The 144,179-nt window shown below is 47.4% G+C and overlaps 1 protein-coding gene and 1 pseudogene across 1 annotated transcript; both read left to right on the top strand.

The window, feature by feature from the left end:
- Positions 1–54,356: 54,356 nt before the first annotated feature.
- Positions 54,357–56,197, top strand: LOC146189049 (uncharacterized; annotated as a pseudogene).
- A 41,230-nt stretch (positions 56,198–97,427) lies between these two features.
- On the top strand, positions 97,428–139,237 carry LOC146189048 (2-Hydroxyacid oxidase 1-like). The gene is made up of 8 exons (XM_084605168.1): positions 97,428–97,434; positions 99,907–100,057; positions 110,495–110,646; positions 120,964–121,219; positions 123,432–123,601; positions 131,642–131,733; positions 136,696–136,854; positions 139,160–139,237. The coding sequence occupies exons 1-8, from the start codon at positions 97,428–97,430 to the stop codon at positions 139,235–139,237; spliced, it is 1,065 nt and encodes a 354-aa protein (XP_084461294.1).
- Positions 139,238–144,179: the final 4,942 nt, after the last annotated feature.

The raw sequence follows: 144,179 nt of genomic DNA, 5'->3' as shown, positions 1-144,179 counted from the left end.
TTAAGTACTTCGAAAACATTTGTGTGCAGTAGGTGCACGGCATAAACAGTTAGGCAGAATCGAAAAGAGCGGCAAACAATGAAAACATTATCCTTCAAAGTTACACATTGCACTACACATTCATTAATTCATCAAAATGCGACCTGCGTCTAGAAAATTCAGTCTCAAAATTTTCCTGCACGGCTTGTGCACATAAGGAGTTCGCCGCTCGGTCTTCTCTGTCACTTTCCTGGTACAATTAATTGAGAAGAAGAATTCCGACAAATGTTTCAAGTTGCCCGAAAGGAATTGATAACAGCTGTGTTATTAGGTCCGCTTCTTTGATATTTGAAACATTTGTCGGAATTCTTCTCAATTAATTGTACCAGGAAAGTGACAGAGAAGACCGAGCGGCGAACTTCTTTATGTGCACAAGCCGTGCAGGAAAATTTTGAGACTGAATTTTCTAGACGCAGGTCGCATTTTGATGAATTAATGAATGTGTAGTGCAATGTGTAACTTTGAAGGATAATGTTTTCATTGTTTGCCGCTCTTTTCGATTCTGCTTAACTGTTTATGCCCGTTTCCTTGATTACAAGTAGTCGCGAGACTACATATACATTTTCGGTCTTTCAACCGACTGATATGTTTTGAACGGAGCTAGGACAGCCCACTCCACTAGACAAGTGAAATTTTTACTATATGAGTAAATTTTTGTTCTTTACTCTGAATCTGAGACGCGCCATGAATTTATGCCGGTGCCTCATCTGATCTAAACGAAAACGGTAGCGGTTGACAGAATTTCCACCCAACAGCTCACCATGCACTCACGTAAGGTCGCGCTACACCTGCTTAAAACATTCAAAGGCACATTGCATAGCCTGGTAAATTTATTTTTCTACAAAACTTAGGGGTAAAAAATGTTGAAGTGTACCCGAAGCTTCATTCGGCCGTGCACGGCCGCACTTACGAAGGCGCGCGCTCGCGTGAGCGGATTGTTGACTGCATTTGATTCCTCGTACACGATAAATGTTCGATGCTGATTACGGCCATTGTATAAACTATAAGGGGCGAAATGTCACGACCCGCCAGTTGCAACTGACGCGGGCGAAGCTAAATGCGAGCGCGCGTTTCCCTTGCGCGTCAACGGCTGTAGCGAAGGAGCAGCAGTGGGGCGGTGGCGACCCCACCGAGGCGCGGCGGGCGGTGGAAACAGACCCCATTGGAGAGGCTGTAAGACAAGAAAAGCGCGCTCTCCCTCGAGACTGGCCGTGGCGGCAGTCGACTCTTGTTCCATGGCGGGCGCGTCGTCTGCTGCACGCGGCGCGCAAACGTGGAACGGACCGCACACACTTCGTTTTGCATGCTGCCGTTTAACTGTACGTTGCTGCAATATAAATATAACTACATTACGACAGCTTTGGCTTCGAAGCGACGCATTATCTTGGAGAATGCGTTTCTGTTATGCGAAATTCACTTCTTAATGCAGTGAAACAAGTTTGAGCGCCGTCGACTTGCTCGCTAGAACCAACGTTCTAGTAACGTTGTCTGCTCTTCGGTTTCATGTCTTTATTACGCGATGTCGTGACGCGCAAGTCATTTGGCAATAAATTATGACGTAGCCATTCATTTCGCACCGTTCACCGTGGTGCCGTTCAAATTTTAGCTTCTTACTTTAGCTTCTTACCCGCAACATGTCCAAAGAAGACCATAACGGTCGTTGCCAGGCGCGCGCGGAAGCGTTGGAACGATACTATGGTCACCAGCAACACGTGTATTATGTGGATGTTGCCGGCTGTTACGTTTCTCCGCCGACAAGTGGGACAGCTGACGCGGCCACCGCATAGCAACAGGCAGAAGCGCGAGCGGATCGGCCATTTCGACGCCGTTCATCGGCCGCGCAACGCTTCCTCCCGCCGACAAGTCTCAGCGTGTTCCTGCCACGCGCCAAATGTGTGTGCGTGCGTGTGTGTGCAAACGCCGGCCAAGCCTGGAGCTCGTGAGAGAGTGCGCCGCCCTCGCCCGCCTGCAGAAGGTGGAGGAGATGAGGACGGACCAACTGCGATTGAGTCATCTCGTCGTGAACCAACATGTTTGGCTCTCCCTTTCCAGTGAGGGTTTATCCTTTCCCTGTGAACTGGAAAACTGTTAAAAACAGCGGCCGACTCCGCTGAGATAGATCTTGATGGGGTTGGTACAGGTGGGTCACCGCCGCTTGCGGCGGGGGCTAGCCTGGCTCCGAATTTTTATCTGTTCTAGGACGTCATTGCACACGCCACCGCTGGTGGTGGACGATGGCTGTCGTGGCGGCGCGCGTCTTTCTTTCCCTCTTCCTTTTCTTTCTTCTCTATATTCTCTTCTATCTTCACGAGGCAGCGGAGGTGGCTCAGCTACAGAGCCAGTAGCAGGCCCGTGCATTTTCTTTTCCTTCTTCTTACAGCCACCACAACAACTGAGACAGAGACTACTTTGACGCGCCGTTGAGACGACGCTAGACACCAGCTGTGTGAGAGTGTCTGTATTCTCTCCAGGTCAGCTTCTCTGCCCGCTACTTCATGATGTTTTAGTAAAGGTTGTTTCGTTAGAAGACGCCTCGTCTTTGCTGGGATCGCTCATGCCGTCCGCCGTCCACGGAGCCGCCAGGCCAACGCTGCCGAGGGGCCGCGCTCCGCACGTAATAACTGCTGGCAGCGGTACGCTACCCAGGCGCACGCGAGACCCAAACCTAACACGGCCCTTACCAAGGGGGGTGGTATACGGCTGCAGTCGTACACAATACAAACACGGTTGGTTGGTTGGTTGGTTCATAGGAAGGGAAAGGCGCAGTATCTGTCACACTTGCTCTGTGGACACCTGAACCGCGCCGTAAGGGAAGGGATGAGGGTGGGACTGAAAGTGGATAGAGAGAAAGGGGGGCCGTAGTGGAGGGCTACGGAGTAATTTCGACCACCTGGGGATCTTTAACGTGCGCTGACATCGCACAGCACACGGACGCCACTTCGTTTCGCCTCCATCGAAACGCAGCCGCCGAGGCCGGGATTCGATCCCGGACAAACACGGTTAACGGGCTAACTTTGCTACTTTCAAAGCCTACAGCACAACTCACGCGGAGGAGATTGCTATTGCTCTGGCTCTCAGTATTCCCTATTCAAACCCATCATCACCGACTCGCCAGGGGCCTGTCGGAATTATAGGCTGGGATGGGCTCCCCCGCTTGTCCGGCGTATACTGCAATCTAGCTGCCGATACATAGACCCAACTCCGCATAATCTCATTTGGGCACCCGGTCACCAGGGACTCAGGGGAAACGAACAGGCCGATCAGGCCGCCCGCGCACTCTCTCCCCGGGCTATCTCCCTGTCCTTGGAAGCCTACTCCCAATCAGAAAATCTGGCCCTTATATTCAAAGACATCACCGATTACTACAAGGAGGAGCACAGGCGCTACCCGGCCCCTTGTAAGGGACTGGATCGCGTTGACGAGCGCCTCCTCATCAAAATTTTTACCAATACAGTACTGTGACCGGCGATGCTCAAACATTTCAACCCGTCCTTTGATGGTGCGTGTCAGTACTGTGGGAAGGTGGCTGACACCTTCCACATGATCTGGGTGTGCCAGTCAAACCCATCCATTCCCCTCAACCCCAATCCAACTAGAGAGGACTGAGAGATGGCCCTGCTCGCCTTTCAAGACCTCAAGGCTCAAAAGGCCTTGGTTCAACGGACGCGGGCGGCGTTGCTTGCCAATAGGGCCCAGGAATAGGGGCTCCACCTAGTATTGTGAGGGGAGGAGACCGATACGTCTCTAAACCAAACACCTCAGTAACAATTTAATTGTTATTTATAAATGTTTTAATCACCACCACAATCGGAGTTGTTCGTGTGTAACCCAAAATACCTCCGCTGTAAGAAAAGCCGGGAGTTTCATATTCAGGTAGAGGACGAACCGGTGCCAAAAGTAGATCAGTTCAGGATTGTGGGGATAGTCATACAATCTCACGGGCATAACGGAAAAGTAATGAAGAAATTAGAAAGCTACACGTTTCAAACCCTCAGACTCTTGCGCAGGGGCGCCACTAAAGGAAGAGGCCTCAAGGAGAGAAACTACAACTAATCCAGGCATACGTAATAAACAGAACCAGTTACGCGACGTCCTACGTCGACATCAAGGCCGGGGAAAAGGAGAAAATAAACTGCCTGATCTGAAGACGCATTAAGGCGCTTGGTCTGCCCATGGGCACCTCACTTGAATCGTCTATGGGTGAATCGCCTGGTGACGTCATGGCCAGGCGCGATGTCGTCATGACGTCTGTTCCGATTAGTTGACATGGCCAGATGTCAAGTCATAGTCATATCTGTCATTATCATTATCACTGTAACACCCACGAACTACCACTACCATTACCTTTCATTATATACAAATAGCGGCGGCGGTCTCCGTGGACCAAACTGGTACTACGTTAGATAAGGAAAATTAAGATACATTTCTCCCCTGCCCGGCGTGGCTGTCATAATTATTGACAGCTGTAGTGGCCGAACGGAGGACAGTTTCAGCGAAAAAAAAAGACTTTCTCCTTAAAAACGAGTAAAGACATTTAACACTGTGTCAAACAGCGTGGGATAAGAGGAATGGAAAGGCACACTATGGTGTCTCTGGCAGTATCTGTCACACTTTTTCTGTGCTAACCAGAGCTGAGCATAATGGGAAATCGGGAAGGTGGAAGTCAAAGTAGAAAGACAGAAAGAGGTGCCTTAATGGAGGGCTAAGGAATACTTTCGACGAAGTTTCAAGTAATGGGAACGCAATATTGAAGCTCTTGAACGTCTGCTCAAAGGCAGAAGATTTTGCTTCTCCGAATTGTTGTTCGTTATTCAAGTGCAATTAACAGATCGATTGACTTACAAAACCTAAGTATAGCAAATATGGCTCAGCGAGTGGGAATCATTTTAAGTGGGCTATGGAACCCCTAATATCATGCAAACCTGGAGCATTTCTAAGGTCTTGTCGGCATGACTTCTAGCCTCCAGTGCAAAAGACGTTCGGATACAGTTACAATGCTTTTGGCAGCGCTTAACCGTTCCGTGCATCCCGACAGTGGCTCGCGCTAAGTGTGGTAGAAAGGCTATTACCCTGGTCGCTCGCCCATCTTGTGCTGGGGTTGCCCAGATAAAGTCGACTCTAGATGCAGACCTGTCAGATGTTAATGTAGGCGACCTACCAGCCATACGCATCAGCGAATTAGTAGCCGTTCGCAGGCTTTCAGCTGATGAGCAACAAAAGATCGATGTGCGAGATTTTGACTGGCTTAGGCGCTGGGGCGCCTCGCCAGATGGGGTGTTGTACCCCCAATGATCAGTGTGCCAACTGCGATGCTCCCGAGAGCCTCCCTCATGTTTTTTTTTTCGAATGTGTAGTTGCGAGAACAATGTGGCGGCTCGCATAAAGGATGTTAAGCGTCCTCATGAACCCCGGCGTCAGGCGCCGGCGCAACCCTTTTGAACATTTTGAACACCTTGTGTTCACTGTGGTTCTGTTTGTGTTGTGGCGTCGCAGGTGCCTCGCTGAGGCGCGCCGAACTCCCGCCCGAGCAATGTACCCAGCCTTGCAGGCTGCGCCTCGTCGTCTGGAAGTATCTGTCTGGACAGTTAGAAACGGACGGTGAGACACGGTTTCTGCGGCACTGGCACACGCGCTTCTATGTTGTATGAGGCAGCAGACTTGAGATGCCTGTCGTCCTTTATTAGAACCCTCCTCGTTTATACTGTTTTCCCCTCTCTGGGGAATCATGTTATATTTAGTTTATTATGCATATGTAACCTATAATGTTTTGTATAGTACTTTGTTTTGTGAGTATAATGTGTGTTTTTGTATGTATGTATGTAAGTATCCAATAAATTCTCTTTATGCATGAGTACTGATTATGAGGCACGTGGGATAGCAGCTTCGTTGTGGACGTCCGTCTTAAACGAGGTGCGCAGCAAGGTGACTAAAGCCAGTTCCTTTGAACTACCCATGTTGGAGAAACGCCCCCTTGTACACACTTTTCTGCGGGCGAATATGGTACCTCGCACATGTAACGCATCCACCTCTCATTATTTTGCGTTCCTTTCAGTCTCTTTTAAGTTATTTTTTTTGCCAGGTAACACGGAACTAGTATGCCGTGCGGCACTCGGCCAGCCACGTTCGAAGGATGGGTTTTTGCCTTCCCTTCTTTGACAGTCTGCTGTCGGCTGCAGGCCCTACGCTTCCTTCTTCGTTTGCTGCAAGGTGGTGAGTGCCAAGCACGGGTGCTTGCCTTCTATTAACGCGGTAGCGTTAAGGAGCTCGTGTCGCAGAAAAGCCGGTGTCGTCGGCGGCGTTGGCCGTGAGCGATAAATCCCGGCATGCGCTTCATAAATAAAAAGCAACTTCCAAGATGGGCTGGATGGGAATCGAACCAGGTTCTCGGTGTGTGAGACGGAGACGCTATTACTCAGCCACGAGTTCGACGCTTGAAAGCGGTACAAAAGCGCTTCTAGTGAATGCGGTGTTGCCTTAGAAACGTGCCGTAGGACGTTATACTGCGGTGTATATCGGTAATTATGAGCATGTTACTTACAGAAGTCGCAGTTACACGAATAGCGAAGTACGTTTCCGCTACATTTCTTCTGCGCTCTGCGCACATGCAGAGCCATCTTGCGGCAAACACAGAAGAACCCCTCCTCGCAATGTGCGGCGCTGCCCCGACACGTGGCTCGCCACTCGCCCCTGACATTTCGCCGTGCACCCTCACGGGTTGTAAAATCGAGCGTCTTTCCTTTCTTTAGATCACTATCTTCGCTCACCCGCTTCTCCACTTCGGGCCGCGCGGGTACCGGTGGGAGGATGCCCCAATACCCTTGCGTTTAATAAGTTTTCTCGCTCTCTCCCCTTCCAACATCTAGCATGCGTCACTCGAACGGTGGTGTTTAGGCGACGCGGCTCCTCTTTTGCGCTCACAGCGCGATGGCTAGGTGCAGCGTCTGATGCCGGACGCCTCTGACGTGATAATTAGAAAAACGTTGTACAGTGCAGTTAGAAGCGTTGAGTATGAGCTATCGCGTTCCACTCTTGAAGGCGAAGCTTAAGCGTCCTCCAAATTTTTCTTTCCCTCTTCCTACAGTCGCAATAATCGGCGCCGCCCGTGTATGGAGCCATGGAAATGTGGTCGGAAAAGTTTAAACAAGCCAGGCATATGTGTTGGAATGAAAACAGGCAAAGGCGACGATTCAAAGAGTCCTAGCCAGACAACCACACTAACCTGGCCATGCAATCAAGGTTAACAAAGATATGCTTTAGCTTTCGATACGCTAAGCCACAGCCAACTTTCCACTCTCACCCTCCTCCTTTACCTTGCAGGGCGCTCGGACAATTCCGACAGATCCTGCGCCATTTTTTGCTCTAAACCAATTTGAAACACCGCTGATGCCTGCTGTGCCGTCTGCTTCTGCGTTCTGTGTTGTGCGGCGTTCGAGGAAGCGCCAAACAAATGGTGGCCCTTTCTGTGGAGAGGTGGCTGACACCTTTCACATGGTCGGGGCTTGCCAGTTAAATGCTTCTTTTTTACCCATAACCCCTTCCCCTACCCGAGAGACTGGGAGGCGGCCCTGCTCGGCTGCCTGGATCTAGCGGCACAACAAGCACTGGTCCAGCGAGCTCGTGTGGCGGCCCAGACCAATGGAGTCCCGGAATAAACGACTCCACCCACTATGGTACGGGGAGCGGCCCAGTAAGGGTGCCTCTATAAGGAACCTCTGATTTTGTGATAAATGCTTCCCACCACCACTACGGACGTCTGTAGCTTACGTCCAGCGGGGTTCAATAATTGGTTCACAGGAAGGGAAAGACAATGTATCAGTCACAGCTCTTTTTATGGACACATGAATCGCGCTTTGAGGGAAGGGCGGAAGATGGGAGTGAAAGTGGAAGTAAAGAAAGAGGAGACGTAGTGGAGGGCTACGTAGTAATTTCGATCACTTTAGATCTTAAACTTGCGCTGACATCGTACAGCTCAGCACACGGACGCCTCTTCATATCGCCTCCATCGAGACGCAGCCGCCGTGGTCGGGATCGAACCCGGGTACGTACTCCGGCACAGTAGTCGGGAATCATGACTTAACATGACGTCACGAGTTGATGACATCATAGTCAGTCATCTGTTTGTTAGAACAAGCACTACCATTATCGATCACTGTGTAGTACCACTAACTAGAGTTGGTGGCCCTTTGGCAACCACTCTGGCATGACGCTAGACGAGAAATAAGACACGTTTAATTTGTGCTCGCTGTCAGGATGATTAGCAGCTTTGGTGAGACAGGACACCGAACACTGTATGAGCCATTAAAGGCTTTCGCCTTAAAACAGTTCTTGTCTTTGTTAGTAAGGTGGACATCAACCGTCTGGCTACCATACAAGACGGATACGGGCTGCCCAAATCCTCTAGGTAAACCCGAAGCCTTCGCACAGGTAAACTGTCTAGCAGTTTGCGGTCTGTGTTGTGGAAGGTGGTCTGTCGCCAGGGCGCAAGGATTGACGGATATCTACCCTCCGTCAACGGCAAAGCAATATCGCCGGCCGCAAAGGACCGTGGTAGAATAGAGTCCTGATACAGGGGGTTAGGGGTGGTGGATGTGCCTCTAAATGTGTGAACCCTCAATGTGTTTTATTTCGCCGTGATAATGATTGCTGAGAAGATATCAATTTTTGCCCACGCATTTCGTGCTACAGTGTGTAACTTCAAGGAGTATGCTTCCCTCGCAGATACTTCCTCATAAATCATGAAATGTTTATCTGTTAGCCTCACTCAAAGGCATTAAAGGTAGATGAAAAAGTCCCAGAACTCACGAAAAGTTCAAATCTGCCACAGACTTCGAAGGAGAAGTTGGCTTGTTTTTTTTGTTTTTGAGGTTTGATGTCCCAGAACAACTAATGGTATGGCTTAGTGGAGGGCTCCGGAAATTTTAACCACCTGGGGTTCAATGCCCAATGAGACCACTTTGGCCATAAAGCAGAGGCCTGCACGAACTGTTGGCCGCAGAGCAGACGTCCACGTCTCCACGAAGCCTAAATATGGCCTCTGCCAGCGCTGCAGCCAGGCCTACAAAGAAGTCGAGCCACCAGCCGGCGTCCACTGCTGCATCCTGTGCAAGGAGGCCGACATTGTGCAGGCTGCTGTTCTACCTGAACGGCCGTCGTCAGCCTTGGCCAGCTCTCAGCAGGGGCCTTCCCCAACAGCAGTTCCCACTGAGTCCATCCTCAAGACCGATCGATTTTCCCGCCTCCAGGCCATTCTGCTTCCCGCAGTGCATGATCTGCCAGCCGCGATCGCTATATCTACTTCCCTCCAGTAACACGCCGGTAATCTGGAAATCGCAGCCTCACAGCCCAGAAACCAACATCACGGCACTCAAGGCCCCGATCCCTGCCCAGCAGCTCCAAATTCAGGAGCTGCCGCATCAACTGAAGGCCGCGCTAGCGCGTCGGTCTTCTTCAGTTCCTTCTCCTCGTTCCACAGCTCCAGTGTCTCTACAGCCACCGTCGGCGCCAGCTGAGGAGCGGACAAGAATTTAACCCTCGGCTGCGTGATAGCGCGCCTCCTCTCCCACCCGCTGCCTCCGCACAAATATGATCTCTTTCGATCGATGCTGCCGGTGTTGTTCGTCAAACAGCCTCTTTCTTAGATGCGTTTGAGCAACGGATAATTACTCGCTTCGCGCAAATTGGGGAGCATGTCACACATATCAACACCCGCGTAGTTGCATCGAATCCCACCTCACTGCTCAGATACCAGAGTCTTGGCAGGACTCCGCCGGGAGAGGTGGCTTGTACTGGAGCTCCGCCACGAAAGGCGCCTCGATGCGTGACGATTCTCTAGCCACCTCTTCGAAGTCCTTGAACTAGTGGCGCTGGAGGTATGGCTGGTACCTTGGATGGCATCGATGTATGCCATAAGCCGCCTTTTCTGACTCCGGAGCTCCATGATCTGCCCGCTCATACAGACCTTAAACTCTGCGCAAAGACTCAAGCAAGCCCTCGTTTTCGCCTTGTCATCATCATCATCAGCCGGACTATACCCACTGCAGGGCGAAGGCCTCTCCCATATTTCTCCACTTAACCCGGTTCTGTGCTAGCTGCATCCACTTGACCCCTGCGAACTTCCTCATCTCATCCGCCCACCTAACTTTCTGCCGCCCCCTGCTACGCTTTCCTTCCCCTGGAATCCAGTCTGTTACCCTAAGCGACCGCCAGTTGTCCTCTCTTCGCACTACATGTCCTGCCCATCTCCATTTCTTCTTCTTAATTTCCACTAGAATGTCGGTAACCTGAGTTATTTCTCTGACCCACTCTGCACGCTTCCTATCTCTTAATGTTACCCCTACCATTTTTCGTTCCACAGCCCTCTGGGTTGTCCTCAACCTAAGTAGAACTCTCTTGATTAACCTCCACGTTTCAGCGCCATAGGTGAGTACGGGTAAGATGCAACTGTTATATACTTTTCTCTTTAGCGATACCGGTAAGCTGCTAGACATAATCTGCGAGTGCTTGCCAAATGCGCTCCATCCCAATCTTATTCTTCTTGTTATTTCCTTTTCATGGTCCGGATCTGCGGTTACTACCTGTCCTAAGTAGACATATTCACCTACTACTTCCAGTACTTCGCTACCTAATGTAAACTGCTGTTCCTTCCCGAGGCTGTTGAACATTACCTTAGTCTTCTGCATATTGATTTTCAAGCCTACCTTTCTACTTTTTCTGTCTAGGTCATCAATCATTATTTGTAGTTCATCTCCCGAGTTGCTTACCAAGGCAATGTCATCAGCAAATCGCAGATTACTGAGGTATTCTCCATCTACCCTTATCCCTAACTGCTCCCATTCCAAGTCTCTGAATACTTCCTCTAAGCAAGCTATGAATAGTACTGGGGAGATTGTGTCTCCTTGCCTAACACCTTTTTTTATGGGAATTTTGTTACTTTCTTTATGCAGAACTATGGTTGCTGTGCAGCCACTGTATATATCTTCCAGCACTTTCACGTACGGCTCGTCTACCCCCTTATTTCGCAATGCCTGCATCACCGCCGAGGTTTCAACTGAGTCAAATGCTTTTTCGTAATCAATGAATGCTATGTATAAAGGCTGGTTATATTCCGAGCATTTTTCTATCACCTGATTGATGGTATGGATATGATCGATAGTAGAGTACCGTTTCCGAAACCCCTGCCTGATCCTTTGCTTGATTGAAGTCTAAGGTTGTCCTGACTCTATTAGCGATTACCTTATTAAATGCCTTAAACGTAAGAGAAAGTAAGCTGATTGGTCTGTAATTTTTATTGTCCTTAGAGTCCCCTTTTTTATGGATGAGGATAATGTTTGCATTCTTCCATGGTTCCGGTACCGTCGATGACACCAGGCTCTGCGTATACAAGGTGGCCAGTTTTTCTAACACTATATCCCCCCCGTCCTTCAGCAAATCCGTAGTTATCTTATCCTCTCCAGCTGATTTCCCCCTTTTCATAGTTTCTAATGCATTCTTGACCTCGTCCTTCGTCACTGGTGGAACGTCTGGATGTTTTTCCCTACCGCCAATCTCATTACGGTCCTGACTACTTTGGCTACTGTAGAGATTTGTATAGAACTCCTCGGCTACTTTATTATATTCGTGATGACGTTGCCCGCCTTGTCCCTTATCGCATACATCTGGTTTTTGCCTATGCCCAATTTCTCCTTTACCGCTTTAAGGCTTCCTCCGTTCTTTACAGCATGCTTAATTTTCTCCATGTTATACTTCCTTATATCGGCCACCGTGCGCTTATTGATAAGCTTTGATATCTCGGCCAATTCGATCCGGTCTGTTGGATCGGAAGCTTTCATTTTCTGCCGTTTCTCAATCAAATCTTTCGTCTCCTTAGACAGCTTACCGGTATCCTCTCTAACTGTCCTACGGCCTACGTCTACCGCGCACTCAGTAATGATATCTCTGAAATTATTGTTCCTTGCTTCTAGGGTAATGTCGCCATCCTCGGTTAGAGCTGAAAATCTATTCTGTAGCGAGATCCTGAACTCTTCTGCCCTCCCCCTCACTGCTAATTCGTTGATGGGTTTCTTTCTTACTAATCTGTTGCGTTCCTTCTTCAGATTTAGGCTAATTCGGGACCTCACCATCCTGTGGTCACTGCATCGCACTTTCCCGATTACCTCTACATCTTGCATAATGGTGGGGGTTGAACATATTATGAAGTCGATTTCATTTTTAGTCTCCCCGTTCGGACTTTTCCATGTCGATTTCCGGTTCTTCCGTTTGCTGAGGAGGTATTCATGATTCGTAAGTTATTGCACTCTGCAAACTCAACTAGTAACTCCCCCCTGCTATTCCTAGAACCAATGCCATAGTCACCTACTGCCTTGTCTCCTGCCTGCTTTTTTCCTACCTTGGCATTGAAGTCGCCCATTAGTACAGTATGCTGCGTCTTTACTTTTCGCATTGCCGATTCTACATCTTCGTAGAAGCTTTCAACTGTCTGGTCATCATAACTACATGTAGGTGTATAGGCCTGTACAACCTTCACTTTATACCGCTTATTAGGCCTAATTACGATGCCTGCCACCCTCTCATTAATACTATAGAATTCATCGATATTACCCGCTATATACTTATTGACAAGGAAATCTACCCGTAGTTCTCGCCTCTCCGGTAAACCTCGATAACACAGTACATGCCCATCCTTCAGTACAGTATATGCCTCATTCGCCTCCTAAACTCACTAAGCCCTATGACATCCCATTTCATACCTTCTAGTTCCTGTAAGAGCACTTCTAGACTAGCTTCACTAGCTAGGGTTCTAGCATTAAACGTTACCAGGGTCAGTTTCCAATGGCGGCCTGTCCACCGGAGTTAGGCTTTCTTAGCACCCCCTGCTGCGTCACAGGTCTGACCGCCGCCGTGGTCAGTTGTTCCGCAGCCGCTGGTGACTGAGGGCCGGGGTTTTGTGGAGCTTATCATGAGAGGTTGCGGCCAGTTACGGCACCAGGGTGGCCAACTCCTGTTCTGGTGAGGAAGTGTGTTGCCGGAGGTGTTCACCGGCATCAGGTCGCACCCCAAACCTGTTTATGCAATTCCATCGACACGCGGATTTTTTTTTAATCCGGTGGAGAACTGCTCGGCACCGGGATTTGAACCCCGGTCCTCTTGCATGCGAGGCGGATGTTCTACCGCTACGCCACCGCTGCAGCTTTCGCCTTGTGCCCTGGTGCAAAGCTCGTCTTTGATATGGATGACATAGTCTGGCGGCAAAAGCTCCTCGCGAAAACACTGTATAAAATCCACCTGTGTTGTGAATGGCCGCTGACTATGCCTACAGGTTGTTGCGGAACCTAGTAAGGCTACAGCAAACACGCGAGTGATAAACGTGCTGTCCAAAATTGCCATTGCCATCTGATATCATCCATTGCATGAATGAAATCGAAAACAGATTTCTTGCTGGCGTATCCTTCAAAACTCAGCACTGGCAAATTCAGCTGCAGCTGGTTATCGCGATACAAGTGAGTGAGTGCTATCGAACCACGCTCGCTTCCCAACATTTCTCGAGGATTTGACGGCCTAGCGGTGAGACCTAATGCCAAGGAACTTGAAATAGAAGGATTGCTCACATACAGTGACCTTACAGAACACTTCAAACTATCTAGGAGAGTATACCCATGACCACACAAATCACTAACAATACAACAAGAAATTGTTTGGAGGAAACTACAAACGAACTCCTTCCCCAACCCTGCGGTTTACTCACACATATTTCCGGAAAGCATAAGCTCATCAAGCACTAAATGCGGAGGGAAAGCCGACCCTAATCATATCCTGTGAGATTGCTCAGAGGACCCGGCTCCCAAGGCTCTCATAGAAGCTTCCTCACTGGAATCCTGGGAGGAAGTGCTGCGTAACAAAAGCCTTGATATACAATTGGGCGCCCTAAACCGCGCTGAAGAAGTCGCCGCAAGCCACCAACTAACGGCCACTTGGCTATTCCACAAAGACTCCTCCCGACAATAAAGTTTTCTCTCTCTCTCTCTCTCTTGAATGTGCCTTCTATTCAAGTAACTGGGCCAGTAGGCCAAACATTCCGCTATAGAAGTCCGACGGTTCGATTTTTGGGTCTACTAACTGCTCTTGTATGGAATCCGCATGGGCGGGAGGCTGAACTGCATCTGTCAATTGGGCGCCAAACTTGTAGTCTTTAATTCTGCTCTTGATTATGCACTTAACCCCCTTCCCATTACACCTATTCATTTCTATACAGATTCTCTGTCTCTGCTTTCTGCAATCTCCAGTAAATTCGTTTAAACCCACAATTATTATCATTAAAAAGAACCTTTCGCGCTTATCGTCTCTCGCTCCATTTATGTTGTTCCATATCCGGGGCCACCCTGGCATTTATCGCAATGAGTTTGCCGACCCAGCAGCTGGTAGCGCAGGCCAGTACGGCCGTTTACACCCTTCTAACGTATAAAGACGTTATGTCCGCTCACGCCTACATTGTTCTTCTCTTATTTTGTGGAGCACATATTGGCGCAAAAATATAGGCGGCACAGAATTATTTAATTCGATACCTGATACCCTCAATATACCACGAATTCCGCCCCATAATGTAATCATAACTCTAATTACAAGGCATGGCATATTTCCTTTTGATTTTTAAAAAAAGTATGTCTTTCCTCCTCTTCACTTTCTTCCAGTGGCAATAGGTAGATATATGGATTGATTGAAAGGAAAAGGCAGAGAAGCTGGCCGGAATAATTCAAATCTGGCCTGCTACTCTGCACTGGGGAAGGGGAAGGTGAGAAGAAAGAAAATCATAATGGGTGACGATGTGGGAGAAGGCATATGAAATATATATCTACAGGCACAGTGGCTTGCTTTACAAGCGCGAATCAAGTCCGCTCGCGCACAAAAAACAGCAAAAAGCACGCACTGCCTAGACAAACTTCCTCTTGTCTGCCAAGCGCCCAGCAGCAGGTTCTCCGACAGAGGCATCTGCTCCAAACGCCTCAAGGAAGCGGCTAGCACACTTCTTTCGCACGCATATGCTGGGCACACCAATAATTTATGGTCTGCCACAAGTTGAACATTCCGGCGAGTCCACCTGTCCAATTAAATGTACGTACTTGCGCGTGAAAGCCACGTTTAAACGGTCTTTGTAGCAAGCATGCCTGATGACGCGCAATATCACGCGGAACACAAAATTTCAATGTTCCATCGAGCCTTCTTAGACGAATGTGTCGGGCTTCTGACTGGGCCCAGTAAGCCGCTGTAGCATTCTTCATACAACTCGTAAAAAGGCACGTCGTATCAGCTCTTGAAAAAGGCGCATCTGTTTGGAGGCCAGGATGAGTGTGCTTTTCGCTTCATCATCGGCCTCTTCAATCCCATGGAGCCCGCAGTGGGCAGGTATCCATTGAAACATTATCCTGTGGCCTTGCAGCTGGGCAGGTGTAAGGAGCTCCATAATGTTTAGTGCCAGCCCAGTCGAAAAAAACTACAGAACTGTGTCGAAAATACGACAAAATATCCTTTAGTTCTGTCGTAACCATCAGATTTTTCTGTAGTTCTGTAGTACTTTTCTATAGCTGCGTAGTTTTACTGTAGTATATTTCTGTTGTCTGTGGTTCTGTAGCACTTTTCTGTTGTAACTACAGAAATTTCTGATGTTACGACAGAATGTTCTGTTGTCACAACAGGTTTCCCGTCGAAAACCGCGCAGAAATTCTGTCGTACCATCAGAAAATTTTCTGTTGTATTTTCTGACTGGGAGGGACTGCTAGGCAGTGTGGCGTAAGAAGTTTTCCAAACTTTGCAATGCTGTCTTTGAGTCTGTAAATATACACCATTTGTGGGGTGGTTCCCCACATATGTAGCGAATAGATTCCCGAATGGCTACAATTTCAGCAGCGGTTGACGTAGAAGTATGACCCAAAAGGAAATGTAGAATCGTTTGCTGAGTTGGTAAGGCCACAGCTGCAGCGGATGTCTGTGCTGACACAGATCCATCGGTGTATACGTGAATATAATTAGAATATTCTGACCAGGTGTGCGCCAGAGTTAGTTGTTTGAGTCCACTAATTGGTACCGTTGATCTCTTTAGTATTCCGGGAACACGAAGGTGCACCAAAGGTTTATCCATCGTCCATGGTGGTTGGGCGGGCCGATATGGGAGGGCATATTCTGTTGGTACTTACGACTGATGGCAGCGGAGTGCACTTATAAAACTGCAGTCCGGCCGCTCATTCACAATCTTGCTGAGGTTGTGAAAACGGTGTCTTGTAAGTGCTCGTAAATATACACGAAGTGGTTCGTGCGACAAGTATATGGATATTGGGCGAGCATGTGCCTCTTCAATTGCACCTTTGTTAGAGGTGCATCTGGGCAGTCCAAGGCATATTTTCAGTGCCTGCGCTTGCACTCTCTCTAAAGTCCACAAGCAGGAAATGCTCATACTGGGAGACTGTACCGAATGTAGCCAACAAACCGTCTCGTAAAATCTTATTAAGGAGCGCTCACTTGGACCCATTTGATTCCAGCTATGAAACGTATATGGAAAAAATAATTAGCCTTTTCTTCACTATAGTAGTAAGTTTCGACCGAGATAGTCGGTGGTCAATACTTACTCCCAAGAATCTGTGCCTGGAGACATATGGTATTACGACACCATGAAGAGTATTCGGGTAGCAGCTGACACATTTTCCAGATGTGCAGTGACGTCCGTCCCTACTTCAAACACTGTTCCCTCACTGCTCCTTTTGTTTCTCGCCTAAAGTATTTTTCATCATCTGATATTGCAACGTCTTAATACCCGACGCTGCTTCGGAATCCTGTCGCTTGTGCAATTTTAATAGATATGGTTCAACTCTGCGTGTGATCTTGCGAACACCGGTGAATGATGACGATGCTGCGTATGTACAGGTGAAAGAGGTAAAAGTTCTGGCACCGCGCTCACACAAATCCCCCGGCAAGGAAGCGGCCACCCTGGTCGCAGTTTAGGTGGAAGCGGGTCGGTGGGTGTTCGGCTTCATGCGCCAAACATGAACAGCTTCTTTGACGCTATGCGATGGGACAACACGGTATTTCACGGGAGATGTTTGCTATAGCACGGTGTGCGGACCGGTATAACGATGGAGGAACTTCTCGCGCATTCCAGGCGTGCAGATCGGCGTCCAGAGTAGCCCGTCATCATCGGTTGAGAAGGAGGCAGTGCGGTGGTGCTGGTCGTAGCGGTGCGTCCGTTGTTGCTGCGCGGCTTCGGTGTTGCGACGAGACATTTGCCGGTATGGGGCCATATGTGTTGAAAACTGGTCGCCCAACGATGCAGATGGGGAGGCCGGTGCAGAGAAGAAGGTAGTGTCAAATAGAGTTGTTGGCTGACGGCCATAAACTAAGAAGAATGGGCAGTAGCCAGTTTAATGGCGGAATCATAGGCATAGGTAACGAAAGGCCGAATCGTGTCCCAGTTCTTATGGTCAGACTAACTTACATGGATATTGTGTCGGACAAGGTGCGGTGAAAGCGTCCGATGAAGCCATTGCTCTGAGAATGGTAACTAGAAGATGTCTCGTGAACGGTGTTGGCAGCGCGGAGTACTTGCGCGAGGACTTGGGAAAGAAATGTCTTCTCACGGTTGCTTATCAAGATACGGGGAACACCATGACGCAAGACGATCGCTCTCAGGAAAAACTCGGCAACTTCAGAAGCGGCACTGGAGCAAAGAGGGGCTGTTTCAGCACAGCATGTCAAATGGTCAGTAGCGGTTACAAGCCATCGATGGCCATGAGAAGTAGGGGGCGCGATAAGACAATGGCGACAAAATTGAAAGGCACGAATGGGAAAGGAAGAGGTTGCAGGGGGCCGGCAGTAAGAGATGTTGACCGCTTACGATGTTGGCAAGGCGCACATGATGATATGTATTTGGTGATGCTGGTAGAAAGCCCGGGCAAAACGTAGCGGATTTTTATAAGGTCTTACGCCTTGTGGTGTCCTAAATGACCGGCTGTGGCATCGTCATGGTAAGCCTCCAACACTCGATGATGGACAGAGTGAGGAACAACGGCAACCCACCGGTGACCAGTCGTGTGGTACACAGAGCGGTAAAGCGTTCCAAGTTGTATCCGGAAAAGACGGAGCTGACGACGCAGGCCACTGTTGGGTGCCGGTGATGGACCGCGGAGGCAACGTTGCGCGGAGGCGAGTGATAATTGAGCTGCTGAAATGAGATAGTTACTGCTAAGGTTCAGCGGAGACCGCCTCGATGGGTAACATCTAGACGACCCTATTGCAAAAACCAGCGTCTCCAGTGCGAAACCAGTACGATTTTCGCGCTGGTTTTGCACTGGATCTGCTAGGCACGCTAGAGGTCTGCGATATTCACTGGAGTAGTAACGGGAAGACACTGGCTGCACTGGCGCGATGGAAGAAAAACGCTGGGATTAGCATTTTGACGCTGGGTGTGTCGCTGGCATCCGTGATGCACTGGGAGAAGCGCTGTATGTGCGCTGGGGCCGCACCAGTACCAGTGCCCCAGTATAGCCGGTGTGGCTTGCGGCGTCAGCCGGAGTAGCATTCCTCAGGGGCCAACAGGGCAACAGCGTACTCGCAATGGACCATCGGGGCGCATATGAAAAATATGGTTCAAGCAAGCGCTTTTTGCTGCGAAGTCGTTGCGAATTTGTAAGAAAACAAAGGCTGTACCTTTTTTCTAGAGTTTCCATGTTTCCATAGGTCGTTTCGAGCGTTTCGAGAGAGACAACAAGCGCCGCGCCTCGATCTCATGACACACTGGCGATTAACGCACAACTAAAGCTGGAATTGAATAATGTGGGCTACCATGCATAATCAACTTCACAGCTGATCTTAAGGGCACTCTAAAACAATGATTACTGCCAAAATGTTCAATGCGGGCTCAATCGTAGGCGAGCGTAGCCTGAACCACGGCCCCGTATAAACAGCAGAAAGAAAAACTAAAACCAGGAAGAGAGTAGTTTACCGAGCGATGGGCCCATGAGAGAAAAAACAACAACATACAGCGCTTGTAATACATAACATTTGGCGTGTTTCTCGGGCTTTTGCGCTCCTTCTTACTCTGCGTATCAAGCAGCCGAGCCCTCGGTCGTCGCAACGCTTCCCGCAATATGTTTACATACAAATAAGGTTTAGTTACACGCAATTAGGGTCATCGCTGCGGCGCTTGCCGGTATTGAAGCTCGGTCGCACTTTTTTCCTTGAACGCTTCTACTAAAGCTCCGTCTTCAGCGAAAATTACCCCCACGGTACCAGAGCACCACCCAAGAGCCGGCGTCGGTAAATTTGCCAGCGATGTCAAACTCCACATGTTAAAATGATTCCAGTGCACAAAATAGCGCGCATAGGCACCCAGAACATTAGTTGCAAGTCGTGAGAGCAGACAGCAAACTAAGATGATCAAGAAGTTGCAATTGTTAGAGCGGCAGCAATGGCCTTTAGACTGCGAAACATGAAGTCCCAACCTTATAAATGCGGGTCATGACATAAAATGCAGAAATGTGGCCGAGTGGTCAGCGTGCTGAGCTGGTGATTGATAAGTAGCTAGGGACATAGTTGGAGGCACGCTTGGTGCGGTAATTTTTTTGTTCATTTTTTAGGTTTTTTTATGTACCTAACTTGTTTCATTACTTTTTACTTTTTAATTTTTATCCCACGCCTTTTTTTCTCCGGGCGAACAGTGCCGCCAGTGTGGAGCGTCCCAGTATGCCGCGTCCCAGTGCGCCCAGTTTCCAGCGTCATACTGGGGCCATAATCAGGTATGGCGCTGGAGCGCTGGCACCCAGTGGCACTGGTTTTTGCAATAGGGGATCACCAGAAGGCTGACGTGAGGGGCAGTTGGTTGGAGTTGGTTGGGAGTTGCCGCATGGGAGTTGGTTGGAGTAGAAGACAGCGGGAAACGAGAGAGGGTGCCAGCATCGAGGTGTTTGCTGCCAGATTTGTACGTGATGGTGAAGGTATACTCTTGTAAACGTAGCACCCAGCGGCCGTGCCGATCTGATAAGTTCTTTAACGACGACAGCTAACAGAGCACATGATGGTCGGTGACGATTGTGAAGTGGTGACCATACAAGTAGGGTCGACCTTTTTGGATATCCCAAACAACGGCAAGGCATTCTTGTTCCGTAATGCTGTAGTTACGCTCAGCTGCTGTGATAGAACGGCTAGCGTATTCAACAATCTGCTCTTCGGACGAAGTATTGCGTTGCAAAAGAACGGCACTGATGCCTTGTCCACTGGCGTCAGTACGAAGAATGGTGGGAGCTGTCACATCAAAATGTCGAAGCACAGAAGTTGAAGTACGTGCTTGCTTGAGGAATTGGAAGGCCTGCTCACATTTATTGGACCATAAGAAAAGCGCGTCAGACTTCAGGAGGTTGTGTAAATGGGCCGAAATACAAGCAAAGTTTCGTATAGAACGTCGGAAGTACGACGCCAGCCTGAGGTGTCTTCACAGTTCTTTCTGGCGTTTGGGCTGAGGAAACTTATTTACAGCTGCAATTTTGTCGGGATCGGCTGTATGCCCGCCTTGCTATCCGCATGGCCGAGGATTTCGGTGGTTTTGCTGGCGAAGTGGCATTTCTTAGTGTTGAGCTGGAAAGCGGCTCATGCCAGACATGCGAGACCTTTTGTAAGACGGTGCAAGTGTTAGGCGGAGTCGGACGAAAAGATAATAATATCATCTAGATAACACAAGCCTGTCTTCCATTTCATTCCTCGAAGCACTGAGTCGAGCATGTGCTCGAAGGTAGCTGGAGCATTACATAAACCGAAAGGCATCGCATTAAATTCTTAACGACCAACGGGAGTATCAAATGCAGTCTTGACCTTCTCGGAGTATCAAATGCAGTCTTGACCATGCATGGGAGTTTGTCAATATCCTGAGCACAAGTCAATACTTGAGAAATACTCGTCTCTCTGAAGGCAGTCCAGTGCGTCATCGATGCATGGTACCAGGTAACTCGTCTCTCTGAAGGCAGTCCAGTGCGTCATCGATGCATGGTACCAGGTAAACATCTTTGCGGGTTATCTTATTAAGGGCCTGGTAATCCACGCAGAACCGCACAGAACCATCTTTTTTCCTGACGAGAACAGAAGAGGACCAGGGGCTGGTTGATGGCAGGACGATGTTTTGTGTAAGCATGTCGGCAACTTGGTCCTCAATGATTTTGCGTTCTGATGAGGAAACATGATATAGGCGGCGACGAACAATGGTTGATCCCTCAGTCTCTATGCGGTGGGAGGTGACACATGTTTTGCCTAAATTCGACGTACACACATCAAAATGTTCATGTGTGTACGTCGAATGTGTGTACGTGTGTACGTCGAAGAGTGTGTTTCAAAAGGACTGCGAACAATGCCGCGGACTCTTCAGAAGTTAGGTCAGTGCTGATGCTTGCCGCGAGCGCCGAGGAAGGTTGCTGAGGTAGAGCACCAGATAGTGAAAAGGCAAAGAAAAGCGTGGCGAAGGGAATAGGATCTTCTTCAAAAAGAAAGCCAATAGTTCCTCCTTTCGGTAAAAACAAAGGCTGGGTACGACAGTTCACCGCCGCGCCAACCGCTCAACCGCGGTTGAAACAGGTGAGGCAGAAGGCAAGCGCTATGCCGTCGGAGGTCCACCATGGGGCTGGCATCACTAAAGCATCGCTGTCAAATGCATAATCCAGGTTAACAATAATGAGGTGCTCACGGGCAGGGCTCAAAACGTAGTCAAGAGCAGTGAGCGCACGTAGTGGAGAGGAGGCATATTCTGGTTTGAACCCAGTGTCCGCAATGTGAATGAGGCGGTCACGGAAGGAGATAAGGGCAGACGCCGACGATAAGAAATCCCAGCCTAAAATTGGTTCATAACCGCATGACGGAATCATCACTAATTCAATATGATGCCGCTGGGCATCGATGAGAACGCGCGCTGTGCATTGCCCTATGGATGTGATGGTGGTACCATTGCCTCCTCGGAGAGGGGGACTGAAGTATGGAGTTATTACTTTGTGGAGACGATAACTTAAGTTTCTATTAATGACGGAGTAAGCGGCACCCGTATCGATGAGGGTTTCAGCGTATACTCTTTTGATCAGTACTTTCAACATGTTAGACGGGTGTCCGGGAGGAATCCCAGAGTTCGTTTTTGAAGCAGCTTTTTCTCCTAAAACTGCTTCTGTTAGTTTTCCGCGCTAGGAAGAAACGATTGGGAGAGCGGTCGAAGTGGGGACGGGCTGCGTAAAGGCGATGGGGAGCGGCGTCGGGTAGAACGAGAGGGTCGGTAATTATTCTGGGAATCCTGCAGCGAAAGAGAACGATGGAAGGAATCGGAGTATGGGATAGTAGAAGCTTCAGGCTGGCGCAGGCGGGCATTCTCGAATGGAGCATATCCGCACTGTTCGTCTTGCTGGCGCCGGCGACAGATGCGGGAGATGGGACCGCGGATTCCGCAGTAATAGCACACTGGATGGGAAGGACACCACGATTGTCGATAATGGGACGTTTGAGAGCATGGGGCTACTGGAGCCACATGACCACACAAGGGAGCCGGGCAAGGAGAATGGTCTGGGGCAGGTGGCTTCGAAGCCATTTCAGTATACGTGGGTAAGCGGCAGGTGGTGTTTGACCTGGCTGGTGCCATGGCGCAGATGAAGGCAGCCAGTTCGTCCTTGACGACGCTGCGCAAATCTTACAAACACCAGCGGAGCTCCGTTTGAGCCTGTACTTGAGTCTGTGGATGAGGGACTCCACGGAGTATCCTGCCGACCCCAACCACGTTCTGTATAGAAGAGGAAGAATGCTCTTCCTTTCAACCTATCTGGTTCGGACACGTCCACTCGCTTGCATGGAGGCGCCTGTGGGTGTAGTGCGCAGGTCACTTGTGCCTACTGGACCACGTTTCTACGTGTTCATTGGTATTTCCTCGTTACGTGCCTTTCGATACCGCCAACTCTCCATCTTTGTTTTTACAAGCACCAGTGGATGACCTGCTAATCCGGTGCTTGAGCCTGACAGTGGTGGGGGCGAGGGTCTCGTTGGAGGGTCTTGCAGACCCCCTGCCATGGTCTGCACAGGAGAGGGCTTTAGGCAAGCCTTTCAGTTTTTTCTGGATCTGCCCATGACTGAAGTCAGTCTTGCCTACAGAGCCAGGTCCACATGGGCAGCATGCATCATCATCATCATCATCATCATCATAAGCCTGACTATACCCACTTCAGGGCGAAGGCCTCTCCCATATTTCTCCACTTAACCCGGTTCTGTGCGAGCTGCATCCACTTGACCCCTGCGAACTTCTTAACCTCATCCGCCCACCTAACTTGCTGCCGCCCCCTGCTACGCTTTCCTTCCCTTGCAATCCAGTTTGTTACCCTAAGCGACCATCGGTTATCCTCTCTTCGCACTACATGTCCTGCCCATGCCCATTTCTTCTTCTTAATTTCCGCTAGAATGTCGCATGCATACTGCTATGCATATGCTATGCTATGGATACTGCATGCATAGCAGCATGCATACTGCTATGAAATGAGCGGAGTTATTTTTTTATTCCTCTGCGATATGATAAATTTTGCCTTTTCTGCTGCGGTTGTCATACGAGTCTGGTATAGTGGTGCAGCAGTCTTTTTTATTTAAGCAATTTCCTCCACCGTTTCTCTTACCGAGCGTTTTGCGGTTAATGTAATCTGGTTTAGTGACGGACATGTCTGGTTTAGTGACATTCCCAAATTGTTCTCAACACTATGCAAACTTAGAAAGCTGCATGTCTTCCGCCCTATTGCAATACAGACACTTCACTTTCCACACCGCCCTCCCAAAATGTGGCGGGCTTGGTTATTCTCTAACCAGCTGAAAGACTCTCCTTAGTGATTCCTGCCCAGATAATTTCAGCGCTTCTTAGTCTGTTGAATAATGTTGTTTCCCCCTCCTTTCGGGATGCACTATGCCGCTTGCTGCATAATGCATCGTAAGAGCTGTCCGCTGCCCTTAGTAAGGCTCGCTCTCGAGCCGAGCACATTTCATGCCCCGAAATGAAATTCGCACATGCGCAGTTGCGCTAGCTATGCGAGCGTCATGACGAAGTAGAAGGAGTGCGCGTAGTTCAAAAGTTCATGAGGCTCACTTTCAAGCCGAGTACATGTCACGCCCTACGATGAAGTCTGCACATTCTTAGTTGCGCTACCCCCGCGCGCACCAAGACGGAATAGGAGGAGCGCGCATAGTTCAAAAGACCATGAAGGGCGCGTGAGCCCCACACTCTCCTCTCAAAAGATGGGATACATCCAGAAGCGCAAAAAAGAACGCGGGAAAAGGCCGGAAGCGGCACTGCGGCTGGTGTGGTGCATGCTTGGAGGCATGCCGAGCGCGGGTAGCCGTAGTGCCGGGTCGGTCCAGTGGTTCTACATGCTTGATGGACACCCATGGTAAGCCCGGAGATCGGCCACGTTGTCTGGCTTCGAGGCATCAGCCGAACTAGCTTAGCCGTAGTGCCTGATCGGGCCAGTGGTTCTACCTGGTTGATGGACGCCTGTGGTAAGCCCTGAGATCGGCCATGTTGACCGGCCCGGTTTCTCGACCGCCCTGCACATGACGCATTAATTATGAAAGCCGAGACACGTGCCATCTTGTTATGTAAGGGCCAGTCCATCGCGGAGCGAGAGAAGCAGGAAACCCTTTCGCTGCGTCACTAGTGAGCATGCGCGACGAAGGACTTTGCCGCGGTCTGTGAACTCTAAAGGTCGCCGTCCCTTGCTGTACTGGTGTAAATGCTCTAGGCGGGCGAGCTCCAAGTTTTTCCTAGCCACCCTCAGGGTTTCGGCCAAGCAACGTGAAAGGTCCTGGGTGAACCTGGAATAATTGGCAGCCTAATTCAGAGGCATACTCAATAAAAAATAGGAGCTCACGTCCGAGGAGAATAGCCGCCAGCGTAAAGCCCGTTGCAGGTTTACCATCGTTTTTGTGGCAAAGGCCATCTCCTGTACATAGGAATCCCAGCCTTGGTGACGCTTCATGAAAGCCACGAGCATGTTTTTCAGAGCCTTGCAGGTTTCGGTAAACATCCTGCCCGTAAAATACGTCGTATTGTCAGTGATGTGCGGCCCCGGGAAGCCAAACCTGGTGAACGCGTCTAGGAGCTTGTGCCAGATTACATTAGAGTCCAGCTTACGCAGCGGGTGTAACTCTACCCATTTAGAGAAACGGTCAGTGATTATTAACTAGCCATTTCCTTTCCTTACCTGGGATAAGGACCCAATACGTTGCAGGCAACAATTTTCCATGGGCTCTCGACAGATGGCATGAGGCCCTGTGGTTTCCCTCGCCTCGGTTTCGCGGTCTGGCAAGTATGACAAGAACGGACGTGTGTCAGGACATCCTTTCTCATGCGTGCCGTGTCACAACGCGACAATATTTTTTGTATGTTTTCCTGAAATCGCTGTGGCTTGCGAAGCATGTGTAGTGAAAGTACATAATGAAGGCCTTGTGAAGGCTCTTAGGGACAAGGACCAGAAAGGGGGACTCACCATCGTCCACGTCGGCAGCAAGTATATACTACAAGAGTAGGCCATCAGCTGCTTCTAGATAGCTGTCATAGTTGACCGTCGGTACTGTACTGGGCCTGTTCAGTCACTGACGTTTCTGGGTGCACTGTTCATACGTGTGCTGGGTGCTGGGCATCCAGGAGCTGCTGCCGAGAGACTGATGCGCCAGAGGCATCCGCTAGCACTGCTACTGGCATTACTGCGGGTGTTGGCTCACGTTCTCCAGGAAGTGGAGCTCTGGCAGGCCGTCTGCTACTTTGCTGAAGGTTCCCTTCCTGCATTAACGCTGTTAGAGTATTTTTGGATAGCGAGAGCCCAGCGGGCCAAACGGCCGGCTAGGGGTTTGCCACAATGACAGCCAGCACAGCGCTTGGTGGTCTGTCTGAATATTAAATTCGGTCCCATCCAAGCACATGTCAAATTTTTTTAGTGCAAACACTATTGCTAGGCACTCCTCTGCAACGCTATATTTGAGCTCCGGTTCCGCGAAGGTATGACTCGCCAAATCCAGATGGCAAAGCTTCCTTCGATGCTTTGGAAGCAATACTGCACTTATGCCATACTCGCTTGCGTCTGTTTGTCCAGTGAATGGCAGGTTGATGTCGGGAAGCCGTAGGCGTGCTGTATCCGCGATGGCTGCGGACAATGCTCGAAATGGTCCCTCCTCACTGTCCCTCCAGGACCAACGGCCACCTTTCCGAAAAAGCTGATGGAGGGTGCGCGTTAGGCGCAGTTCGGAATGAAGTGTCAGTAGAACTCCTCATAAATGCTGTGCTGCTTAGTTGTACATGAACAAAGGAACTGGACAAATGCTTAACCTCAGCGTTTGTCCAGTTCCTTTTCTAAGCAACTTTGCTTTACAACTAAGCAGCGCAGCATTTATGAGAAGATATTCCAACTAGCCTACTCCCAAGCACTTCTGATGGTAGAATCCCACCATGCCCCAAAAGCACAGGTGTCTCTTGAAGTCTGTTGTTGGTGGGAAATTCGGTATGGCCTGAGGTTTTTCTTTATCTGGGCGGACTGCGCCATGCTCCACCACAACAAAACCAAGGTGGTTGATCCTGCTGAGCACAAGCAGCACCTTGTTAGGGTTAACGGTGACGCCTGCGTTCTGCATTCGCTGAAGGACATTGGCTAGGTGCGCGAGATGTTCTTCTAGATTCTCGGAGAATACTACCGCATCAACCACGTAGGCCATTGCGTAGTTAAACTAGGAATCGCCGAGTAGAATATCTATTACTCGCTGAAAAGTCGCAGATCAGTTACACAAACCGAAGGACAGCCATACAAACACGAACAATCCTCGATGGTAAGTAAATGCAGTTTTATCAATATCACGACGGGCAATCGGGATTTGTAAAAACATCTGCTACAGTCGAGACTAGGGAAAACCGTCAGTGCCCCAAGCGAATCCACGACCCAGTCGACCGATGGGAAACGGTACGAGTCTCCGTTATATAATTCAGCCGCAGATAACCGGCGCACAATCGTGCTGTGCTATTTTTCTTAGGCGTGAAAATAATCGGGAACGCCCACCCAGGGCTTTTTGAGGGTCTCACCACATGGTGGCCACTATTTCGTCAAGGACTTCATCAAGCCGTGCTCGCTTGCGGAAAATCAAGGACCTTGAGTTGAAAAGGAGAGGAGCACACCGCCGGTGTCGGTCCTGTGGGTCACAACATTGGCCATACCAGGAGCCTCCGAGAACGTTGTAAGAAGGGCATCAGTTTGGTTGGTTTGGTTTATGGGGTTTAACATCCCAATGCGAATCAGGCTATGGGAGACGCCGTAATGGAGGACTCCGGAAATTTCAACCACTTGGGGCTCTTTAACGTGCACTGACATCGCACAGCAAACGGGCGCCTTACTTATCGCCTGCATCGTAAAGCTGCCGCCGAGGCCGGGATTCAATCCCGCATCCTTGGGAACAGTAGTTGAGCGCCGTAACCACTGTGCCACCCCAGCGGGGTAGCCCTTGTTCTCTCGATTATGCATGTTTCGGTTGGCGGCCCCCCGAAATAGATTACGACAGTGAGAATACCACTTTCAGTGGTGATGATCGAATGGCTGTTTGTGGGGGAGGTGGCTTGTACTGCAGCGCTGCCAGGAAAGAGGACTCGATGCGGGACGCTCCTCCAGCCTGCTTCCTCGAAGTTCGTGAATTGGCGGCGTCGGAGATAAGGCTGGTACATTGCATGGCACCGATTTATGGCGCGGACTACTATTCTTGTTCTGGAGCTCAAGTTCTGCCTGCTCATGCAGCTTTTGAATACTGTGCTAAAACTCAAGGAAACTCTCCACTACGGATATATCCTTCACTATGGCATAATAATAATAATTGGTTCCCTTACAGGAAGGGAAAGACGCAGTATCTGTTACACTTGCTCTGTGGACACCTGAACCGCTCCGTAAGGGAAGAGATGAAGGTGGGAGTGAAAGTAGAAAGAGAGAAAGGGGAGCCGAGTGGAGGACTACGGAGTAATTTCGACCACCTGATTGATTTATAGAAGGAACAGGCGCGGTAACTGTCTCACTTGTTTTCTGTGGACACCTCAACCGCGCCATAACGGAACGGAGGCAGGTGGGAGTGAAAGTGGAAAGAGAGAAAGAAGAGCCGTAGTGGAGGGCTGCGGAGTAATTTCGATCACCTGGGGATCTTTAGCGAGCGCTGACATCGCACAGCACACAGACACCTCTTCATTTCGCCTGCATCGAAACGCAGCCGCCGAGGTCGGGTATTTTTCGACTACCTGGGGATCTATAACGTGCGCTGACATCGCACAGCATACTTCTTTCTTCACACAGCACTTTTTTTTTTGTAGTGAAAGTTACATGGGCCGCGAAGCCCCGTGACACCAAGTGCCACAGTGGTTGCACCGCTCACACCACTGCTGCCTAGCAAACACCTCCTCACCATCCAGCGTGTAACGACCAGTTATCGCTGGGGTGGCACAGTGGCAAGACGCCAGACTACTGTGCCGGAGTACCCGGGTTCGAACCCGACCTCGGCGGCTGCGTTTCGGTGGAGGCGAAACGAAGAGGCGTCCGAGTGCTATGCGATGTCAGCGCAAGTTAAAGATACCCCGGTGGTCAAAAGTACTCCGTAGCCCTCCACTACGGCTCCTCTTTCTCTCATTCTGCTTACACCCCCACCGTCCTTCCCTAGGGTGGTGCATTGGTAAGACGCCCGACTACTGTGCCGGAATACCCCCGTTCGAACCCGACCTCGGCGGCTGCATTACGATGGAGGCGAAACGAAGAGGCGTCCGTGTGTTGTGCGATGTCAGCGCACGTTAAAGATCCCCAGGTGGTCGAAATTACTCTGCAGATCTCCACTACGGCTCCTCTTTCTCTCCACTTTCACTTCCAGCTTCCTCCCTTCTCTTAAGATGTGGTCGAGCTGTCCACAGAAAACAGGTGAGGTAGTTAAATCTTTCCCTTCCTCTAAATCAATCAGTTCCTTACGACGCGGTTAATGTGTCCACAGAAAACAAGTGAGACAGTTACCGCTCCTTTTCCTTCGTGTAAACCAATCAAATCCCAACCTAGTACGGAAGTTGGGATGGGTGGCTGATCCTGGCCCTACGGGGCTGGGAGGGCAAGTCAACGGCGCTTGCGGCGCGGGCTAGCCAGCCACTGCATGTTTATCTGTTGTAGGCCTTCATTGCACCCGCTACCGCTTAGGTGGTGGACGACAGCTGTTGTGGCGCACATTTTTCTCTCCCTCTTCTTTTTATTCTCTACTTTCTCTCTTCTGTCCGCACGAGGCAGCGGGGGGTCTTGCACCACCCCGACGGAGGAGGTCGCCCCGCCGGGGTGGTGCAGTGGTAAGACGCCCGACTACTGTGCCGGAGTACCCGGGTTCGAACCCGACCTCGGCGGCTGCGTTTCGATGGAGGCGAAACGAAGAGGCGTCGTGTGCTGTGCGATGTCAGCGCAGGTTAACGATCCCCAGGTGGTCGAAATTACTCCATAGCCCTCCACTACGGCTCCTCTTTCTCTTTCCACTTTCAATCCCATTTTCTTCTTTCTTCCCTTCCCTGACGGCGCGGTTGAGGTATCCACAGAGAACAATTGAGACAGTTAGCGCGCCTTTCCCTTCTTATAAATCAATCAATTCTTTCCACAGAAAACAAGTGAGACAGTTATTGTGCCTTTCCTTTCCTATAAATAAATCAGTTTCTTTTCTCTATTTTCTCTTCTGTCCGCTCATCTAAAAAGCCAGTGCCCCGCTTGTGTGGTGCAGTGGCAAGACGCCTGACTACTGTGCCGGAGTACCCGGGTTCAAATCCGACCTCGGCGGCTGTGCTTCGATGGAGGCGAAATGAAGAGGCGTCCGTGTGCTGTGCGATGTCAGCGCTGGTTAAAGATCCCCAGATGGCCTAAATTACTCCGTAGCGCTCCCTACGGCTGCTCTTTCTCTCTTTCCATTTTCAATCTCACCTTTCTCCCTTCCCTTACGGTGTGGTCGAGGTGTCCACAGAAAACAATTGAGACAGTTACCGCGCTTTCCCTTCCTATAAATCAATCAATCTACAAAGCCAGTAGCAGGCTCGTGCATTTCCTTTTCCTTCTTCCTACAGCCACAACAGCCGCCGCTTGGGGCGCGAGCTATCCTGCCACCATATTTTATCTTTTTTAGGTCGTCATTGCACCCAGAAGGAAGGAGGAGTTGGTGAAGAGTGGCTGTTCGCGACACTACGGGGCTGGAACGGTAGGTCAACGCCGCTTGTGGCGGGTGCTAGCCAGCCACCGATTTGTATCTGTTGTAGGACGTCATTGCACACTCCGTTGCTTCGGCGGAGGACGACGGCTGTTGTGGCGCGCGTCTTTCTCTCCCTCTTCTCTTTCTTTGTTCTCCATTTTCTCTTCTGTCCCTACTGTGCCGGAGTACCCGGGTTCGAACTCGACCTCGGCGGCTGCGTTTCGATGAAGGCGAAACGAAGAGGCGTCCGTGTGCTGTGCGATGTCAGCGCACGTTAAAGATCCCCAGGTTGTCGGAATTACTCCGTAGCCCTCCACTACGGCTCCTATTTCTCTCTTTCCACTTTCACTCCCACCTTCCTTCCTTTCCTTACGGCGCGGTTGAGGTGTCCACAGAAAACAAGTGAGACAGTTACCGCGCCTTTCCCTTCCTATAAATCAATCAGTTTTTTTTTCTTCATTTGCTCTTCTGTCCGCATGAGGCAGCGGAGGTGGCTCAGCTGCAGAGCCAGTAGCAGGCATGTGCATTTTCTTTTGCTTCTTCCTACAGCCACAACAACAACATTGCACAGCATACGAACGCATATTCGTTTCACCTCCATTGAAACGGAGCCGCCGCGTTTGGTATCGAACCCGGGTACTCGTGCACAGTATAGGGCATGACGTGACATGACGCCACGAGTTGATGACGTCGTAGTTAGTCATCTGTTTATTATAACTACCACTAACTATGATTATCGATCACTATGTACCACTAACTAGGGTTGGCGGCCCTTTGGCAACCGCTTAGGCATGACTAGAATTTTTGCTCGCTGTAGGATGATTGGTAGCTACCGTGGGACGGGACACCGGACACCGCATGAGGGATTAAAGGTTTTCGCCTTAAAATATATCTCGTCTGTGTTAGCAAGGCGAACACCAACCGTCTGGTTACCACTCAAGACGGACACGGGCTGACCAAATCCTCTTGGTAAACCAGAAGCCATCGAACGGGTAAACTGTCTACGAGTTTGCAGTCTGTGTTGAGGAGGGTGGTCTGACGACAGGGTGCGAGGTTTGACGGTTTCATACCCTCCGTCAACAGCAAAGCAATATCGCCGGCCGCAAAGGGCCGTGTTCTAAAGGTCATCCAGTAGAGTGATGTAGGGATGGTGGATCTGCCGCTAAGTGTATTTTCTCTCAACGTGTTTCAATTTACCGTGATAATGATTGCTGAGAAGATATCCATTTTCGCGCACGCATTTCATGCTGCAGTGTCAAGGAGCGCAGTTCCTTCGCAGATGCTTTCTTATAAATTATAAATTATTCATCTTTTAGCCTGGCACAAATGTGTTAAACGTAGGTGAAAACAAATTCCAGATCCTACGAAAACGTGCAAATCTGCCACAGACTTGAAGGGGGAGTTGGTTTTTTTTTTGTCGTTGTTGTGGCTGTAGGAAGAAGGAAAAGAAAATACACGGGCTGCTGCTGGCTCTGTGACTGAGCCACCCCCGCTGCCTTGTGCGGACAGAAGAGAGAAATTAGAGAAGAAAAAAAAAGAGAGAGATGGAGAGAAAGACACGCGCCGCAAAAGCCGTCGTCCACCACATAACCGGTGGCGGGTGCAATGACGGCCTACAACAGATAAAATTTGGTGGCTGGGTAGCCTCCGCCACAAGCGGCGTTGACCTACCAGTCCCAGCCCCGTAGGGCCAGGAACAGCCACCGTTCACCACTCCTTTTTGTTTGTTTGTGAGGTTTGGTGTCCCAGAACAACTAATGTTATGACGCTGTAGCGGAGGAATCCGGATATTTCAACCACCTGGGGTTTAACGCCCAATGAGACCCCTTTGGCCACAAAGCAGAGGCCTGCACGAACTGGTTGTCTCCTGGCCACGTGCGGACGTCTTCACGAAGCCTAAGTATGGCCTCTGCCGCCGCTGCAGCCAGGCCCACAAAGCAGTCGAGCCACCAGCCGGTGTCCACTGCTGCATGCTGTGCAGGAAGGCCGACATCCGTGCAGGCTACTGTTCTACCTCAACGGCCATCGTCACCCATGGCTAGCTTCCAGCAGGGGCCGTCCCTAACATCAGTTCCCACTGAGCCCATCCTCAAGGCCTATCGGCTTTCCCGCATCCAGGCCATTCTGCTTCCTGCAGTGCCTGATCTGCCAGCCGCAATCGCTGTATCTACTTCCCTCCTGTGCCCTAGTCAGAGTTCCGCCGCCACCGCGGCCATCGCCAGCTGCACCATAAACACACCAGTAATCTCGAAACCGCAGCCTCACAGGCCAGAAACCAATATCATGGCCCTCAAGGCCACAATCCCTGCCCAGCAGCTCCAAATTCAGGAGCTGCTGCATTGATTGAAGGCCGCGCTAGCGCGTCTGTCTTCTCCCGTTCCTCCTCCTCGTTTCACAGCTCCCGTGTCTATACAGCCACCGTCGGCGCCGCGTATTTCCGTCTCCTCAAGGGTAGGGTCTCGCAATTTCTATCTACTCACTGGTTACCTCTCAGCGGGTTAAATGGCGATTGTTACCGAGAGATCTATCTGAACGCAACCTAAAGGTTACATACACTCACTGAAGGCAGGTAATGGTTACGGCGAAAGTAATTGAATGGTTTTTCCGTTGTCCTGTCGTCACTTCGTGGCTCTGTTTACGGCTGATTTTGCGGTTATTAAGAAATAAAAAAATGTCACAATATGCGACCTAAAGGGGAGCACACCCCATAAGAGATCTTAGCACAGCTTGATTAAAAAAAATAAAAAGTTGCATCATTTAAAAAACGTTTCACTACAGAGTTCCAACAGACGGCTTATTTGCTCAGTGGTCAGGTCATCATCATCATCATCATCATCAGCCTGACTATACCCACTGCAGGGTGAAGGCCTCTCCCATATTTCAACACTTAACCCGGTCAGGTAAGTAGTGTCAATCCATTGTACCCCTGAAGTAACGAGTGTGGCAGGCTTTAAATGCGTTCTCATAAATTTTTACAATATTTCCGTTATCTGTTATGCTGATTATCAGGTTAAATTATTTATGGTCATCGAAGTACACTATATGCATCAGAGGTTATCCCGCTGCCGCTCGTCCAAAGTATGTGACAGGGTCACTGGGTACTAATAATTTATCATAGCATCCTCGTTCTTTTACAAGAGCTTGAAGAAGTGCTGGCTGTGAAGCAGACCCAGACTGCTCAAATTGATCTTCACCTGAAAGAGAACGCGCTCAATTTGAGTAGGATACTGCGGAGCTTCGCGAGGAGTACGGCACGAAGACAGCAGCTCATCCGGGAGGAACAGCGCAGAAGAGCAGAAGAAATGAGACCCAGATGCAGGACCTGCTAGATCGCCGCTCCTCACAATCCTCATTAGCTCTTGACGAAATGCCGGCTACGAGGCAGATGTGCAAGGTGCAAACTCCCGCGTTGCAGAGTTCGAGTCGTTGGTAAGTATAATATAATAATATTAATAATAATTTGTTCACAGGAAGGGAAAGGCGCAGTATCTGTCGCTCTTGTTTCTGTGGACACCTGAACCGCGCCGTCAGGGAAGGGAGGAAGGTGAGAGTGAAAGTTTAAAGAGAGAAAGGGATGCCGTAATGGAGGGTTGTGGAGTAATTTCGACCACCTGGGGATCTTTAACGTACGCTGACATTGCACAGCACACGGACGCCCCTTCGTTTCGCCTCGCACCCGAGCCAAATTGAAAGGATGTAATCCAATAAGGACTGGTCGGCCGGGTTGGGTAAGTTAGTAATTTGACTAATTTTGTGCCGACCCGGGACAGTGGCCCATTTCATTTTCGTCAATGCCGCCCGCAGATCGTGGAGCTAGAACAACTGGTCCAACTCAGCGTTCTCCGAACCTGCATAAGAGTGCACCGGTCTCTGGGGGTCCTGGGTAGTGCACAAGTATTGGTCCCGCAACGTGTGTGCTAACTGAGTTGTGTTGCCCTGAAAGCTGTGTATGACACGTTGTAGATGTCTCTGAGTTTCTGTGTGTGTCTGCTTTGGGTCGATAAGAGCTCGGAAGAGCCGCCAGGTGGTCCTGCTGGACATCTCTCATGCCGCCGTGTTGCAACGATCCACCCAATTGGCGTCTGCGAGCTGGGCAGCATAGTCGGCCGCCTGCTGGGGGAGCTCGGAAATCTGAGCCTTAAGTTTAAAGCTTTTGTCGGCGCCACCGGCGGACAAGGCAATGCTACGCTTCTCAGAGGTGAAGGGGGTGGTTATCCACGTCTGATACCGCCTCGGAAAGCTGAATTTTGGTTTCGGTGGAGTGAAGGCTAGACACGCATTGTTCCGACCATGACTGGTAGCCATGCTCGAGTATAGATGGCGCTGTGTTGTAATTTTTCCTAAATTTGGATCAGTCTGGGAGTCGAGCCTTGTTGTGGGTTTTGCTAATGGTCTGATCCAAATTGTAGTGTTTAGTATGCAGTGGTCGCTACTGAGGTTTCCGCGCAACATTCAGCATACTGAATGTTGCGTAAAAGTTAAATCCGGAAATGTATCCCGAGTCACGGAGTTACCTATACGTGTTGGGTGGACGGGGTCTGTGTGAAGAGTGAGGCCCAACGTAGACGGAAGCTCCGCTAACTTGCGTGCCCGTTTCTCTCCAAGGAGGTACCCCCCGACTCGACTGGGGACATTGAAATCCCCCACAACGAAGGGATGGTCTCGACCCGCAGCTTTCAGCGCATGGCTGAAAATGTCCAAGAATGATAATAATAATATTATTCAATAAAGGACATTCAATCAATCAATTGCTTCACAGGAAGGGAAAGGCGCAGTATCTGTCACATTTGCTTCTGTGCATACCTGAACCGCGCCGTAAGGGAACACCGGAAGGTGGGAGTGAAAGTTGAAAGAGAGAAAGAGGAGCCTTAGTGGAGGGCTACGGAGTAATTTCGACCGCCTGGGGATCTTGAACGTGCGCTAACATCGCACAGCACACGGACGCCTCTTCGTTTCTCCTCCATCGAAACGCAGCCGCCGCGGCCGGGTTCGAACCCTAGCTGAGCCACCTCAGCTGCCTCATGCGGACATATTGATTGATTTATTTGCAGGAAGGGAAAGGCGAGGTAACTGTCTCACTTCTTTTATGTGGACACCACTACCGCGCCGTAAGGGAAGGGAGGAAGGTGGGAGTGAAAGTGGAAAGAGAGAAAGTGGGGCCATAGTGGAGGGCTACGGGGTAATTTCGACCACCTGGGGATCTTTAACGTGCGCTGACATCGCACAGAGGAGAAGAAGAAGCAGGTAGCCCGCTGTCTGTTCCTGCAGTGACTGGATTTATTCGCGTGTTTAACTTCTTATTCGCCTTGAGCGGCTTTTGTCGCTGAACAAGGACCTTTTGTAGGGCTCACCCTGGCTCAGCCCAAGCTTCGTTGAAGGGCAGCTCGTCCCCGGTGGCCGCAGGCCACAGGGCCTCTTACTAGCGAGGCCTAGCATGGCCGCCTCGAACAAAATCCACGGCCGGTCACCAAGCCCTGCAGACGCCTCTGATGACCTAGCCCTGGCGGGGAGCTCTGGCTCTCGGGACGGACCTCTACCACCTGTACAACTGCAGGCGCATCATCACGACGCTCATTCTTCCCTGAACTCTGAGCTGCGGGCTCTATCGGATGATGCAGTTGCCGGTAACACACATCAGTCTTCTCCGGACTCTGCATCTGTTCTCCCGGACGGTATTCAACTCGGCAGTTCTGCGAAGGCCATGGCCCTCCACGAGGGTATAATAGCAACGATCTTGAACCCACTGCACAAAGTACAGGCCACTGTTCGTGCAGAGCTTATCACGGCCGTCAGCGAGCTATACCGAGAATCATCAAGGTTCTGCGCTGTTGCAGTTGGCGAGCGTGGACGTTCAGATGTCCTTTTCGCCACTTTACGCGAAAGAGACCGCGAAGTTGAGGCCCTCAAATCATTGGTTGCGGAGCAACGAGTGCGGCTCACGGAGGCTGTGGAAGATTTGCGGGCTCTCGGAAGTAGAACAGCGACTCCTCGATCCTTTGCGTCCGTGGTGCGCGAGCAGCCTACTCAGGATACTTCGGATGCCGCCAGCTGCGTCCCTGTAACTCCGTCTGCTGGTCCTACTGACTGCTTTGGCAACTTGTCCTCTGTGATCCCCAGTCCTGATCACGTCATGTTTTTGTCACCCATCCAGCCCTCCGACTCTGCAGGCCGTGATGTGGACACCGTGCTCAAAGCTAACATCGATCCTGAGGCTGAAGGCATCGGAGCCGTCACTTTGCGACGCACTCGGCGCGGGGTCACAGTCGTTTCCAAAGATCGCTCAGACCTCGAACGCATAAAGGAGGCGATCAACCGTACTGAGGTGACCCGCACTTCGATAGCTGTTCGAGTGCCGCAGCAGAGAAATCCTCATGTGAAACTTGCCGGAGTGGACGCGGGTGTTAGCACGGACGACCTGATTGCTGCCCTAAACCGCCGGAACCAATCGCTGCAGCTGGACCCTGCCACTTGTAAGGTGCGTGTTTCGTGTAAAGAAAGAGGCGGAACTTATGCACATATAATTGAAGTGGACCCGGCTGCGTTTCGCCGCCTGATGGCAGCCAGAAGTGTCATTGTAGGCTGGACGTCAATCGCAGTCTTTGAGGATTTGCACGTGCCCCTTTGCACGCACTGCTCAGAGTATGGTCATGGGCTGAGCCGCTGCCCGCATGCAGACGACCTCTCAAAAGCTGTCTGCACACACTGTGCTGGACCTCACCGCGTCACATCTTGCAGTTTACGTGTGCGGGACTCCGCTGTTTGTTGCGCCGCATGCCGTGAAGCCGGGCAAATTTCGAACCATCCTGCTGGCCACGGAACGTGCTCAGTTTTAAGGGATAAGGTAGCCCGTGTTCGCGCCCGAACTAATTATGGCGGGACACCTTAAGCACAAACGACAGTCAAAAAGTGCACCGCCGGATTCTACCATGGTTGCATGGCAGTGGAATTCCAGAGGCTTTCGTCAGAAAAAGGCAGGTCTGCAGCAACTCGTAGAGTCTCGCGGACGCAAACCGGATGTTATCGCACTCCAAGAAACGAACGGCACGCCAACACTCACAGGATATTCAACATTCACGCAACAAATATTGGATCCCTACGAAACACCACGCGTAGCCATTTTGGTTAACAATGATATGGCCGCGATTGATTGCTCAATGACACAACACTCACACATTTCACACGTTTTGCTCGAGCTCCTGCCTAGAGAAAGAGGCCATGGCAGTTTATTTGTGTTGAATGTGTACAGTCCTCCCGAAAAGGGCAAGAGGGACGTATTTGAAGAGCTCTTTCATGACGCCCTCAAGATTGTGAAGCCACGTGAGAATTCTTTACTAATTATGGGTGATTTCAACGCGTCCCATCCTTCGTGGGGCTACAAAACCGAAACTCCCAAGGGCCGTAAGTTGGCCCTAGCTATTGCCCGCACCCAACTGACTCTTTTGACTGAAACCGACCATCCCACCCGTATGGGCAACAGCGTGAACCGGGACACTAGCCCGGACCTGACACTAGTTCGCACGCAACATCCGTGCACGTGGACCAACCTAGAAGAGTCTCTGGGCAGTGACCATTTTATCCTTGAGACGGCGATGCAAGTGCGAGTGGGCCGCGTGTCTGGTCGTCAGCTGCGCCTCACGGACTGGGACGCCTTCCGAAAACAAAGAATTGCTTTGAAAGAAGGCGAGCGACTCCCTTTGGCTGAATGGGTGAGACAGCTTCAGATGGATTTAAAGAACGCCACCTCCGTAGTGAAGGCCACAGAAAAGGCACCTGAGATCGACCCGCACCTCCTCCATCTGTGGGAAGCTCGAAGAGGACTTGTCCGAAGATGGCGGAAGCAGCGACACAATCGCAAGCTACGGAAACGTATAGCGGAAATTACAATTGCGGCAGAGCGCTATGCAGAAGAGCTCACGAGTTCCAACTGGCACAGGCTCTGCACAAGGCTGCAGGGAACACTCGGAACGGCCAAAACGTGGTCACTCCTCCGAGGTCTTCTCGACCCATCCAAAACCAGAGAGGAAACCTCTAAAGCGGTTGCCAAACTTCTCCATAAGGAAGCGAAAGATAGCACTGCCCTGCTGCATGCCCTGGAGGCGCGCTATATACTGACGGGTCCCAGACCGCAATATAGAGACTACCCTCATCAAAATGAGTATTCACCCCTGGACGAGGACATCACGGAATCAGAGGTTCGAGCAGTACTCGCGAGCCTGAGAAGGAGCACTGCCCCTGGGGCGGACGGTATTACATATAAGATGCTCCAGAACCTTGACGACGAATCAATAACTGTCTTGACCAGTTATTATAATGACGTCTGGAAGACAGGTACACTCCCGCAAGAATGGCGTCATGCTGACATAAATTTAATTCCGAAACCAGGCAAGCAGCTCGCCCTTCAGAATCTTCGACCCATATCCTTGACGTCGTGTGTTGGGAAACTGATGGAGCATGTAGTGCTCCGGCGGCTGCACCCACACTTGGAAACCAACATCTTCTTCCCTGACACCATGTTCGGGTTCCGGCCGCATCTCTCTACTCAGGATGTTCATCTTCAGCTTAAAGAGGAAGTGATCGATCATCCCGGCAGGACCCAGGCCCGTGCTGTCCTGGCCTTAGACCTAAAGGGGGCCTTTGACAACGTGTCGCACGATGCCATCTTGGAGGGACTAGCGAGTTCACATTGTGGTCAACGAACTTATGATTACGTTAGGGCTTTCCTCATGGATCGAACTGCTACCCTGGGTATCGGAGACGTACGCTCTGAACCGATACGTCTCACTGGTCGAGGCACCCCATAGGGTTCGGTGTTGTCGCCCACATTGTTCAACGTGGCGATGGCAGGACTTCCTCCGCTGCTGTCAAGAATTCCTGATCTGCATCATTCGCTCTATGCTGACGACATCACGTTGTGGATCACCAAAGGCTCTGACGGCCACATCCAAGACAGCCCTCAAGAAGCAATTGAGATGACACAGCAGTACGCATCTGAGCACGGGCTTACATGCGCGGCTGAGAAATCAGAACTGCTTGTGATTTGTGCACGAGCGAGGACCCAAGTAGTCAACCGGGAAATCGGCTTGCATCTCGAAGGAATTCCCATCCCTAGAGTGGATCGACTAAGGGTACTGGGCCTGTATCTGCAGAGCAACGGCAGAGCGACCTACACTATACAGCTGCTGAAGAAGCAATTCGCGCAGGTGGCGCACTTGATCCGCCGTATTTCCAATAAACGTGGGGGGCTCAAGGAAAGAGATACCATGCGAATCGTGCAGGCGCTATTAATCAGCCGTATGACGTTTCACGCCCCTTATCACAAGTTCAGTCGAACTGAACTAAATCATCTGAACATCTTTCTACGATCGGCAGTAAAGACAGCCCTCGGACTTCCCCCGTACACCTCGACGGATCGCCTGCTTCAGCTTGGCCTCCACAATACCGCAGAAGAGCTGATAGAAGCCCAAAGGAATGGCCAACTCACGCGCCTTCGAGACACTAGAGTGGGCCGGACTGTTCTCCGTAGACTAGGCTACCCGGAGCCGACAACACCGCTGCAACAGAGGTACCATGCCATCTCGCCCAAACTGGCAGCTAAGATCAGGGTCACGCCAGTTCCGAAGAATATGGACCCCGCACTCCACACTGGTCGTAGGACCGCTAGAGTCAAGGCACTCCTGCGCCAGTACAGAGGTGTCCAAACTGTTTTATATGTCGACGCGGCGAGATATCCATCGGGCACTGACGCTATGGCGCTAGCTGTTACGGACGCCAACGGCTCAATTAAGATTACGGGCTCCGTTCGTGGCAGGAACTCGAGCACGACGGCTGAGGAGACTGCCATAGCGGTAGCACTCACCTTCATACACCACATGGGCACAGGTTACAAACATCCCACCAGTCCGACATACACAATAATCACAGATTCACAAGCTGCGTGTCGCGCCTTCGCGAAGAATACATTATCTTTCGAGGCTTCACGCGTGCTCTCAACAATAAACTATCATACCTTTCCCATTGTTAAAATTGTTTGGACTCCTGGTCACTCCTCCCTTCCTGGCAACGAGAGTGCGCACGCGCTCGCCCGAGCAGCAACCTTCCGGGCGCTGTCGACGGAAGCGGAGGAGGAAGAAGACACAGAGGACGCCAGCACAGTTCCACAGTCTTACACCCACATTACACTATATTACCGCACACAAAGAAGAACTCTGCCACCGCCGCACCCAACACTCACCAAGGCCGAAGCTGTGGCATGGCGACAATTGCAGACTCACACGTATACAAATTTCTACCACAAACATTTGTTCTTCCCCACCCTCTACCCAGATAAATGCCCCACCTGCTTGTGGCGGGGGCTAGCCTGCCACTGCATTTTTATCTGTTGTAGGCCGTCATTGCACCCGCCACCGCTTCGGTGGTGGTGGACGACGGCTGTTGTTGCGGCGCGCGTCTTTCTCTTCCTCTTCCTTTTCTTTCTTTTCTATTTTGTCTTCTGTCCGCACGAGGCAGCGGAGGTGGCTCAGGAACAGAGCGACTAGCAGGCCCGTGCATTTTTGTTTCCTTCTTCCTACAGCCACAACAACTTACGTGTGGCGGGCTTTTTCCTTAGTTGCACGCTGCTCAGTGAAAAAGTGAGATGCGCAGGAGATTCAGCGCCAATTCTGTGCGTTCGCAATTTTTTGCTTTGATTCTTTTCCTTCCGGTGGTTTGTTGGGGTGGCTTGTATGCTAAGCGACGAAGGAACTCGGAGTCTACTTTTTCCCATTTGTTGCAGGTATTGTGCGCTTGCTTTCCTCATTGTGTGCAAGAATACTAGAATACTTAGAATACACTGAAAAGTTTATTGCAACTCCAAAAACTGATGATACATGCTCTGTACATAACATATACTATACACTCTGTCCAACACTGTATCAAACAATGATATACAAGCTGCAGGTCCGTCCTGCTGGAGGGGAGGGATGCAAAAAAAAACACCACACAACATATTATAATACTCAATACACCAGCGCGGGCATGACGAGACCCTCCGGACGTACAACAAAGAAACGTGTATGCCAGCGCTGCAGGAACCGCGCCTCCCAATCTTTCCAGACGCTCGGACAGGTGCTTCCAGACGAGGAGACAGAAGCGCTGGAGCAAGTGCGTGAATATTGACAGTATGTTAGGCTGCAAATATATCGAGAACCTGGCATGCGCTGTTGGCGGAAACGCACCCATACGCATGCAGTTTTGTAGTGGTGGAAAAGAAATAACTGTAAAAAATGAAAGCTCTTCTGAAGCGCGCGTAAATGTTGACGTTTTAAAGTAAGCTGTGCATATAAAAATATTTGCTCAGTTTATGGAAAGGCAATTTTCCTTTAGTATAGTTGTTTCCAAAACGGGCGAAACGTTTGGTTCAAACACGGCCGGCTGAGTACGCTTCTCTAACAGGAACGTGGATCCCAACCTACCCAAAGCACGCAGAGAGGCAAGGGCTGAATACCTACAAAAGACATTAGCACCCCGAGAAACGACGGTATACGTGGACGCAGCCACATACACCAGAACAGCGGGCCAGCACAACAGCAATGTGGTAAAAATGGTGATTGACTCGACTCTACGCGAGATCACCAGCGCATCACTACAAGACTGTGCGATAGTCGAGGCTGAGGAAGCGGCCGTCGCTATAGCGGCAGCGCAGGGCTATCGATCTAAACGGTCTCTAACAATCTTTACAGACTCACAAGCAGCATGCCGCAACTATCTTCGCGGCAGATTTGGGCACAGAGCGCTCCGCATTCTCCGCTCTGGGGACCACATAACACAACGACAACCAAACGAAGAACCAATCAAGCATGCGATAGTATGGACGCCAGCACACGCGGGACTAACAGGAAACCAAGAGGCGGACAGGATAGCTCGAGGGTACACTTATTACCAAGCATCCAACGTAGGCGACCCCGAGGGGAACGAACCTGTGCCCCAAGATTATTCGGCGATACTAAACCATTACAAGTGCTGCAGAAAGCGGTACCCACTACCACAATACTCCCTTAGCAGAGAGGACTCGGTCGCGTGGCGGCAGCTGCAAACGAGCTCGTACCCGAACCTACACGTACTCAACAAAATGTATCCCACACAGTACACTGACAAATGTCCTTGGTGCGAAGAACCCTCACGCTGTACCACATAACGTAGGCATGCCAGAGGATAAGCGTGGTACCCGATATAACAAACCCGAGTGCGGAGCAATGGGAGGGAGTGCTCTCCAGCGATCGCCGAGTCGACCAAGAAGGTCCGATTCGGCGAGCACAACTGGCAGCAGCATCCAGCGGAGCCCTGCACTAAGGGCAACCGACCTTTGCCTTAGAAGATGGACGAAGCCATCTGAAAACCACAGAAGACAAGCCAATCTAGAGCTTAATCAAGTTTTTCACTCACTCACTCAGTGACTCACTCATTGACGCGCTCAATCACTCACTCGCTCACTCACTCACTCACTCACTCAAAGTCAAATCTGCATCTCTCCCTCCCCTGCCGTGGACTGCTTTGAAAAACTATATTGGAGAGCTTTGCCGATGAGTGTTCTATGCCATAGCGTTATTAGGCCGCGTTCGCTGCTGTTAAACCACAATGGTTTAGAGACGATGGATAGATGCGTAAGGGGTTTAATCGGCCAGCGGCTCGCGCCATCATTTGCTTCAGCGCCGTACGATGCAGTGAGTGAGTGAGTGAGTGAGTGAAAACTTTATTGGATATGTCAAGGGTTTCGCGGTTGTGAAGTCTCCGTCGTCTTCTCTGGCGCTGGCGATTTGAGACTTCTCGTAAGCAAGGGTGGGCCCCTATTCCAAGGCTCCACTGAGTCGTGCTTCGCTGGAAAGCAGATCTGAATGTTCTTTACTGTTCGCTTATCTCTCACGTCCGTAATTATTTTCTTTCTGATGATGCACCTGCGCATTAGTTGATAGAAATAAGGCAATACATATATTGTTCACCTCAATTCGGAGAAAAACAGTGTGGTTCTTTGGTGGAGTGGCTGCATGCTCGCCTCCCACTGAGAAAGAACCATGTCCCAGTCCACTAATCTGCACAAATTGTTATTGTTTATGCGAGTACCGACGACAGCTCGTAGCCGTCGCTGATTCTTGGCTTGGAGCTTGACACGGACGCTTGGTGTTCGCATCAGCTCCTCCAATTTTCGACCGTGAGTGCGGAATTCTTGACTGTTCATGTTTCGAATAGCCGCAATCGATGCATGAAGGTGTTAAGCACCTGTCCACCCTCTCTTCGGGTCCGTCTTCCCGAATTTGCTGATAAACTTTGAGATTGCTCTGGGAGCCGGCCATCGCCACATTAGGCCTAGGCCTAACCCTTCACTCCCCCGACTTCACGGCCCACCAACAGCGGCATGGTGCGCACTGAAGATGGGGCTACTGATACTGCATCAAGATGGGACCGGGCCATGGAGGCTCGACGTATGGCTCACCCCGATGTCCTCTCTGCCCAGCAAGCCCCCACGAGCTCGACTCATCAGCCCCCGGCCGGCACAGCCACACCAACGCAGCCTACGCAAGGCAAGTCTTCCACCGTTCTAAAGCGTCCGCCACCGTTGCCCAAGCTCCCGACACGAGACCTTAAAATCGTGTTCCGCCCCGGTGGAGGCCTCGACCTAAGTAAACACAACGGGGGCTATATACTGTCTCTAGTCACCAGCGCTCTGCAGCTACCGATAGACGCAGTGCGAACACAAGACGCCATCCGAATCAACCCCAGGCACAATTCATTCACTATCAGCACGCCAGCCGAAGACCGTGCCCGCAGATATGTACAACTAGAATCTATAAAGATAATCGACCAAGTCTACCCAATGAAAACGTATATCGCTCCTCCGGACAACGCCATTCGAGGCATCCTTTATAATGCTATCTACGACCAGACCTCTGAAGAAATTTTTACAGAGCTAAAAACGTTCAACCAAAGCCCCTCCTATCTCATCACCGATGCACGCCGACTCGGCCACACCAAATCAATTCTGGTCACCTTCATAAATACCAAATCAGTACCTAAACAACTGCGCTTCTATGGAGCGGTCTACCACTGCCATCCATTCATCGCCAAAGCAGAAGCCTGCTTCAACTGCCGTCGTCCGGGACATCGCAGCGACGTGTGCACGGCACCCAAAAAGGACTTATGCCAACGATGTGGGGAGACCCATGTACCGACCGACCCTCCAACGTGTCCACCCCAGTGCATTCTATGCGGCGGCCCCCATTTTACGGGCTCCCGCGATTGCTCGGAACGATTCAACAGACCGGGCAACAAGAGACTGACACGCTCGACAGCTGGTGCAGACGCCGAGCAAACAACCCGGCAATCCCGAAGCAAGCACCGGACGAGTTCCACTAACCGCGTCCGCTCCAGGTCCGCCGCGTCCGCCGCTTCGACCAACGCCAGGAACCGCTCGCCATCTTTCCCGCCCCTGACCGACCAGCCTCCGCCGGAAAATAAGGTGAGCTGGGGCCCACGATCTTCCTCCCTTGTCCGAGAAAATACGCAACTTAAAGAAAAGCTAGAAACTCAGGGCAAGCAAATTCAACAACAGAATGATCAAATAAAAAAACTCAATGACCATATTGGAAAGCTCGCTCAGCAAATGCAAACGCTAATTCACAGGCTCTCCCCCGCAGAGGGAATGGAAAGTTCTTGCACTCCCCTCCCAGGTCATTTCACCCCACTTCCGCCTCCTCCTCCCACATGCAACAACACAGCATCTACTACTAAAACTCATACACCCGCCAAACGGAAGGCACCTCACCAAGACATTCCTACAGTGGTCGACTCCCAAAAGCCTGATCTGGTCGCCTCCATAGCTTTTACTCGAAGAGAAGCTTGCGGAAAAATTTGAATCTATGACCACCAGCACGAACGCATGGGCAGCTGGAGTAGACGCGCGGATAGCGATGCTCGAGCAGCAGATGCAGCAGCAACAGATCCAGATTCAAACTGCTCTAGAAAAGCTACTCTCTACCACAGTATCTCAAATGATCCCACCCGAATCTCAGCCCCAAGATGGCAGGACGTCGACAGGGCATTAAGGTGTGGCAGTGGAACTGCAGAGGCTTTCGTTCCAAGCGTAGTAATCTGCAGCTCTACATTCAATCCCTTCCGGCCGATGAAACACCAGCGGTAATCGCACTGCAGGAAACAAACTCCCCTGTAAAACTGCTCAATTACACTCCTCATACACCAACAAACTGTCCTCAGTACAGAGTGGCGACGCTGGTTCACCGCAACTACACAGCAACTGATCACAACATGGACGTTGCAGATATCGACTTCCATTTGATAGAGCTGCTTCCCAAAGAGCGGAAAGGAACGAGTCTATTCATTCTGAATATCTACAGCTCCCCGATAGGGAAAACTGCTCCTCTAATGGCGGCCATGAAAAAAGCCCTTCAAATCAGCGCTAACCAACCATTGATAGTTGCAGGAGACTTTAATGCCCGCCATATCACATGGGGATACAAAACGACTTGCAGTAAAGGCGCCCGACTCTGGACACTTCTCCAAAATGAGGGCATAACCCTTGTCAATGATACACAACAGTACACGCGCATCGGCAACAGTGTACAGAACAACACCGCCCCCGATCTTACACTCACGAAAAACATAACACAATGCTATTGGACAAACACGCAAACCTCTCTTGGTAGCGATCACTTTATAATTGAGACCTCTTTCTCACTATCCTCCATAACCCCCCGTGTAAAGAGGAAACTCAAAATCACCAACTGGGATCGCTTTCGCGATCTTCGTACCGCGGCTCCGAAGCAGATAGACCACCTTACAAATTGGCTCGCTAACCTCAACAAGGACGTGAACATGGCCACATCGTAAATGCCGTGCACACAAACCTCGGAGGTGATTGACAGCCGATTACTCCGCATGTGGGAAGCTTACTCGAGCTTACAGAAGCGATGGCTTAAAAACAAACACAATCGCGCCCTGAAGCTACGCATCTCCGCTCTCATAAGGGAAATGGAGACGCACGCGGCACAGCTCAGTCACCAGCAATGGGGTCAAGTATGCGACCGCCTTGCTGGAAACCTAGGACTTAAGGACACGTGGCGGTTGCTACGATGCCTTCTTGAACCCGATCACGCCAAGAATGTACAGCAGAAAAATGTGACGCGTCTTATTCATGGCATAGACATGGACAACGACAACATTATTCAATCCTTAAAAGATACATACCTCACAACCACACCGAAGACACCCTTACCACAGTACCTTGGAACCCAAAACCATGAGCTAGACGAAGACATCACAAAGTATGAAGTCAGAGCAGCCATGCTCCAACTCCGCACTACGTCTGCTCCAGGAGCCGATCAGGTCACGAACAAAACACTTAGAAACTTCGATGAAAACTCCATCCAAGCAATAACAGAACTCTTTAACAAACACTGGCAAGAGGGAACACTTCCCTCAGAGTGGACGCACGCTCAGGTTACCTTTATACCTAAACCCGGCAAACCGCTCACTCTTTCAAACCTTAGGCCCATTTCGCTAACTTCATGTCTTGGTAAACTTTTTGAACACGTTGTCTTGAATCGGCTACATACACACATGCAAACCCGCGACCTTTTTCCTCACACAATGCTGGGTTTCCGCAGCCACCTATGCACCCAAGATGTCATGCTACAGATATCAGAAGAAATTCTCCATCCCCGACACTGCAAACACACAAGAGCATTGCTGGCTCTAGACTTGCAAAAGGCATTTGACAATGTCTATCACTCCTCTATATTGGATGCACTATCCTCCGGGATCGCACAGCAGAAATTCGGTTCGGTCCCCTAAAATCCCCCACTTTTACCCTCGGTAATAGAGGCACCCCGCAGGGATCAGTCCTTTCCCCTTTTTTATTTAACATCACACTCATCCCCATGGCTAAAAAGCTGTCACAGATTCCAAACCTCTCCCATTCTCTATATGCAGATGATATCACCCTGTGGACCACCACTGGGAATGTAGGTAGCATGGAAGAAACTCTTCAGGAGGGGGCAGACATGGTGTCAAGATGCGCAGCTTCAATAGGCCTCGCATGTTCCTCCACCAAATCCGAGCTCCTGATACTCCACCTAAGCCCGCGGAAACACCACCAACCCCCTATGCTCATCACCGTAGATGGTCAGCCAGTACCACAAGTTCACAAACTTCGAATACTAGGTATGTTCATACAAGACAACGGCCTTAACATGGATACACTCTCCAGACTGACTAACACAACACATCAGATCACCCGCCTAATCAAACGTATAGCCAACAAGCACTGTGGAATGCGCGAGCATGACCTCAGACGCTTAGTACAGGCATTTATTATAAGCCGCATTCTCTACTCGATTCCGTATTTATATCTAACAAAAACAGAGACAGATAAGGTGGATGCTCTCATCAGACACGCTTATAAGGCAGCTCTCGGCTTACCTAAGCGCACCCCAACCTATCGACTGTTAGGCATGGGAGTTCATAACACCCTCAGCGAACTGGTGGAAGCCCACCGCATCGCCCAACTAGGACGGCTCTCCACTACCCCAACTGGTCGCCACATTCTTTCCTTTCTCCAACTTAGACCGTTAGATCCCCCTTCAGTAGAAACTTATGCAGTTCCAAAGACAGTCCGCGATCACCTCACTGTCCACCCACTTCCGAAAAACATGCATCCCCTTCATAACCAGGCCAGACGAAAAGCGAGAGCACGTGCCCTACACAGAGCACATGCGAACGAACCCGACACGGTCTACGTGGACGCCGCAGAATATCCACACCGCTCAGCTTATGCGATATGCGCGGTATCCAGCCGCTTCGAACACATCACATCAGCCTCTATCATTAACCGAACGTCCGTAGAAGCGGAAGAATCCGCTATAGCCATCGCGATAGTCTCTTCCACTGCCACCCTTATCCTCAGCGATTCTAAAACTGCCATACAAAATTTCGCCCGAGGCCAGCTACATGCTGCCTCTCACAAAATCTTAACTACCAACGTTCAAACACCCCGACCAATAGACCTTGTCTGGGTACCAGCCCAATCGGGCAACCCCGGTAACGAAGCGGCCAATTCTGCTGCTCGAGCATACGTCGACCGAGCAACAGATACCGAGGACCTAGGCAGTGCCAGAGATCGGCTGATCACCTACAACGACATTACACTACACTACCGGTCTGAAAGACTTCACTACCCTCCCCCACACCCCTCCTTAACTAAACCACAACAAATAACATGGAGACACCTTCAAGCCCGCACCTTTCCCTCCCCAGCACTGCTGGCACTCTTCTCCCCCTCTACTCATCAGTCCGAATGTTCCCTCTGCGAGGCCCCGAGAGCTACATTCGAAAATATTATGTTCAGATGCCCGGAGTTTCAACCACCGGCCGAATGGCGCCTTACGGACAACGAGGCTTGGGAGATCGCGGTCTCCAGCTCAGAACCGGCTCCACAAAGGAGACTGGTCGACTGGGCTGAAGCGGTCGCCGTCAGGCACTGCCTGCTGGCCACCATCCGTGATCAGGAGCCGGCCCAGCCCTTGTAACGAGTATTTCGCGGCTCCACTAAATAAAGTTTTTCACCACCACCACCGTAGCCGTCGCTTATTTTAACGTGTTCCGGCAGCCAGCCTGCCAGCCCCTCCTTTTATCCTTCCCGAGCATTGGACTCCATAGAGGTGTTTTAGCGCCCGTGGTTACTCTCTCTCGGTAAGATGAAAAAAAAAGCACTGGCAGGATGTTTAAACGTGACGTAGAATATACGTTACTTGTTTCGTCATGTCATAGCGTAACCAGGACCAGCAAAAATTTCTAGGGCACTTTGTACCACCAAATTGTGATAAGGTGTTGTTTTAAAGAACTTTATTTTTTCACCGATGTAGGAGGCCCCCTACTCCCCGTCCCTGGAACGCTGGCCTATGGACCCGAAGCCGGCGTCTCCGCGAATAAAGACAGACGAAGAGACAGTGTTTCCTCGCTGCTTCAGCCGCTAGGCGGATAGCTTGCTACTGGTTGCCGGGGGACTCGCTCCGCAGTAGAAGTTCACAGGATTCTCTACTATTTATGCTTTCCTAGGTGCCAGGAGAATTCAGAGATTGCCCGATTATATGATCCAGAGTAACCCTTTCTCCGCAACATTCGCACTTATCGTCCGCCTTTTCCTCCCCTTGCATGTGGAAAAGCCAGACGGGACTTACAAAATTCCCAGCTGGCAGGCGCCGTCAAGCGATGGCCTGCTTGTTACTTAACGTTCGGTCTAGTGGTGGCAGGGACCTTCTGCTCAGTCTGTAGTGTTCTAAGATTTCTGTATACGTTTGCTGCCTCTCGTCCATTCCAATGGAATCAGGCGGCTCTACGGCTGCCCGGAAGTAGGGAGCTCGGTCTAGCTCGTGCGCCGCCTCGTTGCCAAGGACGGATTCGGGCGCGGGGATCCGAATAATTAGAATCCTTCTTTTTTTTCATTGGTTCACAGGAAGGGAAAGGCGCAGTATCTGTCACACTTGCGATATGGACACCTGAACCGCACCGTAAGGGAAGGGAGGAAGGTGGGAGTGAAAGTGGGAAGAGAGAAAGAGGAGCCGTAGTGGAGGGCTACGGAGTAATTTCGACCACCTGGGGATCTTTAACGTCCGCTGACATCGGACAGCACACGGACGCCACTTCGTTTCGCCTCCATCGAAACGCAGCCGCCGTGGTCGGGTTCGAATCCGGAACTCCGGACAGTAGTCGGGCGTCTTACCACTGCACCACCCCGGCGGGGCAAATCCTTCTTTCAAGTTTTGCTTTCTCTAAAATTGTGGCTCCCTCCTTCGACACCCTGCCATTCCCAAACAGCCGTTTTGCTGTCACTATTAACTATGCTGGCTTTCGTTCCAACTCAGGCGAGTGCTATCGCAACTTCAGCCATGTCTACATTTCCGCTTCTATCAGACGCGGCGGCGACGGGTACACCGCGGCCGTTGAAGACCGCAGCCACCGGCGCACCCGACGTCCCGCTAGCCGCGTCCACATAGCCCACCTCCTTTTGCTTCATTTTCCCCGCTCTCTTTGAGAGCGTCTGGGCTCTCTTTTGTCTCCTCTCCTTTTTGTATGTAGGGTGCATATTTTTAGGCGGGGGACGTGGGGGGGGGGGGAGGAGCACTATTATATATTCTCGACACTTTCCTGGGATTTCCACTTTGTCGATTTTTCCTCTGACTGCAGTCCTACCCAGCTGAGAATGGCTCTGCCCGTGGTGCTTCTGCTGAATCTAGTTGCGCCCTTGATCTCTTTGCGAGCATCTCGCACTCTTTACTCATTTCTCTCTTTCCACTTTCACTCCCCACAATTCCTCCCTTCCCTTACGGCGCGGTTGAGGTGTCCACAGAGAACAAGTGAGACAGTTACCTCGCCTTTTCCTTCCTATAAATCAATCAGGCAGCTTGTCTCCTCTCCTTGTTGTACGTAGGGTGCATATTTTTAGGTAGGGGGGGGGGGGGGCACTATTATGTACTCGCGACACTTTCGTGGGATGTGCACTGCCGATGTTTCCTCTATCTGACTGCAATCCTACCCAGCTGAGGATGGCTCTGCCCGTGGTGGTTCTGCTCAATCTAGTTCCGCCATGCACACAGCTCCGCTAGTTCCGTCCAATTGTTGTACAACCCCATTTCGAGGAGGAGTTCAGTCGAAGTCGAGATGGGTAGTCCCAGAGCCCTCTTCGCGCATCATCTGATAAATGTGTCTATTCTCTGCTTTTCTTCGGATCTGATGTTTAGGAATGGTGTGGTGTAACATATGCGGCTAGTGATGTAAGTCTGCATTAGCGTCAGGCTTCGTTCCATAAGGCCCCAACCATTGAGTGCGATTCTCCTGAACAGACTCGTGACTTGCCTGGCGTACGCGTTCATCTTGTTTACCGCTGTATCGTTGTACCCATCTGCTTGTAGACAAAAACCCCAGGATCCTAATTTGTTCGACGTTCAGCACTGTTTCGCTATGCGCGGTTATGTTTATGCTGATCTGGTGTTTGTACATGAGCGCCTTCGGGTTGTAGATAAACAGTTCCGATTTTTGCGGAGAGTGGCGTCCGTGTGCTGTGCGATGTCAGCGCACGTTAAAGATCCCCAGGTGGTCGAAATTACTCCGTAGCCCTCCACTACGGCTCCCCTTTCTCTCTTTCCACTTTCACTCCCACCTTCATCCCTTCCCTAACGGCGCGGTTCAGGTGTCCACATAGCAAGTGTGACAGATACTGCGCCTTTCCCTTCCTGTGAACCAATTATATATAACGAGAGGCCCCTTTCGGCCGCTTATGACACCAAGGTGTCCGCCGCCTCTTGCAGGCACTTCTCTATGCTCGCGTCACTCCCCTGGGTTGCCGACAGGTTAACGTCGTCCACAGTACATGCTGAATTTTAGATTTTCCCCCTTCCTTCGGTTCTGCCGGGAGGTTTCGCATAGCCATATTAAAGAGCAACGGGGACAGCCCCGAACCCTGCGGCTTACCGCTGCTTCCTGGTTGACGGTGGAGGATTCAATGTTCTGAAACTTTATCTTTATCGTTCTACCCGAGAGGAAGTCTTTTACGCCGTCGTACGTATTCTTTCCGACCCCCAATTCTTGGAACCCAAAAAAGAATCACCGCGTGTTTTACGTTATGGGAGGCCTTCTTCAGGTCTAGACCTAGTAGTACCGTTGCGTGCCTAGTTTCGTTTCCTATGATGTCGTGTCTCAAGCGGGGCATTGCGTGCTGTGTGCACAGGCCGGGCCGAAACCCAACATTTCGCGCTGCCACAGGTCGTTAAGCTCCATGAAACGAGTAAGTCGCGTTTGGACTACACACTCCATAAATTTCCCTATGCATGATGTTATAAATATTGGTCGTAAGTTCTCTGGTTTCGGGGGTTTTCCTGGCTTCGGTATCAAAATGACGTTTCCATCTTCCACTAAGATGAAAGCCGCTATTAAGTGGTCGTCCGCAGCCCTCCACTGCGGCACCTCTTATTTTTTTTACCCCCAGCTACCTTCTTATTGCAAAAGCATTATACTCTAGGATTCGAGCCTTTACCTTAGCGCGACGGTAGCCACGTCTTACCCACGTGACGCTGTGACGTCACACCCCACGTGAGAGCTGGGCTACCAGCTAAAGCGGTTGGCGTAGTGAGACGGTAGTCACGCCTTACCCACGTGACGGTGTGACGTCACACCCCACGTGACACAAAAGCGAGTGATATGCTTTCAACTCAAGCGTTCGGCGTGGCGCGGTCGGAGCCCTGATTCAGTTGGCAGGATCTGCGAACTTGGTCTCTCGTTTCACATGGGATAATCAGCCTGCTAGGACCCTGGCATTCACGTTACCCCTATAGGCCACTAAGGCACGTTCATACGGCTTGGTTAAAGCGGGGACCTATGTGTGGGTTGGAAGGAGCTGCCAACTTGGGTCTCTCGTTTCACATGGGGCAGTTATGTCAGAATCAGCCTGCTAGGACTCTGGCATTCACGTTACCCCTATAGGCCACTAGGGCACGTTCATACGGCTTGGTTAAAGCGGGGCCTCATGTGTGGGCTGGAAGGAGCTGCTAACTTGGGTCTCTCGTTTCACGTGGGACGGTTATGTCAGAATCAGCCTGCTAGGACTCTGGCATTCACGTTACCGCTATAGGCCACTAAGACATACCTATACGGCTTGGTTCAATCAGGGCGTTATATGTAGGCAGAGAAAGAATAAAAAGAGAATAAAAACGCTCTTTCACCCGCAGCTAATGCTTTCGCTCAATATTTGGTTCAGCAGTGTTGAATCCTTGTAATTGTTTTTTCCTAACTGCTCGGTTAAGGTGTCAGCGGAGAATTGTGACAGGTACTGCGGCTTTTTCATCCCGTAAAATAATTGAAAACGCCGTTAATTTTATTTTTTATTGGGAACGCAATACTATGCAAGCCAAAGCGCGACCTCGGGTGTATGCAACTATGCTGTGAAGGGGAGCTACGCCGTGAAGAGGCCTGGCTACGGTTTCCTCATAAAACATCATCCATGAGATTTGAATTCGCATTACCCCTATGCCACGGGCAGGATCTGCCAACTCGGGTCGCTTATTTTATATGGGAGGGTGATATCAGAATCAGCCGGCCAGAACCGTTTGCATTCTCGTTACCCCTACGACACGCAGGCACGTCCATACGGCTTGGTTGAAGCATGAATTTATATGTGAGCGGGTAGCTTATGCTCTCGCGTCATAGCCTTAAAGAATGAGCCCAAGTGTCCCCAATAATGTAGCACCTTACACTGATAATGCGTGATAGAGGAATAATGTAGCAGGCAAAAGAAACTTCCGCTTTTGCTTTCGAAATTCAAGTATCGTTACCCAGAGCTAAACCACAACTAAGTTTTTATGTTAGTACTAAATGCAAAAACCTGGACGTTGCTTTAGTTAACGGTATATCGCGCTTCCCTTTCAGTTTTTGCTAACCAGGTCGGGGCTCGTGCCGCAGAGTGCAAATTTGCTTTCCCTCGTTCACGTTCGGAGCAGTGCTATATATAATTATAGCTGATTTAAAGTAACGAAATGCGTAGTATCTGTCATAATTTATCCTGCAAGTGTGAGATTGGACGGTACACCGTCGCTCCTTTCGCGTGGCGTTCCTTCGCGAGCATTCTTGGCGGTTCTTATTCAAGTGTGGGATTGATGGTATGCCATCGCTCCTATCAAGCGCCATTCTCATACAACGTTATACATCGTGTTTGTCCTATACTCCGCGTCAACTTTTCTTGGCACCGCTGGGAAGGCTGCGGGGCCAAAACGCATTGTCTCCCTGCGCGGGTGAATATAGTTCGCAAGTTAAAATTAGTGTTTAGCCTTCAAGAAAATAGAAATCATAAAACTTGTGATTTTAAGCACATTTCTAACATAACTACGATTTGCTAGCGTTGGAGGGTGACTGCGAAGCGTTTTGTTTTCTTTTCCGGGTTTTCTGGGTTCGCTTGAGTTCCGTTGCGGGTCTTCTAAACACCGAGCGCGCTGAAAGAGGACGGCGTCTGCTCTTTGCGCCGCGTCGAGTTCTGGCCAAAGAAGATGCAAGTGAGACTTACAAACTGATGGTTGTCCAAGCAGGCAAAAGAGATGGTGTGCAACCTGTACGCTGGCGTAAGGAGCAGTCAGCCTCAGCTTTCAATATCATTCGTGCGCTGCAAAGTCAGCGAGCTCACCGGCGTGAGTGAGCGTGCCGTCTCCCGTATTAAAGCGGGGGCCCTCTCTGGCACTCTTAAATCTCCAAAGCGAAGAAGGCTGAAGTCGTCACCTGTGCTTGTTTTCAAAAAAACCGAGAAGACGCGGCTTGAAAGGTACGACACTTTCACTCTCGTTGCTCCGAGGCGCAAAGTGCAAAGTGTATTATATGCGCAACGAAGTGCCGACTGCCGCAAAGCTACGGGAGGATGTAGTAAATAATCACGATATGGATATGCCTAATATAAGTGTCCGTACGTTGCAGAAGGTGCTAAACGATATCGGGTTTGCGTTCTGGAAGCGCAAGCGGAACTCTTCCCTTCTGGAAAGAGACGACATCGTCGTGTGACGACGAAAGTACCTCCGGACGATCTGGGAAATGAGAAAGAGGCAGAGGCAAGTACGCTTTTTGTTAGGTATTTTTGGACATGTAACTGCATGCATTATGTGATAAGGCAAGGATGAAACATGTTTTGTAATTGCAGAGCTGTAAGACAATTACAATGGAAAAGCGCAGTGCAGTGTCCGAAGCGGTTCGGATGAACCTGGAGAGGCAGGCGCGTAATAGACGAAGTGATACGGTTATACGTAAGTTGAGTGCCTTGCGCTGCCGGCTTCGTCGTGTCATCTGATCGCGATGAAAACCGTCCAGGTGCATCGTCTCACGTACCCTGCGATCACTTATAGCGACGGGGCCGCTTCGGTGCTGCATGTATGAGTCTATATGCTTTTTTTTTTAAACCATCTGTCCGTCCTAAATCGAAGATCGCGTCAAAATCACTTTGGGCTCGTTGTTTATTACTATTATTATTATTATTAGTAGTAGTAGTAGTAGTAGTAGTAGCAGTAGTAGTAGCAGTAGTAGTAGTAGTAGTATAGTAGTAGTAGTAGTAGCAGTAGTAGTAGTAGAAGTAGTAGTAGTAGTAGCAGTAGTAGTAGTAGTAGTAGTAGTAGTAGTAGTAGTAGTAGTAGTAGTAGTAGTAGTAGTATTTAGCTTTCAACTAGCAATGGATGCAGAAAACCGCGTGCCACATAAATTCACTTCCTTTTGCAGGACCGTTTACTACATTGATGATACCTGGGTTAATGCAGGCCAAGTTAAAGATAAAGATAAAGATAAAGTGGCGTCAAGGGAAGATGCCTTTCGCCAAGGCCTAACAACTGGACTTCGTGTACCAAGCGGCAAAGGCGGCAGATTGATCGTAGTTCACGCCGGCAGTGAGAATGGATTCGTCGAAAACGCGTGCCTGATCTTTCGCGCTACAAAAGGAACTGCCGATTACCACAACGAAATGGACTGTGCTCGATTCATAAAGTGGTTCATGGATCAATTAGTGCCGAACATTGATCAAAATAGTGTAATAGGGATGGATAACGCTCCGTACCATAGTGTGCAACTGGAAAAAGTACCAACTTCGCGTACTCGAAAAAGCGACATTGAATCATGGTTGACAGAAAAAAATATTCCGTTTTCGGGCGACCAGCTAAAGGCGGAACTGTTGCAGGTGCTACACCAACACAGACATCGATATTATGGGTACCGCATTGATGCTCTGGCAAAGAGTGCTGGCCATTACGTAGTCCGGCTGCCTCCTTATCATTGTGAATTTAATCCAATTGAACTGGTGTGGAGTCAAGTGAAAGGCACGTCGCTGCCAACAACACTAAGTTCACTCTGTCCGCAGTAGAAAAACTCGTGAACGAAAGGGTCTCCCGCGTTACAAGAGAGAATTGGTCACGGGACTGTGCCCATGTTGTACGCCTTGAAGAAGAAGCATGAAAACGTATGGAGTAATTGACACGCAGCTGGATGCCATTATAATTTCTCTGAACTCGGAATCTAGCTCATCCAGCGAAAGCGGCGAAATGAGTGGCGTGGAAGAATTGGAAGGGGGACATCAAGATTGCTGATTCAGAGGAATTTTTTATTATTTCCGCTGAAAACTATTGTCACGTTGTGTGATGACAGTGTTGTGGAGCATCCATAAATTTTTATTCGACTACAGTGCTCTGTTTACGCAGAAAAACTACCTGCTGTAGCTTTCTGTGCTATATGAAAATACGTGGTGTGATCTACTGGTGCAAGCATTTATTGAATGCTTACTTAGACAAACATACAACAGATATTTAGTTTCTACGAGCATTAGCAAAGATCATTTTAGATGCTATCTCTTCTTCGCAATTTACTTTTTATTTCTCACGGAAACGTAACAATAGAGAGATTTAGCTTACCGTGATCCGCGATCCGCTACTGGGATCCGCCACCGCGCGTTCCACTGCGCATGCCCAGACCCCCCTTGCTGCCGACAGATGGCGCCACATACTGGATGTTGGTAAAGTCCCTCGATAATTTGAAAGTAGCGACACTCTCCTCCACTCCGGCACTTTCCTCCTCGAATATCCTCGCCCGCCGCCTGCGCGCTCTGCACACGGCACGCTTTTTTGGGCAGCGCTCCTTCGCCGTCCGGGAAATTGGCTGGCACGCGCGCGCGCTCTTAAGTTTGCAAGTTTTCCACGCTCTGTTATCGAACAAAGACACGAATAAGCCATGCGACTTGCTTGACTGTACCGCGAGCCACATAAATTAGCGTCTCGTAAGCGCAATGAAAGTGCAAATTACGAGCGCTTGCCGCATGAACAAAAACCGCTTGCTGCATACACCTCACATTCCTTTTGACTTTTCATTACCGTGTGTCTCAACCCGTCATAATATATTAAGCATAATATTTACTATATATTTGAACATTCCTGAATATTCTCAGCATACCAATGCTGAGTTAAATGTATTTTCACCTCAAACTAATTTTAGCGGAAGTAAAGTTTATGCAGTTGTTAACGAGCGGAGTTTCATTAATACGATAGTTGCTAGCAAGAGGCTGAAACAAATGCTTTGATGGTCATCGTAAAATTTTTCAATAAGGTTTAGACTGAGGTTGGTACCGCGCAGTGCACATGCAGCTGCTGAGTTGTTTTCGTAGTTAAAAATTTTCGCGGCTGCTTGAAAACGATCGAATATCAACTTTTTTCTGTTAAGAATGAAACGGATCTAGCTCCTGCTGTCGGCAGCCTTGAAGTGACGTCGAGCCGAAACCGAGAGCCAAGGCCAGGGCACCGATTTCCCGTCATCCGTACCCCAAAATGTGGCCTGTCGACCACCGATACTTCACCTTGTCGGAAGTTCATCCACATATTTTCTTTTTCTTTTGATTTGACTAGACTAAAGAAACGTGACCTACAACGCTTTCAACTCTTTAGTGGCAAAATGTGGAAGAAGTACGGGCCTTATGTCGATAACTGTGACAGGGTGCGCACGTACAAAATACTGCTATGTCAACTCAAGACCAAACAGCATTGTTTTCTTTGTACACACTATACCTCTCGGGTCCAAGGCCGACGGCTACTCTACGCTACGAAAATGGACATGACGCCCGTCAACTAGGCAAATAATTAGGGAGGCCTACCTAAATTTGGAAGTCAAGACTGAGTTGGCCATACGCAAATTAGGTTAGACACCAATTTCCGGTCAGACTCGGACCAGGTCAAATTTTGGGGATTCAGAGGGCCACATTTCGGGGGTGGCCCTCCTAGATTGGTAGATTACCACTGAATTTCCCATACTCAAATAGGTCGGACACCAATTTTGGTCCAATTCAGGCGAGGACAAATTTCGGGGGTCCAGAGAGCTAACTTTTGGGAATAGGCCCCCTAGGTTTGGAGGCCACCACTCAATTCGTCATACGCAAATTAGGTTGGGCACCAATTATGGTCAAATCGGACGAGGTCAAACTTCGGGGGTCCAGAGAGCTAAATTTTGGCAATGGTCCACCTAAGTTTGGAGGTAATCCCTGAATTCGCACTACGCAAATGAGGTTGGTCTTTAATTTTGCCACCTTTAGATGTGGTCAAGTTTAAGGGGTTTCTGGGGCTACATTCTGAGGGAGGCCCACCGAAATTTGGACGTAACCAGTAAATATTCAAATTAGGTAGGACATCAGTTTTCGCCAGATTAGGACGAGGTCTAATTTCGAGGGTCTAAAGAGACAAAATTTTGATGTGCGGATATATATACACTATGTGGACAAGTTCTGCGAAAGAGTCCTCTACACTCTCCTGCGACATAAACCTATTAATGAATTAACAATCTCCTTCATTGCACGCGTTAGCGCTGAAAAGCGAGACCTTTAGTTCAGACATTAAAGCGGCTATTGTATGCGCATTGTATGCATCAGCTTTCGCTATTATATAGCACGTTGAGCGGAACCATGAAGTCAAAACAATAACGCGCATAACGGCGCAAAATGATCAGTGAATTAAGTGAGATTATCAGCTTTGTGATGCGCTTGCAAGCAGTTTCATGTCGCTTGGAACAAATGCACAGTACGTCGCAGAAGCAGCAGAGGTGACTAGCCTTCGTCGGGGTGAAGTGCTTGCGGCCGATGTTGTTGAACCACTTTTTTATTCGAATGGTGGCCTTCTTTCCGCTCGGAATTGCGAAAAAAATGAAGCCTTTTTCACGACAGCTTGTGCAAATAAATATGCCGCAGCTCGGTATAGCGCTGCATTAAAACAGCGCGAAGTGCAAGCACGGAATGCTAGGGAGCTCGCTCCTACAAACAGCGGCTGCCTAAAAAATGGCGCCGGCTAAAAATGAAAACACAAAAAGAGCGAACTTTTCGCGCGCTTTTCCCGGCGACGGCCCGCGGAGCCAATCACAGTTGAGAAGAGCGCCGATGGGAGAGTTGAGAGAGGAGGATCTGCGAGGGTGCGCGGAGCGGCGGCAAAGTTCACAGAAAGTCGCTACTTTCGTTTTATCAAGGGATTTTAGATGTTGGCACACAGACCTGTCGCTTCGGGACCAATCCGCTTGACCGCCCCGCCCACGCGCGGTAGAGAGCCACGGTGGCGGATCGCGGATCACGGTAAGCTAAATCTCTCTAATATATCGCATATCGCGCATTACCGCACGTTAGTGTTGGCTTCTAGTGCTAAAAAATAGGTAAGCTATCTATTTTACTTCGTTAGTGAAAAATGTGCTAGCCAAGAGTTATAAAGCCTTACTGAAAGTTGCTGCGCACGGTTGATTGCACGTATAAAAGAAAACAGCAATGTCTGTACGTTCTCGTCTGGCTCCTCGTCATTAATGGTGGCTATAAAGCGCGCGTGAACCTATTAAAAAAGATATCGGACTCCAACAAGTAAGCTACGGAAAGCGCTTCTCTCTGGCCGCGGAAAAAAAACTGAAACTGCAGTGAGAGGCTCCGTGAAGGCCGACCCTCCGAACTACATGGCGGAGGGACACATTTACAGATGCTCCTCCCCCGTAGCTTCGCTAGCGGTGCCGAAAAACGTTTTCGCGGAGTATAGGTTACGCCATGACGTAGCTGTGGCGGTCCTGATGGCCATTGAGTTTCTAAATACTACCTAGAGAGAAACCTAGCGATACTGCTCTTCACACATCACAGACGCCCAAGGCATGCCGCGAAGGCAAGGCTTCTGTAGCGGCTTGTTCACTGTTCTATACAAACATTTTGGTTCTTTGGTGTTACTTTCATTGGTGGTTTCCGCGCTTTCAGGTCGTGTCATTATCCAGCAGCACAAGCAGTTCTTGTGAGATCCGAAGCATCGAGACGCAGCGGTTTGAGGAGTATGATCATCGTATATATGTACAGTAAATGTACTTCTATGTTGTGATACAGATTTTATCTGCTTTCTCTTTGAGAGCCCCAATTATTTCGAGTGAAGTGGCGTATGAGCTCACCCGCCTTGTACCTCGGGCTGTAGCACATTCGAAAAGCGAAAGCGGCACATCTTTTGTTTACTGTAGTAAATAAAATGACTGCTGGGTAAACTTCAATTTGTTTCATTCGCAAAAATGTGCACATGTAGTACTGCAAATCGATCGAGGCAACAAACGAAAATCAATGACGGCATTCACCTGTTCGCTTTTTCTTAGTGAGTACATGCACCGACGTGCCGGTTTGAGTGAAGAACTGGATATTTATCAGCAGCTATGATTGGGAAACTGGTAGTCCCCGCTTTTGTGAAATACGTCTCCGTGGCTCATTTCAGCCTAACCGAAAAGCTGGATCAATAATCGTAAGCACGGAAACGCAGACGACGCAAATGAAATGTTTATATTTCTTTAAAATGCAGAAAAGCAAACTCCGCCGGGGTGGCGCAGTGGTTACGGCGCTCGACGACTGTTCCCACGGATGCGGGATCGAATCCCGGCCTCGGCGGCTGCTTTTCGGTTGAGTCGAAAAGGAAGGTGCCCGTATGCTGTGCGATGTCAGTGCACGTTAAAGAACCCCATGTGGTCGAAATTTCTGGAGTGTTCCACTACGACGTCTCTCATAGCCTGAGTCGCTTTGGGATGTTAAACTCCACAAACCAACCAAAAAAGCAAGCTCCTAAAGTTTACTCTTCTATGCGCTAACAATGTTTTGAAGGAATATTCGCTATAAAGGTGTGCCTGAAAAAATAATAATAGTAACATTTGGTTCACAGGAAAGGAAAGCGCAAATGTTCTGCGGCCTCCTGAAACACGCTGTGGGTAAGAGAAGAAGATGGGAGGGAAAGCGGAAGGAGAAAGCTGTGCCGTAGTGGAGGGCTTCGCAGTAATTAAGACCACCTGGGGACCTTTATTGTGAACTGACATCGTACGGCACACTCTTCGTTTCGCCCCCATCGAAACGCAGCGGCTTGCGGTCGGGATCGAACCCAAAACTTCTAAAACCAAAATCAGAAAATGATACAGGCGTAAACAAGCAATTAATTTTAGAAAATGCTTCCTCCTCGTGTTGCCAAAGAAGCCAAAAGCAGAAAACACTTTTTGCGTTAACAGGAAAAAGGTTTCTGATTTTGGCTTCTTCGGCATCACGAGGAGGAAGCCTTTTCTCAAATCCCTTCCTTGTTCGCGCCTGTCTGCTTTTCTGTTGTTCTGATGGAATGTGCAGCAAGCATGTAGCACTCAAGCAGATTTTGTTAGGGAAACTTTTTGTTGCAAAGCTTTTGCTGGAATTATTTATATTTCTAATGCCACAATTACCCAGCCAAGTAATTACCCTCCTCGGAACGGCATTTCCACGATGGATGAATATTCGTTTAGAAAAATTCCACACACTTTGGTGCCACCTTTCCCTCGATAATACTTAGAAGCTATATTGCCGTGCCAACTAAGCTGGCTTGGCGTCACCACGATTGCAGCTCTTTTGATTGTTTGTTCACGTTATCTAGATGATTGTTTACCTGCTTATTTTCTGTTAATTGGTGACATTCTAACCTATTCCAGTGCTTTATGCAACTTCTTTGTTCGAGTTCGCCCCAATTTCGATGGCTTCCCCATACAAAAATTTCCTATGGTCAGCTAAAGAAAATCCTTTGTATGGTCGGCTATAGAAATTTGGCCCAAATATCTATAGCCGCTTCTATGGTTGTCTTTAGGTTTTTCTATAGTCTGTTCTATAGAAGTCTTTAACCTGTTCTATGGACTTATCGCTGCCTATTTACTGCAGTCTTTAGCATTTTTTATGGCCAGGTATAAACTTTTATGGTCAGCTATAGAAAATCCTTTGTATGGTCGGCTACAGATATTTTTGCCCAAAAATCTATAGCCGTTCCTATAGTAGTCTTTAGGTTTTTCTATAGTCTATTCTATAGAAGTCTTTAACCTATTCTATAGACTTATGGCTCCTTATGTATTGCAGTCTTTAGCATTTTCTATGGTCGCATACAAACGTTTATGGCCAGCTATAGAAAATCCCGTGTATCGTCGGCTATAGATAATTGGCCCAAAAATCTATAGGCTGCTATAGAAGTCTATAACCTATGGACTAATTCTGGATGTCCTAATGTAATTATTTGCAGTCTTTAGTATTTTCTATGGCCAGCTATAGAATATTGGCGCGAGCGCGCGCGCGTGTGTATGTGCGTGTGTGTGTTTGTGCATTCGCAAGTGTATATGTGCATGTGTGTCATGCTCTATATCTTCGGACGTTTATTTTCAACTCGATGAATAAATATCTGAAAATTGGCCAGCAGTCCCCACGACTAAAACCATCATGGGTCGGAGGTACTCATTGCAGGCGTACTTCCATGCGGCGACAGTGCTCCCACCAGTTATACCAAGATTGTGACGTAATCCATTTGTCGTACAGCGTTGTAGTTGATGACATACGTTTTCTCGTTGCATACAGCACAGAACTTTTAATCAAGCTAGAGTACAAGTAGCACGAGGGATTCGAACCGACGATATATGTACATTCATATAAGGGTGTACGCCTACTGGTCTATAGCTTTTGGTATATACAATATTCTATAGCCAGCTAAAACAGGTTATATGACTTGCAGTCTGTAGCTTTAGAGGCATTGACATTTCTATAGACGGCTAAAGATAACTGTATGGCTACTAGTCTGTAGCTTCAAGAGCATGCACTTTTTTATAGCCTGTTAAATCAGCTTATATGACTTGCAGTCTATAGCTTTAGAGGTCTTTGATATTTCTAGACAGCTAAAGACAACTGTATGACTACTAGCCTATAGCTTCAGGAGGATACACTTTTCTATAGCCAGCTAAAGCAGCTTATATGGCTATCAGCCTGTAGCTTTATAGCCATTTAAATTTCTATAGACAGCTAAAGATAACTGTATGACTAATAGTATATAGCTTTAGGAGCATATCTGTTCCATAGCCAGATAAGCAGCTTATATGGCTTGCAGTCTGTAGCTTTAAAGACATTCACATTTCTATAGACAGCTAAAGGTATCTGTATGACTAGTAGTAGTCTATAGCTTCAGGAACATACACTTTTGTATAACCAGCTAAATAAGCTTATATGACTTGTAGTCTGTAGCTTTAGAGGCACTCAAATTTTTATAGACAGCTAAAGATATCGGTATTACTAATATTCTATAGCTTCAGGAGCATAAACTTTTCTATAGCTTGGAGTCTGTAGCTTTAGAGGCATTCAAATTGCTATAGACAGCTAAAGATTTTGGTATTACTAATATTCTATAGCCTCAGGAGCATAACATTTTCTATAGCTTGCTAGAACTGATTCTATGGCTTGCAGTCTGTAGCTTTAGAGGCATTCAAATTTCTATAGACAGCTAAAGATAACTGAATGACTAATAATCTATAGCTCCAAGAGCATAAATTTCTTTATAGCTTGCTAAAACGGATTCTATGGGTTGCATTCTGTAGCTATAGAGCCATTCAAATTTCTATAGACAGCTAAAGATTACTGTGTGACTAATAGTCTATAGCTTCATGGACATATGGTTTTCTATAGTTAGCTAAAGAGATTTTCTATGGACCAGAAGCTATAGACAAAGTGGTATAGAATTTTCTATAGCCGCCTATAAATATTTCAAAGGTACTTTATAGCCGACTATAAAAGTCCATAGATAGACATAGCTGACCATAAACTTTTCCATTGAAGTACATAGACCATTTTTGTATGGGTCTGCAGAACTTTGTCATTACAACCCGTTTGCACGTGTCTCCCGAATTCAACGACACGTCGCTAATTAGGCATTTATATTACTTTTCTCTCTGTAGTTAATTTCTAATTACTGCAGAAAGATTAAATTCGTAATCGGAGACACTTTTTCACCCTCTACCTCCTACAATCGTTCTTACTCCTAACTTTGTAAGGAATGACAAGTCATGCAGAACGTTTTCCGTTAATTTACATCTGGCACAAAATCGTAAATATTGTCAGCTAAGGCTTTCGCCTTAAGACAAACATTAGCAACAAAGTAAAATAACAAAAATGTTATCGAATCAACTCATACTTCGAGGATAAGCGCCTTCATAGACGTTAAGGAGCTTTGAACGCGTGGACCATTTCACTCATTGCATTTCGAAATGTATATGAGAACATTCTATGGTCGCCTCTGAAACAGATATATCAAATAGATATATCAGATATATATTATCCCGCAGCATATTGCTACGAACATTTCTGCCAAAGTAGTATGTGGTTATTTTATTGCATATCCAAAAGGAGGAAAAAGATGTTTGCCAGCACCGGTAACTGCTATCTGCAATCATAAAAGTAGATTACAGTACTGTGCTATTGCTGCATACATCTTTTCAAATTATCTACCTGTTGGGTCTCTGCAGCTGTATATGCAGTGCAAGTTTTGGAATGTAATTGAAGATTTTTGCGAAGTACGAGAATACAGGACAATTCGTAGCAAAATAGATTACATGGAGTAATAGAGGGTGTCGAACGAAGAGCGACAAACTTCTTCGCCCGCTGTTTCGGCGACACTTTGGTGTTGAAGGCAGACTTCCTCCAAAAGGTGGTTAATTTACGATGGGCAATGCTACGGGGCAGTTTGGAATGAGGCAGATCGGAGGCGGCCGAGATCCGGTGCGCGAACCCCTTTTTTGTGCCAACATCTTCGCTTAACTTGCTTGGCCCAGAAATACGGGGCACATTTTAGACGCCATTCAGAATACAGCTTCTCATAACCAATTCGATGATTTTAGCGTCGAAAGAAATTGGACTAATGCCGCACTGGGGTTGTTTTTACTTTGAAGCCGGGAGTGCATTGCTCGAAGCTGTTCTTCATTTTAGGGAAAGGCTAAAGTGCAACGAATCGGCATGAAACACAATTTTACTTAACAATACAAGCGCGTAGCAGCGGCCATCGTTCAGTCGAAACCATGGGTCCAATTTTCAGTTTCTAGAGCAGCTGTTACAGCGGCGCATTTTCGGACGGCCCTCAGGCACAGCATTTCTTAGATTTCGAAGGGATTGCGCGGCCGGCAACCTGTCATTGCTTGGGTCACGCCCACAGACACGCAACACTCAATGGTGGAAATTCCGACACAGCGGGGTGCCTCGCCAGAAGCATGCGGCCACAGGGGACCGAGCCACCGAGCAGGGAGAACGAGAGTGGCCGAAAAACCACCAGCGCTGTGGGCTTCCAAGTTTACATCTTTTAAATGTACAGTTAAGCCAACCTAAACGTTCTCCAAGAGAGATACACTTGGAAACATATATGGTCGATTCTGCACAGCCAGCTCCGGTAGCTTTAAAAACATCTAAAGACTCAGTATAATTTAGGTAAAAGCTGCTGGGAGCTGCAGCAAGCGCTCCAGCCTCAAGTGCCGTGCGATAAATCTCGCCCAGTCCATTCTGCATAACCTTGATTTCGACGCTCTGCGTATGCATTAAAAACCTGCAGTGTCCTGCGTGAGGTTAGCCGTTATTTCTTTCGGCTTGTGTAGAGGTTCCGCTAAAATGCGAACTTTAGTCCCGTTAAATTACATGAAAAACTAATCGGCCTTGAAATACTAACGTTGTATGGTGATTTTGAAGTATCGTGTTTTTTTAGCATGTACCAGAGCCAAGAGCGCCCGTTATCAGCGCAGTAATGCGCAGATTCATTGGGAAATCGTGCGCTTTAGCAGGCCTTGCCTGGAGAAAAGGACAAAGTACATATTACGGGAACTTTAACAGAACCTTTATGATTTCTCTCAAAAGTGTGTTATAATGTTTCCAACTCCAGATATGTGAGCGGCACTGCTTTTTCAGCATGTGATGTGAGCACATGTTCCTCGATTATGACACTTGACATCCTCAAGTATCCTCTTAGGGGAATCTTTCAGGCTACTGCTAGTAAGTCTGTCACAAAATGGTGTGACATTTTTTTGTCGCGAGTGAGTGCTGTGTGCACTCAGAGCAGGAAACCTGGGCCTGTCTCGAAGGACGGTCGTAAACCTGCGCATCAGACCCATTTGTTGTCCCCCCCCCCCCCCCCACACACACACAGACCGCATTGGTTTCAATTATATCATGGCGGACATAATACGAGGAGTTCCCAAAAGGCTAATAAATTCCTTCTTTGTTGAGTGAGTCTTGGTAGCACGGATGGTGTTGTTCTTCCCACGCATCTCGCTACCTGTTCGAAGCCATCCGCGCCGATGCATCTAATTCTTTACTGATTAGCAAGGAATAGGATCCCTCCAGTTGCCAACGCAATGCAATCGCACTTATTGCATTATAATTGCTTTGTCGTCTTCAAGTTGGGTGCATGGTATAAGTGTCGGCCCGCCGGATGAGGGGCCGCACATGTAGGAAGGGGAGAAGACAGCCACTGCGGAAAAGGGAAGACTATAAGGGGAGAGTTTAACTTGTTTTATCTCTCTTTACCGCCCTTTTTCGAGGTTGTGCCCAACTATAAGGGCTGTATGAAAAGTGTAGTTTTATGTTTTTTTATTCGTGATGTGGGTTTCATGGATTGACTACATAAGCCTCATTATCTGAAGGTTTTGAAAGGTATTGCTGGCTCTTGGAGTGCCCACCTGTTGTGTTGGGACGCAGAGTCTCAAGCAGAACTTTAGGCGATCGTCCTAGCCAGCTGCGGATTTTTCGACGATCTCGAAGTTCTAAATGCGCTATGTAAGTAGTAGCATAACGTCTTCGATCTTCTACAGACAAAGCGCCTCCTGCCTGCTATTTTGACTACCACTGCCGGTCATTTAGGAAACCACAAGACGTACGACCGTATAAAAAGCCGCTGCTTTTGGCCCGGGCTTTCTACGAGCATTGAAAAATACATATCATCATGTGCGTCTTGCCAGCATCGTAAGCGGTCAACATCTCTTCCTTCCGGGCCCCTGCAACCTCTTTCTTGCTCATCCGTGCTTTTCGATTCTGTCGCCATTGACTTATACGGCCCACTGCCTCTCACGCCCGCCGATCAGCGACGGGCTGTAAACGTCATCAACCATTTGACGCGGTACGCTGAAACAGCCCTCTTTGCACCGGTGCAGCCTAAGAAGTTGCCGAGTTTTTCCTGCGGGCGATCCTCTTGCTTCATGGTGCTCCTCGTATCTTGATTAGCAATCATGGGAAAACATTTTTTTTGCCAATTCCTGTCGTAAGTACCCCGTGAAGCTAACGCCATCCACAAGACGTCTTCCAGCTATCACCCTCAGACTAATGGCCTCGTCAAGGGCTTTCACCGCACTCTGCCCTAGATGATTTCCATGTATGCCACTCCTGATCATAAGTAGGACAGCATTTTGCCGCTTGTTACCTATGCCTATAACTCCGCCGTGCAACGCACCACTGGCAACAGTGCTTTCTTCTTAGTTTATGGCCGTCGACCAACAATACTATTCGACACCACCCTCCTGCTCCTGCCTGTCTATCTACCTCCTTGGGTGGCCTGTTCGCTACCAGTATGCCCCATTGCCAGCAAATTGTTCGCCGCAACACTGAAGCCGCCCAGCAAGAATTGAAGCACCGCTGTGACCCACACCACCGCACTACCTCTTTTTCACCTGGTAATGAAGTCCTACTATGGACGCCAGTCCACACTCCTGGATTGTGCGAGAAGTTTCTTGACCGCTATATCGGTCCTTACACCATGCAGCAGCAAACATCTTCAGTGGACTACCATGCTGTCCCATCTCGGCGTCGGCGCTCAGATGTTCACGTTTCACGCATGAAGCCGTACACCCACCGAAGCGCTTCCACTAAACAGCGACCAGGGTGGCCGCCTCCTCGCCGGGGGGATTTGTGAGAGCGCGGTGACAGAACTTTCACCTCTTTCACTTGAACATACGCATCAACATCAACATCATTCTCCGGTGTTCGAGAGATCGCGTGCGTACTTCCAAGTTCGAGCTGGAATAAATATGTTTGCTCGAGTGGTGGCCAGTAGGAACAACGAAATTCTGAAAAACAAAAAAACAAAACAAAGTTCCTTTTCAACGATAACAAAAAGAATAAACGGCCTATTTCTGCTTATTCGTTTTAATTTCAAACCAATCAAGCAGCTCATGCGGGCATTTTGATTTTTCCTGACCGGTAATTCTGCCATGGTGAAACTCGGATAAAGTTGCTGTCCATGATCAGCAAAGGTATGTTTCTTTTCTCATCTCAATCGGTGAAAGCAAATGACCGAAAAGGAACTTGAGAAAATGCGATAAATGAAAGGTTAAGACCAAAGTACGCTTCAACATAATAAAAAAGAAACGTGTGACCAGTACAAAACAAATTAACAACATGAACTGATAAACAGAAACTATAATGAACGATGATATCAGATGACCAAAAATGAAAGTGAAAAAAAAAAAGGCTTTGGTTTGATCTATAATCCGCGTCGAATGAAAATATTGCTGCCATTTGACAGTGCTCATGTCAAAGAAGGTGAAGTGGGCTAATGTTTTGAGCTCTTAATAAATGGTTTTGAATGAATCATGCAGCCTTATCATTTCCTTAAGTTTGAGCGATCAAGTTCACCAGGTAAAAGAAGCAGAGTAAGGCAGTTTTCAGATTTAGTCTGTGTGTGAAACCATTTAGAAGAAGTTGAAGAGTGGTCTTCAAAGCAAGAAATTTTGTTTCGCCAACAGTGCCACGGTAATACAGTTGTAAAGAGCTAGAGCCCAACACGGTCTGCAACTCCCGGTACAATTAAAAAGAGAAGACGACGCGAGGATGTGGCGCGTGCAGCACTGGTGGCGTTAGAAACATTTATTGCCAATATTAGAGAGGGTGGCGTGCGGCCCCTTATATGGCATTTAAGACATGTACGGAGGGCCCTCTTACATACCGAAGGAAAACACTCGGAGGGCTATCCTAGCGAGAGCGGCAGTGATAATCTTGCGCCTGTCTTGATCGGAGGTTCTAGTGAGTATGTGCTCCGAGTAATAGGGCCGCTTCTGATGAAGAAGGATGTGTGAATGAGGGACAGGTGAGTAATGTATGTAAAAAGTCACTAGGTTCGACACAGAGCTTACAGGAAGAGGGAAACTGGTAAGGAAAGCGGGCGTGAAGACGGATGCGGTATGGGAATGCGCGCGTTTGTATCTTGCGCTAATGGGCAGCTTGTGTCATTTTGAGATTCGGGGCAGGGGGTACGTAAGTTCTCCTATTTTCGCAATTGTAGTTACGGATGTCACAAAGGACAGCAGGCAATCCCCAGAATATGTGGAAGGCCGTCCTTCCCACCTGGAAAGCGAGGCCCCGGACCAGTGATTAAGCCGTCTATATGGACCGGGAAGGCCCGCATGAGTGGGTGTCCAAATTAGGGTGACACATTGTCGGGGTTGCCAAAAACAGAAAGTTCGGTGGGTGTTGGGGGACACTAAACCATTGGTAAAGTTAAGGATACCCGTTTTAAAATCCAAGATTGTTTTGTTTTAGAATCCGAGATGGGCGTGGATTTCATGGCTAGCGAAATGGCTGCCTCCTCCACCTCTGTTGTAGAATCGACAGGAATCGCGCAAGCAGAGAGAAGTTTTGGACGATTGCTTGTAACTGTTAGTACCTTAGATGAGCGTTTGCATAGTTGCCGCATCTACCTATGCTGCATTGGGGTCTTCTTCATATTGTATTTGAAAGACTTCCGCACTGCTTGTTCTGTGATTCCCGTTCCGTTCCGGGTTCATGTTTTAGGCAGGGGGGGCACTAAAATTTTGGATCGAATAGCAGGATTTAATGGGGTGCCTCTTGATGGGAATCCGATAAGGTATATGTGCAGAGGAGAGAGCAGAGCGCGATTATTGCCCCAAGCTTGAGTACATGGAGTGTCGCGGTGCTAGAAGGGAGGCGCAGGGCTATTTTTGTGCAACTGCGGAGTAAAGCGTTTACTCAATCACGCTCCTTGCTAGTGAGGGGGGTAAGAAGTAGCGTATGTGGCTCTGCTAGTATCGTGTGCGTGAGTGAGACGAAGTGTATTTCTTTCGTGAAGGCCTGTTTTTCGAACTGCTGAGAGTGACACGTAAGAGAGAGATCGGCAGAGCAGCGTTGCTGGAGGACGAATGGTCAAGGGGCTGCGGCTGATCGCGTCCCGCCTGGCTTTCAACCCGGTATACCAAACTTGGAATAGCCGCGAAGATCCCTCTGATCGCGTCCCACCTGTCCTATGACCCGGGTGACGAGACCTGGGAGTGGCCGTCTCCTGTTGTGATCCTGAAGCATGTATCCAACACGCACGTTCGGAGTCGTGCTCGGTGCACTTGATAGCACCACAGCGAGGATGTCAGCGAGGCATGGGTGATGGCTACTTCTCGCGAGGGTCCCGGTGAGACCGCCAAGGCATGCTGCATTGTTTATAAGGCAGAAGGACTGCATTCAAGGTATATTAAGTAGATCGGAAACATTAAGCTAACTGTATGTGCATCTTCCGCATGTGTTATTGGTCTTTTTGCGGTGTTTTCATGTTCGTATAACCACCGCGTTTTCTCAACATTACCCGTAGATGACGTGGACTTTCACATGCAAATTAACATTCATTTTTATTCCGCATTTTTCACGCTATACAAAAATTCCAGGATAAGAACTAAAAGCTGCTATCTAAGCAGCTTGACGAACGCACTTTCCCCTTGTGATGGCAGCGTACAGCGGCAACAACCATACAGAAGTGAAACGTAGTGAAAGAGCATAGTTCAAATATAGAGAAGTGTAAAATGTAATCAATAACCTTACTAATAATATCACAGATTGAACAAGCTCTATTTACAGATCAGAAACCAAAATATAAGAAATAGCACATAGATATAACGCTCAAGCATTTATACAAATTAGCACACATACACATATGTCCAAAAGTCTTGCCACCATACACAGAAAATTAAAGCAACTTATGCACGCTTCAAAACAGAAAACTTCAAAACACAGAACTTTTTTTTGCATGTTGTATTGTCCATCTCTAATCTGTAACTTTGTGTTTGTGCTTGTTGCGCCACATTTCTGGATATTATGCGGACCAAACTAGCCCCTCAAGCCACTATTTTTAGATCCAGTGAATTCATTTTGCTCCATTCGAGCAGTTTATTATATGTAAATTTGCCTAAGCATAGTAATTCACTAACGTCCTCTGACTGAAGAGAGAAACTCGTATTTGTCGGCTTATACTAAAAAAACTGCTTGGTCATTAATTCTGGATATGTCCTTTATATAAAGCGTAAAAAGAAGGAATCTAAATATAGTGCCTTGCGGCAATCCACAAGACATATAACGTAGAGCTGATAATTGCACTTCTACTGAATCGCTTTGTTGTCTCGTAGACAGATATAATCTTAAAATAGCAAGAACTATACCATGGAAGCCATACCGTTCTAGTTTAGAAAAAAGGCAATAGGGTTAAATCTATCAAACGCCTTAGCGAAATCTCTAAAAGCCCCTAGTGTTGCTTTCTTTGTTCGAAACCTTTAATATAAATTAAATTTGTGTGAGAAGGGCCAGTTCTGTTAATATACCATGCCGGAAACTCAAACTGTCGGGAAGATATTCTAGCACACTTATCGCAAGATGATACCACTTTTTTACAAACTACATTTTCGAATGATTTTGATATTACAGGCACCACAGAAATGGGTCTATAATTTGAAAGCTCATTTTTGTCTCCCGTCTTAAAACATTGACTGACGTAAAGGGTCTGCACTGGAGAAATGAGTAAGCCTTTATATTGCTACTGCTTTTGCGAAACTCCGCGAAGTGCTTGATTTTATTCCTGTTTAGTACTTTGTGTTTTATCATTCATCCTTATTATTTTCATGTTCAATTGTATCAATATTTTTGTTGACTTTTTTTCTGTATTTCCCAAAAATCATCCATCGTCCTTATGACAGAGAAGAATTATGAGCACGTTCATAAGAAGTCATAATTCTCATGCTCTTCTTGTTATGACAGACTTAGCAGAAAAGTCGTTTCGTAATGACGATGACTAATGGATGAATCTGGGAAAAATTGAAACAGCTCAAAGTGTCTTTTGTTATTTGTTAGCAGGCAATATTTTATTCGGGTATTCTATTGGATGCTTTAAGAGGCTAGCTCCTAATTAAGGGGGATTTAAACGCATCGCATCCTTCGTGGAGAAACGTAAACAAAAGCCATAATGGCAGGATGCGGGACCTAGATATTGCCCGCTTCTCATTTTTTTGACCAGAACAGACCGTCTCTCCCGTCTGGGCAACAACATGAAATTGAAACAAGCCCACACTGGAGCCTAGTTCCAACGCAGCCCACATGCAGATGGGCCAACTTGGAAGAGAATCTTCTGCGGCCATTTTACCCTTCATACTGCAATTCTTCTTAGAGTCGGCTGCGTCCCTATTGAAAAAATTATTTGTTGATTAGCTCTGGTTAACCCTAGTTGAATTGCGAAAGCAATGGTGGAAGCTTCTTTTGCCTGCTACATTATTCCTCTATCACGCCTTATCAGTGTAAGGCGCTACCTCATTGGGGACACTTAAGCTCATCTTTTAAGGCTATGACTCGAGAGCATAAGCTACCAGCCCACATATAAAGTCACGCTTCAACCAAGCCGTATGGACGTGCTTGCGTGTCGTATGGGTATGCCAACGGTTCTGGCAGGCTAATTCTGATATCACCCTCCCATATGAAAGGAGCGACCGGAGTTGCCAGCTCCGGCAAGTGGATTAGGGGTAACATGAATTCTGTAGGTTGCGGCCTCTGATGGCTGCCGCGGATACCGGCGCCCCTCGGCCATCGACTACCGAAGCTACCGCCGGACCTGTTCTGCCACTTGCCGCATCAGCATAGACGTAGACTGGTACCCCCGCCAGCTGTTAGCCTAAATAATAGACAAGCTGTCGCGTGGAAGCGGCTACAAACTAATACCTTCATGAACCCGGTCTGGGCGTTTCATGCGCTACCAGACCTTAGAAACAATGATCTGTGCAAAGACTGTGGGGCGAGAAGGAGCCTCAACCACATAATTTGGGAGTGCCCACAATCTCCAGGGATAGGACAAAATATTACAAGTAGAGTAGCCTGGATACCCTGCCGCGAGCCGCGGATCTTGCGATCCAGCACCGCACCGTCCATCTGGCGGAAGAGGGCGCAACAAGCCAAGGGCTACCTGTCAGCCTCTAATCCGCGGGCGCACGACTCCCCGTCTTCCCCGGCACGCGTGCCGGGGGCGGCGAAGAGGACTCGCATTTTCGATGGAAAAAAAAGTTGTGCAACCAACCACCAACCATCATTTTCGCTGTCGTAGTATTGGTTTCGCAATAAAAGACAGTGACTCTGGCTATCTGCATTTTTTTGCGGGAAAACACCAGTAGCGAAACCAGTGTTAAAAATTTGTGCAAAAGAATGTACTAGGAGATCGAGTACAAACTTCATGCGAATAATCAAAAGCCATCAGCAACGCGCGCATTGCTGTTCTTTAATAACATAGAACTGGAATAAATTTAATCTCCAGTAGCAGTTTGAGCATTCGATCGACCCAAATACGAGAAAACTTTAGTTCACTGCTATTTGCTAAATTCGTAAATTATGCATTAAACTTATATGCTAGCTCTGTTCCCTTAAAATTTTGATTATTAAATGTAATTTCGATGTCTTCACTTTTATGTGTACTTCTTTTTAAGAGCTCATTCAATTCACGCCAGAGAGTGTCCCCCTTGCCGCAACGCGACCAAAGAGATGGTCAGTGTTAGCGTGTTTAGATTTTCATAAAAACGTTTTACACTGTTTCTGTATTTCTTAAATGTGGAAAAATTGCCGGAATTGTGCTGTTATCATCTGTTTTGGTTTGGCTTGGCTTGGCTGGCAGCTGCGACTGCGATAGTGGCGCTAGTGTATCTGTGGCGCAAGTGTGGCGCAAGTGTATAAAAGCGGAGTGCGAGAATAAACGGGGGTTCATTTCGTCGCTTGGGAGCTCGGTGTCTGGACTGCTTTCTCTGGCAGCGTTCCGGCGCGGGTGCAACGGCGCCCCCCCTGCCTGGGCTAACACGACATGGTGTCAGAAGTGGCCGTCTACGACATGATGTCAGATGGTCAAGAATCTTCGCACTGAGCCAGGCACCTTCCATCCACGATGTCGAAGACGCCTTCAATGCGGCTGCATGGACTGCAGCAACCGCCACCGCTGGACTTTGACCGCACGTCAGAGTGGCCGGCGTGGATCGAACATTTCGACGACTTCCGATATGCAACGGGACTCAACGAACGCTCCGGGGAGGCTCAGGTACGAACGCTGTTGTACACAATGGGGAGGCAAGCTCGTGACATATTCAAGACGTTTTCACTATCCGACGAAGACGCCAAGAACTATGAAACCGTAAAGAAAAAGTTCGACGGGCACTTTGTAAAAGAGAGGAACATCGTGTACGAAAGCGCCTGTTTTCACAGACGCGTACAAATGCCAGGAGAGTCGGTAGACCAGTTCGTCACTGCGCTACACGGCTTGGAGGAACGTTGCGACTACGGTGAACTAAAAGAACGAATGATCCGAGACAGACTGGTTGTCGGGCTCTGCGACGCAAAGCTCTCGGAAGATTTGCAAATGGATTCTCAGCTAACGCTGGCTTCGGCGCTGTCGAAGGCTCGCTTAAAGGAAAGCGTCCAACAGCAGCAAAGTATTCTACGAGGACAACACAGCCATCAGTCATCGGAAATTCGTGACCAGGACCCCAATGTGGACGCGGTGGTTCAACATAGGCACAAGGGACGTCTGCATGGGCAACGAACGCCGGAGGTGCGGCAGCATGGGCAACGAACGCCGGAGGTGCGGTGTCCTTTCTGCAGTGGCGACGCCCACCCCAGGACAATGTGCCCAGCCAGAGCTGCCAAGTGTCTTCACTGTGGCAAGAAGGGACATTTCGCAAAGGCCTGCTTGAAGAAAGCAACGGCTTCCGCTCAACGAAAGGTACGCGTCTCAGCGGTCAACCAGGAAACTGGAGAGCTACGCGTCTCAGCGGTCAACCAGGAAACTGGAGAGACTTTCGTGGGATCAATAGATGCATGCAGAAAAGCGCGATTTGTTCAGGTGCGCATTAATTCTGTGCCCATTTTTGCAAAGGTTGACTCAGGTGCTGAAGTGTCAGTATTACCAGCAACGTTTCCGGGATTACCGTCCCGACTGGTAAAAACCGATGAAATCTTGCTAGGTGCAGGAGGCAGTAAGCTTAACGTACTAGGCAAATTCGTAGCAGAGATCGCATGGAAAGAGAAAACTGTGTATCAAACATGCTACGTTGTCAGTCCGTTACGCGACGTCCTTCTAGGATTACCTGCACTTGAGGTCTTAGGTATCGTGAAATTTGCAGACGCGGTCGAGTCGGGAAACCTGCAGTACGAGACGCGTTTTCCAGAAATGTTCCGCGGTCTAGGTACGATGCCAGGGCAGTACACCATCAGGCTACAGGCTGGCGCTATCCCGCATGCCATAAGCGCTCCACGCAGGGTACCAATTCCCCTGAGGGAGTCCCTTAAGCGCGAAATAGATAAAATGGAGCGTTTAGGCATAATCAGGAAAGTGGATGGGCCCACCGAATGGTGCGCCGGAATAGTTCCGGTAGTGAAGCCCTCAGGAGACCTGAGAGTTTGCGTAGACCTCACTAAATTGAACAAATGCGTAGTTCGAGAGCGATTTACGTTACCAACTGTGGATCAAGCTCTAGGGTCACTGTCGGGAGCGAAATGGTTTTCAAAGCTCGATGCCAACTCAGGCTTCCACCAGGTGCGACTCAGTAAAGACTCGGAAGAGCTAACCACGTTCTTAACACCCTTCGGTAGATACTGTTTCACGCGACTACCCTTTGGAATTACCTCCGCTCCGGAATACTTCCAAAAGAGAATGTCTGAGATACTAGGTGGCCTGCCGGGGGTCGTTAATTTCATGGACGATGTCCTAGTGTTTGGCGAAAGCAAAGCTCAACACGATGAGCGTTTAAGTAACGTGATCACACGCCTAGCAAGGGCAAATGTGACATTAAACAAAGAGAAATGCTTATTCGGGGTTAGGCAAGTGCGTTTTTTGGGTCACATTTTGAATGAGGAAGGTATTCATCCTGATCCAGCGAAGGTCAGTGCTATAAAAGATTTGAGAGCACCCAGAAATGTTACTGAGCTTAGAAGCATTTTGGGCATGGCGAATCATTTGGGCCGCTTCCTGCCACATTTAGCCCAAGTGACTGCTCCCATGCGTGTTCTTTTGCACAAGGATAGGGACTGGGTCTGGGACAGCAATCAGGAAAAAGCGTTCCAAGAACTCAAAGAGCTCATTTGTTCAGCGCAATGCATGGCTTTGTACGACGCTTCGCTACAAACCACTCTTTCAGCTGACGCATCGTCTTTTGGTCTGGGAGCAGTTTTGTTTCAAAAGCAAAAAGACGGGCAACGTAGACCAGTTGCATTCGCTTCTCGTTCGCTCACCAAAACCGAGCAACGGTACTCCCAGATCGAAAAGGAGGCGCTGGCGTTGACGTGGGCAGCGGAAAGGTTTGATGAGTATATACGTGGTCTGGAAGTTGTTTTTGAAACTGACCACAAGCCCTTGGTGTCGCTGTTGGGTCACATGGCAATCGACGCTATGCCCCCAAGAATTCAACGTTTTCGTCTGCGCCTGATGCGATACAGTTTTTCTGTATTATATGTACCAGGCAAATCGCTAACCACTGCTGATACTCTTTCACGTTCGCCGTTAGCTCGTACGAAAGTGGAAAGCTGTTTAACTGTCTCAGAGGTAACCGCTTACTCGAAAGCTTGTTTACTGGGTTTAGAGACAGGCGACGATTTCTTGAAAAGAGTAAAAGAAGGTCAAGCAAACGACGAAGTGTGTCGAAGCTTGCGCACAGTGTGCAAAAAAGGGTGGCCCAGGAAACAAAATGTTCCCTGTTATCTTCTGCCATACTGGCAGGAACGTGCATGCATTACTTTGGTGAACGGGTTTCTGCTCAAAGGTATGAGGCTTATCATTCCTCAGACCCTTCGCAAGGAAGCGCTAAGCAAACTGCATGACGGTCACCAAGGCATCTCGCGATGCCGCAGTGTGGCTAAAGGTTCTGTCTGGTGGCCGGGACTTAGCACTGAGATAGCGTCATTCGTGAAACAGTGCAGCGTTTGCGCGAGGCATGCGCCAGAACAGATCGAACCGATGATTGCATCGCCAACGCTCTCTTTTCCTTGGGAGAGAGTAGGGGTCGATCTGTTTCAAATTCAGGGACAGCAATATCTTGTCGTAGTAGACTATCTTTCGCGATACCCAGAGATTGCCATTCTTCCGTCAACAAACTCTGCTACCGTGATAAGCCGAATGAAAAGCATTTTTGCGAGACATGGCATTCCCGAGTGTGTGGTGACCGACAATGGTCCCCAATTTGTCAGTGCCGAGTTCGAGAAATTTGCAAAACTGTATGGCTTCCGTCATGTCACCTCGAGTCCGAGGCACCCCCAGGGAAACGGGGAAGTCGAACGTATGGTAAAGACGGTTAAGAATCTCATTCTAAAATCGGACGACCCTTACTTAGCCTTGCTGGCTTATAGGGCCACGCCTGGTGTTTTGAACGTCAGCCCAGCGGAGATACTGATGGGTAGAAGGCTTAGGACGAGAGTCCCAATGCTGCCTTCGCACCGCAATCCGGGACAATGCTGTCTGCAAGAAGCGGCAGCCAAGGACCGTAAAGTCAGAAAGGAGCAAAGCCGCCACTTCGACCGACGTCACCGGTCTAAAAATCTCCCAAAGCTGGAAGCAGGTGATGTGGTGTGGGTGACTGATCTCCGTACCAAAGGTACAGTGCTCGGAGCAGCACCACAGCCGCGTTCATACCGTGTTCAAACGGAAAACGGGGTTGAAGTCCGTCGAAACAGGAGAATGCTTAACCGTCTCCCAAAAGACCGGGTAGATAGCGGGAACTACGAATTTCCGGATAGTCAGGAACAGCCCAGCAGGGCCGGATTGGTAACTGGAGTAGACAACCAATTTGACGAAGCTCCGGAAGCTTTGGTGCCTCTAACTCAGACGGAGACTGACGGTGGCAATTCTCAAGCTAGAATTGTAACTACGACCTGATTTGGAAGAGTTGTTCGCAAACCCATAAGGCTGGGCGTGGACGAATGATGCTGGAGTGACTGTATTCTGTCGTGTTTTCTTGGGTGTGTTCCAATGTTATTTTGAAGTGTATGCATGTAAAGTTAATAGTGCTTGAAAAGGGGGATGTGCTGTTATCATCTGTTTTGGTTTGGCTTGGCTTGGCTGGCAGCTGCGACTGCGATAGTGGCGCTAGTGTATCTGTGGCGCAAGTGTGGCGCAAGTGTATAAAAGCGGAGTGCGAGAATAAACGGGGGTTCATTTCGTCGCTTGGGAGCTCGGTGTCTGGACTGCTTTCTCTGGCAGCGTTCCGGCGCGGGTGCAACGGCGCCCCCCCTGCCTGGGCTAACACGACAGGAATCACTTCTTTTCAATGACTGAGAAAGATAATTTTTCGTAGGAATCATTCTAATGCATTCTGTAGTGAACCATGGCTTACGGTATATTTTGTGCCTCTTCATAGGTTTTTATCTAAAGCAAAGCATGTAGGCATGCTTAAACCGAGTCAAGAAAACGTCTTAGGCGTCGTCAGCCGTAGCACACTTAAGCACAGATGGGAAATCATTTTCAGTAACAATATTTCTAAAATCTTCAATCAATTTTTCGTTGGTTTCTTGAACCAAGAATGCTTCACAAGGAATTCAAAAATATTTACATAGTGCACTGGGCTTAAAAAACATAAATATAGGCAAATGATCGCCCAGAGCTGCATTTAAAGCGCCAGCTCTGATGCAGTCTGTGGGATTATTTGTGAACAAAATATCAAGCAGACTTTCCCAGTCACAGTGTATGCGTGCAGGTTCTATCATTGCGTTTCAACAGTGAAATATATCAAGAAGCAAGAACATGTCTTCAGAACTTGAAGTAGGCTAAACTAGGTTAATGTTGCAATCCCCACCGATGATAATGCGCAATTGGTTCACAGACAAAATTCGGAAGCTTTTCCAAGTAGGCAAGAAATTCATCAGTAGTCGCTTCGGGGGAGGGGGGGGGGGCAGTAAATAACGGCAAATATAATTGTTTCCATTGGGGCGTCAGTGTCTCGTAATCCGGTGTAATAGCCGTGAATTCGGGGAGTATATACGTGGCATTCGTTCTGAAGCCAACTTCCTTACTCCCCCACTAGGTCTGTAGAGCCTGTTTAGGTAAACGCTTTTGTAACCAGGTAGAGAAAGGACTTGTTGCGTTTTATAAAATGTTTCGGTGATCGTTATGAATTGAAACCCGACCACGAATTTATAAAGAAATGTAGTTTCTTCATCGTACTTATTTCTTGCACACTGTGCATTAAAATATTGGAGAGAAAGGTGCGTACTGGTCGTTTCGACAAGCGATATCTTGAGTTGTGTTCGTCAGCACAGGTACCAAAGGCGCGATAAAGCTTGAGAAAGGTTCTTAGGCAATATGTTTCCAAGTCACCTTCCAACGAAATGCGGGTAAGGCTTGATGTCCCTGTTTGCCGCGCGAACACATTGCCGCCTTTTGCCCATGCATAACAGCAGCTCATCGTCTTTTTTTTTTTTTCGATTGTATTCCTTAGCAGAAGCTTAAGTTGGCACAAAAATGTTCGTTCGAAACACTGAAGCCTTCGTGGAAAATCCTAGGTCCTCGGCTTTGAGTCGTTTTCTACGTGCCTTGTGAATCACTTTATTGTCTTTGGCACGGTTGTTGAAAATGGCAACAGTGTTCTTGATTTCTGTGTCGTTCCAAACGGGAGCACGGTGGCACACATCGATATCCTCTTGATCTTATAGGCTCCCCACTGCGTCCCCCCCCTTAAGCAAGCATCTCATCAAGGTTTTCATTGTCTTCATACGGCGCACTCTTTATTTCAATATTCTTGTTCCTAGAATACTGATCCTGTTCATTTACTCTTAAAGAGTTGTCACGCACCTAGTTCCTTATTATTTAAAGCTCCTGAAGCAATTGCTCATTAGATTCTTTAAGTGCAGCATTTTGCCTGCTTGTTTCGCCGTAATCTTGCTTCATTTTTTCGCGTTTTTTTAATGTTTTTTAGGCTGTTTTTTACCTCTCTCAGGCTTTCAGGCTTCAGAATAACAATCTCTGTAATATCGGTAAGAGTACACAAAGGCAGATCACTGGCAGCAGAGGCATCACAGATAGTAGTGCAAAAATGTAAAAAAAAAATGACAGCTGAAACCTGCGATTAAGGATGAAAGAATAAGCATCTCTGTTACTCCACCACCAAAGTAACCACGAAAGCGATTACTTAAACAAATCTGATACGAATATTCCAAAAACAACCGCCATATTGACATCCGGCAGGGAAGACGTCCATCGCTGCAATGCTCCCGTTACGTGGAATTACGCTCTCGCTCGCGAGCACACAGAGGGAGGCGTTATCGCGTAATGGCTGGGGCTAGCATGGCTCGAGCGGGAATTTAACCTTAAAATGGAATCTCAGCTGGACTAAACTTTTCAAAGCTCGATACCACGAGGCGTGAAAACCGAGGCAAAGGTCACTCGATCAAACCTTTGTGAATATTGTCCTTTTTTGTTCATAGTTAGCAAGCTCTGAAAGTGCTTGGCATGTTTTTATTGACATACAGCGCTGATAACAATATTTCTACTAAAGTTTCAGTACAATGTTTGCCACTTCGAAAACCGCATCTTATATGCTTTGCATTTTGAGCGCATTTCCAGGATGCTAGAAGATGATGCTTTTTACATATTCCCTTAACTTTCTGCTGGCTTGAAGAAAGGTCTTAAGAATATTAGTAATACTTTGAAAGTACAGTGTAAGTCTATTGTTGGAACATCTACAATCCCAGCCTTACAAATGGAACTGAAGACAGCATATTTTTAACGTGAGGAATATACTAAGAGGGGAAAGTTCTATTTTGGAATATTTGTTGGACCTTTCAGTGTTTACTCGGAGTATATTTAGAATGTTGTAATTCAGATATTCCAAATTAGGGACGAAACTACAATATAATATGAAATCGATGGAATACATGCGAAAAACACTTTAGCGTAACCAACTTTCTCTAAGGGATTCAGACCACTTGCTTCATTCACTGACAGCATTATCCACGTTCTCCCTGTTTAAGCTGATTCGCAATCTACGGCCGTGTCTGAACCTCGGTTTCTCAGACGGAGTGTTTCCTTCTGGTACTGTCCCTCTGCGCTCCATTTTACGCAGCATATTTAGGCATCAGCCTCGTTTGCCATGGAGGGGCAACCATTGGCATCATTGTCCACTTACGATGTAAGTTTTCACGATAGTGATGGCCACCGATCTCTTTCCCAACCTAAAAGCACACTGTCGAGGATATATAGAATTGTTCTCGGTCGTTTTAACTCTTAATCGTTAGCACTCCTTTCTAGGTAAAAATCTCCGGCAGCGTTTCCGGCTTAAACCGTCTGAAGCCTCGAAGCATCAAAACTATATTTGTTGATTTAGACCAGTGTACCAAATCGATGAGTGCTCTAAATAACTTCATGATTCTTTTTTCGTAATACCAATGGTTTCGAGGAGCCATTTCAGGCTAAGATTGGCAAAAACTTGTTTGTCGTTTCATGCACTTCGCTTGAACGTGGATAGGTGGCGCCATGCTACCACCCTGTTTCAAAAGGGATGCTCCTATATTCCGTCCGTCCGTCCGTCCGTCCGTCCGTCCGTCCGTCCGTCCGTCCGTCCATCCATCCATCCATCCATCCATCCATCCATCCATCCATCCATCCATCCATCCATCCATCCATCCATCCACCCAACCATACATACATACATACATACATACATACATACATACATACATACATACATACATACATACATACATACATACATACATACATACATACATACATACATACATACATACATACATACATACATACATGCATACATACATACATACATACATACATACATACATACATACATACATACATACATGCATGCATGCATACATACATACATACATACATACATACATACATACATACATACATACATACATACATACATACATACATACATACATACATACATACATACATACATACGTCCGTCCGTCCGTCCGTCCGTCCGTCCATCCATCCATCCATCCATCCATCCATCCATCCATCCATCCATCCATCCATCCATCCATCCATCCATCCAAAACAAGAGAACACCGACGACGCTGAGCAGTGGTCTACCTCAAGAAAAAGCCAGCGTGCAGGCGCAGGCGTAAAATGCACCGCTCTGACCTGTACTTACCGGATGTCAGTTGAGGATATTTGCAGTGTCCTGGTAAAGCTACTTGTTGACCTCAATTACTCTGGACAACGCAATTTTCCTTAGCAGCGTTCTTTTGTCCCGCAAATGATGTAGCTGCATATCGTAATAAACGTTAACAGCAAGTATTCTGACTTTAAAACCACCTCATTTTTTTGGCACTAAATTGTGGTGCGAGTGGAAACTGGCCGCAAGATCGTCGAACGCAAATAACTATATTCACTGCCTCATCCGTATAGAAATAGAGACCCAGAGAGCCATTAGCAGCTGAAATTGATTCGGTGACCACGTGACCTCTCGATTATTAAATAACGCAAAAAGGAGGCAATGTGCCTTGGGGAATCTTATGTGCATTAATTTAGATCCCTTCATTGCGGCGTTCATTAATGCCAATGTGCCGCTTATTGACTTCAGAGAAAAATGTATATATTTTAGACCTACTGCGGCTGAAATATCCGTTTTGTAGAACAAACATATTTATTACTTGATACCTTTTTATTACAATAGCTATATTTCTACTTTATTTTACAATAAAGTAATATATATGTGCTACAGCAGCCTTATTTATTAAAATGACATAATCCACGCAGTATATTAGATCCTTTAACGAAATGTAATACGTGAATCAGGATAACAAACTACTGTACTAATTTTCTCATGGCCATTCGGGATAGATAAAAATGACAACGATGACAAGAAAAAGGACAATAACTAGCAGCTCTACAACAGTATAATAAGCATACAAGCATATCTAAATTAAAACCCTTAAAAATCTTAAACGATAAAACCGTATAAGGATCAAGTGATAACAAAGCACAAACAAGCAACCTTGAAAAAAGTAAGCAAAGAAAGAAGGGTAAACGAAGCATGCGTCAAGTGCATAAAACGTGGAAATCGTGTCTAGTACAAAATCAATTAACAGCTTAAAAAGGTAAACACACATCACATGAGAAATGACATTAGATGGAAAATAAGGAACGTGAAACGAATGCTTGTGTCTGATGCATAATGCCCGTTCAAAGAAAGGAACGCTGCCATTTAACGGAACTCATTAAAAGCTAGTGAAATGGGCGATTGTTTCGAACTCACAGCAAAGGGTTTTGAACAAATAAAGCACCTTATGAGCTCGTGAATTTCCAGCAGTCAAGTTCATAGGGACCGTCTTATATGACGTCTACTGTATGTGAAACCATTCAGAAGACGTCGAAGTAAGGTCCTCAAAGCAAGACATCCGGTTACACGCAAGTGTGTCGCGTTAATACAGCACATCAACAAGCTTTCGTAAAACAATAAAAGAATAGCAGGCTGACATAACAACTAGTAATGCAGCAAAGGCGGCTAATTAGTTTTCCATAATTATTTTCTAGTCGCTACAGTTAACACTAAACCGACATCAAATGAAGGGGACAAGATAGAGGTTACAAACGTGAACTGTATATTCGTTTTGAAGCTCAGCTTATGGTTGGTTTTTGGTTTGTGCGGTTAACGTCCCAAAGCCACTAAGGATATGAGAGACGCCGTAGTAGAGGACTCAGGAAATTTCGATCACCTGGGGTTCTTTAACATGCACTGACATCGCACAGCACACGGATGCCACATCGTTTCGCCTCCATGGAAACGCAGCCGCCGAGGCCGGGATTCGATCCCGCTTACTTGGGCACAGTAGCCGAGCGCCTTAACCGCTGCGCCATCCCGGCGGGGTGAAGCTCAGCCTATGTATGTACAAAAAGAAGTACATATACACAGAAAGGTAAGCATAATGTAAGCAATAGGTTTTCATAGAATACAAATCCGTATATCAGCGCTTTCTGTCGAAAATACGCAACGGGAAGGGCGAATTCTATTAAATGCATTAGTGACCCATCGATAGTGCTGATGGAGAGCGAGATTGAGTTGGTGTCCAGAACAACGATACGAAGCAATGATATAGAGTTTTCTGGTCCACGAATGTCTATTTTTACGTGTTTCTCACCTTTTGTGCATTTGCTCTTTATTATGTGCATACATAATGTGAGCATCAAAACGAATAAACTGCTGTAAGTTCAGGCTCGTTACCTCTACCGTGCCACTGCCCTATGGCTTCAGTTTTGTGTTAAATCAGCACGCTAATAACGCAACATTTATCTCGCATTCTCGCAATCTGCAAGCTTGGCGCGCTTATCGCCATGAATACCCGACAGAAACAAATCGAAGAAAAAAAAACTTTGAAGGCCACTGTTATTTTCTAACGATTTCTGAGCCTCTACATTCCTGCGTTTCGTGCACATTTTAGGTTGACCTTTTGTCCTTTCCAGCAGTCATGTACTTCTTTATCCTGTATTGCCATCAGCCATCCCAAAGAAAAATATATTTAATTAAGAATATTGAGGGGAAAATTCGTAATGTTTATTAAATAGAAATTTTATTCTGAAATGCGCTCAAAATATATTGGAAATAGCTTTGGTAAATTTCTTGGTGAAGATTCGAAATATATCTTTAAAATATGTCAAAGATGCTACTAATCAAGTACTTTTTGAGAATATTTCAAATGGTTTAAAAACACATTCATATTTAGCACTTCGCAATGAGTTACAAATATTGTTTTGTGACTCTAAAGTTAATTCGTCTGGACAACCCTTCAAGTCTTTTTCAATATTAAAAGTATTTTAGGCCTTTTCGGAAATGATTTACCTGAAAGTATGCTTAAAGCGTATCCCGAATACGTGAAAAATGCATTGTCGTTTCTGATTTGTTGGCAATGGAATCAAAATGTACTTTTGCATATATAAACTTAGTTCGGATAAATTAAAGCCTTGCTCAGTGTTTCCAAATTATTTTTCAAATTTATCAGAAGTTCGAGACTCAAACTTCTCCGAGCAATTCCAAATACATAAAAATACAAAGGTGTTTTAGACTAACGCGTTTATGACACCTTAAATTAGAAATTTCATTCCGCCACCCAGAATGCGGCGCAAAGAATGTTTAGTTAATAAACCTGTTACGAAAATCCCAGAAACCACCGCCACGTCGACGCTCGCCATGGATGAGGTCAGTCGCTACACGATATTAGTAGTTGCAAGTCTCCCATTACTTGACGTTATGACAGTTTTTGTCTGAAACCAAAGTGTCCATATTAACGAGGCACGACTATAATTGCAATTCACCCTTTACTTGACGTTATATTCCTACATGCTCGCACACAGAGGGATGCTGTATCGCATAATTGCCGGGGCTAGCAAGGCTCGAGCGGGAATTTTGCCTTTAAAAGGAACGTCAGCTCGTGTAAACTTTTCAAAGGTTGATAGGGGCGCGAAAATGGAGGCAAAGGTCTCTCAGTCGAACCTTTGTAAATGCCTACTTTGTTCATTGTTAGCAAGCTCTGAAAAGGCTTGACGTATTTTCTATTTTGTGCAGCGTTGATAGCTATATTTCTTGTGCGTTTTCCGCACAATTTTGCTATTTCGAATAACGCATCCCACTTGTGATGCGTTGCGACGGTTTTTCAATGATTCTGGGAACTGCTACTCAACATTTTATTCGTTTACTTTTGCTCGCATGAAGAAAGGTCATAACTACATTAGTAACGCTTTGAAGGCACACGTTCAATCTATTTGCGGAACCTTTCCGATTCCTGAATAACAAGCCGATATGAAGGAAGTCTTTTTTAAGTATCAGAAATATACTAAACAAGAAAACTTGTTTTTCTGCCATGCTTCTTGAAGCGTTTCACATCCTCTGTACAAGAATAACTGTGTATTGTACCAAACCAATCCTTACCTAAAGCCAGAAGGCCTTTGGGGTACAGTAAATAAATACACCAACCCATAAAATATCTGCGATGTGCATGAAACTGCTTTTACAAAACATTTCTATGTGCGTAATGCGGTGTAATAAGTTCGTCGACTTCCTGCCTTTTAGTAGCCAAGTTTTCAATTACTTACCGCGGTAACCTCTAATCAAGTAAAGCATGCCGAATATTATTTGATAATCACGCTGAAACGCACAATAATCTAAATTTGGATAGTAAATTTATTATTTTAAAAATTGCTATGCGAATACTTTATCTAAATTTTGAAGATCCACTGCGAGTACTAGGGAGCGCTTTTCTCAAAAGCATTTTGCTGCATATATCAATGCAACGAAGCACAGGCGCCGTTCGGAGTCCGCGGTGACGCCACTCACCGACACGCCAAACATCAATTCACATTAGTTAAAAGCCTGGCATGTATAAGTTGGGCCGGTTCTCTGCGGCTAATCTAGTCATATCGTATTTAGTCGTAAACATTTGGAATATAAATGCGACCTAAAAACGTTAATGAAGACGCTGCCAAAAGAGCTTTCTGAGTAAGCAGAAAATACATGATGACCAATTAGGCCGTACAAAGGAAGATCGAAAATGTACAGGTGAAGCAAATTTCCGGTGCCGATGAACTGATGCCTCTGTGCAACGCTATCGATTTCAGGAAGGCGTTGACGCACGGCGCCCACTTGAAGTTAGCGTCTCAATGCTTCTCAGTTTACCGCTATGAAAGACACATAGTTCATCGAATACGCTCCCCGCTGTTTCTTCATTTTTCTGTGTATTATCAAAAACATGATAGCCAAAACATTCCTAAAGCAAGAATAAGCAAGAGAGCGTGGCTCATTTTTCATTACGCAAAAGCGGCAGCCTCGCGGAGAACTCTCCGCTTTCTTCCTTTGGCAATCGCTCTGGTTCAAACGTTTGGTATTCTGTCGTTCTCAACGTAAAAATCAATCACTTCTGTAGCTCGAATAACAACACGGTGGGTGCTATCTGTTACTTCGGTTAATGTCCTTATAAACATATCTAGAATCTAAAAAAAAAGTTGCAGATGTAAACTAGACATGTCTGCCACTTTAAACGAGTGAGCACAGTGTTCATCCTCTGGAAGATTGCAGGAACGCAGCACTGCCCAAACGAGAGCACACGAAATTCGTAAAGCCAATCTTGTGTGATGAAGGCAGTTTTCTTCCGGTCCCTCTCATCAACTTTACTCTGCCAATAGCCAGTTCTGAGATCGACTGAAGAAAAGTACTTAGCGTGTCGAAGTATTTTCACTGAGTCATATAAGCGCGGTAGTGGATAAACGTCTTTCTTCGTCAGGCTAATTAGCTTTCAGTAGTCGACGCAGAAGTGCAGTGCTATCTTTTTTCTTGGTGAGGATTGCAGGAGACGACCATGGGCTGCTTGCTGGTTGCATGACTGCATCGCCCAGTCGGAAAAAAACAACAGAAAAGTTTGTGATGTTACGACAGAATTTCTGTGCGGTTTTCGACGGGAACCTGTTGTGACAACAGAGCATGCTGTGGTAACATCAGAAATTTCTGTAGTTACAACAGAAAAGTGCTACAGAACTACAGACAACAGAAATATACTGCAGAAAAACTACAGAACTACAGAAAAGTACTACAGAACTACAGCAAAATCTGATAGTTACGACAGAACTACAGGATATTTTGCCGTAATTTTGACACAGTTCTGTAGTTTTTTTGACTGGGCGGGGAGCGTTTCTCGGACTTACTTCCGGATAGCGTCTCTCTCGCGAGGAGATACAAACTAGGCTTGCTGATGGATGGGACGAACCCCTTCATGAGTAATAATCCAGTGTTTCAAGATGGGGGGGGGGGACGATTATCGCACTTTAGAGGACGACGTGAAACATGCACCAAACTTAAGCAAGAAGTCCTGCAGTTCCCTCTTTTCAGCGCGCGAAAGATCCGGATTTATGTCAATGCCCTAGACTGCATCTTCTTGTACTTACGGCGTGGTTGTCTCGCAAGTGAAGCTTTGGCCTACTGCTTGAACGGGGTCTCCGTACGCTATGGCGGTTTCACACCACAGATGGCGAGGCTTACTCCTAAAATTTGTTATGAGCTCTTCTCTATAATCGCTATGAAATATCTCAAGACCAGGTAGAACAGAAACGCATAGAGCAAAAGGAGAGACACTATTGGCTCGGCAATTCTCAGTCCTTGAAATGGCTTGTCGCAGGTAACACTCGCGAGGATACTGGCGCGTGGGGGCACTGGGGCGTCATCGTCGGCGATTCGCAGTGAGAATCGCAATCAGCTAAGCTCTGGCATTTCTGTCACTATCTCGATGAAGAACATTATCAAACGCAAATCAGTTGTGGCACCGTACTAGTGGAGAAAATCAATACCCAGGATAACATCGCGAGAGCATTTGCACTGGGCAAGAAATGTCGCAATAAACGTGCAGTCACGCTCTGTAACTCGGACCGTACACATACCACGTGCGACATGACCTCTTGCCTTACGTACGTGGGGCCATTCCAAGGCGTGGTCTCTCGTTTTAGGGCTTTCGCCAGTCATCCGGTAAGAATAGAGTAATCTGCCCCGTTGTCGATTAGCGGGGTGACATCCTGTGCGTCGACCGGAACAGGGATGTCCATGGAGATCCGGTCACTTGTAGAGGCCGCCGATGCCGAATCGGGAATAAAGTGGTTTATTCGGTGCGGCGGAGAGAGCTGTTCGGCGATGCGGTGATCAGCTTACGAGGGATTCAGGCGGTATGAAGACTGGAGATGTTCAGTGATGTGGCGGTCAGTTTCAGTGCCATTCAGTTCGTGCGGCGGCAAGAGATGGTCAGGGTTGCGGCGGTCCGCTTCAGAGTGATTCCCTTGGTCGGATGATGAATGCTGATCCCCCGGCGGGTGACGTACTCGGCACTTTTATATGGCCGCTCATTGTACCTTGGACGAGGGCTGCCGGGGGAAAAGACGCTGAGTTCCAGCTCGCGGTTGGGACTCCGCCGGTAGAGGAGACCGGCCGTGAGACAGGGGTAGCAGAGAGGCCGTCGTCGATCTGGAGTAAGCCAAAGATGACATTTACGGGACTCCTGGTGCCGCTGCTCCCAGCAGGATGCGCTTGAGCAGTGTGCATCACAACCAGCGGAAGAGTGTAGGTCGGTGGAGCAGAAAGTGGGGCAGGACGGTGCAGTATGTCAGCAAAGGTCACCGGCTGAACGGGTGCCAGTGGACTGAGTGGAACGACTGGTGCCTCGAGTGCGCGCTAGACTTCTCGCAGATTACGCTACTCAGGGAATCCACAAAAGGGGGCAGAGATTCTTGAAAATTCTGGATCTCCTCGCGGACCATGGAGCGGATTAGTTCCAGTAGAGCACTTGGATTGTTCAGAGGGTCAAAGTGAAGTTAGCCCAAGATGAATAACGTGGACGCTGGGGCCCTTTGCCGGGCGTACTGGCTAGATTGCTGCCTCAGTATTTTTTCCATAAGGAAGTCGTCAGTCAAGAAGGCCGCGACTCTGTTAGGTGGGTTCCTGATAAGTCCGCAAAACAACTGCTCTTTCACGCCACGCATCAGATGCCGCAATTTTCTTCTGACATGGAAGGGTCTGTGCGATAGCAGATACGCGTTACATCCTCAACGTACTTTAATTGCGACTCAACCGTTTGGGAGTCGGATGCGCAATTTCAGACCCCGCTCTGCATTCCCCTGGAGATCGCTGCTGGCGTAAGTGCTCAGGAGCTGACTATGAAGCCCAGCCAGGTGGACAGTGCGGTCTCACAATTCTCGAAACACATCTGAGCCACGCCCTCAAGGCTGAAATATACGTTCCAGAGTTTTTTCGGGTCGACTCAGTTGTTAACTGTGGCGACCCTTTCGAATTGAGCCAGTCAGACATCGGCATCTTCGAATTGGTCACCATGGAATTGCTTTGGAAGGCGAGAGGTCCGCAGAGTGACGTAGGCGGGAGCAGCAGAAGGAACACTTGCGGTATGAATTGGCTTGTACGTTGCCTTATCTGCTGGAGCAGTCTGCATGGGCATGCTCTCATGAGAAATGGCCTCGGGTTACAAACCTCGAAACCTACAGCTTTTACGATGCAAGGGGGTGGTCACAAAAGCTAGGCGGGTCGCATTTTCTTTCCCAAAAGGGAGCATTATTGGCACCTCGACCCAAAGAGCTTCAGACGTGCGAGCAGGCGCTTTGCGAACGCGTAGTGTCATGCAGGCGGAACGCGTTCTGCAAATCTTCGAACAAGGTCCAGCCCGAGCGCTCTCCACGCACCAACAACCAAATTGTCGTTGTTGCGTCCCAGCTCCAAGGCTGCGAGGTGCTAGGCATGTGACAATATTGCCGCGATGATTTCAATCATGTTCAGGTTCCTCACATATGCCTGAAATAATTTCTTTTTTTGAGTGGTACTTTGTACAATTCGCAATATTGCCGCGACACCTTTAAAACTATATTTGTTTTTTTTAGCAGCAGCCGGCAAGCGACCTTATCACTCTGGTTCTGGCACGAGCATCAATTCTGTATTCTGTGTCATTTAATGCTCAATGTCGTGAAACGCACCTTTATCAGTTCCTTTGTCGCGAAAGATGCACTGCGATCTGTCGCGAAAATTCCAGCCACTCGCTTATCTTTCTAAAATGTTCCAGTTTGTACTAGTGACAGTTTCTGACGTTATCTAGTTAGTTCTGAGCCGCCTTTAAATTGAGGGTTGATGTGTGCGACAAGCATTCTTAGTTCGACGATCGACGAGCACATTTGTTGCTCAATTCTTTTGCGGGTGCTAGTCAGCCCAATAGAGAGTTTGTTCAGTGCAATCACCGACTCTTCAATTGTGTCATCGACCTTGTCACAACCACGTGACATCTGGTGGAGATGCTGCCCTTGATCCTTCAAGCGAAGACCTCAGCCTTGCTCCTGTCCCTCTGTGGAACCAGCGTACAGGTGACTGAGCCAGCCGCCGACTCCCAGGCCTGCAACCCGGACACGGTCTGCGGCCACACCAAGTTCGACTCCGGAAGGCATCAACTTTGAAAATGTTCCAGTCAACAGCACCAGTCGTCTTCGTGCAGCCCCAGGAGCCCTCAATCTTCCAAAGACTGCCCAGTGAAGATGCGGAAGACTGGATGGACCTTTTCGACCGTGTGGCAGAGTTCAACGGTGGAACAAGGGTACTTTGTTCTTCAAGGACATGCCCGAGTTTGGTTCGAAAATCACGAGACGTCTTTAAAGGATTAGGAGACAATCAAAGCAGAGTTTTTGATGGCATGTGCAAGTTCTGCCAGAAAATAAAGAGCTCAGGCCCTCCTCCAATCAAGATTTCAACTCCCAAACGAGCCCGTCCTGGTCTACGGTGAGGTAATGAAGCGCCTCTTTTGCTGCGCCGACCGTTATATGACCGAAGGTAAGAGAGTGAAATTTTTTGCGCGAGGCGTTAAAGAGTCTCTTTTTTGCAGGGCTGGTCAGACATCTGCCAAAAACCGTGGAAGAATTTGAAAGTGGAGCGTTGACCATTGAGAGGAAGATGGATATCCGTATGCACCTCTACAAACGACCGCTCCAGCCGGTTTACGCAAGCCCCTACATCAGCGCATCTACGAGCGGAGATAACCTTCGAGACCTCATCCGGGAGATCATGCGCGAAGAACTCTGCCGGTTGCTACCGCCATCCCAACAACCCCAGGTGGCGACGCTTGAGGACATCGTCCGTGAAGAAGTCAAGCAGGCGCTGAGCGTTCCTCAAGCGACGGCTGCAACAGTCCCAGCACAAGAGGCAACTACGCTGCTGCATTACGTCGCCCTGTGCCCCGACGTGATAACTTTCCAAGCCATCGCCGCTACCGTCCTGTTCCTGAAAGCCGCCCTTTAGCCCCCGCCTGCCAAACCTACCAACAACCTCTAAGCCCCAGGAAGTCGACATCTGGAGGACAGCGAAAAAACGGCCATTATGCTCCCACTGCGGTGAGGCCGGCCACATACTGCGCCACTGCCAGCAGCCACGAATCGGTCACCGCGGATTCGCAGTCGACGCTCCACGACCACGCTGAGGTGAACGACAGCAAGGAATCGACAACTATCTGCTTATCGGTGAGATTGCGCCACTAAGCCGCCAATTCAGGTCCCCATCGCCGTACAGGGCCCGCTTTGCGTCGCCATGCCGTAACTACTATGAGAGTGTGCGCAGAAGATCCCCAACCCCGCGCCGCGGAAACTAAATAGAGCAACTTTGGAGGTGAGCTTGCGTGACGGCGAAAACACGAAGATCCTCCATCGTCGATAAGTGACGATGACGCAGCCAGTAAATCGCTGATACACAAGACGACAATGTCGACGAGATCACGACCAGACTTCAAGTTGACATCGCCGCCCAGCGACGTTACGACGGTGGGCTCCGGCCGTGACCTAAGCACGAGACGAAGCAGAGATCGAACACCGAAGCCAACGTGCAATACTAGGACGCGAACAAGCGATCTTGTGGTCGCTGTCGACGGATGCACGGCTACCGCCCTAGTGGACACCGGTACCGACCACTCTGTCATCAGTGGAGCTTTCGCCGCCCAGCTCTGGAAAGTGACAACCACCTGGAACGGCTCGCTAATCTGCACCGATACCCGCCGATACAACTAACGACGACGCCGCGGACAGCACTATCCAGGAGACCAAGGGTGGGTTTGGACTGCAGTTTGCCGCCGTGGACTAAGTGTAAAGTTACTGCGTCGATACTTTGGGCCATACGAAATCCTTCGCCGCGTTGGACAACTCGACTATGAAGTCATTCCCGACGGTACGACAGCATCACAACGGTGACGCGCGCACCCGGAAATAGTTCATGTTGTTCGTCTGAAACCTTATTACTCGCATTAAAGAATTTATGGTGTTGAAATTTTTAATGTCTAAGTTGCTTTTTTTACTGTGGAACATAGTGGCGGTGTATTTTTAAACGGGGGAGTAATGCCGCGAAACCTTTAAAACTGTATTTGTTGTTTTTAGCTGCTTCCGACATGCGGCTTTATCACAGATTCTAGCACGCGTATCACTTCTGCATTCTGTGTCAGTTAATGCTCCATGTCGTGAGACGCATCTTTATCAGTTCCTTTGTCGCGCAAGATGCATCGTGATCTGTCTCGAAGATTCCGGCCCCTCGTGTATCTTTCTATAATGTTCCAGCTTGTATTAATTACATAACAAGGCGGAGACTTGGGCGAGTTGGAAAGCATTTGAAATCATCTTTTCTCATCATCATCATCATCATCATCATCAGCCTGATTATACCCACTGCAGGGCGAAGGCCTCTCCCATATTTCTCCACTTAACCCGGTTCTGTGCTAGCTGCATCTACTTGACCCCTGCGAACATATAACATAGGAACATATGAGGAACATATAAGAACAGGACGGAGCAGCCGTCCTGTTCTTATGTGTTCCTCCATCTAATGTCCCTTGTGTGTTAAAGAAGCGCTAGAAAAGATCAGTATTATTTACAGTTTGCGATGTTATCTAGATTGTTCTGAGCCGCCTTTAAATTGAGCGTTGATGTGTGCGACACGCCTTCTTAGTTCGACGATCGCCGAGCAAATTTGTTGCTCTCGCCACTGCCAAGTTGCTTAGTTCTTTTGCGGGCGCTAGTCAGAACAATAAAGAGTTTCTTCAGTGCAATCACCGACTGTTCATTTGTGTCATCGACCTTGTCCCACTACGTGACAATATGTTCATATCGTAAAGCAAGGTAGGCGTGTACCTTATATAACATTTTTGTGAATAACGACGCGTTACCTCGGCCTTGTTTTTTGTTTCGTTTTCTCTGCAGATGCAGCTGCATTTTTATTGCTTAAAGGGACACAGCAGCGCTTTTCAAATATGCGAATACAATAGATTTTTGATGTAGGTTATTTTTGTTCATGTATGTGAAGTTATTATTTCGATTATGCATTAAACACCGGCGCAATCGCGGACTGAAAGCGCGAATTTCAAACTTTCCGCACCCTGCGCGACGGCTACAGTGCAGGAAAGCGGGGAGACAAACATCTGCTTCTCCGTCCGTTGTTACGTCACTGTGAGGAGCCGGAATCATTCACAGCCTACGGAGGGCGCTTTAAGCATGCGCTGTTCCTCGTCTTGTGTGTTTTGAGGGACGTACAAAACACGAAAACTTAGTGTTGTGCACCTGATACAACTCTGCATGTGTTCGGATGCACGAACAGCTGCGTACGCGACGATGTAATCTTCCATTGTGTTAAAAGCTCACGGCGCAATGCGGCGTTGCTGAGAAGAGAGATAAATTCAAGCCGATCAAAGGAAACATTCTATTTGAAGCATTTTCGTGATTGTGACTGCATGCAGTTTGCTCCTAATGCGATTTTTGGCATGGTTGAACCATGTCGCGGAACCTTCTAAAATATTCGAGACAGTCACCATTTCTTAGCACCGCGATTATTAAGTGAAGAAAAGAGAGGTAAGGCTTGTAATTCATATTTCCATTACTCCCTGACTATTAGGTATCATATGCATGTGAACTCTTACGTTTAGCATTGATTGCGATCCGTGCATGGAGTGCAGTCTCGCGATGGGACGGACAGACAGCATCGGCGCATGGTTGTATTCGCGTGACTCTTTTGTTTTTCTTCTTTTAATGCGAAAGCATTCGCATTGTTCACAGATTTCTGTCCACAGACCACGTCACCAAACTTATGTCCGCAGAAGTTGTGAGTAACTGAGCAGTGGTAGAGATTAACGAGTGGTAAAGCAAAGCAGCTATGGGGGCTAGTTGGTTTACCATTTGAAGTATTTTCGCACTATGATATACATAGATACACAAGAAAGGATAAAACCACGTGGTTCCTGCTTTCTTGTTTATCTGTGTATATCGTAGCGCGAAAATTCTAGAAATGGTTAACGAGTGGTGTTCACCGATAGAGGATAACATAATGGTGTTAATAATAACACCTCACAATCGTACAGCCATTCCTCCGCCTCTGCGGAGCCTCCTCGAGCTCAAACCCCTCCCACAAAATATGAATCTGAACACCACGAAGGCGTCGCGAAGCCCGTGCCTCATATTGTTCCAAGCAGTACTCTACATGCCATGATATCATTACATGGATGCCTCACACAATCCGGACATTCCTCACATCTGCACTGCTATGTTCACGGGCATTCGCCGCTCAACATTCAATGCCGCCTCCATCCACTGTACGAGCATCACCGAGGCCGAATGCTTGGTCATTACACTCGCTATTGCACAAATCAGTCAGGTGCAGACTCAGCACACCACAATATGCACAGACTTTCAAACAGCATACACATATCTCCTGCGAGGAACCCTCCCGCGCTCATCTGCTCAAATATTATCTACTCTACCTACCCCTCCCGATCCCATCACCATCACATGGGTTCCTGGGCACGAGGATATCGGAAATCAGCGCGCCCATGCTTTTGCCCCAGAGCTAAGCTTCTGGGCGCCGGTGGATAGCCTTCCTAAACCTTCATTATACACCCCCATCGAACCTCTTGACTGCACTACAATTGTTCACTATTATCGTCGTTGCCGTGTCACGCACCCGCCACCACATCACACGCTTTCTCACATCGACAGCACCTCCTGGCGATAACTCCAGACACATTCGTTCCCATCTCCTCCATTTGCCCACATCTTTCACCCCACGGACTTCCCCCTATACTGCAGCACATGCAATGCCACCTCACCCACCCTATACCATTACTTATGGGAATGCCCACATCCCATCCGCGTTCCTCCCGTCAAACACCCCACCCCTTCCTCCTGGGAAGGTGCCCTTCTAGCCACGCAACCTGCAGATCAGTTGCGGCTGGTCGAGCGGGCTAAGCTAGAAGGAACAGCCAGAGGGCTCCTGGACTAAGAGGTCCTCCTGGGTGTGTTTACATTTTTTTAATTTAAATAAAGTTTTTTCTCCTCCTCCTCCGCCCCTGACACAACGATGTCACCAGTGACGCCATCTCGTTTTGCAGCGTGATGCTGCTGCTCTAACGATTTAAGAGGGCCTCCTTGGGCTAAGAGAAAAGCTCAGAAATGAAGCCATAACAAAATATAAATAAGTAAAGAGCACCACTGGTCTCGTGTTTTTCTTTTCTAGAGAATGCCGTGATAATACATGACTACGAGAAATAAAGTTTCCGAGCAAAGGGTGCACTACACAGCATAGCTACAAGACAAGCATATGGCTCCCGTGCAAGTGCTGCGAGGGAAACACCAGATATCCTTTCTTCATACAAAAGCCAGCTTAAAAATTAACCTTCTCTCTGCAGCCGTACTGTGGCGTTTCGAAGCGCAACTCTTCATTGCCACCACCGGCCTGTGGCCACTGGAGCGGCCGCCGGACAGCGAGAACGCGGCACTTTCTCTGCGGATCCTAGAGCCGCGGCAGTCGGACGTACCGAGGGCTTTGAGTTCGTCGGCCGAATGCCTAACCCGATTCACTTAGGCAAGCCATGCTGCTGCTGAGGATGCTTGCTGTGTTGTTGGCATGAGAAAGAGCAGGATAGAGACAGCCAAACAGCAATGTTGGTTCCCTGCCTAGATTTCGTTAACCATGGGGCGGCAGGGCCGTAGCCTTCTCACGATTCACTCACAACTTTCGGTTGCAAACACCATACAGTTCACGCTGCAGGACACTTGCAAGGCCGGAAAACTGAGCACGTCATACATTTATCAGGCGGAAACAAAGCGGGTGGTGTCATCAAGCATTATGCATTCCTTCAATGCATTTTGTTGAAAAAAAAATAATTCCAGTGAGCAGTGCGCTGTACACTTTCAAGGTCGGAAGCCTGAGCACGTCATGAAGTGAACATGTGGAAAGACACCGTTTTGGGTTATCATAACGCGTATACGTTCCTCGAATACACACCATTAAAAAAATCCCAGAGCAAGCAGTTCCTTCGAAAGTTGCCGGTTTGATAAATGATGTCATTGTTTGTCCCAGGAGTAAAGCGGTAATGGCAACTATTTAAGCCCGCAATTTACCTTTCTTCTTTTACAGCGTAAACATCAAAACAAATGTCTCGGAATATCTGGCAGTTGTTCGTTTGGAGCGCCGTTTGGGCTGCCACGCCGGAAACAATGGGCAGTAAGTTTTGTTTCTCTCACCCAGTTTCGGAGCGAACCAAGATGTGTACTGCATGCTTTACTGCACAGAATGTCTGGTCTTACGGAATGTCCAGTAGCCCTTTCTTGCAGTGTACATCCTGCCGTTGAGCTGCATTTTATTAGCTTTAGTAGAAGACTATAGGAGACAGCCGCATTTTAGAGTTTTAAATAAACCGCACCGTGTAAAGCATATGACAAATTGATGTTCCGTAGACTATACTTTGTGAAGCAGTTCATACGAGACCAGTTTGAAGCGTCGGACATCCTCTACACCAGCCTTTGTTTCACGCAGAGCTTCACGCGTTTGCAACTTAGACGCCGTGTGATGCCATTGTTGTGTTCATAGGCAGTTGAGTATTTAATGTCGAGAACAATGCTCTCCTAATTCATGAATAACTGTGGCTTGGATTTTCGCAAACTTATATTCGGTGTCAGTTGCGCGTGTGGAATAAAATACGCGTATGGGCAATGTGTAAACCAAAAAGCAAGTGTACATCGCTGACATACGAAAATAATTATGAGGTAGCCACGAAATTGGCTAAGTACCAGTATCGCGAAATCGGCGCAAATTTCCGTCTAGTCAGCGCCGCGCGAAGTAGGCTTATGCGTGGCGTCGCATAGTGTGTTCCTGTATATTGCAGAAACGTCAACTTTTACGCACGAGTAAAGCCCGTAGCTATGCGCAGCTCGGCGTCACCACTCCTCAGCATTCTGCGGCTACGGTAACTCACCCGGTTGAGAAAGTACTTGTCCTCTCCAGAACTAACTGCCGCGCCTAACCAATGACGACCCGCGACTAGTCGGGTGGAAACGAAAACGCTTGCAGAAAAAAAAATGTAGGCGCACATGCGCACTTTCCTTGGCACGTTGTAATGAGTATGTGAATCTATTTTATTGTCCGACAGAAACGGTGTTCTCTCTTACCCCAGGCCTTCCCCTCTAGAGAAGAGGCGCCTTAGGGCAGGTGGGAACCCGCTTCAAATGCTGGTCAAAATCCTTGGAACTCAGCGGCTTCTTCAGCCAATCGAGCCGCTAGCAGCTGATCGCCCGGAGTTGGGCTTTCCAGCAAAGCTTCCCAGGCTTCTCTACTGTCACTGTTGTTTGCCCTGCCTGGGGAATACAAACACTCCCATATTATGTGGCTCAGGGTAGCGCTCTCCCCGTAAGCCCTGCAGCTTTCATCTTTAAAATCTGATTATATTTCTTGAAGCCTGGATTTGGATAAACAGCCTCTTGCAGATGCCTCCATTCCGTCATCTCTTTTCCATCTAGTCTTTTCTGGTGGAGGGGGTAGTTTCAGTCGCTGCCTTCTATATATTGCACTTTGTAACAGAGAGACTTGGCACGCTGTATTTATTGAGGTCGCGTCACTTTAGCTAGCTAGCCAGCCAGTGTTGCTGCGGGTTAGAAGTTGCTACGGCTCAGTTCTCGGAGTACTCTCGCTGCTCTGCAAGCCCGCAGATCTGCGAGGGAGCGGCGCTCGTCTAAGGGACAGCCGCATCATGACTCTGTAGATGTCGGTCCGCGACAGTGCCCGGTGAAAATTTTGGTATTTATTTGCACTGGCTCTCTCATTGACTGCTTGGTGTTATAAAGACTCTACTTAATTGAAAGCTTCTTTAGTTGCGTGATTTACAATGCCTTTCTTTGAACCTAATTGTCTGTGTATTTTTGTTATTGTGATTTTTTATCAAGGGAGCTTATTGACAGAATCAAATAATGTGTACAAACACTGTTTATATCACCTCTCTGTGTATAAAGTGTTTTGCTGGGTAATTCTGACTGCAACCCTTACTCTGGCTTAACTCAGCGAAAGCTGGAAACCTAACTGCCACACCTTCTGTCAAACTGACTTCTGGATGAGCTTGCCAAGCAAGTCGGCGGCATCTCGTTTGAGACCGGAACAGCTATCTCCACACTCTCTAAGAATGTCTGAGAGTTTGCGCACTAGAAGTGGCGCATCGGTAATATATTATAATTATTAACGGGTGACACCCACGAATTGGGCTCAATTAATGACAGAGGGAAGTAACAGATGTAATTTTGCCTATATAAGAAAATTGGCATCCTGAAGAGGTTTTCTCCATTCTGGAGAACCGGAAATGGACGCGGAGTAAGCAGCTAGAATGAGTTGCGTAAATTAAAATAAAGTTCTTGATCTGTTCTCTAGCTGACATTGTACATGATGTTCAGCGGTTCGGAAAGGTGCAGTGTATTGACTGTGCCACACAGGTCGCGAATTGCCAAGATGTGATGCGTGCGCACGATACACTAGCACTGAAGCCTATCATAGACTAATTTGTAGTAGGTGGAAAGCGACTTTTGCTGCCTAACAGACATTTGCGAATGCAAATACATTGCGCTATGCAAGGTGTACGGAACAATCTAAATCAAATGATATCACAAAACATTGCAGCTGGTGTTGAATAAATCTCGCGCTTGAAATCTGCAGGAGAGCTCACTTTCGCCCAGGAAAAGGTAGTCACCGTGGACGACCTACAACGCTTGGGTGTGCCAAAGCTGAGCAAGGCAGTGGCCGACTACTACCAGAGTGGCGCTGACCAAGAACAGACGTTGAGGGAGAACGTAGAAGCATTCTCAAGGTGACGTATTTTGAAAGTATAACCGCCGTGTTTCCTTAATGAGGCAACAGCGATTCGGCAAAAAATATTATATAGCTTCTCTAGAACGCAGTCTTCGAAGGGGTATGATTCCTTCTTGATCTTTCAAGACGAATATATTAATGTCTAGTTACACCCTTGATTTGGTTGTTGGTTTAGGATATTCTGCCCCTAACAACACTGCAACTGACAATATGACTTTAACTAGAGCGGCATCCTATTGCGAAGTGTTAGAGTGTTTAGATGCCGAAGCCGTTTACACGTTTGTAAATTAAGCAGTGTCATTTCATTTTATCTGGATGCACAATGTGAGGCTAGGATGCATAGTGAGCACGATGAGGCACCATCATGATGAGCGTAACTATATCAGTAAGTGTAATAAAGGGCACTCTTGTTTACTGCACACTACGAAAACAGAGGTTAGCGACATCATATGAAAATCACAGTACCAAGGCTTGTTGAAGAAACGAGCTAATCATGCTCATACATCTCATTTTGAGCAAAAGTGACACCAAAATAACCAAGCATCAAGGACAGTTCTGCTTGCAGGAGGAGGAGGAGGAAAAACGTTTATTCTATATTTCCTTATCTTCCTGAGTGGAGCCCTTACTCCAGGGCTCCACGTGCCTTCTCAATCCTGCAGGCCCGCCAGAGCAGCTGTCGCTGGTCTTGCGGGATGGTGCTAATGAAACGGTCTCAGAAAGGCGTAAATGCATGTCAGTCCATAGGTCCATTGGCCACTGCAATCCTCTCGGCCCGCTCGAGTAGCCGGCGTTGTTCGTTCAGCTCCGTGCGGACAAGGCATCTTCCCAGGAGAAGAGGGTGGGGGAGTTATAGGTGGAAGCCGCCGGGTGGTTTTGGGCAGGCCCTAACAGAATGATATAGTGTAGGTTGGTGTTGTTGGCAGGTGGGACATTTTTCTTGCTAGCGGTTGGGGAAGAACAAATGTTTGTGCTGCAGATTTGTATACGTGTGAGTCGGCAGTTGTCTCCATGGCACAGATTCGGCCTTGGTGAGTGCTGGTTGCGGCGGTGGCAGTGCTCTTTGTGTACGATAAGTGTAATGTGGGTGTAAGACTGTAGAACTGTGCTGGCGTCCTCTCTGTCTATTTCCTCCTCCACTTTCGTCGACAGCGCCCGGAAGGTGGCTGCCTGGGCGAGCGCGCGCGAACTCTAGTTGCCAAGAATGAAGAAGTGACCAGGGGTCCAAATAATTTTAACAATGGGACAGGTATCATGTGTATAGGGGAGAGCACGCGTGAAGCCTATAAAGACAATGTTTTCTTCGTGAAGGCGCGACACGCAGCTTGTGAATCTGTGATTATTGTATATGTCGGACTGTTGTGATGTTTGTCACGTTTGTCCATGTGGTGTATGAAGGCGAGTGCTACCGCTACGATGGTCTCCTCAGCCATCGCGTTTGAGTTCCTACCACGAATGAAGCCCGTAATCTTGAGCCGTTGGTGTCCGTAACAGCCAGTTCCATAGCGTCTGTGCCCGATGAATATTTCACCGCGTCTACATATAAAACAGTTTGGTCACCTCTGCATTAGCGCAGGAGTGCCTTGACTCTCGCGATCCTGCAACCAGTGTGGAATTCGGGGGGCATATTCTTCGGGACTGGCGCAACCCTGATCTTAGCTGCTAGTTTGGACGAGATGGCATGGTACCTATATTGCAGCGGTCTTGGCGACTCCGCGTTGCCTAGTCTACGCAGAACACTCCGTGAGCTGGCCAGTCATTCGGCTTTCTATCGGCTCTTCTGCGGTGTTGTGGAGACCAAGCTGAAACAGACGATGCGTCGAGATGTACGGGGGTAGTCCGAGGGCTGTCTTTACTGCCGATCGCAGAAAGATGTTCAGATTATTGAGTTCAGTTCTATTGAACTTGTGATAAAGAGCGTAAAACGTCATACGGCTGAATAACAATTCCTGCACGATTCACATGGTATCGCTTTCCTTAAACCCTCCCCGGCCCCCCGTCTGTTGGGAATACGGCGGATCAAGTGTGCCACCTGCGCGAATTGCTTCTTCAGCACTTGTATAGTGTAGGTCGCTCTGCCATTGCACTGCAAATACAGGACCAGCACCCTTAGTTGATCCACTCTAGGGATGGGACATCTTTCGAGATGCACGTCGATTTCTCGGTCAACTACTTGGATCCTCGCTTGCGCACGAATCACAAGCAGTTCTGATTTCCCAGGCGCGCATGTAAGCCCGCTCTCAGTTGCGTAGTGTTGTGTTATCTCAATTGCTTCTTGGAGGCTTTCTTGGATGTCGCCGTGAGCCTATGGTGATCCATAATGTCATGTCGTCGGCATAGAGCGTGTGATGCAATCAGGAATTCTTGTCAACAGCGGGCGAAGTCCTGCCATTGCCACGTTGAATAACGTGGGCGACAGCACCGAACCCTGGAGGGGGGGGGGCTCTACCAGTGAGAGGCATCAGCTCAGAGCGTACGTCTCCGATGGCAAGGGTAGCAGTTCGATCCATGAGGAAAGCCCTCACGTAATCACAAGTTCGCTGACCACAATGTGACCTCGCTAGGCCCGCCAAGATGGCATCGTACGAGAGGTTGTCAAAGGCCCTCTTCAAGTCTAATGCCAGGACAGCACTGGTCTGGGTCCTGCCGGGATGATCTATCACTTCCTCTTTAAGTTGAAGGTGAACATCTTGAGTAGAGAGATGCGGCCAGAACCCGAACATGGTGTAAGCGAAGATGTTGTTTTCCAAGTGTGGGTGCAGCCGGCTGAGCACTACATTCTCAATCAATTTCCCAATACACGACGTCAGGGATATGGGTCGAAGACTCTGGATTGATAGCTGCAGGCCTGCTTCAGAATTGAATTTATGTCAGCATGACACCATTCTTGCGGGGTGTACCTGTCCCCCATGCCTCATTATAATAACTGGTCCAGACAGTTATTGATTCATCATTAAGGTTATGGAGCATCCTAAAAGTAATACCGTCCGCCTCAGGGGCAGTGCTCATTCTCAGGCTCGCGAGTACTACTGGAACCTCTTATTCCGTGATGTCGTCGTCCAGGGGTGAATACTCATTCTGATGGGAGTAGTCCCTATACTGCGGTCTGGGACCCGTCTGTATATAGCGCGCCTACAGGGCATGCAGCAGTGCAGTGCTATCATTCGCTTCCTTATGGAGGAGCTTGGAAACCGCTTTTGAGGTTTCCTCTTTGGTCTTGGATGGGTTGAGAAGGCCTCGGAGGTGCGACCACGTTTTGGCCGTGTGGAGTGCTCCCTGCAGCCGTGATCAGAGCCTGTGCCAGTTGTAACTCGTGAGCATCTATACTCCGAAATTTCTACAGCTACAACAGAAAAGTGCTAGAGAACTACACACAACAGAAATATGCTACAGAAAAACTACAGAACTACAGAAGAATCTGATGGTTACGACAGTACTACAGGATATTTTGTCGTATTTTTGACACAGTTCTGTAGTTTTCGACTGGGGACCTGGTGAAGTCATATCACTAAATTCCCGTCGAACCCACCAATATACCTAAGACCACCATTAAGATGCCCTTTGGTTTGTTTGAGTATGTGCGGATAGCTTGTGGACTACTCAATTGGGCTCAAACCTTCCAGCAGTTCATTGCTGAGGTCACACAGGGCCTGCTACCTCTCTTCGCTTACCTGGATGATGTCCTCGTGGCAAGCCCTGCGACTGAATTTTATGAGCAATAACTACGTGTTCTTTTCAAGCGTTTACAGCCGTATGGCCTATTTGTGAATGCTTCCAAGTGTTTTGGTGCCTCTAAGGCTGAGTTCTTGGGTCGTCACATATCCTCGCAGGGTATCCGCTCTCTCGCGTCAACCATCCAGGCAATCAAGACTTATCCCCAGAATGCAGCACTGTGCCACATACGGCGATTCCTGGGGTTAGTAAATGCTTCCAAGCGCCTAATAAAACACTGTTCAGAGCTGCTTCGCCCGCACCCTGACCTCCTCCGGTCAACCGCTGGTCTGTCCTCTGCCATTTCTTGGTCATTAGAAGCCCCGGCCGCCTTACTGCCGCAAAAACGTCACTCACGAAAGCCGTGCTTCTGGTCCATCCGCACACAAAGCTCCTACAAGTTTTATGGTGTATACCTCCAGAGTGGACACTGGAGCCGTCTTACAGCAGTACATTAACTCCGAGTCGAGAAAATTGCCTTTTTGCTCTCTGAAGCTGCTTCCTGCTGAGACCCGCTACAGCGTGTTTGGCCGAGAGCTCCTGGCCATCTACTCCGCGATACAGGACTTTCGGCATTTTGTAGGAGGAGGTCAGTTTCACGTGCTGACTGATCATAAGCCTCTGACTTATGTATTCTGCACAAACTATTTGAAGTACGTCTAACGCGAACTACTCGCTTATATCTCGGAGTTTACTGCCAACATTCATTATGTGCAAGTTGCCACCAACGGTGCCGCTTTGCGCTCTTTAGCGGTAGGCGCTCTACCTCCCACCTTCGACTGGGTCACATTGCTTCCGCTTAGCAGAATGACCATGAGCGCGCCGCTTTTCGAGAGAACCCCCGTTCACTCCGACTACGGCTTGTGGCCCATCCCTGCTAGCCTGACACCTCACGGTGTGATGTGTGAACAGACGTTCCCCGCCTTTTTGTTCCGGCCTCTCTACATTGCCCCATCTTCCCTTCTCTACTTGTCATATTCCACCCAGGCATTCGGCCTACTCAGTGACTTCCCATTCACCCAGCGGTATGTTTGGCCCGGAATCAACGCTGATGTGCGCACTTTGACGCGCCCGTGCCTGCCCAAAGTTTGCCGTCATGCCAAGGCGTCTTCCCTGGCCTTCCTACCACCTAGCTGTCATTTCGACCTTGTACATCTTAGCATAATGGGCTCTTTACCTGTGTTTTGCGTCTATCGTTATATCCTGACCATGGTCGACTGCCTGTATACAAGACCGTTTTGTGTCGTCACCGATCATCACTCCTTGAGTTGGCTGAAGAATTTAAGACCCTTGCAGCCGCTTAGCTCTTTGAGCATTACGTTTGCAAGAATTTAATTTCGCCATCACTTGCAAGTGATAGCGAAATCAAATTTGGCCAAATTTCTCCATCACTTGCTTCGCCGAGACGAAGGCCCTTGCGCGCGGTACTGCGGCTGAAGTGGCAGAGTTCTTTATGCAAGACATCGTTCTTCAACACGGCGCCCCATCGACCATCATCACTGACCAGGAAAAGGCATTCACCACTCAGCTCTTATGGAATATCCTGACACTGAACCTAATGAACATCGAATAGCTGCCGCCAACCACCCGCAAACGAATGGCCTAATCGAACGGCTCAACAACACCTCGGCAGACTTGATTTTAATGTACGTCGATGTTGAGCACAACATTTGGGACAAAATACTGCCTTGCATTACCTTCGCTTACAATACCGCGAGGCAGGAAACAACACGTTTTACCACGTTCCGCCTCGTGTATGGTGGGGAGGTGCGCAGGATATCAGATGCCATGCTACCATGCGGTGACGACGACATCACCTCCGATATTGGCCAATGCGTGGAACAAGAAGAACAAGCACACCATCTAGCTCGCTTGCACATTAAGGAGCAACAAACTGCCGATGTCCGACATTACAGAATTAGCCACAGGGTTGTGCGCTACGAGCCGGATGACAAGGTGTGGGTGTGGACACCTGTTCGTCACAAAGGTATCCGTGAAACGCTCCTGCATCGGTATTTTAGACCATAAAAAGTCATCCGCCTACTAAGCACCATGAAGTGAAGACGTTTTGCCTGACGGAACTGATAGTGGTTCATCAGTTATTGCCCTTATTGCCCTCGGAGAGCCATTTGCTTCGACAAGTTTGAATATCCCATGACATTTATTTTCTCTTACATTGGCTTGCTGTTGGGAAACGTTCCGAACACAATTAACGAAAACAAAGTTAACTATTCCAAATTAGGACACCTCGCATGTTCTGATATGTTCGTTTTGAACATTTAAACATCGACAATTTTTCTCGCACTACATTTAAACCCGTCAAAGATTCTCCATGTGTCATATAGTCAAATACACGTTTTCGCAATTAAAACTGCCAAGCGTATATTTCGCTTTATTTCATACCGTCACGCAACACTGACTTCGTGGCGCTCATGTTTCGTTGATTTTATTTTATAGCAAAATTACCCGGACAGCGTACCTTGCAATTAAAGCTCCCTAATTCATGGCGATGAAAAGCGCAATGCCGATATGCATATTGAATGCAGAACACTCAGATAGTAAATCATCGGTAAAGTCATAACAGGGTTACTAAAGTATATTTACTTCTATAAGGAAGATCTATGTGCATGATCAAGAATAAGGCGTGCGGTAATAATTTTTAGAGACCAAATGCGTCCTGTTGCGAATTGCATTATTTATCTGTATAGGCCTAAAGGTGCAACCAACAACTCGACAGGGATCCTCTGCATGGTTGTCAAATATAGCAGGACATCAAAATATAGAGTGCGAATCTTAGCATTCAAAATGTACGATGTGGCAGCGTCAACCACATAACCGCCAATTGAACTCCGGAAATACGTACGGAAATTTGCAACATTTTTAAGCAGTCGTAACTGTTTCCAAGCATATTTTATTCAAAAAGATTTCATCATTGGTTTCTGGTACCGTTATGGACAAAATTTTAAATGAGAGAAATCTGGTCAGGGTGCCTTTCTCTCAATGCATTGTAAATAGGCCACAATGTATTCAAATTTGAAGTATTTGTGTAATGAAATACGACCTAACATATTGAAACAGCCATACAAGTTTATCCTACTGTCAACATTTTTGTTTAGTAGTCAAACACTGTGCGGAAAATTGCAAAGCAAAATGTGTGGTAAATTTCACTTTTTAGTTTGTGCACCTTATTATGGCTACCGCTCACCGGCGCCGTGATACTTAGCACAAAAACAAAAAGATTCTGCCGAAAACTAATTTGAGATCGTCAGCAACGCTGCCTTCAGAACTGCCAAAAAAAACCTTTTTCTCATAACATCACTATCTGCGGCCTTCTTTAGGCGCAGTAATAAATGTTTTATTTACCCACGAGTGACAGACATGCAATTTTATTCGTAAAGCTGGCGCCATTCAAAGATTGAAGTGGCATTCGACGTATTTAACGACCTTGACTCGTATGTTGCGGTGGAGAAGGAGACGGAAATAGTGAGGGGGCATGGAATGAAACAAAGATACAAAAAAGGAAAGAAAGAGCGCCAAAGAAATGAGTCGCTAATATGTCCAGAGATCGATAGTGAAATGTAGTAGCCAGCGTACGTTCGAAGTCTTGGCGACATCAGTACAAATTCTCATGACGAGTGAAGCTCGGAGTTTATGGATGAAATGTTAAAAGCTACCATTTGTTTGGTCTCCTTGCGGACCTTTGTTGCCATGCGTGAACTTCGCTATTCGCCTAACTAGAAATCCATATAAGTTAATTTCTTCCCTTAACATCTTCAACAAGCGCTGAGCTTGTGGTCTTGCGTAAAAGGTTAGCAGATACAGATATATAACGGCCTAACAAATCCGTGTGAGCGTGCCTGCATGACTTAGGTGCAGTAGCGTGTATACCTCAAAAGTAAGAGCCCTGCAAACGTCTCTCATATGTAGGGATTTACTAGAGTTGGCAGCACCTGCCGAATCGGCCATACTATACGGTCGTGTGACTTCGGACAGCCCTACTACCAATAAATAACCGGCCATGTCGGCCAACATCTACTACCTCGTAATTTTGCCGCTCACAACGCCGGTGCCGACGTCTACAAAGCTGAAGCTGGATTTTCTAGGGATGCGGACCTTTAACGCTTTGCCCTAGAAACAACGTAGTGAAAATGTCAACAGACTTAAAGAGCATGTTTGACAGCTGTGTATATCTCTACGTACACAATACATCCAATATATGAACATTGTAATTAAAAAGGAGAAAGTACAAAAATGGCATTTTTCAAACATTCAATATCCATCCGCAATTTCAGTAGCGGAGTCGCAAAAATACTAAATATATATAAAAAATTTTTGTCCTCATTCGTGTAAGAATTAGCAATAAATTAGCTTATGTTAAAGCTCATATCAGGTTGAGTTGCAGCCGTTTATACGCAGAGAATGGGGAGTCAATGATGAATTGGTGTGGCGCTGCATTTTGATCTTTTTATTTTATAATTTAGCATTTTAATTTTATTTTTATGTACATTGCCTAAACGCAGTACTAAAACTAAAGATGAAAAGAATGCGAAATAATTGTAAGTTTCATATGTTCGAAATGTATCATTTCTAATGCTATACAGTAAATCGCACCGCAGAGAGATGCGATTTCTTAGCATTGCTGTTAATCATTTTTTATTCCGCAGCACACCTATCTTCACGCGTGCACACGGACCTGGCCCTCCTCTTCACTAAGAGGGCCGCTTGTGCTGACGATGTTGGAGTATGTTTCAGACCTTTCTAGAAGGACGAGGGGGAGAGGCATAGCTTTGGCAGCGATAAGCTGTTTCCGCTCTTCCTTCGCGTCTGGAAATTTCTGCGCTGGCATCAGCGGTTTTGGTTCTGATACTGGTCCTCGACGAAGATAGCTTTGCAGGCAGGCCCCGAATTAGAAGTCGCAAAAAGAGCTATGCTCTCATTTTGGAGTTCGTCTTTTGCTCAGTATCTGTTTGTAAAGTGTGTCGCCTCTCTGCCTCGTCTAAATTTGTTTTCTGTATCTTGTGTTTGTGTCATATAAAGTTAATTTTTGTTTTGGTACTGCAAGTTTGTCGTCCTATGTCTCATTGTGTGTGTGTGTGTGTGGGCGTGCGTGCGTGCGTGCGTGCGTGCGTGTGTGTGTGTGTGTGTGTGTGTGTGTGTGTGTGTGTGTGTGTGTGTGTGTGTGTGTGTGTGTGTGTGTGTGTGTGTGAGTGTGTGTGTGTGAAATTGTGTGTGTGTGATCAGCACATTGCCTGCTGAATTGTCGGCAGATTTGGAATTGTCGGCAGGTGCGGAAGATTTGGAGAACTACAAGGAATCTGACATTTACTTGCACCTTAAAGCAGTTCAAATGACTTGTTAATTGAGGAAAATATTCGTTTATCATTTCAGGAATAATTTAGATACACAACAGGACCACTTTGCTTCTTAGAATGTCTTGTTCCGCTTCTCATAAATATATCTTTTGTATCTCGACCTAATAAAATCATGCTGCTATGAAACGTAAACGTTTAGGTGGCTCCACCGTACTTTGTATGGAATGCATGGAACATCCGGAATGACGTGCACGAGAAAACAACACCATTCTATCTCTGTTTCTGTATTCCTTAACCTTTCATCGATGCCTTTTCGACATAGCCAACCTTAGCTTAGCGTGCTGGTATTGTCCATCTACATAATATGTTTCGCAGTGTCATCCCTCTGCCCCATCGACGAAAAAATGCATATTAATGAAACGGCTGGTTACGAGACTTTCCTTATTTCACATTGAAAACCACGAAAAATAAGGTACGCTTTACTTAGAGTCACATGCACAATGTGTTCACACGCCTATAATGCAGTGCTGTACGTATCCCCTTTGTTGTTCATGATTTAGATGCAGATATTAAAATATGGCGAAACTTATATAATCCAGATTATATTCTAAAAAAATACTGAGCGGAACGAGAACAGAGTAGCTGCCTCCGACAATTATTGCATGCTAAATAGTATTAGCTCGCGGTCATTGTATAAGCTAAGGGAGATATTCTGATCCCTATTGTTGCGAAAATAACAAAAAAGGCATCCATAACACTGATCTGGTGCATACAATACACTGCTATTAGACACTGAAGTTGGCATAAACCATACAAAATCCTGTTATAAATGAAAAAGTTCAACACAACTAGTAAGCGAAAGGACAAGAAGCGACCGTTATGATATGGATCGACAATGAGTCTCAAGAAGGATATTCAAAGAATGCTACATTTAGAATTACTCACGCATCCCTAAAAAAGAAAAATGACAGCTGTAATATCGAGAGCTTACAGAGTACATCAGTAACCAAATATGCTTTAATTACGTCATATGCTGAATCAGGAAGAAATTTAGATGGGACATTTTTTAGCCCCAAGGTAAAAGACTGGAAAGCGAGAGACGTCCAGCGTAGCCCAGGTGTCGTAGATATAGGGGTGCGAGCGAAAGTTTGAAGGCTTCTGAGGACGAGGTTTTCGCAGCATGTATTTAGGGCCGAGCTTATGACATGTGGAAACGGTTAGCATGGTTTGAAAAAGTGTTAGACATGTGAAACATCTTATCGGGCGCTAAGCGTCGACCTTCGCGAAAGACCTTGACAAATTGATTTCGCTTTAAAACCCACCGTACTACAAGACTAAGTCATATAGACAGAAAGCTTCTACCCGGAATCTCAAAGGGTTTTTCTTTTTTTCTCCCTCTTTCTTCGTGCGCTCAGGTATCGCCTGCTCTACCACGTGTTGGTAAATGTAGTAAATAGAACACTGAAGAACACAATTCTGGGAAAGGAAGTGGACATGCCCATTGGCATTGCGCCGTCTGCCATGCAGAAGATGGCCCACAAAGATGGTGAAATCGGAACTGCCAAAGGTGAGTCAGGAGTTCAGAGAAGGTAAAAATATATATGCACTTGCAGCTTCTCATTCTGAAGATTACGTTGTTACGAGACAACTGTGACGCACTTCACATGTTCAACGCAGAAGGCAACAGCGGAGAAAAGGCTGCGGATAGCAAAAGAAATATAGCTACACATTCAGTCTTCTGCCCTGCATGAAAAGGAGAGCTTGGCCTAAATTGGAAAGATGCTTCCACACATACTGCAGCGTAAAACATTCCTTTTGGGCTCGGTTTAAAGTGCAAACACACCAGTCAGGCTATCAGTCTAAAGGCAGTGTCCTCCAGGGCCAACGGAAATAGAAAGATGTTTGCCGACAGCTATTGCAGCTCATGATTAGAGAGAGGCATCACCGAGTGGGCTGATATACTGTCGGCGCTTTTTCTTGAGACTGCAAAGCAACTCTTCAAATTCTTCGATATCTAGCTTCGGAGCTTTATATGCCTCCCCATTCTATACTCTGCTCACTGACCGTCAGATAACGCTTTCTGGAGCCTTTTTTTGCCTCTCTCATAGCCTTAGCTGCTTTGGGAAGTTATGCCTGCTAATCTGAGCCAAACATTTTGTTTCATTGGCGAAGGGGGAAGGTGTCCAAATGTCCCTCTGCTCGTGCGTTAGGTAGTGGTCGTACAAGAGTGACCACGGGCCCTGATGTTGGCATTTCTATGCAATTCGCCGCATGATGCCGCATTTCAACCGATATACACACATATGCTTTGACGGACATGACGATTCTAGAGTGAACTATTAGATGCTGGCCATTCGACGCGCGAGGAGAAGGATTGTAGTTGGAAAACCAGCTTTAAACAAAGAGGATCCCTTCGTGATGTTCCGTCTTGGAGATCCACGAAAATATTTGTACCATTTTAAATCAATAGTGTTAAAGGCACCGCATCCATCATAATACGGCGTTGGAGCTGTCAGCGTAAAAAAAGAAACATACGAATACTTCATGCAAGTTATCTGGCCGTAGAAAGTTGACCTGACGGGTAGTCTGTTGTTTGTTTATTGACGTTTAACGTCCCAAAGCGACTAAGGCTGTGAGAGACGCCGTAGTTGATGACCCCAAAAATTTCAACCACCTGGGGTTCTTTAACGTGCACTGACATCTCACAGCACACGGACGTCTTGCTTTTTGTCGCATTCGAAAAACGGCCGCCGAAGTCGGGATTCGATCCCGCATCCTTGGGAGCAGTAGCCGAGCGCCGTAGCCACTGCGCCATCCCGACGGGGCTGACTGACTGGTCACATGGTTGTGCGAAACCATAGGACCACGTTGAATATCCGATTCGGCAGGTGTTGCAACTCGGTCTTCCTGTTTTAGATGGGAGGCTGCCATCGCAATGTAGCCTTTTCCTCTTGAATCCCGAGTTAGAGATGCTGCTCCTTGGTCACGCAGTCACGCTCTTACTGCTAAGTTAATTAGGGCTTCATATCTGTGCATAATGGCTATTCAAATAATCTCGCTGTTTAAGACTGTATGATAATTAGTACACGAGGAATAATATAAGCACGAATCAAAATTTGAGGAGACAATTCCGCTTTTAAGGGTTTGATCCGATATCGTCCTGACGGAAATCTCTGGCTTATCCTTCGGCTCCTTGTTCGCATATAAGTAGCTGCGGCTCACTTATATGCCGATTACTTATTCTGTACCCAAAACGTTTCTAGCATTCTTCTTTGCTAACAGTCAAGAGGAGCCACTTTATCCAGCTACGCGTCTTTCCCTGCATAGATATAAAGCAGAGTTGTTTGTAACTGCGCCGTGCAGATGCGGCTGTGTGGCCACGCAGTAGCGTGTCTTATACTTTTCGGAGTAGCGTCTTTTACAGATTCGCTCCTAATTGAACTCGACCTGCATTGAGGCTCTCAAGAAAGATTGAAGCATCCGGTGCTGCACCGGTCGTTTTGAAAAAGCATTAAGAAGTTCTGTTATAAGGGAGTAATACTCATTGATATCCACCCAAGAGCAGCTCTATGGCTACACAGGAATGCCATAAAGCTTCCTCAGAAACTTCGCAGTTAAAAAAAAAATCTGTCCTGGTCCGGGAATCGAGCTCGGGACTACCGCCTATCCAGGGCAGTCGCTCTACCAACGAAGGTAACCAGGACAGTCAGCATAAAAGATGGTAGGGCGTGAGCGAATTGATATATAACTCGAAGTGGAAATGATGTCGGTCAAATATTTAGGAGGATCCCCCAAGGCGGAGTAGATTTGTAATCAGGGAGTAATTAATTATGGACATCCACCCAAGAGCAGCCATACGGCTACAAATGAAAGCTAAACTGTTTTGTCAGAAACTTCGTAGTTAAAAACGTTTTCTTCGGGTGCACTAGGTGGTGTCTTGATCATAAAAATCATCATCATTATCATCGCCTTGACTGTACCCACTGCACGGCGAAGGCCTCTCCCATATTTCTCCACTTAACCCGGTTCGGTGCTAGCTGCATCCACTTGACCCCTGCGAACCTCTTAACCTCATCCGCCCACCTAACTTTCTGCCGCCCCCTGCTACGCTTTCCTTCCCTTGGAATCCAGTTTGTTACCCTAAGCGACCATCGGTTATGCTCTCTTCGCACTACATGTCCTGCCCATGCCCCATCAGTTCAGTTCAGTCGTTCAGTCGTGTCCGACTCCTCGTGACCCTATTGACCATGTCACGCCACGCTTTCCGGTCTCTCACTATCTTCCTAACATCACATAACTTCATCTGCAGTGCCTCGAGGATGAAATCTAACCATCGCGTTCGCTGCCTACCTCTTCTCCGGCAACCCTCAACCTTTCCCAACATCAAATCTTTCTCAAGCGACTCCTCTCTTCTCATCAGATGACCAAAGTAGCTGAGCTTTAACTTTAGAATTTGACCCTCCAATGAGCAGTCAGGGTTTATGGTCGACAATATTGACTGATTTGATCTTCTGGCAGTCCAAGGAACTCTCAAGAGTCTTCGCCAGCACCACAATTCAAACGCGTCAATTCTTCGGCGGTCAGCCTTTTTCACAGTCCCAGTTCTTCTTAATTTAAACTAGAATGTCGGTAACTTGAGTTATTTCTCTGACCCACTCTGCACGCTTCCTATCTCTTAATGTTACCCCTACCACTTTTGGTTCCATAGCCCTTTGGGTTGTCCTCAACTTCAGTAGAACTCTATTGGTTAGCGTCCACGTTTCAGCCCCATAGGTGAGTACAGGTAAGATGCAACTGCTTGATTCCTTCCTCTTGAGCGAAACCGGTAAGCTGCTGGTCATAATCTGCGAGTGCTTGTCAAATACGCTCCATCCCAATCTTATTCTTGTTATTTCCTTTTCATGGACCGGATCTGTAGTTACTACCTATCCTAAGTAGACATATTCGCCTACTACTTCCAGTACTTCGCTACCTAATGCAAACTGCTATTCCTTTCTGAGGCTGTTGAACATTACCTTACTCTTCTGCATATTGATTTTCAAGCCTACCTTTCAACGTTTCTTGTCTAGGTCATCCATCATTATTTGCAGGTCATCCCCCGAGTTGCTTAGCAAGGCAATGTCATCAGCAAATCGCAGATTACGGAGGTATTCTCCATCTACCCTTATCCCTAACTGCTCCCATTCCAAGTCTCTGAATACTTCCTCTAAGCAAGCTGTGAATAGTACTGGGGGATTGTGTCTCCTTGTTCAACCCCTTTCTTTATTGGAATTTTGTTGCTTTCTTTATGCAGAAGTATGGTTGCTTTGCAGCCACACTATATATCTTCCAGCAATTTCACGTACGGCTTGTCTACCCCCTGATTTTGCAATGCCTGCATCACCGCAGAGGCTTCAACTGAGTCAGATGATTTTTCGTAATCAATGAATGCTATGTATAAGGGCTGGTTATATTCCGCGCATTTTTCCATCACGTGATTGATGGTATGGATATGATCGATAGCGGAGTACCGTTTCCGAAAACCTTCTTGATCCTTTGCTTGATTGCAATCTAAGGTTGTCCTGATTCTATTAGCGATTACCTTAGTAAATACTTTACACGTAACAGACAGTAGGCTGATTGGTCTGTTTTTTAAGGTCCTTAGCCTCCCCTTTGTTTTGAATAAGGATAATGTTTGCATTTTTCCATGGTTCCGGTACCGCCGGTGACCCCAGGCACTGCGTATACAGGGTGGCCAGTTTTTCTAGCACATTTCCCCCCCCCCCCCCCCCCCGTCCTTTAGAAAATCTGTAGTTATCTGATCCTCTCCAGTTGATTACCCCCTTTTCATAGTTTCTAAAGTTTTGTTGACCTCCTCCTTCGTCACTGGTGGAACGTCTGACTGTTTTTCCCTACCGCCAATCTCATTACGATCCTGACTACTTTGGCTACTGTAGAGATCTGTATAGAACTCCTCGGCTACTTTGACTATCTTATCCATATTCGTGATGACATTGCCAGCCTTATCCCTTATCGCATACATTTGGTTTTTCCCTATGCCCAATTTCTTCTTTACCGCTCCAAGGCTTCCCCTGTTCTTTACAGCATGCTCAATTTTCTCCATGTTATACTTCCTTATATCGGCCACCTTGCGCTTATTGATTAGCTTTGATATCTCGGCCAATTCGATCTGGTCTGTTCGGTTGCAAGCTTTCATACTATGGCGTTTCTTAATAAAATCTTTCGTCTCCTTAGACAGCTTACCGGTATCCTCTCTAACTATCCTATCTACTACTTCTACCGCGCACTCAGTAATGATATCTCAGAAATTATTGTTCATTGCTTCTAGGGCAATGTCGCCATCCTCGGTTAGAGCTGAAAATCTATTCTGTAGCGAGATCCTGAACTCTTCTGCCCCCCCACCCCCCTCACCGCTAATTCGTTGATGTTTTTTTTCCTACTAATCTGTTGCGTTCCTTATTCGGATTTAGGCTAATTCGGGACCTCACCATCTTGTGGTCACGGCATCGCACTTTCCCGATTACCTCTATATCTTGCATAATGGCGGGGGTTTAACACATTATGAGGTCAATTTTATTTTTAGTCCCCCCTTAAGACTTTTCTATGTCTATTTCCGGTTCTTCCGTTTGTTCAAGAAGGTATTCATGATTCCAAAGTTATTGCGCTTTGGAAACTCAACTAGTAACTCCCCCCTGCTATTCCTAGAACAAATGCCATAGTCACCACCTACTGCCTGGTCTCCTGCCTATTATTTCCCTACCTTGGCATTGAAGTCGCCCATTAGTACAGTATACTGCGTCGTTCAGGTGTCTTTCAGGTGCCTGGTCATCATAACTACATGTAGGTGCGTAGGCCTGTACAACCTTCAGTTTATACTGCTTATTAGGCCTAATTACGGTGCCTGCCACCCTCTCATTAATACTATAGAATTCATCAATATTACCCGCTATATACTTATTGACAAGGAAACCTACTCCCAGTTGTCGCCTCTCTGGTAAACCTCTATAACACAGTACATGCCCATCCTTCGATCAGTGCACTATACGCCTGATTCAGCCTCCTAAGCTCACTAAGCCCTTAGACATCCCATTTCATACCCTCTAGTTCCTCTAACAGCACTGCTAAAGTAGCTTCACTAGCTAGCGTTAAATGTTGCCAGGGTCAGTTTCCAATGGCGGCCTGTCCAGTGGAGCCAGGCTTTCTTAGCACCCCCTGCTGCGTCACAGGTCTGACCGCCGCCGTGGTCAGTTGTTCCGCAGCCGCTGGTGACTGAGGGCCGGGGATTTAAGGAGCTTGAGAGGTTGCAGCCAATTACTGCACCAGGGTGGCCAACCCCTGTTTCTGGTGAGAGTGCGTTGCCGGAGGTGTTCACTGGCAAACCTGTTTTATGCCATTCCATCGACACGAGGATTTTTGTATTTTTTTTATTATATTTTTTTTTAGATCTGGTGGCGGCACCGGGATTTGAACCCCGGTCCTCTTGCATGCGAGGCGGAGTTCTACCGCTACGCCACCGCTGCACCTTATTATCTTATACTCTTATTTATAAGATTATAAGATAATAAGGTGATAATCTTAAAATATCTTATTATAAGAATGTATATTGCTCTAGCATTGTTCTATAATGCCTTCTAATACATTTCTCTTTTTATATTGTTAATATTTCAGGTTTATTATATTCATTTGTATTTATTTTTAGAGCTTGGTGGCGAAAAAGGTGTCAACGCCAGCTTTCGACTGTGCTTAAAAACTCGAGAGCTTGAGAAAGCGGCTTAGAGCTACGCAGGCTCGGGCTCGATTGCACTTGAAAGTTGCCATGTGACAACCTCAATCGACATTGAAAATTATTGAAATAAGTGTTTATTCAAAGCCCTGAGTCACTGTGCACTCTTGCTTCTGGCATCAGCGCGCGAATCTGGCCCCACCACGGTCAAGGCGGCCGATGTGGGTGCTGGTTTCTTTGTCTACAAGTTTGTCTTTATGTTCTTATTTACCAATCTGTGAGTTTTGCCCAGAGCATAGTGACGGCCGCGTTTTTGAGAGGCAGCGGAAGGATCCAGTTGATGTTGCTGGCCAGGCATGGAAATGGAAATTTCGGCGAGAACCCTGGTTCGAATGTCAGAATAGTCTTGTCAGTCCCATATTATATAGGAAAAGTCCGACGGTCTTTGGAAGTAATGGCCGATTCCTTTGTCGGGGTCGTTGTGGAATAGTTGGCCTTACAGGCAGCTTTAATGAAGTGTTAGTTGCGAGGCGGCGGACTAATATCTGTGTGGCTCTCGATAACGTCTCCGGCGTGGGGGAAAGGGGCACGGCTGTTCCTAGGCGAGTTCCTCTCTTCCATTCCGGAGGTGCTGAAAGTCCTTGCGCCATCGCTTCTTGGGGATTTCTTTGAAGGTAGATGGTTCCAACTGGCATGTGTTGGTACCCGCTATGGTGGAAAATGCGCTTAGTGCGGTTGATACTTCATGTGCTGCTGCTCGTGCCTCGCTATTTGCCCATCACTGTCTTCAACGCCTGCTTGTGCAGGCACCCAAGAAATTGTTGCTGTTATGTTAAGCTTGAGATTCAGGTCGTCAACGGTCGCTGATAAATCATCGGTAATTTTAGGGCACGTTGACAAGCTCGAGGTCACAAGTCTTCGCGCTTCATATGCTCGAGACGAGTCCGTGAAGAGATAGGGTTTGAGCTTGGAGTCATATTTAAGAAAGGTTTATAGGACCTACTGCGCAGCTTTTAAGAGAGCCGCAAGCTCTACTTGCAATATTCGACGTCATCGACAATGGCAGTGTGGATGCATTCACCATGCGATGGGTGACATCGAACCACGCCACCGTCCGGATATACTTGGGACCATCAGTCTCTCAGTTATTGGCATCGGTTGCGGGAAGTTTTGTGTCTGCAATAGGAGTATATATGATTGTGGTGGTAGCCGTTGGTTTATTCGCTGCGCTGTGGCTATGCGCCTTAGTGAAACGCTTGCATCGCTCCGAGTTGTCACAGGGAGAAGCCACATTTCTTGTCCATAGTCTCCCATCTGTCAGTGAAATTACCGGGGCCCAAAGCAGATGCACATAATCATTTGAAGGGCGAACGTCTTTGTTTGGCGCAATATGATGTTCCTCTAAGATGTACTGGCCAGCTGGGGTAGAGCTTAACCGATCCGTTTGGGCGATATTTCCTTGTTCATCGATCTGCGCAAGCATGTTCATGCCGCTGTGCTCGTAAAGCTCTTTGAGAGGTGTGTGTTTCGGCAGACCCGTGAAAAAGCGAATGGCTTCTTGGTTACGCTGTTTGCGGTTTTCTGACTGTCTTGTGATAACGTGGAAATTGTATCCATACATAATTGAGGCGTTAAGAAGGGCTGTAATTATCTGGCGGGTCTCTTTCTCCCTTGTGTCCCACTGGAGACGGGTTACTCTGCCTAATGAGCCGTTGGAGTGTCTTGCACTGTAACCTCGCTTTACTGACCCATGTTCTGCCATTTCTGTCTTGGTGAAGCTACGCAGCCAGAGTTCATATTGTAGTCTGATATCGAGTAAGTTGGCCGGACATGTAAAGAGTACATAGTCTCGAACTGCTTCCGCCTGCCTGTGTGGACCATTAAGAACGTGTTCAGTCTTCTCCGGTGATGAGGATATGCCGACTGTGGTTAAGAAATCTCTGATGGCATCTAGGCATTGTTGTTTTCGTGCATTACGATGAATGGAGATGGAACGCAATAAGGATCGAAAGTATTCGTGCGACACGTGTATTATTTGGTATTCAAGACCCTCGGAAGGTTGATTCCTGCACCACTCTCGTAAACTAAATCTGCATAGTCGGTAGTAAATTTCTGTTTTTCGATATCCTTTATAGTGTTACATCAGATTGCGCAATAACAGATCACTACGCGGCCATATCACCTGAAAACAATAATCAACCAGGGTTGGCCTTGATTTTTAATAAAAAACAATTTGCTTTCCAAGCTGGGCATTTACCGCCATCTAAGTAAAGTATCAGCGACATAGGGGTGCAAACTATCGCTTACGTGAACGTTCCTGAAATTATAACTGGAAATCACGAAATGATAACGTTTCTGACCCTTCAAGGCGAAGCCTAAATGTCACCCGTAATTTTTTTTTAGTTTCACAGAGGCTGGTCGCTGCCAATCAGGCACGCGGGAAAGAAGTGCCAGACAAATATTTGGCCTCTGCTTGCATCAGAAAAATATAGCTGAGAACAGGGAACAATTTGACGGTCACTGAAGGTGAAGGCTACAATTCTGAGACAATTCGGGACATGAGGGTTCTTGTTAGTTTAAGGACGAACATGCTCTCATTTTTAAGCTCACAAGACATCTAACAAGCGTAAGCAGACTTTCAGTATGTTTTCGTGTGATCAATTATTATGCTGAACTCTGATTTCGTGTAAATAAAATATAAAATGATATATGTCAAACTTGAGAAACACCTATAAGCTGTCAGCGCAGTCAGGTGCTTGATCTGGATTGAATTTTGTGTCTTACTTTTGAGCTAGCTCTCAAATGAACGCTTCTCTGGGGTTCGTCCTTTTGTTGCACTATATCTTCGCTTCTGCCCTCACAGGAGCGCGGATTTTACTCAGTAAAGTTATTAATTAAAACTCATTACAGACTAAAGCACTGGAATTTGACTGTTCAGATTCCGTTAATGCGCTTGCAAATCTCATGTTTCGAGCGACGTTCCATTAAACTTTTCAAACAAAACCTCACCTGAGTTTTAGTTCGAAAATGGTAGTTACGTGACGATTTGACTAAAGTTGGGTGAGAGTTGTTAAAATATGGCAAAGCAAGAGCTGTTTGTGCTGCGAAGACTCTTGAGAGTTCCTTGGACTGCCAGAAGATCAAACCAGACGATATTGTCGACAATAAACCCTGACTGCTCATTGGAGGGTCAAGTTCTAAAGTTAAATCTCAGCTACTTTGGTCATCTGATGAGAAGAGAGGAGTCGCTGGAGAAAGATTTGATGTTGGAAAAGGTTGAGGGTCGCCGGAGAAGGGGTAGGCAGCGAACGCGATGGTTAGATGGCATCCTCGAAGTACTGCGGATGAAGTTATGTGATGTTAGGAAGATAGTGAGAGACCGGAAAGCGTGGCGTGACATGGTGCATAGGGTCACGAAGAGTCGGACACGACTGAACGACTGAACTGAACTGAAGAGCTGTTGAGCAACTGCAGAACATATGTAAGGCAGAGAGAGAGAGTAAACTTTAATTGTTTAACGGAATAGCGTGGGTGGTTTCCTTAGTCCAGGATACCATTGGCCTGAGCTGTCTCCCGGGGCCTGGTGAGCAGGCGCTGCTCAGAGAGACCCATGTGGGCCAGCTCTGCCTCTCACTCCGCTTGGCTGAGCGCTCGAGCTTTATATTTCTCTAATTGCTCTTTGCAGTTCCATATCATGTGAAGGATGTCCGAGACTTCACTGCATGCAGTGCATGTGTTATTTTTAAATTTTTCGGCCAGATTTTGTGGTAATTTGCTAGGTTTGGGAATATCCTAGCCTGCATGTTTCTCCAGGTTACTGCTTCCGGTCTGCTGAGGTCTGTGTGCGGTTCTGCGTATCGTTTTCTTTCTAATTTGAAGTACTTTATTAGTTCCGCGTATATGCGAGGGGTTGAAGGCTATGGGGCAGCTGACGCAGGTGCCCGGAAAATATGCCGTCGGGCTATCCTGTCGGCAGCCTCGTTGCCGTCGATTCCCTCGTGTGCTGGTATCCACATGATTGTGTGCTTCATGTTGCAACATGCTCTACACAACATATGCAAGATAACCTGTGCACGTCTCAGTTCCTGTGGATGACTCCTATAAGTAAAATTTGTATACGAAATGCACATGTTTTCCTAATGTAGTGCACATTTGCTGCAGCTTCCGAAGCAGCCGGGACAGTAATGATTCTCAGCACTCTATGCTCCACCGCAATCGAGGAGATCAGGAAACATGCGCCCGGTGCTAAGCTCTGGTTGCAGCTTTATGTTTTCAAGAACAGGACCATCACGAAGGAGCTGATTAAGAGAGCAGAGACAAATGGTTTCCAAGCCATCGTACTCACAGTGGATGCACCTGTGTGGGGTCAACGAATCGTCGACATACACAACGCATTTACCATGCCGTCCGGAATCACGTGAGTCTACATCGCTATTCAGCATCCTGTGAGCTTTCTAGAATACCTACTCTGAGCAGACTGTGTGTAAATGCCTATGGAATATATTAGGCAGTAAAATTTTCTTTTTTTAAGATTTTAGGTAATTGAAATAGTTTGGCGCAAAAATTCCGTTTCTAGGTTAGTTGGATGATTGTTATTACGCCACTTAGGATGGATGCCGTTGTAGCGTTGTAGTATTTTTCTATGTACGCATTGTAAGCAGCGCTTGCCAAAGCCTCAGAGCTCACGAGGACAGGACAAGTTCAGCGCGTGAGTGGAATATGACGTTTGCTACTTAAGTGTTTGTTCAACATTTAGCCATAATTACTCACTAACAACCGTCTTGTGTAGTGTGGCTTTCTTTGTATTAACGCAGAAACGCACAATGCAAAAATGTGCTACGATACGGAACCAGACGAATCATAGCCAAGAAACTGTCTCTGATATCGGCTATTACAAATCACATTGGGTAAAAACAGCCCAATCGTGAAGCGAAAGAGAAAAAGGACCTCATTCTTATGCTCCCCTTTCCGACCTCATTGATTGCTTTAGAGCAAAACAATGCAAAAGATGTGGATGCGAAATTCATATTTACACGTATGTCATGATCATTGTATACACCTGAGTATTTCAGAAAGGAGTGTTAAAGAGTTTGGAGATGTCGCAAAAGAAATCAGGTTGTTTGCTCTGCGTGACTTGGCGGGAGGGTTTTGCCCCGAAAAATTTTTTGGCATACCAAAATTGCTCACACATAAAAAAATTCCTCACACATAAACGTTGGCGGCATGTTCACGCTTCTTCCCATTTCGGCGAACGCCTCTTAATTTCTGATCTTCTGTAGGGAAATCAGCAATGTGTTTAACGCGAATATTTTATTAGTGTCTAATACACCAACGTCTTTCTAGTTTCACGAACTTATAATCGGACGCATCATAGGCTGATCAATACGTGTATGGCTTAAGCTTACATATTACGATGCCTTCTTCGGTTTTGCATTTGACTCCTTCTTTCAGTTACTGCTGCCTTCAAACTGTCATTTATGTTTTTTCATTCGATTATTTGGAAACATATGAATGCCTAAAGAACCCCCTTTTACGAATTTTAATTTATTGACCTGTCTCCAATGCCATTAGCTGCTCTACGTTGTGAGACTGATAAATTTGAGGCATTTGTGGGCACTCAGAACAAACCAAGAATAAATTGCCGTAACGTTTCGAGCATTGCGCTATATCGATGTACGTACTGTGCGTAAAGCTTAACATTTCCTGAAAGGTAGTATTGCAACTTTCTCAAAACCCGAAATTTTTTTGGATGCAGGCTATAATCCGTGTGCATCACTATAAAACGGAATGTTCAGCAAGTCAAAACATTTCCTTTTATACATATTTAGCCCAGGAGCTGCCTTTTAGATATTATAGTACTGGGTACTGTGCCATGCAAAGTGATATTAGACCTTAAAACTTATTTGGCACTGATCCCTGCTAAGGCGGCAGCTTTTCGATGGAGGTGAAAAAGCAATGCGCCCATGTGCTGCGCCATGGCAGTGCACGTTAATGAACCCCAGGTGGACGAAATTTCCTGAACCTTCAACTGAGGGGTCTCATAGCCTGAGTCGCTTTGGGATTTTAAACCCTCTAAACCGGACCAAACCATCAATTGGTGCTGATCTCTGTGTCTCATAGATTTTGTGGTGTTTTGTTCCGTCCGCATTTCAACAAACGGTTTGTGATGTTTTTAATTTTACGCCACCCCCTGCCTCAAGCATGCAAGGGACCAGATAAACACATTACTGAAACAGTGCATCACGTTTACCGGGCCAGCCTTTTCTACATATCTAAAAGTACTTTAACAACGCTATAAACAGGGCCGAAAACTGAGACAGCACGATGCTGTACGCCAACTATGTTGCTTCACTTCTTTGAGTCAGTGTTGCTCGCGGAGTTAAACTATGTCTCATTTGAGCGCAAGCCAACTTGCCCAGGTTTCCGTTAGCTAAGAACAATTAGGAGTTTGACAACACGACTGGAATAAAACGTACATATTCGGCAAATCAAGTGGCATGCGAGTGCTTTGATTTCTGCATTTAGCACTTGGACATCTTGCCCAAATTAATGTATCTATTCATTTCTTTATCGGTTCTTGAAAACTAGAATGTAATATCCGTATAGTCAGCGACGTAATTTCTTTACAGGCTTGCAAATTTTGCCGGGAGCAATTATGAAAGCTTCGAGAAGGGCGTCAAAGGCTCTGGACTAACAAAGTACACCAATGACTTCTTCGACCCCGCGCTCACGTGGGAAGACGTCGCTTGGCTCAAGAATCATACCAAGCTCCCAGTCGTACTCAAAGGAATTGTGAATCGTAAGTGACTGCTGCTGGACACCCTAGTAAAACATACTAACTACTTGGCACTGAGCAAACAGGACAAAAATCTTTCTCTACCGGGAGTCGAAATATTATCCCTCAATTCCAAGCCGATCGAGCCTACAAACTACTACATCATGCGGGGCTCTTTTGTTCTTTATTTCTTTATTTCATTAGAAAACTTCCGAGGCAGAGAATGTAAAACAGCTCATGCCTCTAATTACCGGCCTGCATTATAGAAACCCGATATACCGCAGCAATACCCCACTTTACAAAATGACCAAATTCTCCGAGACACACACACACACAAACTTTGAGATGCGGTAGCAAATTAGACTGCTTTTTCAAGGTATAATACACAGTCCGCGTATCAAAGAGCACTGCTCATGAAATAAAGACTTCGATGATCGTGGTCATTCAGCATGACGGTCCATCATTCCGGCTCAGTTCTTCTCAAAACTAAACATTCCCATCAACATAAGCAGAACACAAGGCACATCGCAGTTTTGAAACGAAAAGATTCACTACGAGGGTCGGTGCCGAGCTTCGCGTATGCTTTATGCTGCTAACAAGTGAGGTCATAGCCAAGGCCAGCTGCGCGGCCCTCTCGCCAAGCTCTGCGTGCGTCGCCTAGCAACGCTTGAGATGTGCGACTCCTCGTCATTAAAAAAAACAATTAGTCTCATCCCTTGGATCCTCAGCCGAGCGCTTTACCGCTGTGCCCCGCCGCGGGTCGTGAAACGCCCTTCATAGTTCCGCTTGTCTACTGTGAGGATGGTAGCGAGATTTTGCGAGTGACAGATACGGCGATTGGAGCTCAATTTGAAAGTACTAAAGACTAAAATAGTTAGGTCACATCGACTAGACCTCGGGGCAGAGGCTCAATAAAGTCTCCTCTGTCTCTCTCTCTCTCTCTCTCTCTTAAGTCACACAATTATGGTGACGTCAAGGGTGTGACGTCACCAATTAGTCGTCAGCTATGAGGACCAAGCGGGAACGAATGCGCTCCAACGCCGCCTAGCGGCGCTTCTTGCCTTCCGCGAGTAACAGAGGCTGCGTCTTTCTTTTCCTGTAAATGAATTGTAGAACGCCGTCAACTTAGACGCGCTAGACATGGAAGCCAAGGAGAGTTTAGCTGTTGGCGAACGGCGCAGAAGACTGGAGAAATTAACCTTCTTCTGATCCCGAGGTAGTCACTGCTTATCGCTACGTATATCCAGGCGTAGCAGAATTAAACCATCTTTTTTTTTCTAGCGGGCAAAAGCAGACTATATTGCAGGGCTTAATTGTAGTTCTTAAGCGTCCGCTGAATTATGTCTCCGAAAAAATGCTGGTCGAAGCAACAGCAAACGAAATATTACCACTCGAGGAGTGCGAGCCCACAGAGTAGCGATAGCGTTTAAGCACAACAGTGAGATACCGGATGCAGCTGTAGCGAGGGTACTCTAGCAGCCGATATTAAGGCCGCGAGGAGTGCAGGCGTAGCGCTGATTTCTGAGTTACAGAAGGTCGAAACAGACAGCGCGAGTGTACCTGTCATTGCATTTTTGTCCTTGGTATCAATATCACGGTGTTTAGAGAATATAAGTTGCAAGTTAAAGACCGCGAACCGGCTATCAGAATCAAATTGGCCTGTACTTTGCGCGAAGAAATCAAAGCGGCCCCAATTAAATTCCTGCTGAACTGAAAGGGAGCAAGATAGGCGACTTAAGCCGCGCAGAGGGCACAACTAGAGTGTGCTTTTACCAACAATCTCTCGGATGATGCAGGCTCCTCAATCCACATAGAGGATTGAGAGCTACTACTATGGCTCGACGATGAGAGTGTAATGATGCAGGTGAACCAACTCACAGAAGCTGAGTTCGCAAACAGTAATTTGGTCGTAATACCAGGTGAACTAAGTCTGGCACAAAACGAGGCGGACTACGAAAGGCCTCGGGGTACACTGATTGGCCGATGCCCGTCGCGTTCACAAATGCGAGACAGTGCACACAACTACGCTCCCCGAGGAAAGTGTTGTGAGAACACGGGAAAATAGAAGCCGGCGAGGAAACCTCGTAACGCCCTCGGATACTCCGAGCGAACAGGAAACCGACATTCAAGAAGCAGCGAGCTAGCTCGTGCAGTTACGAGGTACTCAGCTTTCAGACGGTACATTAGAAAAGGGATGGGCAGACGCCAAACAGGCAAATGGACACAAGTTTGTGTCCGGCGGGCTTCTTCTCCACGAGGACATGGTACACGCTACTTTGACGAAGCACACACACGGCGAAGGCGACAAGAAAGTGAATTCTGCTAGCGCTACACAACGCTATAGGAAAGTCATGGCTACCGGAGGGTTTCCGAACCAGATGCCAGAATATAACAGCCTAACGGTTTGATCGTGGTTTGGACGCTTCCAGTACTACGTTTAAGCTAACAGCTTCACAGACCCAGCCTTGAAGAGGGCCAATCTGGGGGATGCTAGGCTAAAGGGTCAACTTTTGAACGGCTGTACCAATTTTCATAAAATTTTCTGTAGTGGCTTACCTTCCTCTTATTAGAATATATTCTAAATTTCATTGCCCTAGCACAAATAGGTAATAACTTGTAGCTGCTATACTGAACAAAGAGGTGTGTCAGCTTAGAAAAACTATCATTTCAAAAACAATGAAGATATACTAATTTTTTTGTGATTGAATACCTTCTAGATAGTTCATCGTGCAGGATAAGGAGAATTGCGGGCTTTTTACGGCATTTTTGTAAAAATTTCTGCATTTGGAAAACAAACTTCATTTTTTTTTGTTGTCATTGTATGTAAGATATCTCTTTTTTTTTTTAACTTGGAGAGTAATTAGTGATCTAAAAAGTGCCTTATCTTGTCCCCGACAAAAATATAGTCCAGTAACCACCTTGAAAGCCGCTCATAGCGAAAGAGTTTGGAAATGATAGTTTTCCTAAGGTTGTGTTTTCGCAAAAAGTGCGAACTTAGAAAAATGAGTTCAAACATTTCGGAACATGCTGTTTAATTTTCGGACCAAAAATAATTAATCACAGTGCCCTGCTGCATACATAGAGCCCTCCTCTTCAACTCGGCGCTGCTATGTGGCGATTGCTTCGCTTCCCAAAGCTTCTCCGCGTCGAAGACTTTGTTGCAGGCATCTTCCTATCCCACCATCAACCACTCACTGATCGCAACAAACTTGCAGAAGCGCAAAAAAGATAACAAGCAACATCGAACTTACTAAAGCAGACTGGTTAGCCACGCTACTTTTGGCGCAAAAACAGCGTTCGAAGGTCACTTGTCTTGTTTCGGCCAATCCAAGCTTCAGTTTCGGTTTTCCAGCCAATCCGCAATTGCCCGGCCCAAAATAAGGCTTTCCGTTTTTTTTTTTTAGTTGTGCGCTGTACTCTCGATAGCAGGTCATCTTTGGCTAGAAAGTGCGAAAAACAAACTTTCTAATGTGGCGTTCCACTCCGCGTTCGGTTTCTTGCCCGCTTTGCGGCCGCGCGTTGAAAGCAGCGTTCATAGGCGCTTTCTGCAGCGAACGCGCTCCACCACCTCGTGAAAAAAATTCATTTTCTACGGCGCTGATGACTACCAAAATTGGTGAGAAGCTTCTTTGATAAATGCAGGATTCAAAATAGCAAAAAATAAAAAACACGTTTTTTCTTTTAAAATCGCGATTTTAGCCCCACATCCCCCCTTATGCTGTGCGGGGAGGAGACTCACGACACTGTCTGCGCCCTTATTCAGACAAGCACACTTACGGAACTGCCTTACGGCGGCATCGTTGCAGCACTGCAAAAGCACTACAGCCCAAGACCGTCTGGAGTTTAAAGCCGAGCACGCTTCCAGCGACGAGATCAACTGGAAGGCTAAACTATGAGCTACTATTTAGCAGCGTTCAAGACGTTGCCAGCTGTGTACTTTTGGTAAGCTGACCACAGCTAGGCCTGCTACCTGGTAGGAAGGAGATGCAGCTTCTGTTAACACCTTCATGCTTCCTTTGGACGTCATATTACGTGAAAGTTGTGAATTAAATGATTGAAGAGTCACTACAGCAGCGCCGTTTCGCTGAGAAGATCTCAAGTTCAACTAAGCTTACTACATCGCCCTACGAGCGGACAGCGCCGGTCACTAGCACAGCGAAATGCGTCGGAACACCGTGTCGCTACGACAAACAAGTATCCAGGTACCAAAACGTTCTGTTGTTGCAAAATTAGTCGAAAATGCCCAACGCTGCTGGCGTTGCGATGGGCAACACAATTCTCAGTGATGCCGATACCAGTCAGCTACGTGTAACTTTTGCCACAAACGAGGGCATATTAAGACAGCGTGCATTAGAAATAGGAAGCTAGTAAAGATAAAGTAACCTTCGTAGCATAACCACAGCGTCGACACCTCAGAGAATAGGCCGCCATCTGATGTCCATTGAGAAGAATCAGCATTATCATCGGTGCTGTATGATCTGAACACCACAAATTGCGGTATGCGACCGAAATTGTTTACAAAAGTTAGTTTACATCATAAACTGATTAAGTTCAAGGTGGACTCTAACGCAGCTCGTACACTGATAAGTTATGAACCATTTCAAAATTCGCCATCAGATGCACCCCCTTTGCAACAAGAAGACACACACCTATTAACGTATTCAGGAAAAAACTTGCCCCTGTTGGTCTCTGCCAACGTGCTCGTTAGTTACAACAGCCAGACCCCTACGCTACCTCTGATTGTATTGAAGAGCTCAGAATCAAGCCTTCTAGGGAGGGGTTTCTCCACTAGGGGTGACGATATGCGGCATACACCAAACGTCGAGCCACGAGGCCGAGCAGCTACAAGAGAAATACGATTGTATTCTGGCGAAAAACTCCAGGGCAGGAATGGTCCCAAATCTTACTAGAGGCGTTGAACAGCACGCAACCGAAGATGAAAGGAAGTTGGGCGTAACGGTTGACAAGTCACCTCCGCCGGGAGCGTTCTTATGTTCGAAGAACTGCCAGAAACTGGGCTTACCGCAGGCACGGTTGCAGCCTCTAACCAGAAGTGCGCTACTCTCCGGCAAGTTTACATAGCTGTTCAACGAGGCAATGTGCACAAACTCAAAGGGGACAACTTCGACGCTTACAGCAGGCAGGCTACAAAGTTGAGAAAGCATCGCGACTTCACCCTATTTGAATCCCGAGTTTTCATACCGATAGAACTAAACGCACAAGGTATGTCTCATCCATGCTGACATAGGAGCATTGTTGCCACGAAAAAACGTGCCACAAGCTACGTGGTGCCCTGGCATTGGCCACGACATTGAAACTATGGTTCGAAATTGCAAGCCTTGAAATCCGCAGAAATCGCCTGTCCCAGAATATGAGATGCTAGACACACCTTTGCACATCCAGCACATTGATTATGCAATACCCATTGAAGGCTGCACTCTTGTTGTGGTCGTAGATGCCTACACAAAATGGCTTGCGATGAGAGAAATGCGACAAACGGCTTCGACAGCAGCCATTGGCAATCTCTGGTCACAGTTCGCAACATTCGAAGTTCCTCGCGAGGTTCAGTTCAGTTCAGTTCAGTTCAGTCGTTCAGTCGTGTCCGACTCTTCGTGACCCTATTGACCATGTCACGACACGCTTTCCGGTCTCTCACTATCTTCCTAACATCACATAACTTCATCTGCAGTGCCTCGAGGATGCCATCTAACCATCGCGTTCGCTGCCTACCCCTTCTCCGGCGACCCTCAACCTTTCCCAAGATCAAATCTTTCTCCAGCGACTCATCTCTTCTCATCAGATGACCAAAGTAGCTGAGCTTTAACTTTAGAATTTGACCCTCCAATGAGCAGTCAGGGTTTATGGTCGACAATATTGACAATATTGACAATGGAACAGCGTTTGTGTCTGCGGAGATCCTCGACTTCTATAGCTTCAACGGGATTCCATCGGTCACATCGGCCCTCCACCACCCAGCGACAAACTACGTGACCGAGCAAAACGTGTGCTTGAAAGAGACCAGCAGAGGGTCGCTGCAGCACCGCCTTGCACGTTTTCTCTTCAAGCAGTGTGCTATCATTAAGCTTTACATACGGCCAAAAAAACGTTTACCTGCCTTTGTGTCTCTTTCTTCGTTTCTCCTAACGCACATGCCTCTGTCATGTGGCAGTTGGCATACGACATAGCTGGGCACTGATTGGTCTACGGTTTGCGTAACGTCACGATACCACCTGTCATGGTTGCGTTGAACAGCAGCTCGAAGCCGCCGGGAATATTAAAAACTCGGTAAGACATACAACTCATAACCCAACAGCATATGTCGGGCAGCATTTTGAAACTGAAGATTTCAATCTGTTTCGCTCCAGGCCGCTTCTGTGGCATGCATTGTAAGGTATGCCAAGCGAGGTAAATACTTTCAAATTAAGCAAAATCAGGAAAAGTCAAACTTAAAGAGAAAAAAATTCCTTGGAGGCATTTGATAACTCTTAAGTGCGGCAAGGCCAAAGCCCTTATATGACTCTGTACTCATTTGGGTGTCATTTTGTAGGATTTGACATCACCATCATATATCTTAGTTCTTGAGTTATATGTCGCTTGGTGACTATGCTTTCATTATGCTTCATTGGAAATGTTTATTGGATTCGACACAAAGCCAGCTTTCGTTACTCACTTTGTGCAATCTCACACTGCCTCGACGTCTTCCCGCCGAATGTGACGTCATCTATATTTTTCGCTTTTTGACCAAAATATAGGCCCTGCGATGATTTTAGTATTCGTTGCTCTTAATTACACGTTCGTATTCTAATTAGGCAGATATCCGGCGTTTCTGATATAATTTTGAATATTTTGTAGTATTTTGACCTCCGAGCCGTTTTCACGTCCCCTGACTACATGACACGCTATTTTGACGCAAATTTGACACGGGGGGCTCTAAATAATTAACTAAACAGTCTACACTAATCAAACTTCGTTTATATATTCATTTTTCCCCATGTGACATGCAATGGTTTGTTTTCTCCTATCTTTTCTCTCTAGACCACTAACAGAGGTGGACACCTGGGGTGGTCACATGCTTTCTGCAGACACTCAATAGCCTAAAAAGGCTTTCGCCTCAATATGAGGAATAACCTTGCTAGTACTAGGTAATTTGGTGTTATTCTGAAGCTGAAAATTACTTGGTTGTGTTTTCCTGTTTACGCAGCCAAATTCATCGTAACAAATGTTTCGTAGTTTCGCTGCTTATAAGTTCTCTGGCTCTTGACCTTATTACCTTGAACAAATTAACAGTGTTTTTAGTGTCAATTGTAGCTCTCTTGGAAACGACTTTTCTTGATAATAGGTCAGTGGCCTAAGAAACGCTGCAAATATACTAAAACACTGATTTAACTTTCCGAGGTAGGGAAGCCCCCTTTTTTAAAACTTCCGCAATTAAACTAGTAAGATGTCATAGAATTTCAAGTGAGCGCCATTTTGACAATAACTCGTGTTAAAAGTACAACTGTTATGACGGAAGATTTTGGAATGTATTGATTAATATGGAGAAATGCTCACATGTGTTAAAATTATGGGCCCACAGAGAACTTCTCGCTGACAACAATGCCTGTCTGGAAAAAAGTATATGTACAGTAACTTGTTATTTAACGTTTTAAAACAGCTGATTCGCACTTCGAAAACCATTGCCCAATCGTTTGTGCCTTAAGAGGGCAAGCGCTCTAAGAAGACCTGTCGGATCTTTTTATGTTACCTCCTGGTAATCCTTCACGCTACTTAAAAAAAAAAACAAGAGTACCATTAAAATTAAATAAAAGAGTTCGATGGCAGTCAAGCGCCTCTGATGAACGAATCATGCATGTTCTGTTCGTAACCATTTCCTCTTACTTCAAAAAGTTCAACACCATAAATGTATAGTCGCTTGTTTCAATCTCCGGGTATCATTAATACTTTATAACAAGGAACAATAAGCTGTTTATCAGAATAAATCATATTGTTAAAATCTAAAGATAGGATTTATCAGTTCTGCAAGGCGAACGTGTCTGACACAAGGCGCTATGTCTGTGATCGCAGCGAAGGACGCAGAACTGGCTGTGCAATACCAGGCTGATGCCATTATTGTGTCAAACCACGGCGGGAGACAGCTGGATGGATCGCCGGCTACGGTAAGCCCAAAGAATCGTCTATGGCTCGTTGAGGCACGAATAATAGGATGTACTTTCATGACAGGCCGAATAAACGACACAATAATGAATAGATGCAGACCTATGCGCAATTGCCTGACAGTGAAGCGATTTCACGTTAGAAGATTATGAACTGGGCTGGAATTTACATTGCCAGAAGCATCGCATTAGCCAGTTGGATTGCCTTCAGTGTGGGAAGGGGCCTGATGTTAGACGCACTTGCGGAACGAGTTCTTCGGTATAAAACACTAGTCGGAATGACTAAATGACATCGCTAATAGAACATCGCTAGAGTGGTGTAGGTGTCTAAGGCGATGTGGGTGTCTGTTTTGTAAATTAAAACTGCCGCCGGAAAGCGTATGAGGTCCTGCTGGCATCAGGAGCGTCATGGAGCTAGCTCAGTGAATGTTTTTACTTAGGATAGCAAATATTTCTCAAAATATACTACGGGAAAGACTGCCGCGCACAGCGCGTAATTTGAATTTTTTTACCTTTCATATAATTTGTGAGTCCATGTCGAGCAACTGCTGAGCAACTATATTGGTGACATCGTCTACGCATAGTTACAGTACCGAAGTTGAAGTGCTGGTGATGCATGTACCCCTGAAAATCGGCGTGTTTACCTCAACACTATCCCGGAGATCTAATCATCGCTAAAATTCGGCAGTTTTTCTAACATCGGTATATGTCTCGTACCATCATCAAATCTTGTCAGAATGAGGTAACCATTACAATTTAAGATTATTTATTTGACCACACATATCGTAGGCACTGTGCAAAAAAGCTGCTCGGAGCAGCTGGACTGGGGCCCAAGAGAACACAGCCGGGTATGGCAGAATGAAGTTACACACTTAAGCTGCAAAAGCCAGAAAAAAAAACATAAGAAAACTAGAATGTTGAAACATAATGACACGCATTATATAAGTAGTAGCTAGACACGTGATTAGCATCGAAACAGTGCAATCAGTGATCAGTAGGCGTAATATCACTGGATGTTCTGTCTACATTACAGATTCACAAGAGACATCAATTGAAATTTTTTTTATCTAGAGCAAAATTATACTTTGAAATTATGCATATTATAATGTCGACAGTTAAGAAAACGTATTGTATGTATAAATTAAAAAAGATAGCTTGATTACTCAAAAAGGAAGAAAAATTGAACGCACAATAAAATCAACATATTCGGAAAAACAACAGTCAAAAGCAGGGTTTAAAGGTATCAGTGATAATATGTTAAGAAATTGCTGCCTTAACTGCTCACTAGTAGGTTTAACATGAGATATATAGGCATTTATAACTGAAGGGAGAATATGTAAAAATGACTGATCTTTATAATTAGTTCGAAAGCGCGGAATGTACCAGTTATCAGTGCGTCTATTGGAAACAATAAGTTGGTGGCGCTGAGCTGATGCAGTTGCAATTATAAACTTATGAAGTGGGCTGTTTGAAGAATAAAAAATACGAAATATTCTAGTAAAAAGATGTGACAGGAATTATTTTACAGCCTGCGAAAGTGACCAGTGTGCGATACGTATGACAGATATCCGATGTAGCGGATGATTCTCTTTCGGGCTGTTAGAAGCTTATGCTTGTTAGCACTTGTAGTGGTGCCCTCTACAAAGTTGCAACAGCTGATGCCGGAGCAATTATTACCTGATAGACCTGAGTCTTTATTCTCGTTGGGAGGAGTGTTCGGCAGCGGGAGATCACCCCAGCTGCTGTAGCAATTTTTTGCATATGTTCATAACGTGAAATTTCCAGTTCTAGTTACCATTAAACATGACTCCAAGTATTTGCGGGGATTATACAATTTTCTTAACCTGGTCGTCATAGGTTATGGGGTATTTAACCTGAAATGTTTTATTTTTGGCTGTGAAGAAACTTTTTTTAGATAGGCAGAGATTTAGCCCTTTGGATTGTGTCCAAAAGGGTAATTTTAGAAAGAAAGACCTCAAATTGTTTACAAGAATACCTACATCGGTGCAGCGTAAGTATGGTACAGCCATCAGCATATATTACGTTTACTGGTCTGTCAGTGAGGAAAATATCATTCATCGAAACATTAAACAACAGAGGACCTAAGAGGCTTCATTGTGAAACTCTGTTATGAATGGGAAGAAAGCTTGATCGGTGATTTTTCAAGCATACCATCTGTTTTATAGCTTAGGTAAAAATTATTTTAAAGGCATGCCACAAACTTCATACAAAGGACAGTTCAGTTAAGAGAATGGTATGGCTCAAACAATCTAAGGATTTTCGGAAATCCACAAAAAGCCACAAAGTATTTAATATCAGTGTTATCCAGTACAAATGCTTTCACCGTTAGGAGAGCAGCTCCGGTTAATTTGCCAGTTCTAAAACAATATATGTCTGAGCTGAAAATATTTTTTACTAAAGATATATATTTTGAGACAAGAAAAAAATGTTTTTCTGTCCCTTTACGATTATTCAGTACTTTTATCACAACAACTGCAAGTGAAAGACATTCAGGAATGCTATATTTTATGTGTAAATACGCCGGTTTAAAAATCAGGTTATAAACATTCACTGGCACGAGAAGAAGAAAGTGTAAGGTGTGCTTTATCAGCTTAATTTATAAAACTATTGCAGTCCAATGCAGTACTGTTCTTTAGGTAATTTAATGTTCTGTGCACTTTTGTTTTGTCTTGTTTCCATAAAAAAACTACTTGAGGGGCTTATTCAGGCATCAAAGGCTGTGTCATTGCTACTATGGGGACCAAAAGCTTGTTGCAATGACCAGCAAGCGATTTGCTGTTGAATGTGTTGCAGCCCACAATGATCTCACATCGGTGAAAGTGTGAGCGGTTGAGGTGCTAGATTCAATATAATTCTTTCCAGGCTACGTCCTGCTGTATGCGTGATGCATTAGAAAGTAACTGATGGTAATAAGCAAGCTTAGCTCGTTTTAGGTCAGCATTAAATTTATTCCGGGTATTTTGAAATTCTTCAAGTGAAGCTAATGTATGCATGCGCAAAGACGAATGGCACAGACGATTTTTATGCTTTATCATTTTGGCGCACAAGTTGCGCTATCCTCGGCTTCCTGATTCTTTTCGATGGCTTACTTGTTTTGAAAGGAAAGTACTCCATGTAGAAATCTACAAATGTTGATTTTCTGCACGTGTGAGGCGCAGCGGTAGACAGCCGCACGGGCGAAATCAGCATTGAAGGCTGATGGTGGTAATAACTTTATTAAAACGGAGGAGTTCGGGGCATGCATGCCCCTGGACCCCCGCACGGCCCCACTACACTCAAACGTTCATGTTCCTATGGTGCATGACAATGGCAGCCCAGTCTGTGGCGATCTTCTGCCGAACCGGGTCCTCGAAGTGCAGCAGGGTCTCCCAGTCCTCCCAGGTTGTAAGGTGCTCTAGACCCCGCGACGGAGGGTCCGCCGGTCATTGGAACAGGATGTGGGCGAGGGTGGCGGTTGGGTTGTTGCAAAGGGTGCAGGAGGAATCGGTGATGGTGTGGTGGTAGCGAGACGCACTATAAGGGGACGGGAGGGTGCGCGTTTGTAGTCGTCTGGTGGTAGTTGTCTGAAGATGGGTGAGGTGGACGGTAGAGTAGTCGCTCTGCCCGATAGGCTTGCGATAGCTCACTGAAGGACCTTCCGCCGGAATTCTTTAAGGAACCATTTATTTTTGATTACGTGCTTTGCGTGTACGACAATACCATGGTGCCCCCGATATCTGCGCAGTGCGTTCCGGTTTCGTGTTCTTGCTGTGCGACCGAAGCTTTTCATGCAACCATGATGCCTAGTTACTCGTACTGCGCGAAGGCATTTCTTCTGGTCCCTCACTATTTGGTTCCTGTAACCAAGGGCTGCACGTGATTGTGGACCATTATCCGCTCCATGCAATAAGTTGTTTTAGTGGCTGGAACGAAGCTTGCCTCTTGTCAATATCAGTGGCCTTGCTTATGAATGTACCAGAGCAGCATGTCGCAGCATCCCCAGTGATTGCTCAATTGCGCGGTATGATCAGCAATTCCCTTGATGCAGCGGAGCGTGCTGCTGTCGAAGTATTCATTCGTTTTTGACTATTCGAAGAACACCAGTTTACGTTCCTTTCCAGAGGCATGCACCCGCCATCAGATTGGCACCGCATATGCACACCCAATTCGCCAAAAACTACACCGTGTGGCGCTGTTTAGTCAAGCAAGTTTAGTCATTTTTATTTCCAGTCAAAGCAGCCGCTTTTTTGCCCCAGAATGGGTGGTTACATAAACGTTAAAATCTAGGCAGTTATAATCTTCATCTGGGATGCAGACGCGCAGGAATATACGAAAGCGTGGAACAACTCTAATGGCTCAAAAGAACATTCAACAGATCACTGTTAAAGGTACGCAAACATTTTAAATTTCAAACTTTTTATTTGTAATTACATAATCCAAGTGCGATGTTCGTGTATTTTCTCCTATCAAGCGTTCTCTGCCTCCTAACATAGCTCTCTACTTCTTGCCAGTATGTGAACGTTCGTCATGGCTATTCGAACAAGCTCATGCACTCAAGCCATTTAAAACTCTTCATAATCAGATTCATACAGATACATTGACATCGAGGTAACAACCTATCTAACTTGTCCTAATTACGATACGAAACTGCGTGCTAGTATTCCCAGATCACTAAGATCCATCAGGAGATCGCTTTTCAAATCCACCCCAACCTTCGAACAACATGCATATGAAACGCATTATCGGGGACAAAAGTATCTTTGAGGGCAAACAAAAGATGAGGATGATAACGAGGGCCCAAAGGAATGAAAGTATATTGCATAAAAAACTATTGTTTTTATCATTTCTATTTTGGTGAAGAACCAATTGCGGAGTTTAACGCTTATGCGATGCGTTCTGGTTTTATGTGCCGAAAATTGTACTCTCAATGAGTGACTGCCCTTTCATATTATGCTTGGAGCGCAGATCGAAGCGTTGAAGGAGGTGGTCCACGCAGCACGTGGTTGCCTGGAGGTGTACTTGGACGGGGGCGTCCGCACTGGCACCGATGTAGTCAAGGCACTCGCCCTGGGTGCCAAGGCCGTGTTTGTTGGAAGACCTGCGCTTTGGGGACTCGCCTACAATGTACGTGCAACATTGGTAACACTTATTCCCTTCTAAACTCGCCACTCTTCAGCCGTGTAGCCCAATATTCCGGACACCCGCCAAACGTTACGTTATGTAGAACAACCGTGAAATTTTTTGTTGTTGGACGGTTTGCCGTTGAAAACAAGATCGGTTTATACAAAGATCATCAGCGAAACGTAATTTCTTCTTTATGCGCTTTGGTGAAGTTAGTTGGGTTGAGCCAATTAGCAAAGCAGTGCACTCTTTATCATAAAAATAAAATTATGCTCTACGTGGCGGAGGTTTGCCACGCGCAGGCAGTTACGAATTCTTTGCATATGCGCAGATTATTTTCTGAAAGAGAGTGACTTACGGTGGAATAAAAATGGAATGAACGCAATAACACCAACAATATCAAATGAATATCATCCGTAATTAGTGGTGTCAATGTTTCAAAGCTTGCAACTTCTGCAATAAACAGGCTGCTGGTTAAGAGCATTGCTTCTGTTTCGTGGAAACCGCAGACGCCCCGAAGTGATGACTAGATACACAGTCCGAAAGTAGGTGCCGAATACTGTAAGTGTAATAATCATTTACAGGCGTACTTTTGTTCTAAAATAAGAATGTGTGGAGTAGCGTACCCTATAAATAAAAAGTTACTTTTGCTTACGCATGTAAAGGGAACGTTGCTACGACTCTGACCGAGACTACACGTGCCAGGGCAGGCTGATCAGATATATTGTGGCTGAACGCAATTTGAGCTTTTACTTTCAGCCACTCTTTCCATCTGGGTCTAACCAAGCGCGGGCAAGAACCAGAGCATGTTTATCTGCACAGCACCAAGACAAATACACGAGTGCGGACTTCACAATCTACCAGGCGTGCTTTTAACCAGATCACTTCGTATGTTTTTATTTACTACGTATAATCAGGCAGACTACCAGTTTATTTTGCCCCTCCGGAGTGGCACAGTGGTTAGGCGCTCGACTGCTGTGCCAAAGGTGCGGAATCAGATCCCAGCCTCGGCGTCCCGCTTTTCGATGGTGGCGAAAAGCAAGGCGGCCGTGTGTTTGGCGTTATCAGTCCGTGTTAAAAAACTCCAGGTGGTCTATATTTGAGGAGTCAGCCACTACGGCGTCTCTCATAGCCTGAGTCGCTTTGCGACATTAAACCACACAAACCAAACATTTTATTTTACACATCTCTTCCTTCAAATAAAGGCTTCATTCATTCATTTTACATTATAAAACTCCATGGCTGTGCAAAAGAATATCATATTCATTTGTGGTACCTAATTTCCTTTCCTAGACTTTTAACGCTATGCTTCTTCATTGACAGCTCCAGATTCCTGGCCCTACGGGGATGGGACGGCAGGTAAACGCCGCTTACGGCCGGGGCTAACTAGCCGCCAAAGTTTATCTGTTGTAGGCCGTCATTGCACCCGCCCCCGCTTAGGTGATGGACGACGGCTCTGGCAGTGCAAAGAAATATAATGTTCATTTGTGGTACTTAATTTCTATTTCTAGACCTTTAACGCAATGCTTCTTCATTGACAACTCCAGATTTACCTGATAATAATAATAATAATAATAATAATAATAATAATAATAATAATAATAATAATAATAATAATAATAATAATAATAATAATAATAATAATAATAATAATAAGTTTGTTCAGAGGAAGGGAAAGGCGTAGTATTTTTTCCACTTGTTTCAGTGGACACCTGAATAGCACCGTTGAGCCGTTAACATGATAACAGGGCAATCGCATAACAATCTAAAAATTGAATGCTAATTATAATAATTGGTTCACAGGAGGGGAAGGGCGCAGTATCTGTCACACTTGCTCTGTGGACACCTGAACCGCGCCGTAAGGGAAGGGATGAGGGTGGGAGTGAAAGTGGAAAGAGAGAAAGGGAAGCTGTAGTGGAGGGCTACGGAATAATTTCGACCACCTGGGGATCTTTAACGTGCGCTGACATCGCACAGCACACGGACGCCACTTCGTTTCGCCAACATCGAAACGCAGCCGCCGTGGTCGGGTTCGAACTTGGGAACTCCGGACAGTAGTCGGGCGTCTTACCACTGCACCCCCCCGGCGGGGCAAAATATAATGCTAAGTATCGTTTTTCAAGACAAAGGTTTTCAAACTAAGACTGTGTTAAACGAAAAAAAAGGATGTCCCTGGTATTTTTTTATAAAGCTGTGAACGAGTGGGTGCGTGAATAATCGAGTTGCTTTATTATAGCCCTATGCGAAGGTGCACGGCTCTGTGACCTAAACATGTAATATCACCATAATTTCATATTCCCATTTTCAGGGTACGGATGGAGTGAAGAAAATGCTAGACATATTGAGGACTGAACTGAGCAGAACACTCGCGCTAATGGGTAAGTGACACTGACCACTGTTCGTTCCCAATCCCTCGACACTGAGAAGAAATATCTTTACGTGGGCTATGAAAAAAAAATTGAACTGTTAAGAAGCTGTAATCATACATTATATATCAGCTCTTATATATTAGAAAGACTAGTTTGTGACCTATGTTGCCGTCCGAAAGCCCATCATTACTGCTTTTTGGCCACATGCCAGCCTACTTAAGCACTAAAGCACATCAGCACTGATTTTCAACATATAGTAAAGCTTATATGGCCTCACTGACATGAACAGTATTTAATACTGTTATAGTAAGCAGAAATCTTATAAACGTATAACGATTCTAGCAAATAGGGTCGCGCAGGGCGATAGGAACTGCTCAGAAGCATATAACTCCGGCCTCAGAGGGTGATATTCGGTAGTTCCTCAACGCAGATTTCTACATGTGTTGTACGGTACGAGCTACAGATGCCTGCTTTAAATCAGAGAGCAAACTCACATAGTCAGAAAGATAATTTAACCGAAATCAGTTGAACTGCATATCGATTAACCTTACTTGTTTGTGTCGTCCTCCAACCCCGGCGCAACTTTGCTGCCGACACCATATCTCTCAAAAAAGCCTAAATTTAAATAAAATTGGCAGTGGCTTAGCTTGGTTAAGCCTGGTAATTGCGAAAGCAATAGCTATGGCTACGCCTAGGTTTAGCTGGTGGTGTAGCTGGTCGTGGTGCTTGCGGTTACGCTTATGGTTATGCAGTGATTTACTCTGTCCACGGCATATGTTCAACGTAACTCCGGCTGTAGCGCTCCCTCACGGAGGGAGCGGGAGTTAGGCCGCGTTTGGTAGCTACCGCCTCGCAAGTTGACGGCGCGAGTTGGGGCCCCCGGTTTTTGCGGCAGATGGAACTACGTCACTCTGGCTGTAGCGCTCCCTCACGGAGGAAGCGGGAGTTAGGCCGCGTTTGGTAGCTACCGCCTCGCGAGTTGACGGCGCGGGTTGGGGCCCCCGGTTTTTGCGGCAAATGGGACTACGTCACTCTGGCTGTAACGCTCCCTCACGGAGGAAGCGGGAGTTATGCCGCGTTTGGTAGCTACCGCCTCACAAGTCTCGGTACGAATACATTGGACACCTGGACATCACGCACAAGGAACTGGGAACAGAATGGCCCACGAGGCCGCTGGCGCGCAGCTAGAGGAAGACCGCCGGCATAGCCTTGATGTGGGCCCGTCCAGCTCGGACCACCCTTACGGTTCTCCCGTCTCCTTCATCATACCGGACTCTGTCATCACGCGGCTTAAACATGAGCGGAGGGGTTTGTTGCGGGACCTTGTCCCCGGCATTAATCCTCCGATCCCTTCCGGCCTCTCTCGTCCAGCCCAAGTTCTAACTCACAAGGCGCGAGCCGGTGCAGCGTACACACCGGACATCCTGAGTCAATGGCGCCGAACCAAGATCAGCTGCCCCAACTGCCCTGCTGACTCCGTTGACCTGCAGCACTTGGTCTGGACCTGTCTTGGCACGGCTGGCCTCCGCGCACGCTACACATCTGCTCACCACATTCAGAGCTACGAAGACTGGACAGCCCCCAATACCAACGCCAAGCGCAAGCTTAGTTCCCTGCTAGACTTAATGTCGGAGTCTGGCGCCCTCAACCTCACCTAACCCACCCCCTTCCCCTCTAGGCCTCAGGTCATCCTCATGAATAAAGGTTTATGAATGAATGAATGACTACCGCCTCGCAAGTTGACGGCGCGAGTTGGGGCCCCCGGTTTTTGCGGCAGATGGGACTACGTCACTCTGGCTGTAGCGCTCCCTCACGGAGGAAGCGGGAGTTAGGCCGCGTTTGGTAGCTACCGCCTCGCAAGTTGACGGCGCGAGTTGGGGCCCCCGGTTTTTGCGGCAGATGGGACTACGTCACTCTGGCTGTAGCGCTCCCTCACGAAGGAAGCGGGAGTTAGGCCGCGTTTGGTAGCTACCGCCTCGCAAGTTGACGGCGCGAGTTGGGGCCCCCGGTTTTTGCGGCAGATGGGACTACGTCACTCTGGCTGTAGCGCTCCCTCACGGAGGAAGCGGGAGTTAGGCCGCGTTTGGTAGCTACCGCCTCGCGAGTTGACGGCGCGAGTTAGGGCCCCTGTTTTTAGGCAGCTGTGTTTGGCGGAGCGCCAAAGGTCACGCTAAAGGTCAACGTAGCTACCGCCTCGCTACGCGAAGGGTTGAAAAGTGAAAGTAGTATTGTTTTCGCAATAATATTATCTTGCTTTTGCGCACCATCATCTATATCATAACATGCCACAGCCTGCCATAAGCAACCATATCATGTCATATATTGACACACCATGCCTTTACGGCGTTAACCGAGAGAAATAAGGGAAAGTATCACTTTAGCGCGGCGCATACCACTGTATTCTCCACAATGTCCTATACTTTGCAGTGTGTGCGGACCATAGCTATGAAGCAGTTTGCATACAGCAAGCACTTTCTCCTCGTATGTTCGTAATAATAAAATTGGCAGTGGCTTAGCTCAGCTATGCGAGGACGTACTAAGAGAGAGGTATGGTTCCCTGGCTGAGCTAGTTGTGGTCATTCATGTTTAGCAATGAGATAGCTTTATTTATGCATAGGGGGAATTTCGGAACACTAAAATTTGATGAGGTGGCAGCCTTTGTTGCGCGGTGTTCTGAAAGCCCTCCATTACGGCTACTCTTTCTCACTATTTTGAATCCCATCTTCCCCCTTTTCCTTTCAGCTTGGTTAAGGTGTCTGCGGAGGGTTATGACACGTACTGCACCTTTTCATTCCTACAAATTAATTTCAAATGCCGCTGATGTGTATTGTACTGTCTGCTTCTATATGCTGTGTGGTGCGGCACTCGAGGAAGCGCCTAATGAATGGCGCCGCACGGACGCTGGATCGAACACCCGGCGGTGTCAACTCGTATATGCGTTGGTGGGTTGGTTGCACAACTTTTATTTCCATCGAAAATGGGCGCCCTCTTCCCAGCCTCCGGCACGCGTGCCGGGGAAGACGGGGAGTCGTGGATCCGCGGATTAGAGGCTGGCAGGCAGCCTTTGGCTTGATTTGGCCTCTTCTGCAAGATGGAAGTTGCGGTGCTGAATGGCAGGGTCCGCGCTTCGCAGCAGGGTATTCCAAGCTTCTCTGCTTGTTATATTTAGTCCTATCCATGGGGGTTGTGGGCACTCCCAAATTATGTATTCGAGGGTCCCTCTCGCCCCACAGTGTTTGCAGAGATGATTGTCCGTAAGGTCTGGTAGCACGTGAAACGATCAGATTAGGTTCATGAAGGTATTAGTTTATAGCCGCCTCGACGCGACAGCTTCTCTATTATTTAGTTCACATCTGACCCAGTCTACGTGCCAATTTATAATGGTCGATGATTTCCCCGTAATTTTGCAGACGCTCGTCGTACGGCCAGTGTGTGGGGTGCTCGACGGCTACCCGGAAGTAGAGAGCTCGGGCTAGCTCGTGAGCAGCCTCGTTACCAGGAACGGCAGCGTGAGCGGGTGTCAAAAGTCATATTGTCATTATTGGCGTTCTTATAATAATAATAATAATAATAAATAAATTGGTTCACAGGAAGGGAAAGGCGCAGTAACTGTCACACTTGCTCTGTGGACACCCGAACCGCGCCGTAAGGGAAGGGAGGGAGGTGGGAATGAAAGTGGAAAGAGAGAAAGAGGAGCCGTAGTGGAGGGCTACGGAGTAATTTCGACCACCTGGGGATGGGGATCTTTGGCGTTCTTTGGGTGAGGATTTTGGCTGCCTCCGGCGATATCCTCCCCTTTCCCGAATTCTGGATGGCAGTTTTGCTGTCGGTAATTGTGAACTTGGCTTCCGTTCCTACGCAAGCTAGCGCTATCGCAACTTTCTCCACGTTCTCTATGTTGCGGCCTCTGATGGGTGCCGCTGATACCGGCGCCCCTCGGCCATTAACTACCGAGGCTACCGCCGCACCTGTTCTGCCACTTGCCGCATCAACATACACTATGTCCTTCGCGTCCATGTTCTTCAACCGTCGCTTGGGAGCTTCGGCTCGTTTGGCCCTTCTTTCGATTATAAATTCTGCATGCATTTTCTAGGGAAGGGGGGGGGGGGAGAATGCCATGGCGTTCCTGCTTTCCCTACTAATTCTGACTTTTTTTTTTAACTCCTCTGTCTGGGTTGAGGCCTACGTTTGAAAGGATCACCCTGCATGTCTCGGTCGTGCTTAGTATCTCTAACTGGGATGTTCGCCCTGCCTTTGCCAATTCTGCCTATGTATTATGCACCCCGAGTTCAAGCAGTCGTTCGCTCGAGGTACCCATGGACAATCCTAGCGCCTTTTTAACGCATCTTCGTATAAGTCTGATTTCTCTTTTTCTCCGGCCTCGATGTCCAGGGAGGGCGTGGCGTAACTTATTCTGTTTATTACGTACGCCTGGATTGGTTTTAGTAAATTTCTTTCCTTGAGGTCTCTTCCTTTAGTGGTGACCCTCCTCAAGAGCTCAAGGGTTTGCATTGCGTAACTTTCTAATTTCTTCAGGACCTCTCCGTTATGGCCGTGAGATTGTATGACCATCCCCAGTATCCTGATTTGATCTACGTTTGGCACCGGTTTGCCCGCTACCTGAATTTGAAACTTCCCGCTATTCTTGCGGCAGAGGTACTTTGGGTTATATTCTAACAACTCCATTTTTGCGGGGAGCACGAAAGTCCCCTTTCGGCCGCGTAATCGACAATGATTTCGGTCGCTGCCTGTAGGCGTTCCTCCGTACTCGCATCACTCCTTTGGTTAATCCAAATTTTGATATCGTCCGCATACGTGATAAAATTTAACCCCTTGGTTCGGTTAAGTTCACCCGGGAGGCCTCTCGTCGCCACGTTGAATAAAAAAGGCGATAGCACTGAGCCCTGCGGCATGCCATTGCTTCCTAACTCTATCGTGGGAGATTCTAAATTTTGAAAT

Source organism: Amblyomma maculatum, chromosome 5, assembly GCF_055883805.1.
Source record: "Amblyomma maculatum isolate TAMU_Amacu chromosome 5, ASM5588380v1, whole genome shotgun sequence".
Taxonomy (NCBI): Eukaryota; Metazoa; Arthropoda; class Arachnida; order Ixodida; family Ixodidae; genus Amblyomma; species Amblyomma maculatum.
The sequence above is the reverse complement of the archived record's forward strand: the minus strand, read 5'-3'. Positions and strand labels throughout refer to the sequence as shown.

What these genes read in the sequence shown, in the direction of transcription:
- LOC146189048 (XM_084605168.1), top strand. An exon ending in AACGTAGAAGCATTCTCAAG is followed by an intron (nt 100,058 to 110,494) that starts GTGACGTATTTT and finishes TCGTGCGCTCAG; the next exon opens with GTATCGCCTGCTCTACCACG. An exon ending in TTTGGGGACTCGCCTACAAT is followed by an intron (nt 136,855 to 139,159) that starts GTACGTGCAACA and finishes TCCCATTTTCAG; the next exon opens with GGTACGGATGGAGTGAAGAA.